Genomic DNA, 140,843 nt, shown 5'->3' with positions numbered 1-140,843 from the left:
TCAATAAATGTAACAAACCATCTTTTACCAGAAAGAGTACTGATTTTAAAAGGGCCCCAAACATCACTATGAATCAAATAAAAAGGTTTGGAAGCCTGGTAAGATTTTGGCAAATAAGTAGAGAGATGAAATTTTGCAAAAATGCAACTTTCACAATGAAAAGAAGAACAATCAATCCCTTTAAATAATTCTGGAAATAAATGTTTCAGATAAAGAAAACTAGGATGTCCTATCCTATAGTGCCATAGCATTATTTTTTCTCGAACAGAGATTGAACTAGTACTATTAAAGCTCTGAGCTTTTTTATTACTAACAGGTACTTCATCAAAGTAGTAAAGACCTTCAAGCATCCTAGCACGCCCAATCATCATCCCCGAGTTCTGGTCCTGAAATTCACAATGGGATTCAAAAAATGTAACACGACAATTAGAATCCTTAGATAGTTTACTGACAGACAAAAGGTTACAAGCTAAGTTGGGGACGTGAAGAACAGCATTGAGATTAATTTTCTCAGTTAGTTTAATAAATCCTTTTCCTGCAATAGGTGAAAAACTACCATCGACTATTCTGATTTTGTCATGACCAGAACAAGGGAAATAGGTACTAAATAAATGGGAAAAACTAGTCATGTGATCGGAGGCACCGGAATCTATGATCCACGGAGAGAAGTTTAGGCAAGAGAAGGCTTTAGGATTTCTACCTGTTTGTGCCAACAAAACACTAGGAGTACCGGATGAGGAGTTGGATTTTATCAGCTTTAAGAGTTGATCAATCTGCTCTTTGTTGAAGGGACCTGAATCGGCTTCATTAGCGGTAGGAAAGCCACGATTCTTCTCTCCTTGTTTGCTGCTTTTCCAGTTGACAGGTTTGCCATGGATCTTCCAACACGTTTCGCATGTATGGCGAGGCTTGTTGCAAAAATCACACCAGACCCGTGGCTTATCATCAAACCTGCGCTGGTAATTTGCAGCCTTGTTGGCCGCAGCATCGCTAATTAAAGCAGAAATTTCAATTGATTCACCAGTACCTTTTTTCTTAAGCATGACGCTCCTTCGGCTCTCTTCCCTTCTGACTTCGGCAAATACTTCGCCAATGGATGGGAGAGGAGGTCTGCCAATAATTCTTCCTCGCACTTCATCGAACTCAATGTTGAGGCCGGCAAGAAACTTGTAAATACGGCTGTCTTCCACAGTTTTCTTGTGGTGGTTGCAGTCGTCAACCGATTTCCATTCGTATGTGTTGAAGATGTCAAGATCCTGCCACAACCTTTTCAACGAATTGAAATATTTGGTGACAGAATCATCTCCTTGACGAATCTCTCCCAACTTCAAAGTTAATTCGAAAACTTGAGATTGATTTCCTAGGTCGGAATACATCTGACTAACATTATCCCACAACTCTTGTGCAGTAGTATAGCACATGTAATTAGAGCTTATATCCTCCTCCATGGAATTGACCAACCATGTCATAACCATGGAGTTTTCAGCGTCCCAACTGTCGAACAGCGGATCATTAACAGCAGGAGCCTTCTTGTCACCAGTGATGTAACCGATCTTTCCTTGCCCACGGATATACATCCGGACAGATTGTGACCAGCGGAGAAAATTATCACCATTTAGGCGGATGGTGGTGATTTGGACAGAGTGAGAGTTGGACGTTTTCACCGGAATGGCAGCGGCAAGGGTTGAAGTGGTTTCGGACGTGACTTCCGATATGGCTATGACGGTTTTAGGGCTGCTGTGTTTTTTGTTGCTTTGATACCAACTTAGAAAATATGAGGAAGAAGAACTCCGAAAATATGAGGAAGAATGAATATATTTCTGTTATATTCAAAACTTCTTATCTTACAAGACCAAATGACACTCCTTATATAGGAGATATTACAAACATCATTATAACCCATTATATGCCACTTACATATTATATATTACCACTATCTACCACTATCATATTATATACATGCCACTATCTGCCACCAACACCACTATCATATTCCATACATGCCACTATTTGCCATCAACACCACTATCATATTATATACATGTCACTATCTTATTATATACATTAACACAAATTTCCAGCACCATTCTTGTTACAGACTTTCTGGATCCAAAAAACTGCAGAACTGCTCGTGTATTTGGAGAAAAAAGGTTTATCACTGCGCTGACCCCAAACCTGTCGCAAAGCTTGTATGGCCCAAGAGACACCCCCCAAATCTATCTTCATAGTGTAACTCCTGAGTCGATTCCTCTCAATGATCACTGCTGAACCTCCTCTGGATTCAACATCCATCTGAATGGTAATAAGCTTATGTTCGATTCGTGGCTTAGAAGCTCCCCCGCCATATACTCTTAACCTCGCATTCTCACCCATTGCTCAGAAGTTAGAAACAAGTATCTTTTCATATTAGTGAGAGGTTGTTCAATTGAGAGAAATCTTTGTACATTTACTCCCAAAAACTAATATTTTGCATGAATTAAATTAAATTTTGGATAATTGTCACTTGTGACACAAGAGATGATTACGAGCATAGCAGATTTTCAATCTTGCAACTTGTGTAATATTGTCATTATTTAATTTAAATTTTTGCGGCAAAATTATATTGTGATATGCTAATCACATTAATCCCAATGCACATTTTTTCCCTCTAGTTGACTTAGCTTATGGAAGTTAATTTGGTTGACCTAGACTTAGTGGAGATGTTCAAATGTGAACAATCTAATCCTATTCTTTAGATGAGTAGAAATACATAAAGATTTTAGATTAGACCGTAATTGAGCCAAAGTAAAAAAACATGACTCAACATCGCTGTGGTTTTGTCGCCTTGTTTGGCACAATAAAAACTTATGTGTGCACTATGATTAGCGGCATGCTAAGTAGCTTTGATTGGCGAGTTTGGAGTTGTGAAATTAGTAAAGCCCTTAATAGATCTAGATATGATCCTGCCTATTGAGTTACGCGGATTGACTTTATAATTTGACTTGTAATAATGTTGCATCATTGGATGAAGCAACATCCAAGAGTCACATCATTCAAGAATTGTGAGTTTAAATGATTTAATTATTAAGTGCAAGACGAGTAGCTAGTATGGGTAATGTTTTTCTCTCTTCCCAACTAATGGAAGTAGATGGAGCAAAATTTCACGCACTATAATAGTGTGCGTTGAAGTATCATTTGAAATTAAAAGGTTAGCGCTTAGAAGCTGCAAAATCTATTAACACTAAGTGAAGCGTCTAGTGGCTACAAAATCTATTAGCACTGCCAACTTGTCTAAGTCTGGACACTTACTGTTTCCACACTTGAGTGTGAGACATGAAGAGGTGCTTTTTTGTATGATTCCTTAGCTAGGCTCATGCTTTTGAATGACGTTTACCACTAAGCGTACAAGTTGCAACATAATAATGAAAAGGTCAAGGCCGATAAGGTTGTTATGACTTTAAGAATTTGACGCATCGCTCGTGAGAGCATTGTGTTGAATTAGACTCCTTAGTCTAATTCGCGTTTAAGTTGCTTTAGGAGCTGTTATAGATTGGTAGCTTATTCTCTCCTTCTTGTGGATAGTAGAATTAATTGCAACTAACTATGAAGCGAGAAACAAAGATGACAAGAGGAGTATCGTTATGTTTCAACTAGATGCAATAAAGTGTATGTAGAATAAAATTGATTTAAAAGTGCAGGGGATTAGTACTTACTAGTTAAATTTGCGACTTAGGCACACTTGATATCTCCATGACATCCTTTTATGATCTAGTGAACATTAGTTAGTCCTAAGTCATTATCTAGTTGGGCCTAAACCTTTATACTTGTCTTCGAAAACTCACACATTAGGATGATTGAAATTAGTTTATGACATTGGTTATAAACTGGTGGCTTGTTGTACATTGGTCACATTAATGAGAAGATGACATGGATGGTTTAAGTAGGCCCTCTCGAGCCCACTCGCTTGTGCCATCTTGCTCTCATATGAATGTGTAACTTTGTTCGCAATGGTTGCGCACAAGTAAGTAGAAAAGTCGCAGAAGGGCATCTGTATTGGCCCATTTAGTCTACTATGATATTTGTGACTGGATATGTGTAAGGGTATGATAGCTAGCCCCAATCTAGACACATTTATAGATTACGATACGCATCTTAGTCAAGACTATTTGATCTCTCGTGAGTCAAAAGTTTTGAGATGATTTTTGACATTGCACATATGAGGTCGAGATCAATTAGACAAGAGTTTTCGTGATCAACTATTGAGTGAATCCTTAGATTGTCTCTGGGAGAAATAGATGACTTATATTCCTTGATCTTTTGTTGCGAGAGCCTGACGTACGCTATGTGGGCGTATTCAGCATGATGAGTGTTATCTTTTGTAAATAGTTAATTAAATAGTTTAGGCATTGACCTTGCTCATTAGACTATGGATAGGATGCTCTACTGGTAATGTATAAATTTGTCCCTTGTAAGATTCAATGCGCTTGTTGGGCGCATCTTGTATGAACGCAAATTGGTCACTAGAATGTCTTTAGAGAGGTAGTTGTGCAAGAGGAAGTGATCTTGAACCACTTTATGTAAGGCCCACATGGTAGATTCCATTATATATGTTTATCGCAAGTAGGGGTGTTCGCGGTTTAGTTATGGCCAAAGAACTTTCAATCTGCCATCCGTCCGCTGGATTGACGGATGTAGATTGAGCAAATTGGCGGATAGATACGGATCAGCTTGGCGGTTTAAACTTTTATAAATTTTGAACATAATACAACAACTTATCAAATTTTTTTTTGAATAACAATTCAACTCAACATAATCAAAAGATTATCAAGTAAATTATTAAATACCAATAATAAATACATATAAAAAAATAATGCATTATCAAAACTATTTCATTATTTTTTTTTTCAAAAACTATTTAATTTGATTATTTTAAAAAAATGACAAAATTAAGCCTTATATTTTCCACACAAAAATACCAAATATCAACACTTTCCATTTGATAAAAAAAATTCCAAATTGAAAATACAACAAAATATCTAAACTTTTTTCAATTGAAAATACAAAATCTTACAAATTATTAGGGGTGCTTGCAATTTGGCAGTTCGGTTGTAGCCAAAGGAACCTCAAATCCGCTATTTGTCTAAAATTAGGCGGATTGAAAAAAATTAATCTGTAACCGTCCGTTCGTCATCACGTATCCGTCCAAAATGCAGTGGATAAGTTCGGTTCGGTCAGTTTGGACAGATCGGAATATCCGTTGTTCATCCCTAATCACAAGAGATGCTGATAGGGCCTATGTTTGGAATCTTGAATTGCGTAAACTGTGGTTGTGTTTTTCAATCGATTGCTTGTTTTTGTGATGTTATGAAATATTGATGCTATTATGGTTTGTGCCATAATGATTAGTAGATGATGAACAAGCAAGATTAGCTCACTCACATGAACAAGCGCCCTTGGCACTTGGGAGTGAGCAACGATGAGACTAGTGGTTTATTTTATTTGAAGCCAAGAGAGGCTTAAAATTATCCACTATTTATGTCGCCTTGGTTGCAACCAAGATAAAGTCGTGTTAGAAACCAAACATGGATGTTAGTACTCACTTTCTATATTGTGCCTGTTATGATTAGCCGGATGCGAGATCTCATTTGGCGCTTAGAAAGCGAGCAAATAGAGAATTCGGGTTAGGCGCTAGAAAGCGACTTATGCACTTAAGACCGACTACACTAATATCCATACAGTGTATCAAGTATGACGTCCCTCTTTGGAAGAGTTACTCCGCCGTAGTATGTATTCATACTACATGTGCTTGGCGATAAAGTAGTGAGGTGTGAGAATGGATCCCGATTTCCTCACTATGTGAGTCTTACATGTCATCATTGATATGATTTTTACTTTTGTATCCTTTTGTGACCTTTGGCTATGTCATAAGGCGAGGGGTTGATGTTCTGCTACTTTGGTATATTATCTGCGGTCATGTATGATTCGATCTTGAGGGACATCCGTGGAAAAGCGGTCAAACTTAAAGTAAATGGCATGAGGACAAAGGAAAGACCATCTAGTATTACATCTCTATTGTATTTTCATTGTCGGAACTCACATCACTCTGTATGAGAGGCGGATTGAGTGTGAATATATTGTAATATTTGAGAGGGGCAAACATGCTCTTTTTGAGGGATTAGAGATGTTTTTAAACCGATGTAATTGGATGAGTCTGGGTATATAAGACACTTTTTATTTTCAGACTGATGTCTCTATGCTAGCTCTTTTGAGTTTCTAATATAGAACTCCCACATGCAAGTGTTCTCAGCGGTTGCACGGTCCATTGACAAGTATGATCATGTTTGATGGATAGATTGAGATAAAAGAAGCGTGGTGTCATGCCATTGTATGTTTGAGTGGGAGATGTTGGAAAGTGGGTCGGTTTTAGAATCCATACCAGATTGGGTTGCCCACGGTGGCATGACCCAAAACCCACAAGGAAACCAGTCAAAGTAAACTTGGATTAACTTACGTGGACTTGGATTACCTTATCTTGGGATAAGTGTAATTAATTCACCATCTCATCTCTCGAGAAAATAGAGTTGTGGGAGATTACAACTGTCTCATATAATATAATATACTAAGAATTTAACCGTATAACTTTCTCTTCCTCTCCTAGACTCTCTATTCTCTCTCTGTAGAAACAGAGAATAACCTTTGTACAGTGAGTATGCATAATTCTCTAGTAATTCTACTCCATTGATCCATGAATTCAGTTTGAGCGTAAAAAGTATACCCGAATCCCTTTATTTTCGCTGTGTAATATTTCTTATTTTTCCTACATGAATGTTAACTTAGCTTCTTTCAAAATCATAGACAATTATTACAAATACCTGTAGAAGAAACAGACCAAAGAGTCAACGGAGAGTAAAGGCCGATCATCATCACTACCATCGGCGATTCGAAGGATGTGATCGGCATAGTCATCATCGTAGCAAGATAGGGGTACGGATCGCCGGAAAGTAGCGGCGTCGACGGCGGCGGGCGTAGGATAGTGTCGGCGGAGATAACGTACGCCGGCGTTGCGTTCGAGAATGGCGCGGAGAGTATCGAGCTGGTGGCGCGGCGCGTCCTTGGTGGTTTCTTCAAGCTTCGTGATAAGCTCATCGTCTGTCATCATCTTGGCAAAGGTGAGATTGGGACCCAGACAGACAGAGCAGAACAGGACAGCGATGGAGTTGGGTGTGGCCGATGGGGCGGTGGGTTGCTCCGTCCGGACAAGAAAATTAATTAAATAAAAATGTAAACGTAAATGTAAAATATTAGTAGTCTTTCACTACACTTCCTTAAAAAGAAAAATTATTTAGCATAAATTATACTGATCTATCTTAAGATTTGAATAAACTATAATAATTATATTTAATTTTTTTAATTTCAATTTAGATAATATTTATTTTTATTTTTATCAATAATTTATTTATTATATAGGTATGAAAAAATAATATTGTCATATATTTTATATTGACATATATATATTTTTTTCTTATTTATTATTTTATCTTCACATTATTTGTATTAATTTTGATTAATGTAATTGCCATGATAATGCTAAAACTATAGGTTATTTGTATGTTTTTTTAAATTTTAAAAGAGGTCAAGATAATTTATCCAAATATTTATGATTTTACCTATAATTTTTTTGTAATATATTATATTATTTATTAATATTCTCATTTTTTAATATTTACAAAATTAATCCATCTTTCGCCCTGCTCCTTCCTATCCCGTATATGATATGGAGTGGAGCCAGGTTACTAGAAACTTGACCAGTAACCATCCCTATCCATAGATATGGGTCGGGTTAAGTCAATATGAGCCACATGTTATTTTTCATCATAAAAGTACAATGATCACTGAAATTTCAACAAAAGTAAAAAAAAATATGATAGTTCTAGGACTAAAATAGAAAATATTTTCTTTAAAGATCAAGATGTTAAAGAATTATATTTTAAAGAGCGAAAGTATAATTTTTACTATTTTTAATTACCAGTTCAATCTTAGACCCAAAAAAGTTTAAGCTTGGAGAAATTACTCATAAATCCCATATTGGAAAATATTACTCTATCTAGTCCTGAGTGTTTTTTTGTAAACCATTTAGTCCTTTTTATATTTGGTATGGTATCTTTTTATATTTTGGTATGGTATCTTTGTTAGTCTATAAGATGTAGTTGATGTTTGAGGTTGTTCACAATGTTTGGTGATATTGATGATGTATGATGATGTTTGACATGGTGGACGATTCGACTCGCAATAGAAAAATCAAGTAGTCAGTGGCATTGCGATGATTAGGGCAATGACACTGGTGGAAATTTTACTTTTAAGTTTTTTAGGGTGATAATGTATTAAAATGAAGGCCCAATTGCAGTATCTCAAAGTCGTGGACTAAGGTGAATGAATAAAGAAATATTGTTCAATACTGGGAACTATATGAAGTTCAAATATTGAAAATAAATAAATAATAATAAAAATGAAGTTCAGTACTGGACTCCCTCCTCCACCAACCTTTTACGTGCCGATGTTGATGATGTTTTATGATGTTGATGATGTTTGATGATGTAGTTAATGTTTGATGATGTAGTTGATGTTTGATGATGTTTTATGATGTTGATGATGTTTGTTGGTGTTGATGATGTTGCTGATGTTCGGAAATGAGAGAAATCTAGAAAAGGCCTATAGTGAATTTTTAACATTCAAATAAGACTTATTAGGTTACAAAATAAAAGGCAGGACCATGATGTTTTATGATGTTGATGATGTAGTTGATGTTGATGATGTTTGATGATGTTGTTGGTGTAGTTAATGTTGTTGATGTTCGGAAAGGAGACAAATCTAAAAAAGGCCTATAATGAGCTTTTAACATTCAAATATGACTTATTAGTCTACAAAATAAAAAGCAGGACCAAATGGTTTAACAAATTAAAATTTAGGATTTATTAGTGTTTTGCCCTTTAAGCTTCTCTCAAATTGATAATTCAATTGGTCATAAATTCATTTCAAAAATTAACAGCAATGACAAGATCAGGATTGCCTTAGAGGTGGGGCTTGGAAATAATGCATGCCATTGTTGAGCTCAAGAATAGCACAAATGGCATCGAGCTGGTGGCGTATCATGTCCTTGGTGGTTTCGTCAAGTTTCGTGATGGTCTAATTGTTTGTCAATTGGGACTAAAACCAACACGAAACAAAACAAAATAGAACAAAACAATGTTGGAGTTGAGTGCGGCGTGTAGCCAATCCAATAGTTGGTCGTTCCATGCAAGTGAAAAGTATTTCCCTCAACTAATTAAAGCAATTTCATTTGGATAGTGATGGTCAAAGTTGGATAGTGATAGTTAATACCCTCTATGTCATTTTGGAGGCAAGCATTAATAGCATAAATCAATTTAAAGAATAATAAAAAAAATCACATAATTCTTGTTACACCTGTAAAACAAAGTATAAACGCAGCAGATGAAAAATTGTGGTCATACATTTTTCTGCAGAGTCTGAATTGAAGGATCTCGTGGGTAATCACGTGCTTCCTGAATCTGATTAATCAACCTCGCAATGGAGTGATATTACAGAATGAATATCACCCACACAAGTCATAGTGCAAAGTGGCTCTTGATCGTTGTATTTTTGGGAGAGAGTCAGTATATGGGAAAAATATACGACATACGTTGTTTTTCTCTTAATCACCCATATCCCATATCATATCAGATATATAGGATAATATCTCATCTATCCATATCAGTTGATATGATAGATATTGATATCCTGAATGGTTATCCAAGTAAGTTTTGAATTCAAATTCAAACTTACATGGATAAGGTTCAAAAGGTTCAAAGGGTCATGCCACATGGGCGCCCAATTTCTAACATCTCCCACTCGGACATGAGTTGGCATGACACTGACACATCTCTATCTCAATCTTCCCAAAAAATGAACAATCTCATACTAACCACTGCACCGTGCGACTGTTGAGAACACGTGTATGTGGGAGCTCTATACTAGAAACTCAAAATGAACCAGCATAGAGACATCAACCCAAAAAAAATAGAAATAGTGTCTCATATACCCCAGACCCATCTAATTACACCGGCCCAAAAAACATCTCTAATCCTCAAAAAGAGTATGTTTGACCCTCTCAATTCTTGCAATATATTCACACTCAATCCGTATCTCATACAGAGCGATGTGAGTTGCCGGCAGTGAATATACAATAGTGGTGTAATACTATATGATCTTCCCTTTGCCCTCATGCCATTTAGTTTAGGATTGACCACTTTCCTAGTGATGTTCCTTAAGGCCGAATCATACGTGACCGCAGGCAATATACCAAAGTAGCAGAACATCAACCCCTTACCTTATGACATAGTCAAAAGTCACAAAAGGGTACAAAAATGAAAGTCATATCAATAATGACACGTAAGACTCACACGGTGAGGAAACAGGGATCCATTCTCTCACCTCATTACTCGGTCGCCAAGCACATATAGTATGAATACATGCTACGGTGGAGTAACTCTTCCAAAAGAGTGATGTCATACTCGATACACCGTACAGATATTAGTCTAGTCGCTTTCTAGCGCCTAACCCGAATTCTCTATTTGCTCGCCTTCTAGGCGCCAAATGAGATATCGCATTTGGCTAATCATAACAGGCACAACATGGAAAGTGGGTACTAACATCCATGTTTGGTCCTTAACACGACCTCATCTTGGTTGTAACCAAGGTGACTGTAGACATCCCCGAACGCCCCGGGAGGAACGAGCTCCCGTTCCGTTCATTTTGGGGTCACTACAGCTCAGGACTCTCAAATTTGTCACGGTTCTAAGTCTGAACCAAAGAGTCCAAATCCGGCAAATCGTTTTGAGAAAACAGATTTTGAAAGAAGTGCCAAACATGGACTGCTTTGCCAGATACAGAGTCGCCACCTAAATGTTTTTTAATAGGAAATTTAGGAAACCCTGACTCGGTGCCAAAGGCCACGTGTCCGTCATCACCAAAGTTGTCTCGGCTTGGGAACTTGGGTACGATTGGGGAAGGTCACTTCGTGAGCACCCCCGCTCGCCCGATCAAAGATCGGCCTCTACTAACCATGATATCTATTTTTGAAAACTTTGTGTGTCCTTATTCCGGTTATTAGCCTAGGTTACTATGTGATGCACACAGCATATAAGTATAGACTGGATCGCCTGAATTGGAGCAAAACATTTTATGCTTGTTTATTTGAAAGATGGTTTGCTACTCACAAGTAGGCTTAAAGTGCAGATTTTGCCACCCGCAGGTGGGCTTAGAAAAGATGGTTTTGCCACTATCTAGTGGGCTTAAAACAAACAGTTGATGATTTGTTCCAATCCAAGTAACCCAACCTTCACCCACAGGCATTCAGGCAGATATATCACATAAGCAAGTAGCCTCATGGTAAGCATGCTATTCATGGCAGTCACTCACACGCATGCAAGGATGCTAAAGCATAAAACTTACCGAGTACTCCAAGTCGAAATAGAAACTACATTAGAAATCATGTATGATCCTAAGTATACAAAAATGCCTAATGCAACACATGCAAAATGCAAATATAGCAGGCTCGGCTATTCTAAACATGGCATATGAAATGCTACAGGTAACATGTATTCAATTTGGAATTGAAAATACAATGCAGTTAGTATGATGCGCCGAGCCCGGTGCATGCAAAACAGATGAATGAATGCAAACATGCTATCATACTGTATGCTAATTGAAATATGCCCTAATCTAACCATCATAAGCTGGTAAATAAAAGGGAGAAAGACGTGGGATTGGAAGACATACAACACACACACGCACACTTATTACAGTTATGCCCTCGCTCGGAGGGTCCAAATAAATATACAGTCCCAAATAAAAGAATATTACAGTCCAAATAATATACAAATTCCTAATTAATTAATCAAATTAACTAAGAAAGCTATAAAACTGGCGTGCAAGCCAGGGACTGCCTTGCTTCTGATGAATGATGCGTGTCTGGGCTGCCTTGCGCGGAAATCCACTGGGATGCCCCGATTAGCCTCTGTTTAGCAGTTATTCTTAGAAAGCGTGCCAAGCTCCGAAAAGTTACTGATTCTTCATTTGCTGCAACAGAGAGCAGGAAAGGGGCATGGCAATGTATTTTCACAGATATATACATGCCTCGATCCTCGTGCCATCAATCACGCATATCGATGCATGATGGCAGAGGAGTCAAAATGTGCAACTTAATATAGAATGAATGCACGTATAAACACAACAAACCCTAACTCCATCATAGGTAATCCGTAGTGTCGGTGACTTGGAATTGAGACACGTTCCGTCACTCGGAGTACGAATCGCATCTCGTTTCCTGCGCCCGGGCTAACTCCTATCCCGAACACGATGCAATATGCATGGTGTGCATGAAATGCAACTAAGATACAGTCCTAACATACACAATGTTATGAAAACGAGATGCCTCGAAATGCGTGCACACGGGCATGCAAACTGAGAAAATACATGAATGCGATCTAAGATACAACCCAGTATGCACTATGCTGTAAAAATGAGATGCCTCGAAATGCGTGCACACGGGCACGCAAATCGAGAAAATGACATACGCAATGTAAATGACATGGAAATGTGATATGGACTTATACTAACATGAGAGAGCCTCAGCTACACTCACATAAGAGGCCGGTGGATGAAAAATGAAGTGCCTCGAAATGCGTGCACACGACACGCAAACCGAGGCAATGGCATATGCAATGCAATGGCATGGAAATGTGATATGGACTTATACTAACATGAGAGAGCCTTAACTACACTCACATAAGAGGCCGGTGGATGAAAAATGAAGTGCCACGAAATGCGTGCACACGGGCACGCAAACTGAGGCAATGGCATGGAAATGTGATATGGACTTATACTAACATGAGAGAGCCTCAGCTACACTCACATAAGAGGCCGGTGGATGAAAAATGAAGTGCCTCGAAATGCGTGCACACGGGCACGCAAATCGAGGCAATGGCATATGCAATGCAATGGCATGGAAATGATATGCAAACATGCCAATGGGATTTCAGAAGCAAAATGAGGGGGAAAACAGCCCCGAAATGAGGCGAAAACACACCCGATGCATGGAATCTCTCCCGAAATGCAAAATTAGGCACCCGAAATGGCCTATAGCTATACCAAACATGCATAATTGGTACATGGAATGAAAAGACAGAAGCAAGGCAGCCTCAAAATTAGTATTTTTCTAGTACAAACCATGGCCAAACAGCAAGCAAAGATAGGGAAACAATGGCATGCAAAAATGTCCCTAAACATGAGGTTATGAAGCAACTCGCAGCTGCTGACCCCAAACAGGTTAGGGGCCTTCAACAACATTGAAGAGGGGCCCAAAATATGCATATTTACAGAACTGTAAAAACCCTAAAAACAAACATAGATATGGCTAAGCTCTTATGCAAGAAAAAGGGCCAAAAGGTGGCCAAAGAGGCAAGTGGTATATGCACAGCCCAAACTGAAAAATTCCCTTCTACAACATTGAAGAGGGACCAAAAATAAGCATATTTTCAGAACTGTAAAAACGCCCAAAAATGGAAGCACACTAGGCTAATAAATCATGTAAGAAAATTGACATACAAGGGGATATTGAAGCAAGTGCAATATGGGGGCCTCAAACAGGGTTGAGCCCTTAATGAAACAAGAAAATGAGCTCAAAAAAATGACCTTTTCAGTTTTGGTCGGAGCTCAAATCAATAAGCATGTATGGCTAAGAAAAGATACCAAAACAAGCTCAAAAAAGGAAGAACACTACTTACCCTTGAAGGCTTGACTTTGGTTGCCTCTTGGCTTGAGTTTGTGGTTCCCTTAGGCCTTGGAGAATACCTCCTTGCTGCTGGAAATGGAGTGGTGGTGGTGGAGCTTGGTGTTGTAGAAGAAATGGTGGTGTAGGGCTTGGAGTTTCTTGCTTGAAAGAGAGGGATAGAGAGAGATTTTTGTATGCAAGTTTTAAGATGAAATTTTCCAACCCCTAAACTCAATGTTGCCTGCTAGTTATATGGACAAAAAAGAGGGAGCAAAGGGAGGCAAAAGGTCAAGGAAAAGTAGGCAAGTTTTCCCCCACAAAATATCCCCCGGATTGGGATATTTTCTGGGAGAAACAGCTATACAGCTGTAAAGTGCCTGGCACAAGGAAAATGGCCGGCTGGTTTTTGGGCTTAAATGTGGCTGGCCGGCCACCTCCCCTAGCCGGCCGGCCAGCCAAGGGTCAAAAAGGCCAAGTGGCTTTAGTGGCCGGCCACCACATATTGGTGGCCTCCCAGGTCTCCTCTTCACAACCCTGTGGTTCGAATTTGGAAACTCTAAAACAGGAGAGAGAACAAGCCATTTTTAGGAGGGGTTCAAAAGGGTCAAATGGAATTAGTGGCCGGCCATAAACTTTTAGGGTCCTCCCATGTGTGTACAACACAAATATGTGGTTCAAAGTTTAAGAAAAAGGGCCCAGGTTGTTCAACATTGGCTCGGAAGGAGGGGTTCAAAAGGGTCAAGCAACATTAGTGGCCGGTCATGAACTTTTAGGGTCCTCCCATGTGTGTACAACACAAATATGTGGTTTGGGGTTGAAGAAAGTGGCTCCAAGGTGTTCAACATTGGCTCGGAAGTGCGAAAAACGGGTGTCGGAGGGCGAAAATGGAATATAACTGGTTGCCAAGATAATTGCTGGCCTCCCACCCTCCAGTGACCTTCCCGGTGATGAAATAGAGGCACCTGCCAAGAATGAACAAAAACCGATGCAAAACGAACCCTCGGGGGCCAAAACACGCAGTTCAGGGTCCCGAAAATGAGCTGCTAAGCACCGAAAGTGGCGTTCGGCAACGAAGTGGGTTTCTCAGACCCCAGTGTCCCTCAAAAGGGAGCAAATAAGATGTATGCCAAAAATCAGAGCAAACGGAGATGGTTAAGCAGTCCCGAACCGAGGCACACGGCCAATAGTCCCGAAAAATCGGAAACCGGGCTCCGAAATGGGCAAAATGGCCTATGACCACAAAACGTAGCCTACGGCCACTGAGAGATGGTCTACAGGACCTCTCCCTCCCCTCAGGAAAAGAAACAGAGAAAATCGAGTCTGATTTGCAAACCGAGACAAGGCACAGGAGAAGGTTCGGAAGTCCGAAGGCAAGGCTCATGGCCGCGACTCTGAGACTTCTGAACGAGCGCGATATGCAACATCACCAAGCGCTCAACTGGTGACGTCTAAGTCTTAAGGTCGGTCAAAAATGGGGTGCCCACAGTGACATGCATAGTGGATTATTTAAGCCTCTCTTGGCTCCAAAAAATAAATCACTAGTCTCATCCTTGCTCGCTCCCAAGCGCCAAGGGCGATTGCTCGTGTGAGTGAGCCAATCTTGCCTGCTGACATCATCACCTGCTAATTATTATGACACAAACCATAATAGTATCAACATCCCATCATCTCAAAATAAGTGATCGATTTTAAAAAAAAATTGACCACAGCTTGCGCAATTCTAGATTATAAACATAAGCCTTATCAGCACCTCTTGCGATAAGTACATGCATCGAAATCCACCATGTGCGCCTCACATGAAGTGATTCAAGATCACTACCTCTTGCGCAATAACCTCTCTAAAGATATTTGGTGACTAATTTGCTTTCATTCTTAATGCGCCCAACTAGCTCAGATGCGCCCAACTAGCGCATTAAATCTTACAAGGAGCAAATTAATATACTACTAGTAAAGCATTTTATCCACAGTCTAATGAGCAAGGTCAATGTCTAAACAACTCAGTTGACCATTTACCAAAGATAACACTTATCATGCCGAATATGCCCACATAGCGCACTGTAGGCTCCCACAACAAAGAAAAGATCAAGGAATATAGGTCATCTGTTTCTCCCAAAGACAATCCGAGGATTCACTCAATAGCTAAGGCTCTGGCTTTTACCGATAGGTAAGTCAATGGGTTTGCAATTTTGTATCTAGAATCGTTCTAGGATATTCCTTATGTAAGTCATCGAAGACAAAACATGAATTCTCCCAAAACAATCCCTAAGGATCGTACATCCGAGCATATAAATTACATCACCCATGTCTATCTTATCTAAAACAGAGGACAGCCCACCCTAGGTGGCGACAACCTTATAAGTTCTTAGTTTATAATGACTAAGTAAGGAAAAACTTCTTTTGGACCATTGATCATGCCTCAGTGGTCTTCATCGATCATCGTTGGCCTATCATGGCTTGACGAAATCTAAGAACTACTATTTGGATAACTGTTTTAGGCTGTAAAAGATTTATTGGAACTAGCAACCTTTTTGCGCTCCTAACTTTTCACCATAAAAGCAGAAGGTAAATCCCTACGGATCTACTTATCCAATTCTCTAACAAGAAAGTTGGGTCACAATGTCCACAAATCAATGTTCCGAACTTATGTCAATCATAGCCTAAGTCAAAATAACCTCACTCCCAAGGAGGAAGTCTTCTCATGGTCTACACTTTCCTCAATGGTGCGACTTTTCGGTATCTAGCGAGCCTTATGCCTCAACAATGACTATCCAAATTATGCATAACTTTATAACAGTTTTGCGTCATAATGGAAAGTCAACCAAATTATAAAAATGGTTAATCCTCAAAGACTTTGTCTTAAGCTGCGCAACATTGATCCACTTTCTAAAAATAGGGGACTAGAGCCTTTGGCATTATCCTAGGCTCTTTATCATCTTGCGGAGCAATCATGAATGTTTCCTTCTCAATCACCTAGTGATGACGTGGAAAATTTTCATATTCGCTACCACGCAACTAAGAATGTAGAGTATTCTTCTCTAATGGAGTAATCCATTAGTAGGCATATTGCTCCCACTATCCCTAGGATATTGAAAATTTCTTTCCATTCTCAACTAGGCTACATAGAGCGCTACGCTTAGAATTCTCTATCTTATAGAGTTCCAAAACCTCTATTCACGTCACCTTTACTAAGAAAACTTTATGTGACTTAGTTACACTCCCACAAAGCTGCTTACCTATTTGCACATGACCCAGAGGGTTTTCATGACAGCATACAATAATGCGCCACGTGACCGTATGTGTTTACAAGACATCATACAATAATGCGCCATAGAACTCTAGGTCTTAACTTCGCAACCTTATGAGAAGTAAAATAAAGATAAGCTGCTTAACGGTTACAGATCGCCCATAGATGGCTCTCCGCTAACCTATTACTCAAATAGAGTGTAAAAACTGATATGAAGGGCATTTAGTTAGGGATATAGGCAACAAACTAAAGTGCAATTCCCAATTGGGAAACATTTTGCGCCATCATCCACCTAACATTAACAATACTTAATTCCTTATCTCTACTACACCATTGTGTCGTTGAGTATTAGGAATAATCAATTTTCTAAGCATCCATTTCTCTTCACAGAGTTTTCTAAAATAACTCAAATAGATACTCGCCACCTTGGTCAAAAATAAAAACATGAAAGCTATTATCTAATTGATCTCAACCTCATATGTGCAATGTCAAAAATCATCTCAAAACTTTTGACTTATGGGAGATCAAATAGTCTTGACTCAGATGCGTATCGTAATCTATAAATGTGTCGAGATTGAGGCTTAGCTATTATACCCTTACACATATCTAGTCACAAATATCATAGTGGACTAAATGCGCTAATACAAATGACCTTCTACGGCTTTCCTACTTACTTGTGCGCAACCATTGCGAACAAAGTTACACATTCATATGAGAGCAGGATGTCACAAGCGAGTGGGCCGACGAGGGCCTACTCCAAACATCCATACATCTTCTCATTAATGTGATTAAGTATAATAAGCCACCGGTTCATGACCAATGTCATAAACTAATTCCAATCATCCTAATGTGTGAGTTTTTGAAGACAAGTTTTAAAGGTTTAGGCCTAACTAGGTAATGACTCGCAACTAATTCATATTCACTAGATCATAAAAGGATGTCATGGAGATGTTAAGTGCGCCTAAGTCGCAAATTTAACTAGTAAGGGCTAATCCCCTGCACCTTCAAGTCAATTTTATTCTCCATACATTTTAATGCATCTAGTTAAAAGATGATGATACTCCTCCTGCCATATCTATTTCTCGCTTCATAGTTACTTGCAATTAATTCTACTATCCACAAGAAGGAGAGAATAAGCTATCAATTACGACAACTCCTAAAGTAACTTAAGTGCGAATTAGGCTAAAGAGTCTAATTCAACACAATACTCTTACAAGCGATGCGTCAAATTCTTAGAGTCATAATAACCTTGTCAGCCGTGACCTTTTCATTACTATGTTGCAACGTTTGCGCTTAGTGGTAAACGTTATTAAAAAAACGTTAGCCTAGCTAAGGAATCATATAAAGAAGCCCCTCCTCATGTCTCACACTCAAGTGTGGAAATAGTAAGTGTCCAGACTAAGACAAGTCAGCAATGCTAATAGATTTTGTAGCCACTAAGCGCTAATCTTTTAACTTCACGTGATATTTCAACGCACACTATTATAGTACATGAAATTTTGCTCCATCCACTTCCAATAATTGGGTAGAGAGCAAAACACTACTCATACTGGCTACTCGTCTTACACTTAATGACTAATTTATTTAAGCTCGTATTTCTTGGATGACGTGACTCTTGAATGTTACTTCATCCAATGATGTAACATTATTTACAAGTCAAATTACAAAGTCAATCCGCACAGCTCAATAGTCAAGATCATATACAGATCTATTGAGAGCTTACTAATTTCATAACTCCAAAACTCGCCAACCAAAACTACGGAGCATGCCGCTAACCATAGCGCACATATTAGTTTTTATTGTGTCAAACAAGGCAACAAAACCACGGCGACTTTGAGTCATGTTTCCTTACTTTGGCTCAATTACTGACCTAAAGTCTCCAAGGCTTTTGCTCATCTAAAGAATAGGATTACATTGTTCATATTTGAACATCTTTGCTAAGTCTAGGTCAACCAATTAACTTCCATAAGTTAAGTCAATTTAGAGAGAAATTCACATTGAGATTAATTTGATTAGCATAATATAATTTTGCCACAAAAATCTAAATTAAATAGTGACAATATTACACAAGTCACAAGATCGAAAATCCGCTATGCTCGTAATCATCTCTTGCGCCACAGGTGACAATTATCCAAAATTTAATTTAATTTATGCGCAAAATATTGATTTTCGGGAGTTAATCTACAAAGATTTCTTTCAACTGAATAACCTCCCATTGACTATGGCATATCTAAAAGCATGATAAAAAATTCTAATTCCATACAATAGCATCATAATGTAGATTCACAACCAACTCATGCTATGTCACAATTAATAATAGAATTTAAACAAATAACAATTACTCATGCTATTCTAATTACAACATATTAGAAACTCTAGGTAAAAAATAACAATATGTTGTATTTAATATTCAAATTATGCCATAACAGAAACTATATCACTTCTGGAATTTTCTGGAATTTTAAATAACTAATAAACACACATAAAATTAGAAATAAATATTTCAGAATCTGGTAAAATGGTATAACTATACCAGTAAATAGTAAACTACAACAGTAGTCTACAATAAAAAATTCAGCCCCAAAAACTTAATCATGCAACACCAGATGCATTTTAAAGCAGAAATAATGAATTATTATATCAGGAAAAATAATTTTTATTTTCATAAAATTTTGAAAAATTTCCAGAAGATAGAAAATTTAATTCTGAGTCTAACGGTACTAACCACGCTTAAAACAAAGCTATAACGAATTACTTATGACCATTTAACGTAATTCTAAATTTTAAAGAAAACAAACAGACCCTTAACCGCAGCCGTCAAACCAGCCAAGCCGACGCGGAAAACGGCGTGGCTCGGCTCGGAGAGCGGCTCAACGCGTGTCTCAGAGCCCGGCGCGCGCGTGGGCAGCACAGAAGGTACGCGCGTGAAAGCGCGGAATAGGGTGCGCGTGGCAGCGCGTGGAGGCACGTGACAGCCGCTGACGGCGTCATCTGGAGCGTGAGGCGCACCCGCCGCCTTCCGGGGTGTTTTCTGGTCCGATTTCGGTACTCCCGAACTCTATTTTTCACAACAAAAACATTTATGGCATCAAAAATCACATTTAATGTCACGACCCCAAACCGCCTCTAGTAGTTTGGTGCCGTGATGGCCAGTAATCCGAGATTACCGAAGGCCAACTTTCAAAATTCACACACAATCAGAGTATAAATGTATGGGGCTAATATGTGCGGAAACAATAATTTAAAATACAAGTGGTCCATAAGAGCAGTGCATAAGTCAAATGGAATGGCATATATCTTTACACAGCTTTACAACTTGAATACAATTAAAGTAAGGTCCAAAATACATATTACATTTTAACAAAGGGCTTCACAAGCCGACATAAGCAAAATGCACGAACTACAGGTCAAGGAACATAGTCTGCCAGATTGCCAACATCCTCGTTGCCGACATAACATACACACAAAACACACATCTTGATCAAAAGGCTTCTCAAGCCGACGTGTACAAAATACAAATATTACAAGTCGAGAAGCATGATTTTCAAGACTGCCGACATAATTACAAGTCAAGCCGGCATGACAAAAATCCAAAACAAGCTTGCGAATCACGTCTAGGCGTCACCGCCTTCTTGCTCATCACCTACATACATATAGAGAGGGTGAGCTTGGGTACTCAGTGAATGGTATAAATAATAAAGGGTTTGCATGAATAATAGCCGAAGTCCTTTCAAAACAATACAAGTCAAAACTTTATATAATAAGGGATGGACCTCATCCATCTAACAAATCTTCAAAGCTTCAAGGGATGCTTACTAGCATCAACATATTACAAAAATAACATTCCGGCAAACATATCCACGCGGTAAACCGTCAGTGGCAAAACAAGACAAAGCAAGGGAGATATCTCAAACAAGGGTGCTACAAAAGTTTAGAGTCCTCTAGCACAAGGGACCTATGTTACAAAGGCCCGTAGCCCTTTAACATGAGAGTACTGCGAAAGTTTAGAGTCCTCCAGCACAAGGGACTTTCAAAACAAGATGTACTGCAAAAGTTTAGAGTCCTCCAGCACAAGGGACTTTCAAAACAAGATGTGCAATTGCATTATAGTCCCCTGGCACTAAGGACTTTCCGAGAAGGTCATCAAAACAAGATAATACTTGATATACAAAATGGGGACAATTATTCATGCTTAACAAATACTTTCACAACAAAGCAAAGCAAAGTCTTTATCAAAACATATAACATAGCTTTATTAGAAATACCACTCACATAGTTCTTCAAACGTCGGGGTCAAGGCAAGTCCCAGTCCTACAAACACATGGCAAAGTCTATTGAATGCACTACTCAAAACAAGCCTAGCATGCATGCAAATGACCTCGGCATTCTTCAAAACTAAGTCAAATCAAATCGAAACACAGTTTCTTATCTTTGGAAAAACATGCTGGGCAACTACCAGGTCTAGGCCGAGGTCCCACACCTCCTTGCCGAGGTGTGGCCTCGATGGTCACATTTAAAAGCGAAGTCGGGAAAAATCCGAGTTTCCCTCTTGATAAACATGAAGAACATGAAGAACATGAGCATGAGGAAGATGAATGCAAAGATCAAAACTTGCTATTACAAAAGCTGAGATTTCATGCTATGAATTCAAAAACATGGACCTGGGTACCCACACTCAAGGATCTTATCAAAACAAACACAAAAACATGAGCCTTAATGCAAACTTTCTGATCAAATGAGGCTTTTCTTCAAAAACACATGAAAACCATTTTCTCTTTCTAAAACCAACTTTAAATCAATGTATGACGTGCAGAACAGGTTCGATCGTGCAATGCAGCTAGATGGTCAATAAGAACAACAAAAGTAGGTTAAGATTCTAACCTCAAAACTCGAATCTAACGGTTCAAGTTCTAACAATCAAGCTTGGAAGCTCATTCTCTTACTCAAACTTCTCCTCCTTCTTCCTAGAGTTTCTCTCTCTAAAAGCAAGATTTAATACAAAATGATATGTTTCTCTCGACAGTCACTGACTTAATCCCTCTGCTGGGACACGTGGCATCGGCTGATTGGCTCTACTCAAAAAGGTGACTGACTTGACAAGACAAGACCAAGACAAAGTGTATTCAACAAGCTAGATGGCAAGAACACACTGGCAAGTAGCGACATCGGCTAACAACAAGACTCTGGCAAGCAAGTGGCAAGGACATCGGCTTGGAAGGGCAACACTTGACTAAGCTGTGCCACACCTTGGCCTAGATGTGCCACACCTCTGTCTAGGTCACACCATTCCAGGAACAGAATCACCAATGCAAGGATCAAGGATCTAGAACGCCTAGATATTAACACCTCGGCCTAGATGATGTACATCTCGGCCTAGGCAACGCGCACCTCGGCCTAGATGGTGACATCTCGGCCAATATGCCAGGGTAAAGATGGAGGTCAACCGATGGGGTTCCAAGATAGTTCTGAGTGGAAAAGGTTTCGAAGGTGTCTAGGCTCAAGATAACCTCGGTAACACACCAGGCAAGAACAAAGCATGCAAGCAACATTCGAGCAAAACAAGACAAGATTTGCAAATGCACACAAACAAGATCATACATAAATGTATGCAAGTATGACTAAGTTGAAATGAGGGTTGTTACATTTAATGAATATAAAAATGAGTTGTACCACACTCTCAATCTAATGGGAGTTGAAATTTTCCTCCTTTATAGACATTCATGTATATAATGTGTACATATATATAAATATATTATACACATGATTAGAGAAAACACGAAAATACCTATTCATGCTCTGATACCAATGTAAAACAAAATATAAACGCAACGGATGAAAAATTGTGGTCATACCTTTTTCTGCAGAGTCGAATTGAAGGATCTCGTGGGTAAATCACGTGCTTCCTGAATCTGATCAATCAACCTAGCAAGTGAGTGATATTACAGAATGAATATCACCCACACAAGTCATAGTGCAAAATGGCTCTTGATCGTTGTATTTTTGGGAGAGAGTCAGTATATGGGAAAAACATACGACATACGTTGTTTTTCTCTTAATCACCCATATCTCATATCATATCAGATATATAGGATAATATCTCATCTATCCATGTCAGTTGATATGATAGATATGGATATCCTGAGTGGTTATCCAAGTAAGTTTTGAATTCAAACTCAAACTTACATGGATAAGGTTCAAAAGGTTTAAAGGATCATGCCACATGGGCGCCCAATTTCAATCTCATCTGTTTCTTTCATTTTCTTTCCAAAACCAGCTGGAATACAAAAGCGAGTGTGTATAAGATTTACAAAATGAAGCAAATTTAATCCTATGCCCTTTTCCTACATTAATGAGATCCATATATAAAATAATTATTCAACATTTTTTTTAATCTGCAAATGGATTATCTCTATCAACAGTATCGTTAGGTTAGTGATCCTATGAACATTTAGTAGGGGTGTTCGCAGTTCAGTTTTAGACGGTTTGCGAATTAGTTTGAACCCGTCCGTATGTATGTATTTTGGGAAAAATTCAACACGCAACCACCCACAGTGTGGGTTGCGGTTTGTGCGGATAAGGTTCACAAATGTGCGAACGGTTTACGAATTGAACTTTTTTCAATCTCCATATTCAATTTCAATTTCCAGATTTAATATAATATAAGATTCATTTCAATTTCAAAAGTAATTAACAGATTTAATTTCCCTACATAAAAAAGTAGATTCAATTTTCCACAATGTTCACAGAACAAACAAAAACAAAAACATTCAAAAACAATATTCTCAAACAATGTTCTCTACAACATTTCTTTTGGTATCATGAAATTAGGGTTTGGTGTATTGACCAAAAATATCTAGGATAGGATGAATGAAATCGATGGTCCAGGTTATTTTATTAGAAAAAAAATCTAAGTGCAGGTGGGTTAAGCCCGCAATCCGCAATTATGTCATATTCCAAACCGCATCCGCCTGCATTGTGTCTGTGAAACTGCCCATTTGTATGCGGATTGGTTTGGATTTGGCGGGTTGTGCGGTTTGGATAATTCTATACACAACCCTAACATTTAGGGACAAAAGATCATTGGCCATGCTATCAAGTGAAACTGAATAATTTTTATAGAGAGATAGAGAGATAAGGCCAATATCGCTAGTTGTAGGACAAAGGACATTGACATTTAGGAACAGAAGATCCTTAGTCGTGCACCAAACAACACTGAATAATTTTTAAAGAGATAGAAAAGAGACCGATCTATCTTTTTATCTACCTATCTCTCCATATGTTTTCCATATACCATTTGAAGAAAAGTTTGTTAGCTTTACAATTCTCTGTTTAGGCTGTCTTCTCTTCCTATTGCCATATTGTTGAGCATTACTCTCTCCTTTTGACCTGTCGACTTTCACTATATGATGATCTGAAGCCCTTTGGACGAAAACATAGAGTACGAGCCTGAAACAAACTTGTACGGTGAGTTTGATGATGCCAATATATAATTCACTCAAGTCCCATATTTGCAAGTCCCTTGTATACCTGTATTATAATGAAAAAAATTACTGAAAATTTTCAATACAATATAATTTGTGTCTACCCATCATTTGTTTTAGTTTCAATCGTTTTAACTTTACTAAAAAAAAATTATTGTAATTATACAAAATTTATGAAACTTAAAATGTAATTTTTAATATTTCAAGGGTAGTAAGTGTAATTCATCCCATTTTTTATTGAGTGGTGCTATTAGCACCCTATGAATTATTTTGGACCCCATATTTCTTTGGGTCCCAACTTATAAATTTTGAAACCCTCAAAATTTCTTTTTCCCTCCCAAATAATACCAAAATTATCCTTGTGAAAATATTTCACCCATTGAATGCATGCCCCCCTACACCCCCAAAAAACCCTAACAAAAACCACCAAGAAGAAGAAGAGCCAACGTGATTACTGTCTTTGCTATCTTATTTACCATTGTCACAGTTGGTATACTCTCTCTCTCTATATATATATACATATACATATACATAATTTCTTAGTTTTCTCGTAATAATTTATTCTCTTGCAAGAAAAAAATTATAATAATTGGTTTGGTTGATTTTGTTGGTAAATAATATAAAATTGTGGGTTCAGCAGAGAACTACATAGCAATATTATCAAAGCTACGCGATGAAGGAATAGCCTTTCAACGTGATAATGGATTCGGGCTACTTTTGATAACTTCTACAAGTGTTAAAATTTTTGATTATTCAATGTGTTAAGAAATTTTCATATTCCGACCTGTATTCCCAAACTTGAAAAAATGGAAACTTCTACAAGCGTTAACAATTTTGACTGTTTAATGTGTTGAGAAATTTTCATGTTTAGACCTACATTTCCGAACATTACTTATTTGTTCGGAAAACTCAAACAAATAAGTAATGTTCGGGCCTGTATTCCCAAACTTGAAAAAATGAAAACTTCTGCAAGCATTAACAATTTTGACAGTTCAATGTGTTAAGAAATTTCCATGTTTGGACTTGCATTCCCGAACATTACTTATTTGCTCGGGAATGCCTTCCTGAACAAATAAACAATGTTCGGGCTTGTGTTTCCGAATTTCAGTTATATGTTCGAGAGTTCAGTCCTGAAAAAATGACGAATATATTTTATTATTTTTGCCATTTTTTTCAAGAAACTTACTGTTACAAGGCCAATCTCCTTTGAGTTAAAAACAATATTAAAGCTATGAACCTCCTCTAAACTTTTATTGTTGTACTCCTCTCATCTTATAGAATTGTGGTTACTAAAAAAACTTCCACTCATTGTCATTGTCGGAGAAGTGTAGGTAGTCAAATGGTTGCCACTGTGACCGCCAGAATATTACCGCCAAAGGGTTTTCAAGGTTTTGAGGATATGTAGGTTTTGAATATGGGATTTGAGACAGATGGATGAGTGGTGATGGAGGTAGGTGCTTTCATAAACCCTAATTCATGATGTAGTGGATGTGTAAGTTTAATTATGAGATGGAGTGTCCCAAAATTAATGATGTCCTTTATAGTAATTTTATTTGAGGTTATTATTATAATAAAAAAAGTTAAAAATTGGAGGGTCCAAAATAATTTATGGAGTTCTAATAGTAACAATCTTTTTATTTTTATTTTTTTGTATATGTGAAGTCTTTGGTCTATGTCATTGTCCACATGCTTTTGATTCCTCGAGACATTCATAATTTATTAATAGGTGGATAGTTTGTTTATTATATAGTCTCAATGTAAGATCAAACAATTAATAAGAGAGTACAATAAAAATTGAATTTGTTCTCTGTCACTATCGTGTGTATTTGTAATGTATAATAATAGAGAAATGTGCATTATTTTCATGTGTATATATAATATATATTCACCACTGAGTCATTTATTCAATGGTAAGAATTTGAAATTCCTCACTTAATGTTTTGGTTCGAGTCTTTGATGGGGTTAAACCTATTTTTCAACGCACAAAGCACCTGATGGATTCTTAAATTCGGCCCTTATGTAGGTGCTACATACTCTTTGATGGATATATAGAGTAACCTATATGTATATCTATTTTCAAATTAATATATATATATATAAAAAATATTTATTTGTTATTGTGTTCATAGTGGTACCCTGATTTATCTTTGTAAAACTAGATACAACCTATTCTAAAAATGGTCGAGAGAAACATTCTTCCATCAAAAGTTGAAATTGTTCTCAACATCAAAGTCATCTTTAATCAACTCTTCCGCCATAATAGAGTTAAGAAAGAGAAATCTTTTTCTTTTTCTTTTTCTTTTTCTTTTTCTTTTTCTATTTCTATTTTTTCATTTAAAGTTTAAGTTTTTCTCAAGATCAAAGCCATCTTCAATCAACCCTTCAAATTCTACTATAATAGATTTGGGTATCCTAATTGTGTTTCTTTAATTTCCGCATACATGAAAACTATGATAATTCTAAATGTTCAATTAATTTACATATATGTATCGTGCTGCATTTGTATCTTGTATTCATATCTGATTTTCTTATAAATAGAAAAATAGATGGCTCCATTTTAAAAATAACTTTGGGCCCACATGCATTTCACATCTGCTTCATAGATATAACAAAGTTGTATTTGAAAATCTTTTGCAATCATTTTCTTCAATGAATTAAACAAAAGATTGGATGAACACTTTGAATTTTCCCATTTATGGCGTCTTCCAGCTAGGTATTGCACATAATCATGTGCATAATATAATATAACAATGATGTTTGTTAATAAGTTCTGGGTCTGATGGAGCAAATGAGTCACATAGACATTTGATTAGATATATACATACATATATATACATATATCTATACTACCAACTGTGCACATATGATGAGTAAAGTGACTGTCGTCATATTCGAACCCACCCGTTTAGGGCTAATAAAGAAGTCAAACAATTAACTGTTCAAGTTTGGTTTGAAACTTTTTATAAGTTTTAAAATTTGTTTAAGTTTGATTTGTTAAACTTTCAAGCCGCTCTCAAATGAGCTTTTGTCAAGCCGAGCTCGAGTAATTTGATATTTTTTTTAATATAGTTTTAGGTTTATCGAACTGTTTATGTTTGGTTTGAAAACTCTAACGACTTTCAAAATGTATTCAAGATTAGCTTATTCACTTAATAAACCGAGCTCAAACAAGCTTTTAATGAGTTAAACTCAAGCTGTTTGGTTTGTTTATCATTCCTATCCACAAGTTCAAGGTTGAGGAACCGAGTTTTAACCACTGACAGAGTAATTACAACTTTGCTAGGAATTTTGTTATCTAATTTTCTTTCTCATGAAAAAAAGTGATATATGTGTTTTGTTTTCTGTTTTGTGTTTTCATTTTGAAAAACACATAAAACTTATTGGATGAATTATTTCCAAAAACTGTTTGGTTGTGTTTTCAGTCTTGATCTTGAATTACATTCACCAAAATACTTCATCAGCTCAAACAAAAAAAAAAAAAAAAAAAAAAAAACAAACACATAGCAAAACAAGACAAAACAAGATGGTGTTATAATGCGTCATGTTAAGCATTCCACACCATGTGAACAACCATGAAAGTCAAGAATTGAGGCTAAAGGTTTACTGAAGTTTTTTTTTTTTTTTTTTCAAACCTAGGGTTTGGTAGTTGTTTGTTGGCAAGCAGAGGTTGGCAATGGTAGTTGGTTGTTAGCAAGCAGCTCTCCTGTTTGTGTATACATAGGGAGAGTTGTGAGCTGAGTTAATTATCAAGCATAGAGTGTAATATGTGAGTGAGAGAGTTCTATAGAGAGTTGTGAGGTGTGAGTTCTATAATCTCTCTCCGAGATAATTCTATAGTGAATATCTCTCCTCGTGGACATAGGCAATTGCCGAACTACGTAAATCTCTTGTGTCTCATTTTTCTTTGTGTGTGATTGATTTCTGAGTGTGTCTAATCCTAAGAAGTGATATCAGAGCCTTGTTGGTTGATTTTCGGAAAAACAGGATGTGTTTTTTAGAATTGCCTAGAAATCAAGTTGCTTGAAATTCGTTTTTTAGCAAATTGGAAGGAAGCTCTCGACGAGAGGAGTCCAGAATTGCAAAGTAGAGCTCCATAATAGGTCTGACGTGCTCACACGCCCCAAATAAAGAAGGCGCGTGAATCCCAGTCTTATTTACGCGCTCGCCGTAAACAGCACCGATGCGTCATACCAATCTCAAACACGCGCTTGATGGGCGATTGAAAGAAGAAGGCAAGTGCTCTGCACGTGATATTGACGTCATCATTACGTCAGCGCCACGTCATCACCAGGTCAGTGCTACGTCATCGCCACGTCAGCCCAAGTCAGTTTGCCACGTCATCACACCAGCTGATCAGTCAACCCGTCGGGTTGATCCAACCCGACCCAGAGACAAAGGGTTTATCTGGTGCTACGCAGCTACAATACATCCATAGATCTGAACCGTTAAAACATATTTGAACTAGATCTGAGCCATTTGAAGTCCGATTTTGGCGAGCCAATAGTGGTTTCCAACTATTTGGAGTATTTCGGAGAGATCCATACGGTCATATTTTTGAATCAGAGTTTCTGTAAAAAGTAAAAAGATAAGAGAGGAATCCATATCAACTTAGGATCGATGATAAAGTTAAATGCTTCCAATTATGGAATCTGAAAGCCGCAGATGGAAGATGTCCTATACTGTAAAGACCTGTTTGAACCTATTGCTCTAAAAGGGGTTAAACCAGAACCAGAGAAGGATGAAGACTGGATAAAGATGAATTGGAAGATTATCGGTCAAATCAGACAATGGATAGACCACAGTATGTTCCACCATATTGCCCAGGAGACAAATGCATATGTCCTCTGGATAATTTTAGAAGGAATGTACCAGTCAAAGATCGCCTGGAACAAAGCCTTGGTGATGAGAAGGCTTGTAAATCTGAAGTTGAAGAATAGTGTGTCTATCGCCGAGCACACCAGTGAAATCAAGAATCTGGTGAATTAACTTACAACCGTCAAGATGCCCTTGGACGATAAAATGCAAGCCGTACTACTGCTCAGTTCTTTACTGGACAGTTGGGAGACGTTGGTGGTTTCTCTCAGTAACTCTGCACCAGAGGGGAAGCTGACCATGAGCATAGTTGTAGCCATGCACAATGAAGAAATAAGGAGGAAAGACATGGGAGGTAATCAGTTCTATGCTCTTGTCACAGAAGATAGAGGCAGAGACAGGGGTAGAGAAAGAGACAGAAGAAGAAATAACAGTAAAGGAAGATGGAACAACATGAGTAAATCCAGAGACAGTAAAAGTCAAGGTAACTCTAGCTTCACTTGCTTTCATTGTGGCTAGGAGGGTCACATAAAGAGGAACTGCCTAAACCGGAAAGATAAAGGCCAAAACAGTAAGTCAAAGAGAGATGAGAACACGACAGCCATAACAACTGATAAAATACTTCTTACAGTTGGTGAAGAGGGGGATTGCCTTCACTTGGTTGACCACAGTTGTACAGAGTGGTTCATAGACACAGTTGCATCCTATCACGCCACATTTCGTAGAAAACTCTTTAGCTCGTACAACGCTAGAGATTTTGGCACTATTCGAATAGAGAAGATTGTGGGTATTGGAGACATTAGTATTCAGACTAATGTCGGACACAAGATAGTTCTCAAAGATGTGAGGCATGTTCCAGATTTGCGCCTTAATCTTATCTTCAGAAGTGCCTTGGACCGACAGGGCCATACAAGTACATTCGGAAATGACCGTTGGAAGTTGACAGGAGGAGCTTTGACAATCGCCACAGGAGAGATGTCTTCAACATTGTACAAGACTCAAACGAAGATTTGTTTGGAAAGTCTTAATGCAGCAGAAGACAAGGAGTCATCGAACTTATGGCACAGAAGATTGGCTCATATGAGTCAGAAGGGATTGCATCTGTTAGCAAAGCAATCCAGGATACGCTTATCCAAATGGAGTGCCTTGAAGCCGTGTGATCATTGCCTTTATGGCAAGCAACATCGAGTATCATTCAGTTTAACAAGCAAGAGGAAAACAGAAGTGCTCAGTATGGTATACTTGGATGTTTGTGGCCCAATCGAAGCGGAGTCACTTGGTGGCTGCAACTATTTTCTGACTTTCATTGATGATATATCAAGGAAGTTATGGGTGTATTTCCTGAAGACGAAGGATGAGGTATTCCAGCACTTTCAGGAGTTCCATGCAATGTTGGAAAGAGAGATCGGAAAAAAGTTGAAATGTCTTCGCACAGACAATGGTGGTGAGTACACTTCCAATGTTTTCGAAGCATATTGTGCTAGTAGAGGTATCCGGCACGAGACAATAGTTCTTGGTACCCCACAACACAATGGTATGGCAGAGAGACTAAACCGCACTATTGTTGAAAAAGTCAGATGCATGCTCAGAATGGCAAAGTTGCCAAAGTCATTCTGGGCTAAAGCCGCTTATATAGCATGTTATTTCATCAATAAATCGCCTTCAGTCCCGTTGAATTTTACAATACTTGAGGAAGTCTGGTCTAGAAGAAAGGTATCATATTCTTACTTGGGAGTTTTCAGGTGTAAGGCGTTCGCACACATCTTCAAGGAAAACAGACAGAAGCTTGATGACAAGTCCACTCCATGCATATTTGTGGGCTACTCAGATGTAACATTTGGATACAAGTTGTGGGACCTAGTGAACAGGAAGATGTTTAGGAGCAGAGATGTTGTGTTCGAGGAAAACCAGACGGTAGCAAATTTTGAGAAGTCTGCAAAGTCTAGAGATGTCATTACTCCAGACTTGTTACCATCTCCCAAGCCATCACAAAATGCTAGATTTGATGATGTGCAACAAGAAGTGCCAAAGTTGCAGGATTCTATGCTAGAAATTAAGGATCATGAGGAAAGAGATGAAGACCCGGATGACGAGGGTGTTGAGCAGGGGGAGTAACCTCCTCAACCAGAGGCAACTAGGCCTCAGTTGTGAAGATCAGGAAGATCTGTCATGCCATCAACCAAATATCCCGCTTCTTAATATGTTTAATTACTAATAAGGGGGAGCCCAAAAGTTTTTCGGAAGCAAAGAGTCATACAGAGAAAGACTATTGGATGCAAGCCATGAAGGAGGAGATGAGTTCTTTGTAGAAGAAACACACTTATGAGCTTGCTCCATTTCCAAGAGACAGGAGAGCCTTGAAGAATAAATGGGTGTATAAGTTGAAAAAAGATGGCAACGATAAACTATTGCAGCAAAAAGCTCACTTGATGGTCAAAGGTTTTGGGCAGAAGAAGGGAATTGACTTTGATGAGATCTTCTCCCTAGTTGTGAAGATGATGACTTCCATTCGAGTAGCTTTGGGATTAACAGCTCGCTTGAATCTAAAGATAGAACAGATGGATGTCAAGACTGCCTTTCTCCATGGTGATTTAGAAGAAGAGATCTATGTGGAGCAACCAAAAGGATTTGAAGTCAAAGGGAAACAGAATCTAGTCTGCAAACTGAAGAAGAGTCTCTACGGCCTGAAGCAGGCGTTGAGACAATGGTACAAGAATTTTGATTCATTCATGGTGGATCACGAGTACAAAAGAACAGTAGCAAACCAGTGTGTATACTTTTAAAGGTTTCCGGATGGAAACTTCATTATCCTACTGTTGTATGTCGATGATATGTTGATCATCAGACAAGATATTGCTATGATCAACAAGTTGAAAAAGGACTTGTCACAGTATTTTGACATGAAAAATTTAGGCCCAACACAACAGATTTTGGGCATGAAGATTGTTCGTGACGAAAAAGCCAAGAAGATATGGTTGTCACAGGAGAAATATGTTAAACGGGTGATTGAAATGTTCAACATGAAAGATGCCAAGCCAGTCAGCACACCACTGGCCAACCATTTCAAGGTGACAAAGCGTTCGTGTCCCACGACCAGCTCTGAAAGAAAAGAAATGGAGTCAATCCCCTATTCCTCTATAGTATGAAGTTTAATGTATGCAATGGTGTCCACCGAACCAGATATTGCTCATACTGTTGGAGTTGTAAGCAGATTTCTTTCCAATCCAGGGAAAGAGCATTGGAAAGCAGTCAAGTGGATTCTGAGGTACCTTAAGGGTACATCTAAAATGTGTTTGTGCTTTGGAGGAGCTAAACCAGTCTTGGAAGGCTATACTGATTCAGATATGGGAAGCGATCTTGATGGTAGGAAATCTACATCAGGATTTATGTTCACTTTTGCAGGGGAGCTGTATCTTGGCAGTCCAAGCTGCAGAAATGTGTTGCTTTATCCACAACCAAGGCAAAGTATATTGCCGCAGAGGAAGCTAGGAAAAAGATGTTGTGGTTGAAGAGGTTTCTCCAAGAACTGGGACTAGAGCAAGAAAAGTTCACAATACATTGTGATAGCCAGAGTGCCATAGACCTGAGCAAGAATTCCATGTACCATTCTCGCACAAAGCATATTGATGTTCGATATCATTAGATACGTGAAGTGATGGAGAAGCAATTATTGGAACTAGTCAAGATCCACATGGATAAGAATCCAACCGACATGCTTACAAAGGTGGTCTCGAAAGACAAACTCGAAGTATGCAGGGATATTGCTGGGATGGACTTCCAGTAAGGATCCTACTCCCTATAGGTGTGGAGGGAGAGAATTGTTGAGCATTCCACACCATGTGAACCACCATGAAAGTTAAGAATGGAGGCTACAGATTTGCTGAAGTTTTTTTTTTTTTCAAACCTAGGGTGGTTGTGTTATTAACTTTGGTAGTTATTTGTTGGCAAGTAGATGTTGGCAATGGAAGTTGGTTGTTGGCAAGCAGCTCTCCAGTTTGTGTATAAATAGGGAGAGCTGTGAGCTGAGTTAATCATTAAGCATAGAGTGTAATCTATGAGTGAGAGAGTTCTATAGAGAGTTGTGAAGTGTGAGTTCTGTAATCTCCATTCGAGATAATTCTATAGTGGATATCTCTCTCCGTGGACATAGGCAATTGCCAAACTACGTAAACCTCTTGTGTCACATTTTTCTATGTGTGATTGATTTTTGAGTGTGTCTAATCTTAACACGTCACTCAAGAATTATACATATTTATACATAAAAAACACATGGCAGCATAGAGTCCAGTCATAAGAGGTGTAACCACGAGTGGGACCCATATATAAATAACATATAGCCAATTTGGCCAACTTACTTGAATGAAGGCATTAAAAAACAGTACTTATTTTTATTTTTATTTTTGTGAACAAGTTTTAGCCCTTGTAGTCTTTCACATGAGTTTCCTGGATCTTCTTATCATAAGTAGAGTTTTCTTCTATAAGCACACACATATATCCAGCCACAGAAGAAATAAACATACCTGCAAATAGGAATGATGGTAACCAAAATGGACGAAGAACGAGGCCAGGGCAGCTTGCGGAAAGAGAATATATAGAGAGCCACTTCTACAAGACTACAAGATCAAGAGAAGACTTCAGCTGATAGAAAAGATGGGCATGAATGGATGGTTTACTTCAGCACCTTTTTTGCCTCATGTGGTCCTTAGTCACTTGGAACCTGTGTAAGAGCCAATCAAAACATTCAATTAAACTTCATTTCATGTAAGAAATAGTTAAAAGAATTCAATTATAAAAAACCAAAATAAAAAATAAAAATTTTTTGTTCATAAACACAACTCCAATTGAATTAAAGGCTTCTTTAGAATTCTGACGTGTCGTAATTTGTTGGTTTTCAGGTGGGCTATTCATCGCCTGTTCAATCTGCCATCACAGAAGATCTCAATCTATCGATAGCAGAGGTTCACTATAAGATGTATTTTCAAACTTGTGAATGAATCTATTTCTTTGCCTCTTTGCTAATATCTGCATTACCATAGAGAATGGCAGGATATATAAGATTATAATGAGCAGTGCATACAAAGTTTTGAATATTAGAAATCCTATATTCTTTTTACCAGAAAAATCCCAACTGAAAAAATATGCGCCTCACTTGATCATTAAGTCAACGAGGGACTAGAAATATGTATTCGCTTGACAGAGAGAATGAGCGCTCTTATGTGTTTTCTCACCCCTCTTGATAGTGCTTTTGTTTTGGGCACAAAATGTTGTGGGGACAAATCTTGTCATCCTTGCCTATTACTTCTTCTCCTTTGAGTAGTTAGGAGGGATCAATTGAGATGGATTAATTTTGGACGTCCACAATATTTCATTTTTATCCCAATTAGAAACTTTTATGGATGGGGTTCAAAGCCGGAGATATTAGGAGTATATATAGTGATTCATATACTACCGTAATTTAGAAAATTACAAAAAAAAAGTTTCTTTTTTGACATACTTCTTCAGTAATGTATATAAGAAGTTGATAAATGCTCTACTAGAAATACAATGAATCATAAATGCAGTTTGAAACACAGTTACAACTAAAAATCTGAAAAAGAATTTTGGGCATGGTACAAGGGAATTAACAAATTTGACTTTAACTGACATAATAAAAAACTGAGTTTGAAAAAAAATCAACATTGTTGCTGCTGTAGTATATAAAGACTGATTTAGTAATACTTCTGATATAGTCAAGAACTACCCACACAAAAAAAACGGGGATTCAAATTTGAGAAGTTCACATGTAGATTTCTCCGAATTCTTGAAAACTTTATTTTCTGGAGTTGCTAATGAGTTTGTTTGCAGTACTCATTGTTTGGTTCCATAATGACTTTCGGTGCGATGGCTGGTGCAATTACATGTGGGCCCATTGCTGATTTCATTGGTCGCAAAGGGGTAAGCCAGTTAGATCAACCACTAGATTGCCTAGGACAAGACCGGATCCTCCCTTGTCCCAAGACACCTTTACCGCTAGACAAGTCTCTCTGGCATGATCATGCAGTGGAGAGAGATCTTTGGACAGGTAAACAGTGAAGATCTGTACAGAGTATCATGTCGTCTAGCACTTTGGAAAAACCCAAAAGTAATGATCTGTCATATGTGAAATGCAAGCAGGCAATGAGAACGTCAAGTGCTTTCTGTGTTGCTGGCTGGCTAGCCATTTACCTTCCTAAGGTTTGTGTCATCTTACTCTTTTTTGAGTAATTTTCTTCCTAACCTCGTAAGTGTAAAATTTAATGTATAAAGAGAAATAGAGAGAGAATAAATTGTATGTATTATTAATTTTTGTTGATATTTATTACAATGATTCATGATTCCTATATATAGAAGAGGGTGAGTGTGTTGTAGGTAAGGAGTAGGTGAAGTGGAGGTGGTAGTGGTGTAGTGGGTTAGGTTTAGTGGAGTAGGTGAGGTGGTAGTGGTGTAGTGGGTTAGGTTTAGTGGAGTAGGTTTAAGTGGGTGAAGTAGGTGGAGAGTAGGTGGATTTTAACAGCCCCCCGCAAACTCAAGGGGATAGGAACTAGCCAACTTGAGTTTGGAGAGAGTAACAAAACAAGAAAATAGACGAATACATAAAAGAAAAGAGGATAGGAGACACTGTATGGTCGTGTCAGACCGATGGTGAAGACACTGTATGGTGGTGTCATAACGTTGTAGAGGACACTGGATGGTTGTGTCAGACCGATGTAGAAGACAGTTTATGGGGTCATGTCGGACCGTTGTAGCAGACAATGTTGTGATAGTTGTTGTGATAGTTTACGGAGTCTTGCTGGACCCTTGTAGAAACTAACCGAAATCAATGTCGGGACAGTTTACAGAGTCTTGTCGGACCCATGAAGGAGCTAACCGGAATCAATGTCGGGACAGTTTACAGAGTCTTGTCGGACCCATAAAAAGTCGCACCCTCAAAAGGTGTGCCCAATCTTTCAAAAAGGCGTGCCATCAAAAGGCGTGCCCAATCCATAAAAAGGCGTGCCATCAAAAGGCGAGCCCAAGTCATAAAAAGGTGTGCCGGACATGTTGGCGAGGCACGTGAGCGCCTTGGCTTGCGCGCCCGTGTTGTCGTCTGTCAGCAAGTGGCGCGCGATGCGTGGATCGGCCCTGGCTATTTAAACCAAGGGTGAGGCGGAGGCTGTGCATACCAGTCTGAAACCGCTGAAACCAACCCGTCTCTGAAAAACTCTGCCTCTTCGGAGAGAGAAACTTTGGAACACTTTGTAACCCAGAAAATGGCTTCGTCTTCCCGCGGTCTGCTCACCCTCTTTCCCGACCTCAACGAGTCAACAAGAGAGATAACTGGTGCGGTGGCACTGGAACCTCAACCAAGCGCCCCGGAGTTTGCTCCGTTGAACTTTCCGATGCGGTCGGTGGAGCAAAGAATGGCAGTGCAGTCGGATGTGGAAGCCAATCAGTATACATTGAAGTCATGTGTGGAAACCATGACTGCGGTTACAAACTTGTCGAACCGGCTGCAGAGTAGGGCAAATGAGGTGCAGCAGTTAAACTCCCAGCTGGCTCTGGTCCAACGCATGTATAAGGATGCGCGAGCAGAGATAAATGTGCTAAAGGCGGAAAATAAGGAGCTGAAGCGGAAGGCCACCGTGATGTTCCGTTTTGGAGGTCCGCCATATGCTGCAGTGGAGGAGCAGGGAGTAGTGATCATGCCCAGTGGAGTGGGAAATACGGAGGCAACACCGGCAAGGGCCGCCCAGGACGGAGGCAAGAAGAAAAGACCGGCGGCAGAGTAGAGAAGAAAAATCCCACTGTGGGTGGGTGTTTGTTTGTTTGTTTGTTTTGTTTTTTTTTTTTTTTTTGTTTTGTTTTGTTTTTTTTTTGTGTGTGTAAAATTGTGATCGGGGTTGATCCCTGAGATGAATAAAATATGGGTGTATTGTGCAAATCCGAATGGCTGGAAGCTACAAGACTCAGCAGAAAAAATGAGAGGGAATGAATATATATATATATATTTTTAAAAGAAAAGATAAAAAGTTGAGGTTCAAGGAAAAGTTGGGCAGTGGAAAGAAGAAAAAGAAATATATATATATATATATAAGAAAAAGAATCAATTTGTGTTTCGTTTTCTTTTCAAAAGATGGAGTAAAATAATAAAAAAAAAAGAAAAAGAAAAAGAAAGTTGAGTGGGGAACAGGAGTGTGTGGAAAGAAAAAAGAAAAAATATGGGTTGGAGAATCTGAGCATCGGAGAAGATGAGAGGAAAAGGAAGTGGAGTGGTATATGCCAAGTGGTACAGCAAAATCTACGTCCCAAACTTTGTTTCAGCAATGGAAAACATCAGTGTACAGATGAGAACATCTGGATTCGGAGTAGCTGTCACAGGAGAAACATAAGCCCTCTTCTTAACAAACCGAGCAAAACCAAACAATCCCAATAGGAGCGTCCAGAAGGACAGCTCGGAGATGAAGTCTCTCACGGCTGCAAAACCGATTAAGCCAGCTACTGTAAGAAGGTATGGTTGGCTGTCTACAAAGTCTGGAACAGAAGCTTCAGCAATGGCAATTACGGAAGACACCAGCACGATGATCAGAGTCAGCTCTGGAATAGGAGTATATGCTATCACTGCTGAGTAGAAAGCTCGAATGGTGTAAAGTGTAGTTTCTATTCCTCTGATCAGAGAAGTTACTGGATCACCAATGAAATGGAAAATAAGGGCCAGTGCAAGTTTTAAGAGGTATCCCACGAACTGGGTAATACTTGATAAAACCTTTTTCCAGTTGGACAACTCCCACAAGACTGTTCTCCAGGCATACAAAAGGAAAGCAAGAGCTATGAACCAAGGCCACCTAACAAGTGGGCTTGGGGCTTCCTTGGTCAAGGGCCTGAACTGGTCAGGCATGGTACTGTGCCCAGAGTGTACCCAGTAAAGGGTAGTAGAGAGGGATGATTGTGAAGAGGACGCTTTCGAAGTTGCCGTTGCCGACTTGGATGACGCCGATGAAGGTGGTGATGATATTATAGCGAAAGTGACTTTCGACATGAATGAAGTGCCTACAAGGGTTCCACCAGATAGCCCTTTGGCACCTCAATGGTATAGACTAGAGCATCGGAAAGGTGAGACCAAGGTGAAAGGAGAGGAGGTATGTGTTGAGGTCCGGCGGGCGGCCAAGGCGAGACTGCCGCCCGCCGGTGAAGCAGAATGACTAGGTTGTTAACCTTGCTCTGATACCATGTAAAATTTAATGTATAAAGAGAAATAGAGAGAGAATAAATTGTATGTATTATTGACTTTTGTTGATATTTATTACAATGATTCATGATTCCTATATATAGAAGAGGGTGAGTGTGTTGTAGGTAAGGAGTAGGTGAAGTGGAGGTGGTAGTGGTGTAGTGGGTTAGGTTTAGTGGAGTAGGTGAGGTGGTAGTGGTGTAGTGGGTTAGGTTTAGTGGAGTAGGTTTAAGTGGGTGAAGTAGGTGGAGAGTAGGTGGATTTTAACAGTGTGTGTTTTTACATAACACAGTGACTTAAAATCTGTGCTTTCATTATTACAAAAAAGGGGTTTTTGCTCTGGACATTGGAAGAGTAGTAACAGGATATGGAATGGGAGTCTTTTCCTATGCGATACTTCATCTTTCCTTCTTTTCCTTGTAAACTGTTTTGGAGAAAGCAAACTGTGTTGTGATCTTGTTAGTGTGTGTAACACTAGGAACAGAAACAAAACAGAAGCAGAATAATGAAACAGTACAGAAATGAAAACTGTATCCAAAAAAAAATGGAAAAGGCATGTGGGTCCGATCTTTATTTTGGCTCCAAGGTAGCCAAAACCCATGGTTACAAAACCATTTTCTAACAAGCTTGACACTAATGTAATGATCATTATGGGATAACAAGGTACCTGTATTTATAGCTGAAATAGCACGCAAGAATCTACGAGGAGTGTTGACTACCCTAAATCAGGTAAAATCACAAACAACCACATCAACAAATGCAAGAGAAAAAAAGAAGTGAAAAATCATATCTGATTTTTTCCTACTTTGCAGCTCATGATTGTATGCGGTGTCTCTGTTTCCTTCATAATTGGGACAATGCTGTCGTGGAGAGCTTTAGCATTAACAGGTGAAATTGTCAACACGTACCAAAACATGCATTCAGTTTCCATATAGAGATATATAAATTGAGAGAAAGAGAGAGAGAGAGAAGAAAATTAGAGTGAGTGTTAATACCAAGCCAAGGGGCTGACTTGTGAAGTGCTTGCAGGCCTAATTCCATGTGCCATTTTGATTTTTGGTCTCTTTTTCATCCCAGAGTCTCCAAGATGGTTGGTAAGAAATTAAGAGTAAATTCTTTTTTAAATTTATCAGGTATTATCAGGGTACCGTTTCAGAGAAAGGTGTTTATTGATAATGGTACTGCCATGAATGCAGGCAAAGCTGGGGCAACGAAAATAGTTTGAAGCTGCATTACAGAAACTGTAGGGCAAGGATGCTGATACATCTCAGGAGGCAGCTGAAATCGAAGTTCGTACTTTTAAATTCTAAGGCTGTGTTTGGATCATATATTTGGGTAGGAATTTAGAAAAAGAAAAGGTGAGGGAAATGCAGAAAAAAATTAGCTTATGTTTCATTCACATTTCTCTCACATTTTCTTTTTCCCTTTTCAAATCTTTACTCAAATCCATGATCTAAACATAACCTAACAACTCCGGTTTTCATTGATAATGTTTCGGAGAATTTGGAAAATGACAAGCAGGATTTTTTTATTGCTTGACAAGATTATATAGAAACTCTTCAACAGTTTCCGAAAGCCAAACTACTAGATTTGTTTCAAACAACATACTTGCGCTCAATCATTGTACTTTGTTTTTTCTTTTTGCTTCTCAAAACTATTATAAATTATCTTTCTTCACTGCCTAGCTCATCCCTTCAGAGGAATTTCCCTTCTGCAATTTTCCATCTCTAATTTTTTTATTATTGTTTTCTTTTGCTAGATTGCAGTTGGACTGATGGTCTGTCAACAATTGGGGGGAATCAATGGAGTCTGTTTTTATGTCACCAGTATTTTCGAGTCAGCAGGTAAACAACTTATTTTATGACTATTTTTTTCTTCAAATCGGTAAACAGGGGAAGGAGAAGCTGCATCGCAACGATGAGACTAGGGCTGTGCAAAAGACTTCACAACTTCACCAGGCCTAGGGCCATGCAAAACAACGCCTAACCCACTAATCCAACCTGCTTCAACCCGTACAAATACCTAACCAGACCTTTATTTTTCATCTATTAGAGGGAAAATTGAACTGCTCAACTTTGAAAATTAAATTTATGTTAATTTAACTTCACGGGCAATAATTTTGACAATTGCATATGTAATTTGCCAGGATTTCCTTCCAATGTTGGAACTATAATCTACGTGTGTCTTCAAGTTGTCGACTTTCACTCCCTCAGTTCTCTGGAGATCAAGATATTTCAATATACAATGAACGGGTTCAATGATATGACTATGAAAGAAGAAAGCAGTAATTGAAGAAAAAGAAGAGAGAAAATGGAAAACTAAATTTGGAGTCCATTCACCATTTTCTCATAAAACTTGATTATAGTCCCAAAAAGTCCCCCCCTTTTCCCCTCAACCGTGGCTATATACAGCTGGAATAACCCTATCCAATACTAACTAACTAACAAACCTCCTAACCAACTAACCCCCCAACAATCAAACAATCTCTCAAACTAATTCTCCCGCTCAAACTGAATTCCTGAATTTCAACTACCAACTGAGCTAACTGAATCCAAAACTTCCTAAATCATAACATTTCCCACCCCTTAAAAACAGCCTTGACCTCAAGGCTGGAAATGGGGATATTTGGTGATGTTGTCCTGGTAGTCCACCCAAGTAGCATCCTTTGGAAATGAGTGAGACCATTGAATGAGGAGTCGAGCCACCGCCTTGTTGTTCCTCTTAACCATACGTCTGTCCAGCACTGCCACAGGTTCCATTAGGAAAGTACCATCAGGTGCAACTGGTGGCAATGTAGGCTGTGCGACTATGTGCTAACCCAACTTTTTCTTTAACAAAGAAACATGAAACACGAGATGGATGTGGGCAGAAGCAGGTAGCTGGAGCTGATAAGCAACCTTTCCAATTCTTGCCACAACCTGAAATGGACCATAAAATCTAGGAGCAAGCTTCATATTCCTGTGTAACGCCAAGTAAACTGCCTATAAGGTTGCAGCCACAAGTAAACCCAGTTATGTGGTTCAAATTCACGATCGGATCTATGCGTATCAGCATGATGCTTCATCCTGTGTTGAGCTTGATGCAGATTGTCCTTTAACATTCTGAGAATTGAAGCTCTTTCTCGTATCCAATTATCCACCTTAGCCACAGCGAAGGGATTGGAAGCTGTTAGAATACTTATTTTGTTCTTTTGTTCTTTTGTTAATATTTACTTAAGTTGAAGGTACGATGGTCATATTGTTATGTTAGGGTTTGTATATATATTTGACTGACTGATGTAAAGTTGGGTCTCTAAGATTATTCAATAGATATAAAATTTCTCTCTTCTCTTTTTCTCTTCTTCTTCGTCTTCTTCCTAACCCTAAATTCCATCTTTTTACATTCTAACTTAGTATCAAAGCAATCTACTCTTCATTAGAAAGATTTCTACAAACTCTGGAGATTGATTGGAGGTGACCAAGACGTGCTGATGTCATCAACTGTACGATGACATCAGCATGACGTAAGCACTATACGAACGGGTCTTCTACCCCTAGGTTCGAAATTTAATCCTCAAATTTATGGTGATTTTTGTAGAATTTTTTGAACACCCCAGATGTGAGTTTTCTATTTTCAAATGTTTTTCGATTTTTTTGGTGTCAATCGACAAATCTGGATTTGGAATTGTTTTTTGTTGAATCTACTTGCTGGAATCCTCTCTCTAGGAGCCGAAACTCATCCCTTCAGTGTTATTTTCCATTATTTTGTTGATTTGCTACTGTTGGGTTGATGTTTGCTTCGATTTTGGCCTTATTCTGCTACTATACATAGTCGGCAGTGTTATTTTCCAGCTTTTACCCACTGAAACTTACTACATAGGGGCTGAAACTTATCTAGGAAAGTCTGGTTGATTTTACAGTGTTGATTTGTGTTGAATTCTTGTTGATTGAACTAGTTCCAGTGGCTATACTCTTGGTTGTACGTGCTGATTGGTGTGGACAATTCCTATTTGCAAAAATTTTGCTACCTTCATACTCTTGTGTTGAGTATTTTGTGTGACTGATTGTCATGGCTGAAATTGAGACCAAAGCAATGGTTGTGAGTAAAGATGATCACATGCCCAAATCTATTACTACCAAGAAGTTGAATGGTGCCAATTATTTGGCTTGAGCTCATGCTGTAGAAATTTTCTTACGTGGTAAGAAGAAATCCCGCTTCATTAGCGAACTCCCTCCTGCCACTGATGACAGAGCTTATGATGATTGGTGTAGTGAGGATTCCTGTGTTATGGGTTGGATCTAGCATAACTTGGAACCACAGGTTGCCACTACCGTGGAATTTTGTGATACCTCTAAAGAAATTTGGGACTCCCCTGCTGAATCCTTTTTAAATCAGAGTAATGTCTCTCGAGTCTATGAGCTATATGAGCAGATTTTTACTATGCGTCAGTCTGGCCGATCCCTTCCTAATTATTATAGTAGTCTCAAGACCTTGTGGGATCAGTTATTGCGGCATCATCCCTTCACTATTGATGTGAACAAACAGAAGTAACATTGGGAGAAGTTCATGATGGCTTCTTTACTCTTTGGCTTAGATCTTGAATTGCGGGGGTTCAAGGATCAGATTCTTGCCAGTGAGACCCTACCTTCTGTTGCTAATGCCTACTCTTGGCTGTTACGTTCTTCTTTGGGACAGCCACAATCCATCTCTGGGTCCTCTACCTTGTCATCTTCTGCATTAGTCTCAAGTAATGCTAATCGTGGGTCTACTCAAGGGGGTTTTCTTGGCACATCTAGTCAACGGGGCTCTTATTCTGGTTCACAGGGTTCTCATGGGGCTGGTTCCCGTGGTGGTGGCTCCCGTGGTGGTTTATGGGGTAGTAGTGGACCTAGTTCTCGTACACGTGGCGATCGCAAGTGTACTCATTGTAGTTCCCAAGGTCATACTGAACCTTGGTGTTGGCAGAAATATGGCAAACCTGATTATGTTTATCAGGTTATGGATGTTCCATCCTCATAGTCTTCCTTGTTGTCCACTAGCTCTGATGCTTCTCTGGTTAATTCTCATGAGACATTCACTATTCAGATTAGTGAGCTTACTGCTCTTGTCCAGTCTCTCCGGCTTAATCTACCTTCATCCTCTACTGCTACCATTACTAGTTCAGGTAATATTGCATGTGTAGCTAAGTCCCCTCAGGCTTGGCTCCTAGACTCTGGTGCTAGTTCCCATGTCTCTGGTAATTCCTCTCTTTTTGATACTCTTAGACCTGTTGATCATACCATTATACTTGCTGATGTATTTTCTCGACCTGTCTGTGGTCAAGGTCCACTCCATCCCTTTCCTTACCTTCTAGTCTTTATGTTCCTAAATTTTCATTTAATTTGCTTTCTGTTAGCCAATTGACTCAAGCTCTCCATTGTTCAATAACCTTTTCTCCTACTTCATGTGTTTTGCAAGACCTCCAAACCAAGAGGATGATTGGTTCGGGGCATCAGAAGGATGGCTTATACTTTTTGGACACCGAGACCTCTCCTCATCCTCCATCTGTTGTGTTGAGTGCTAGTGTATCTCCTCTTCAATGGCATTTTCGCTTAGGTCATCCCTCCTTGGTCAAGCTCAAGTTAGTTGTTCCGAACTTGAGTCATGTTTCTCAGATTGAGTGTGAAGCCTGTCAATTTGGGAAGCATCATCATAGTTCTTTTCCTCGTCGTAGTGTTAGTCGTTTGTCTAAGTCTTTTGCTCATGTCCATACAGATATTTGGGGTCCTTCAAGAACTCCTACTGTTAATGGGTTCTTTTATTTTGTTATTTTTGTGGATGATTACTCTCGAATGACTTGGTTGTTTTTAATGAAACAAAGATCTGATTTGCCTTTCATCATCTCTAAGTTTTATAACGAAATCTTTACTCAATTTGGCAAACATATTAAGATATTTCGGTCTGATAATGCCTTAGAATATGTGCAATTCATTGTAACTACCTTTTGTGATACTCATGGTATTATCCACTATAGAAATATAATGTAAAGAGAAATAGAGAATTGTATTATTGATATGTTACAATGATTCCTATATATATAGAAGAGTAGGTGGTAGTAGGTGGTAGGTGGAGTAGGTGAAGTGGAGGTGGTAGTGGTGTAGTGGGTTAGGTTTAGTGGAGTAGGTGAGGTGGTAGTGGTGTAGTGGGTTAGGTTTAGTGGAGTAGGTGAAGTGGAGGTGATAGTGGTGTAGTGGGTTAGGTTTAGTGGAGTAGGTGAGGTGGTAGTGGTGTAATGGGTGGATTTTAACAGCCCCCCGCAAACTCAAGGGGGATAGGAACTAACCAACTTGAATTTGGAGAGAGTAACAAAACAAGAAAATACATAAAAATAAAAGAGGATAGGAGACACTGTATGGTCGTGTCAGACCATTGGTGAAGACACTGGATGGTGGTGTCATAACGTTGTAGAGGACACTGTATGGGGGTGTCATAACGTTGTAGAGGACACTGTATGGTGGTGTCATAACGGTGTAGAGGACACTGGATGGCGGTGTCAGACCGATGTAGAAGACAGTTTATGGGGTCATGTCGGACCGTTGTAGCAGACAATGTTCTGACAGTTGTTGTGACAGTTTACAGAGTCTTGCTGGACCCTTGTAGAAACTAACCGGAATCAATGTCGGGACAGTTTACAGAGTCTTGTCGGACCCATAAAGGAGCTAACCGGAATCAATGTCGGGACAGTTTACAGAGTCTTGTCGGACCCATGAAGGAGCTAACCGGAATTAATGTCGGGACAGTTTACAGAGTCTTGTCGGACCCATAAAGGAGCTAACCGGAATCAATGTCGGGACAGTTTACAGAGTCTTGTCGGACCCCTAAAAAGTCGCACGCTCAAAAGGTGTGCCCAATCTATCAAAAGGCGTGCCATCAAAAGGCGTGCCCAATCCATAAAAAGGCGTGTCAGATATGATGGCGAGGCACGTGAGTGCCTTGGCTGGCGCGCCCGTTTGTCGTCTGGCGTCAAGTGGCGCGCGATACGCGTGGCTGCCTCGGCTATTTAACCAAGACGGAGGCTGAGGCTGAGGCAGAAGCTGAGACAGAAAAACTGAGAGAAACTTCTGAAAAATTCTTCGTTTTGCTGAGAAAGATACTCTGTAACACTCTGTTGCCCAGAAAAATGGCTTCGTCTTCCCGCGGTCTGCTCACTCTCTTTCCCGACCTTAACGAGTCAACAAGAGAGATAACTGGTGCGGTGGCACGTGAACCTCAACCAAACACCTCTGGCTTTGCTCCGTTGAACTTTCCGATGCGGTCGGTGGAGCAAAAAATGGCAGTGCAAACGGATATTGAGGCCAATCAGTATACATTGAAGTCATGTGTGGAAACCATGACTGCGGTCACAAACTTGTCGCACCGGCTTCAGAGTAGAACAAATGAGGTGCAACAGTTAAACGCCCAACTGGCTCTGCTCCAACGCATGTATAAGGATGCGCGAGCAGAGATAAGTGTGTTAAAGGCAGAAAATAAGGAGCTGAAGCAGAAGGCCACTGTAATGTTCCGATTTGGAGGTCCACCATATGCTGCAGTGGTGGAGCAGGGTGGAGTGAACGTGCTCGGCGGCGTGGGAAACACGGAGACAACACCGTCAAGGGCCGCCCAGGACGGAGGCAAGAAGAAGAGACCGGCGGCAGAGTAGAGAAGAAAAATCCCACTGTTCCGATTTGTGTTGGTTTGGTTTTTTTTTTTTTTTTTTTTTTTTTTGTGTGTGGTGTAAAATGGGGATCGGGGTGAGCCCCGATATGAATAAAATGAGTTTGGTGTGCAGTTCGTCTTCTTCCTCTTTTTTTTTTTTTTTTTTAATGAAAAAATAAATAAATAAATAAATAAAATAAAATAAAATAAAGAAAGTGGAGCAACGTGGGTGAGGTGCAAAAGGTGAAGATTGATTGTGCAAAAGTGGACATGGTGAGAGCTTGAGGTAATATATTATAATAAACATATATATATATTAAAAGAAAAGAAAGTTGAGTGGGATTGGTGTTGGTGAAAGCAAGATCAAGATCTGTGAGTGGGGTATTAAAAAAAGATTAAAGGTGAGTGTCCTGTAAAGTGATTAAAAACAATGTGTTTATCTGAGAAAGTTGTGTTTGGAACCTGCGAGGTCCACCGCCAACATCAGTACAACAGCTGCGAGCATCTTGAACACCTTTAAGCCATTGAACAATAAACAAATGCTATAAAGAAAATGACAGGTCCACCTCCCTTCAGAAAACGAGGAGGTGAGATAGGTGTGCACAAAGACAATTTGAAAGAGGAGCATGCTGCACTGCAAATTCACGAATATCCAAAAACACTGCACTACTTTCCCAAGGAGGAATGGTCTCAGAAACGCAAAGATTAATAGCCATCTGACTATCACTCTCAATCTTAACATATGAAAGACTGTAAGAGTGCCACAACACAAGCTATACGAACTGCCTGGGCTTCTGCTGATACTACCGAAGAAGCATCAATTGCCCTTGCTATTCCATCAACCAAGTGCCCAGGTGAGTCCCTCATAACTGCTGCTATGGAAGCAGAGGAGTGCTGGTTGCAAAAAGAGGCATCACAATTGAATTGATCTTGAGTTTTCCAAGAGGAGCTGGTCGCCAACCTGAGACTGTGTTCTGCTGCGACATTGTAGGGAGCTGACCAGGTCCATGATTACTACTCAAGAAATTGTTGTGCTTATTCCAGGAAAAGGAAAAAACGATGCAGAGTAGCTAATGGATCCACAGGTTGGATTGCTTTTGGAGGTTTTGCTTTGCAGGGTTGTTGTTGTTGTTGTTGTTGTTGTTGGAACTGATTTCGAACCACAGCTTTATGTGATGGAGAGAAAACTGCTGGAGGTGCAATCTGATCGGAAAATCGAGGAGATGAGACCTCTGTGGAAACTTTCTGAGATGTGTCGGCGAGAAGCACGACATGTCATTTTGGAGCTGCTGTTGCTGAACTTCAAAATCTAGCAGCATATTGAGCTCCTCGGTGGGAATGTCCCTGGCAATAAAAGATGATTTCAGACGACTTGGCTGGAGATTGCTTCCAGGAAGATGTAAAGTAGGGATGTTTGGCTGTGGCCAAGCAACAGACGGGTGCGAAATAGCATTTCCAGAAGGAGATATGGGTGCTGAGGGAGAACCAGGCAAAAAGGCTCAATGCCATAGCCATATCCATGACAGTAGCAGCAGAAGTGGACTAGGTTGAGGTCCGGCGGGCGGCTAAGGTGAGGTTGCCGCCCGCCGGGGAAGCGAAAATACTAGGTTCTAAACCTGCTCTGATACCATGTAGAAATATAATGTAAAGAGAAATAGAGAATTGTATTATTGATTGATTATATTGATATGTTACAATGATTCCTATATATATAGAAGAGTAGGTGGTAGTAGGTGGTAGGTGGAGTAGGTGAAGTGGAGGTGGTAGTGGTGTAGTGGGTTAGGTTTAGTGGAGTAGGTGAGGTGGTAGTGGTGTAGTGGGTTAGGTTTAGTGGAGTAGGTGAAGTGGAGGTGATAGTGGTGTAGTGGGTTAGGTTTAGTGGAGTAGGTGAGGTGGTAGTGGTGTAGTGGGTGGATTTTAACATCCACCAAACTAGTTGTTCTCATACATCCCCTCAAAATGGTGTTGCAGAGCGGAAACACTGCCATTTGTTAGATGTTGCTCGCACCCTAATGTTTAATATGCATGTCTCTAAACAGTTTTGGGGCGATGCAGTTCTCACCGCTTGTTTACTTATCAATCGCATGCCCTCTAGTATTGTACACACCTCCCTATTCTCTGTTATATCCCACAACATCTTCTTTTCCCTTGCCTCCTTACATTTTTGGTTGTGTGGCCTTCGTCCATGTTCTTGACCCTGGTTTGGATAAGTTATCTCCTCAAGCACGCAAGTGTGTGTTTTTAGGTTATTCTCGCACTCAGAAAGGGTATCGGTGCTATCATCTTGAGTCCCGTCGCTACTTCGTCAGTGCAAATGTTACCTTTTTTAGTCTACTTTTTTTTCTTCCTCTAGGCAACAGTTATCTCTTGATCTTCTCTCTTCTCGTGAGGGGGAGCCAGCCTCTCTCACTCCTACTCTTCCCTCTTATGCTCCTTCCACATCCCCTCCTATATCCTCTCCATCTCCCCTCGCTTCTATCCCTCCGTTGCAAGTTTATCAACGGTCTCAAGCTCATCATATTGTGTCTTATGGCCCGACCAGTTCATCTCCTTCGTCTAAGGCCCCTGTTCCACCTGCTGATCTGTCATCTGATGACCTTTCTATTGCACTCCACAAAGGTACACGAACTTGCACTCAACATCCTATTGCTCATTTCGTTTCTTATGATTGCCTCTCTCCTGGTCTTCACTCTTTTGCTTGTAGCTTGTCTAGTATTTTCATTCCCTGCACCTATTAGCAGGCTATGCCATCTCTGGTTGGAAGCATGCCATGGATGAGGAAATTCATGCTCTTCATCAGAATCACACGTGGGAACTTACCTTTCTACCGTCTGGCAAATCTATTGTGGGTTGTTGTTGGATTTATACTGTTAAGTATCTTCCTTATGGCACTGTTGAGCGGCTTAAGACTCACCTGATAGCTAAAGGCTACACACAAACTTATGGTGTTGATTACTTGGAGACCTCTCCTGTGGCTCGTCTTAATTCTGTTCGAATTTTTCTCTATGTTGCAATTAATCAGTCTTGGCCTTTCTATCAACTTGATATCAAGAATGCTTCTCCATGGTGATCTCCAAGAGGAGGTCTATATGGATCAGCCCCCTGGCTACATTGTTCCCAGCCAAGAGCATCTTGTTTATAGATTGCAAAAGGCCTTGTATGGTCTTAAGCAGTCCCCTCGTGCTTGGTTTGATCGCTTCAGTGCTGTTGTACTTGCCTATGGCTTTCACCGTTCCACCTTTGATCACTCTGTTTTTGTTCGCCACTCGTCTACTGGGAGTATTGTTCTTATTGTCTATGTGGATGACATCATCATTTCAGGGAGTGACTCCAATGGTATTGCTGATTTGAAGCAGTATTTGGGACAATAATTTCACACCAAAGACTTGGGCCATCTTCGGTATTTTCTTGGGATTGAAGTTGCCCGCTCTTCTTAGGGCTTGTTTCTTTTTCAACGGAAACATGTTCTTGATCTTCTTACTGAGACTGGCCTCTTAGGCACTTGACCCAGTGATACTCCCATGGATTCTAGTGTCAAGCTTGATGGTGACACTGGCGACTTATTTACCAATATTGGTCGTTATCGTCGGTTGGTTGGGAAGTTAATATATCTTACTTTCACTCGTCTCGATATTACCTATGCCGTGGGTGTGGTCAGTCAATTTATGCATGCTCCCCGTCAACCCCATTTTGTGGTTGTGTCGTATCTTGCAATACTTAAAGCGTGCTCTAGGTCGGGATTTGCTCTATCGCCCATCTCTGTTACTGGCTTCAGTGATGCTGATTGGGCTAGCAATAAGACTGATCGCCGTTCCACCTTGGGCTATTGTACTTTTGTTGGTGGTAATCTTGTTACTTGGCGTAGCAAGAAACAAACTATTGTTGTTCGTTCTAGTGCCGAGACTGAGTATCGTGCCATGGCTCATACTGCTTCTGAGATGCTTTGGGTTCAGTCTCTTCTCCAAGATTTTGGCTTTTCTGTTCCGACTCCTATGACCATGTCTTGCGACAATCAGGCTGCTATCTTCATTGCCAATAATCCTGTATTTCGTGAACGCACCAAACATATCGAAGTTGATTGTCATTTTATTTGTGATCTCTTACTCCGCAAACAACTTGTGACTCCTTATGTTCGTTCTGAGGATCAATTTGGTGATATTCTAACCAAGCCTTTGGCTCGGCCTTCGTTTCATCGTTTATCCGTCAAGCTAGGCATGTTCGATCTCTATGCTCCAGCTTAAGAGGGAGTGTAAGAATGCTTATTTTGTTATTTTGTTCTTTTGTTAATATTTATTTAAGTTGAGGGTACGATGGTCATATTGTTATGTTAGGGTTTGTATATATATTTGACTGACTGATGTAAAGTTGAGTCTCTAAGATTATTCAATAGATATAAAATTTCTTTCTTCTCTCTTTTCTCTTCTTCTTCTTCCTAAATCTCAACCCTTAATTCCATCTTTTTACATTCTAACTGAAGCAATGAAGGTGTGGTCTGGTGGGTAATATGGAGTGGTTTTGATGGCTAAATGGTAGGAAGTGTTATACCACCATTCAGCTAAAGAAAGCCACTTAGCCCAGTTCCTAGGACAGTCACCTGTCAAGGTTTTAAAAAGCGGCCACAACCATTACGTAACGCTGTTATGTAACGCTGTTATGTAACGCCGTTACGTAACGATTGTGGTGGTTACCGCCACCCGTTACAGCCGCTTTTACAGTGTAATTGAGATTCACAGGTGTGTCGGTCGTAGCGGCTGCCGTAGCGGCTGCCGTAGCGGTCGTAACGGTGTCATAACAGCCATAACAACCTGTTACGCACCGTTACGTAATGGTTCCGAACTACTTCTTTCAAAAAAACACACACAAAAAAAAAAAAAAAAAAAAAAAAATCTGAAAATAGGAGAAAAGGGATAGAGAGAAGAGGGAAGATAAAGAGAGAAGAAGGAAAAGCAAGAGATAGAGAGAGAGAGAAGAGGGAAGATGAAGAACACGTTATTGATTTGTTGAAGTTGTAAGACCTATACTATTCTATTCAGTTGCTATCACTCAATCATTTTGTTTGTGTTTGTCTACCTATATATTGTTTAATAATAATAATAAGTGTGGTCATTTTCTATTTGGCTTGGTTAAAATATGCATATATATATATATATATATATATATTTAGGCTCTTATTTATTCTCTTACTTTTTTTATTGTTTATCTTATATATAATAGTTAGTGATTGATTTTTTTGTATAATATAAAGTCATTAATTATTAAAATAAAATGTAAAAAAACTCAATTTATAGTGATTTAAAAATATGAAATATATTGGATCATACTTTAAAATTTACAAAACTTGATAAATATTTATTTTAAACCCAATAAATATGATCACGGAAAAAAAATATGCGTATCGGTAAATTTTTTTCAAATTGTGTGAAAAATAAAAAAAAAAATTCACGGTTCTGGTTACTGCAACCATTACACTACGACCTTTACACTCCGCAACCGCAACCGTAACCGCACCACCGCCACCGTTACGGTGACCGCAACCACTTTTCAAAACCTTGCCTGTCATGCATCGTAAACAGTTCTCCAAGCACTTGTTTAAGATCTCTGTCCGGCCATCAGTTTGTGGATAATAAGCGGAACTTAAACACAATTTACAACCTTGCAAAGTAAAAAGCTCATGCTAGAAATTGCTAGTGAAGACTGCATCTCTATTGGATACGATAGATGAGAGCAGTCCATGTAATTTGTAAACTTGATCCACGAATACTTGAGCAACATCTTTGGCTGTGTATGGATGTAAAAGTGCCATGAAATGGCCATACTTAGTTAACCTGTCGATGACCACAAATATAACAGATCCGCAGTGTGATTTGGGAAGGCCCTCAATAAAATCCATAGAGATATCAAACCAAACTCGATTGGAAATAGCAAGAGGCTGTAACAATCCAAGTGATTTCACATTTTCACTCTTAAACCTTTGACAAATGTCACATTCATAAACCAACTTCGAAACATCTTTCTTTAACCCTTTCCAATACAAAGTTCTCTGAATTCTCTTAGTGGTTTTATCAATCCCTGAATGCCCACTTACTGCAGAGTAATGAAATTCCTCCATAATCTGGATCTTGAGCTGAGGCATGTTTCCTACCACCAATTTGCCTTTATAGGTCAAAATCTCTTACTCCCAACGATAACCCATATGGGAAGTATGATCAAGAATCAAATCAGCAATGACCTGTTGCACCACTGGATCAAATATCCAACTTTGGCTAACCAACTAGTAGACACAAAAGTGATAGCATACAAAGTAGCAGGGTTATCTGTAGTATCCTCCCTCCTAGACAAAGCATCCGCTGCCCTATTCTCCTTTCCACATCTGTAAACGATCTCATAATCATAACCTAACGATTTAGTAATCCACTTCCGTTGGAATGGAGAGCCCACCCTTTGCTCCAATAGGTACTTTAAGCTTTGGTGATCTATTCTGATAAGGAATTTCCTACCCAAAAGGTAATGCCTCCATTTGAGTACAGCCAAGACCACTGTCATTAATTCCTTTTTAGGTTGATACAAGTTGATCCCGTGCAGACAAGCCTTTACTCCAAAAAGCTATCGGATGTCCCTCTTGCATTAGCACAACCCCTAAGCCTTTTCCCGATGCATCTGATTCCACCACAAACTCTTTAGTATAATTAGGCAAAGCCAAAACTGGTATTGTGGTCATTACTGCCTTAAGTTGTTCAAATGCCACTGCAGCTTCTGAGTTCCATTGAAAGGAATCCTTTTTGAGTAATTGATTGAGTGGAGAACAAATTTTTCCATAACCCTGAACAAACCGTCTGTAGTATCCTGTAAGGCCAAGAAATCCTCTTAGTTCCTTTAAAGTGGCAGGTGCAGGCCAACTAGTCATAGTTGTAATTTTGGTTGGTTCAACAGAAACCCCTTCCCCTGAAACCAAGTGCCCCAAGTATTCTACCTCCTCTTTACCAAACACACACTTAGACATTTTGGCAAACTGTTGGTGAACTCGCAACAACTGCAAAGTAGCTTGCAAATTATGCAAATGATTGGTCCATGTACTACTGTATACTAAAATGTCATCAAAAAATACTAAGATTAATTTCCTTAAGTGAGGCCTGAAAACTTCATTTATCAAGCTTTGAAAAGTAGATGGGGCATTTGTTAACTCAAATGGCATTACCATGAACTCATAATGTCCATCATGGGTTCTAAATGCAGTTTTGTAAATGTTTGCAAGAGTTACCCTTATCTGGTGATAACCAGATCTCAAATACAGCTTAGAGAAATACTTAGCACCGCACAATTCATCAAGGAGTTTATCTATAGCAGGAATAGGAAATTTATCCTTCACAGTGGCTTTATTTAGGGCTCGATAATCAATACACATTCTCCAACTCCCATCATTTTTCTTAACTAATAGTACAGGTGAAGAATAAGGACTAACACTAATTCTATTAATTCCTGAAATTAACATCTCGCTAACCTGTTTTTTAATCTCAGTCTTTTGAAAATAAGGATACCTGTAGGGCCTGATATTGGTAGGTTTTGTCCCTGGTTTCAATGGTATGCAATGGTCATGAGCTCTGGTTGGAGGAAGGGTCTTAGGTTCTTGGAAAATATCCTCATAACCAGCCAATAATGCTTCCAAGTCTGGTGGCAATGTATCTTATAGTTCATTACATTCAGCTTGAAGCGAGTACACCTAAGCTACAACTCCATGTGTTTGTTTCTGAATTATCTTTTTCATCTTATTAGCCCCAATGACTGTCAATTCTTCTTTCTTTCCTCCCCTTAGCACATGCCTTCTGTCATTCAACTGAAACTCCATGCTAAGATTCTTGAAATCACATTTCACTGGACCCAATGTTGCTAACCACTGAATCCCCAAAACCATGTCACAGCCCTTGAGTTGCAAAATCCTCATATCAGCTTGAAATTCGGTACCCTACATTTCCCACCAAAATCCTTTACATATTGTTGTGCTCATTAATTTGGTTCCATCAGCAACTGAAACTGGTAATGGATCTGTCTCTAAGGCCATTATCCCAACTCTCTTGATTACTTCTGGACTTAAGAAATTATAAGTACTTCCCGAGTCTATTAGGATCATGACTAGCCTTTTCTTGACATTGCCTTTTACCCTCATAGTTCTATAGGAAATAGAGCCAGACAGGGCATTAATAGAAATCTGTAATTCCTCTTGTGGAATCTGGTCTTCGTCCACATCTTCACCCTCGTCTTCCACCTGTTCCTGATCTTCTTGTTCAACCTCCAGGGCATATAATTGCTTCTTTTTATAGATAGGCCCCTTGTATACTTCTCATTGCATTTAAAACATAATCCTTTATCTTTTTTTTCTTCCAAGTCCTTTGGTAGTTCTTTCTTCACAGGACTCATAAATGGATTTTGTTTGGCCTGATGGGAAAAAGTAAATTCTCCCACTCTATTCCCTTTGTCTTGCTCTTCTTGTTATGGCTTCAATGCTATTCTCTTGCATTTTAGCCAATCCAATGGCCTGAACTATAGTAGTAGGCCTAAACATTAACACCCCTTCCTTAATGTCTTCTCTTAACCCACTGATGAAACAACTAATGAAAAAAGCTTCTGGTAAATCACTGGTTTTATTTGCTTGAATCTCAAATTGTTCCTGATATTCCTTCACAGTGGTTGTTTGCCTTAATTTGGTCAGCTCACCCATTGCATCTTCATAAGAATTGGGCCCAAATCTAGAAATAATTCCTTGTTTGAACAGATCCCTATTAATTTGGCGATGGCATTTCTCAAACCATTGGTACCATTGAAGGGCCTTATCCTCTAAATGCAAAGTGGCTAGTTTCCCCTTATTTTCACTTTCAACCAAGTTATAATCGAAGAATCTCTCACATTTATATAACCATCCAGTGGAATCTTCCCCAAAAAATCTTGGAAAATCAATTCTTGCATATCTGGTATTGAAGAAAGTAGATAATTGAGATGAATCCAAACGAACCTGAGAAGCTTCCATGGTTTCTGGATGATTTCCAAAACTCCATTTGCCATTCGATCATACTTGGCATTCATGGCAAAAATCAATTCATTGATTTCATTCACATCTTTCAATGAATTTCTCTCTAATATCATGTGCTTGCCTATCACTGTTGTCTTTAAGAGTTCGCATTGCTTCATCGATTTTTTTTTTATTCTTGTGCCCTAGTCCCATCTGCCATTTCTGTGGAATCTCTCTTGCAAGACAAGAATAGCCTTGCTCTGATACCAATTGATGACTATGAAAGAAGAAAGCAGTAATTGAAAAAAAAGAAGAGAGAAAATGGAAAACTAAATTTGGCGTCCATTCACCATTTTCTCATAAAACTTGATTACAATCCCAAAAAGTCCCCCCTTTTTTCCCCTCAACCATAGCTATATATAGCTAAAATAACCCTATCCAATACTAACTAACTAACAAACCTCCTAACCAACTAACTAACCCCCCAACAATCAAACAATCTCTCAAACTAATTCTCCCTCTCAAACTGAATTCCTGAATTTCAGCTGCCAACTGAGCTAACTGAATCCAAAACTTCCTAAATCATAACATTCAAGTGGATTTTTTTTTTTTTAATTTAAACTTTTTTATTTTTTTATTTTTGGCAGGTAGTTATTACTGCACTAGGTGCAACCTTAATAGACAAAGCTGGAAGAAAACTCCTGATACTGGTAAACCTAGTATAATGTACCCATTACCTTCAAATATGCTATTGCCATTCCTCCTTGAGTAAGATCAGATTGTTTTCATTCTAGGTTTCTGCATCAGGATTGGTCCTAGGTAGTGTACCTACGGCTATTGCATTCTATTTTTTATCCCTTTTTAAGATACCGGTCCGTTTTGCAAGGAAAATTGAGAAATTATTGAGAGATTTTCTTTGGGAGGGGTTTGATGAGGGTAAGAGGGATCATTTAGTCAGATAGGAGGTTGTCTCTCTTCCTTGCCATAAAGGGAGTCTTGCTATTGGGAACATTGTTGCTAGAAACATTGCCCTCTTGAGCAAATGGTTGTGGAGATTTCCTGAGGAAAGCGAGTCATTATGGTGTTCTATTATTAAAAGTAAGTATGGAATTCAGGCTAATTGTAGAGATTTTATTGTAGTTAGTAGAGGTAGCTGTCGCTCTCCTTGGAAGTCTATCTCTTATTTGTTTCCAATTGTGTCTCGATTTTTCTCTATGAAAGTGGGTGATGGGGCCAATATACGATTTTGGGAGGATGTTTGGGTGGGGAATACATCTTTTGACAAAGCTTTTCCACTTTTATATCGATTGGTTCATGCTCGAAATATTTCAATTGTGTCGGTGGCATGTTCTCATGTGGCACCAATATCTTGAAATTTCAATTTCCTCAGGAATCTAAGTGATAGGGAGTCTCTTGAGTTGACATCTTTGTTGACATTGATTGGTGGGGTTTCCTTAGTGCTATCTCCCGATAAAAGGGTGTGGAATATCAGCTCTTCAGGGGTCTTTTCTTGTAAATCCTTGTTCGACAATCTCATTGATAAGTCATCTGTTCCTTTGTTTCCTCTTCATATGAAAATTTGGAAAGCGGGTGTCCTTCATAACGTGAAGTTTTTCATGTGGTCCTTAACTCATAGAGGTGTCATGACCAATGACCTTTTCCAAAGGAGAAGGCCATATCACTATCTTTGCCCTCAATGGTGTGTGATGTGCAAGAGGAGTTCGGAATCAGCGGATCATCTCTTTCTTCATTGCTCGGGGGCTATTCAGTTATGGCAGCATCAACATCTATTTGGCTTGTGTGATGTTAAATGGGTTGCTCCACGGGATTGCACACATATGCTTCTTGTTAAGTTTGATAGGTTCGGCGGCTCTAAGAGAGCCAAGATATTGTGGTCTTGTATTGTTTGTGCTATTTTCTGGATTATATGGCTGGAGAGAAATTCACGGATCCTTGATGAAAAGGAGGCTGATGCAGATTCTTTGTGGGATAGGACTGGATTTTTGGCATCTTTTTGAGCTTTTGTGTCTCCTCCTTTTAAGGGAATTCCACACTTCTTGATTTCTAGGGATTGGGTTGTTGTTTGCAACCCCTAGTAATTGGGTTTGCTTGTTTTCTCTTATTTTTGTTCGCTGTTTTTTATTTTGATTAGGTTCCTTTTCAGTGTATGAGGACTTCTTGTCCTCCAAACTTTCTTTTTTAATAAATTTTGATGTTGATTTTCAAAAAATTGCATTCTATCTGAAGGTAATTGCCAAACAATTAATCACAAGAGGGTTCTTTTTTTATTTCTTTATTAATTTACAGTTTTGATCCGTAAAATTTATTTATGAACCAGACCTATGAAATAGCACTGGAGGCATCACCCATATTTGCTGTAACTGGCATACTGGTAATATTATTAACTCTGTGAATCCAAAATTTCAACTAATATCAATTTTTCTATACTAATGTTTCGACTATTTCACCCATAATCTCTAATAACTGTTTTTCTTGACTAGGTTTACATAGGATCATTTTCAATAGGAATGGGGGCCGTTCCTTGGGTTATAATGTCCGAGGTATGTAAATAAAACTAAAGAATTGTCATTTACAAAGAGCCATTCGATGATTTTACCATGAAGAAATTTGCCTTCTGTTGTAGATATTCCCTATAAATGTTAAAGGAATTGCTGGAAGCCTAGCAACACTGGTGAATTGGATCATGGCCTGGTTAGCATCCTACACTTTTTATCTCATGAGCTGGAGCTCTTACAGTAAGGAAACACAACAATCATTTACATTTTTTTTCCTCGGTAATTTGTGTATTAAAAAGCAGAACTAACTCAAAACCAAAGATAATTTGAATGTGAAAGTCTCGGTTTTCAAGCCAATTTGTACAACCTCATTTCATCCCATTTGAGGTTGATGGTTCTGTTTTAACTTCGGACCGTATGAGCCAATGTTAGGATTCATGAGACCTTTGATATATTAACTTGTTTATATACATATATATGTTTCACTGACTTCGGCAGAGCAGCAAACCTGCTTTCTCATTTCTGCTCTTATGGTGCGGTCAACGCAATAGCGATTGTGTTCGTGGTTAAGGTGGTTCCTGAAACGAAAGTGAGAACTTTGGAACAAATACAGGCTGCCATCAATGGTTGAGGAAAAAAGAGAAGGGTGAACAATTGTTTTCGGATTTGTTTTAATTTGAAGGTTTGACAACCCCATTCAATTTCTTAAGAGAAGAAAATTGTCCAAAGCCGCTATAAGTGTTGTATGATTATTCCAAAAGAAGTTGCTTCATGCTACAATTTATTTAATTATATACTTTTTTAAATTGATAGATGAATTATGAATATGAGTATTTGATATTGATTAACATGTTGACTGTGTATTTTCTTTCTTCAAAATTTAAGTTTAATAAATTTTAGAGGACTTCCAGCACTAACTTATCATAAGCACGTTGCATTTCCGTTCTTTTTTTTTCTTCCTCCTTCTGTTGTTACTTTCTGGAGAGAGGGTATTTAAGATATGCAATGACATCCAATTTACTATGTTTGCTATAGTTTGTCTTAGTTTATGAATATTGGCTTAACCATGTTGTAATATACACCTCTATTTTGCAAGGAACCAAAAAAAAAAAGCTTAACATTCACTGGCCCAAGTTTACAAAGACAACTTAAAGAACAAATCTGTCAAAGAAAGGAGCAAATTAAAGGCATAATGGTTCTAACAAATGTGTTTCAATTTCATTAGGTTCATGACTAGAACAGTTGAAATCTCATTGAAAATGTTTAAATTTCACACAATGGGAAGCATCTAATATTTATCTCCAATGACTAAAACTTCATTTAAGGTGCACAGAAGATTTACATAAAATCTGCCAGGATCCTTACGTCCAGTTGAGTCTCAGAAAATGTATTCTTTTATTACATGAACTCAACATTTTCACCCGAAGAAATCCAAACAGTGCAGGTTATTTGAGCCCTCAGATCTTAACCATCAAAAGAATCCAAGCATACAGTCACAACAGCACAATCTTCCATTAAATCAACGATTTTGTGGTTTCTTATAATTTTAGGTGGTTTATATTGACTTGCTGGTGCTCCGTTTTCAATAGCAACTTGCAAAATTTTATCAAAGCTTCCTGGTTTTACAATGTATAACAACATCGGACCAACTTCACCTCTTTGCCTCATAAGCTTATATATTGCTCCGAATCCATCCTCAAGATAGGAACAGCACCCTCTAAGAACTAGAACCGACTCATTTAATTTCTCCAGCTGCAAAAATATAGATCCCTCTGTCACTTCTACAAAAACTTTTAACTGCTTCGGGTTCAACTCCAAATCCAAGAAAACAGCAAACTCTGTCACCTCGGTCATCACTTCGTTTCTTAGCACTTGTTGGAAACTTTTCATTGCAGACATCAAGTCCCCTTCTGTCAAGATCTCACTGGGAGTTTTAGGAGCTCTCATCACAAACTCTACTTGTGGGGATGAATTATAGAAACCAACAACCTTCACAATATCACCCAAACGATATCGATACAATCCCCTATAAGTAGTCACAACCACCTCATACATCTTCCCCACCTCGACACCAGTAAGATCAACCGTTTCTTCATCACGAGCACTCGTCTTGTTCATGTCAAACGGAAGAAACTCAAAATAGGCTGCGGTTGGTAGCATAGTATATCGGGTTAGCTCAGGAGGTTGCGAAATATCCAAGTTAATACCCACACAACATTCTGAAGCAAAGTAGTCTCCACCTAACACTGGTAACTCTCCTCCATAGTACTTAATTTTTGAATAATATTGCTCCATACTTCCAGTGGTAACACACTTAATATAACGGGCATTTGGCCATAATTTACTTAAAATGCCTCCCCAATCCTCTTCTTCACAAATTGATCGATATCTCTTTGCCAGTTCTGGTTGAGGCTCAGAGAGAACCTCAATAACTGAATCTCTCATGGCAACATCAGAAATCCCTGAACTTGGATACCCATATTCAAGATCTTGACATAATTGTTCCCACTTAGATTCCAGCAGGCAAATTGCTCTGACTAAACCGGCAGCATAGGGTGCTCCAATCCCATCAACTAAATCAGAGTGCCTTAAACCACAAAGAAGGTGGCAATACATTTGTTGCTCAACGTCCGAACCTAAAATGACTTCTTTGGGACTGACCGACATGAAGAGAAACCGGGATGCGTTAGGATTATTGCTTTGGAAAGGGAATGCCGAGACTGCCATAGCCTTGTATCCACCTTTTGTGTTTTTTACGTCACCAGCATACATAAACCAGAGAATCTTATTGACAAAGGGTCTTGGAGGGAACAACCTAGGTAAAAAAATAGGAGATCCGAATTATACAAAAACTGATTCAAACATCAAATTCAACTTTAATGACTATAAATATGAAAGAATATAGAAGATAAAACAAGTTATAATTAGTTAGTTACCTTCGAAGAATAGCAGCACCGCCCTGGTAAGCCAAAAACGAGATGGCATTCGATGGCGCAGAATCAAAGTAAGGGATCAATTTTGGCTTCATGGAACTTGTCCCGGAACTGCCAAATAGCATAAAAGTCAGCATACGTGGTTTTTAAGTTACTAATTGTCCCAAAAGTTTAAGTCGTCACAAAATTAGCATCAAGCTAACACTACCTCCATGTGCAAGCCCGCCTCGCACATGAACAAACCGAAAAACGCACAAAGACAGACAGAACAAAGTAGACAACGATAGAGATAACAGGGTGATAAAACTTAAACCTAGGTAACCTGAAACCAAACCCTCATAGCATGTTAAGTCACCCAAAACAAAAAAATTTGCTTAAAACTGTTGAGAAAATGAGTTCAATAATGTATATCAAGCTACCACGGGTAAAGACTTAGACCTTCGAACAAGTGTTTCTAAACTCAAAATAGGTTTTCGGGTAAATTACACTTTTAATAACTCTCGAGTTTGACTCAAATTTTACTTCAAGTCTTTAATTTGAACAACATAGTCTCAATATTTTAAGTCCAATTTTGATTTTATCCTTCCATTAAAATTGGACAGTAAAAATTATTAATTTTTGTAACGAGTGTCGTTCTCAAATTGAAACAAATTGAAACTTTATTTGGCATGTGTTAAAATAACAAATTCTAATTTAACATATTATTTTATCTACGTCACAATCGTTTTATTTAAAATCTTATTTGAATCACATCACCTCTCTATTACATTACATTACTTTAACCCCAATCCATATTTCATATTTTTTTCATAAAAAAGTAAAAAAGTATACTAGCACTTTCCAAACATCCCCTAAACTTTTCTTTCACTTTTTTTTTTTTTTTTTTTTTTTTAAAGATAACCAAATTGAAGGCACTATTTGACAACTCTATATTAGCACAATTTTTTTTTATCTTTATTTTTTTTTCAAATCACATCACTTCTCTATGTTTTTTTTATATATTTTTTATAAAAATTCAAAAAATATACTTATTTAAATCATCCAAACACCCTCTAAACCAAATTATTTAAATTAAAATAATAGTGACCAAAATATAATTTGGGTCAAACTACTGGGTAATATAGGTTTTATTTTCCACTTCTTTCAATCTGTTTGGTTGCAGAGAAAATGTAAAATAACATACAAAATCAAAACCCCCACTCAAATACACCAACGTTAACAACTTTCTTTTCTTTTCCCAAGCTTTCTCGCCAACCAAAAAGGCAGAGTTTAACCAAAGAAAAGCTCAAGCAAGTGATTTCCCGAACTTGAATGTTAACCTAGCTTCTTTCAAAATCATAGACTATTATTACAATACCTGTAGAAGAAACAGACCAAAGAGTCAACGGAGAGTAAAGGCCGATCATCATCATCATCACCGTCGGCGATTCGAAGGATGTGATCGGCATAGTCATCGTCGTAGCAAGACAGGGGAACGGATCGCCGGAAAGTAGCGGCGTCGACGGCGGCTGGCGTAGGATAGCCTCGGCGGAGATAACGTACGGCGGCGTTGCGTTCGAGAATGGCGCGGAGAGTATCGAGCTGGTGGCGCGGCGCGTCCTTGGTGGTTTCTTCGAGCTTCGTGATGAGCTCATCGTCTGTCATCATCTTTGCAAAGGTGAGATTGGGACCAAGAGACAGACAGACAGACCAGAACAGGACAGCGATGGAGTCGGGTGCGGCCGATAGGGCAGTGGGTTGCTCCGTCCGGACAAGAAAAATAAATAAAATACAGTATATAAATGTAAAATATTACAACTGATAATAGACTTCACCTCGTAGAGCATCAACTGTATATCAATTTTTTGGTTAAATTTGAGTGAAAAATTCATTTGATATAAGTATTTCAACAAAATTTATTGAAATTTTATTAGAACACTGATCGATCGGAAGGATGTCCGATCGGTCGACCGGCCAATATAAATTTCTTATAATTTTTTGCTTTAAGGTGGTTATCTAAGGGTCGATCGGGCAGACAATCGAGAGGTCGACCAGTTAGTATAATTTTTTTATAAAATTTTATCTTGAGGTGGTCATCTTGAGGGACATCCGGTGGTAAAAATACTAAATTTATAAATAATAATTTGATGAAAGACACATTAGTCCTCAGTTTGATGGGAAAAAAAAAGAGAGAAGTAAAATCCTAATTTTGATACCGATTTGATGAAACTGTTAGAGCTGAAAAAATAATCATTTTTTTCATCAAATTCAAATTTGATGATAATTTTGTTATACCGTTGGAGAAAGTCATAGGCTGCTCTCTTTAATCAAATTTAAGTAAAAATTTGATTAAAAACTCTATTTGATATCAAGTACTCCAACCGAAGATTTTGAGTTTTCATCAAAACACTGATCAATCGGCTAGTGTATTTTTTTCACAAATTTTTGCCTAGATCTAGTGGTGAAAGTTCAACAATTATAAACAGTGATTTGATAAAAGCTCCCAGCATCCTTAATTTTATGAAAGATTTTTGATATTCTCGATTTTATACTTATTTGATGAAGTCATTCAAGTAGGAAAAGAAGTGTTTTTTCATCAAATATTAATTTGATGACGGAATTGATGAACCATTGAAGATGATTTTAGAGTTGAATTAAAATTTTTATTAAATTTGAGTAAAAATTTTAATTTGAAATTTTCATAAGAACATCTCCAATTGTTCGAAAGGACGTCTGGGCGGATATCTTGGAAGTTATCTGGACTTGAACAAAAAATTTGATCAATTTTGCTCTTTGGTAAACATTCAGGAGAATGTCCGACCCAACGATAACAATTTAAATTTGATAAAAGATGAAAAACTTCCTTCATTTGATGAAATTTTTTTTTTGCTTTCCTCTTATTTGATATGAGTTTGATGCCAACATTAGAGCAGATAAAAGTGAACCTCTTTCATCAAATTTAAATCTGATGAAAAGTCTAAGTAAGAATTAGAGACACTCTTTAAAAAAATATATATATTTAGGGTAAGTTACAATGATATATCCTAAGATTTGGATAAAATATAATAAGCTATACAAATTTTGCATAATTATACTAAAATTTTAATTCAAATAACACTTGTTTTTATTTTCATCAATAATTTATTAATTACATAGATATGAAAAAAACAATATTGTCATATATTTTACACAAAAAATATATATTTTTTCTTAATTATTTTTTATCTTCACACTATTTGTATTAATTTCAATTAATTTATGCTAAAGCTATAAGTTATTTGTATTTTTTTAAAAAAAAAACTTCAAAAGAGGTGAGTATAAATTTATCCAAATATATATGATTTTACCTATAATTTTACCTATAATTTTACCTATAATTTTTCATAATATATTGTATTACTATAATTTTTATTAATACTCTCATTCTTCAACCCCTGTATGATATGGAGTGAGGTCAAATTATTAGAAACTTGACTCATAATCATCCTTATCTATAGATATAGGTTGGGATTGGGTCAACACAAGCCATATGTTGTTTTTAATCATAAAAGTATAACGATCACTGAAATTTCAACAAAAGTGGAAAAATATAATAGTTTAAGGACTAAAATAGAAATTGTTTTCTTTAAAGATGAAGATGTTAAAGAATTATATTGTAAAGAGTGAAAGCGTAATTTATTATTTTTAATTACCGGGTCAATCTTAAACTCAAAAAGGTTTAAGCTTCTTTCAAATTGATAATTCCCTCAACTAATTAAAGCAGTTTCATTTGGATCACCAGCACCTCGCAAATAATCAAAGTTGGACAGTGATGGTCAATATAAATTCACCCTCTATCTCATTGTGAGGGCAGACACTCATAACATAAATCAATTTAAATAATAAAAAAAAAAATCACAAAATTCTTGTTACACCCAATCTCATCTATTTCTTTCATTTTCTTTCCAAAACCAGCCGGAATACAAAAGAGTGTGTGTACAAAATTTAATCCTATGCCCTTTTCCTACATTAATCAGATCCATATATAAAATAATTATTCAACATTTTTTCATCAGCAAATGGATTATCTATATCAACAGTGTCATTAGGTTAGTGATCCCATGAACATTTAGGAACAAAAGATCATTGGCCATGCTAATCAAACAAAACTGAATAATTTTTAAACAGAGAGAGAGAGAGAGAGACAGAGATGAGGCCAATATGGCTAGTTGTCCGACAAAGGACATTGACATTTAGGAACAAGAGATCCTTAGTCGTGCACCAAACAACACTGAATAATTTTTGAGGAGAGAGAAAAGAGACCGATCTATCTTTCTATCTATCTCTCCATATGTTTTCCATAAATCCTTTGAAGAAGAGTTTGTTATCTTTACAATTCTCTGTTTGGGTTGTCTACTCTTCCTACTGCCATATTGTTGAGCATTGCTCTCTCCTTTTAACATGTCAACTTTCACTATGTGATGATCTGAAGTCCCTTTGGATGAAAACACAGAGTACGCGCTTGGAACAAACTTGTCCAGTGAGTTTGATGATGCCAATATATAATCCATTCGAGTCCCATATTTGCAAGTCCCTTGTACACCTGTATTATAATGAAAAAAACTACTGGAAATTTTTTATACAATATAAATTGTGTCTACCCGTCATTTGTTTTAGTTTCAATCGTTTATAAAAAAGTTAGTGTAATTATACTAAATTTATGAAACTTAAACTGTAATTTTTAATATTTCAGGGGTAGTAAGTGTAATTTGTCCCATTTTTTATTTTTATTTTTTGTCTATATCATCGTGCTTTTGATTCCTCGAGACATACATGATTTATTAATAGGCGGATAATTCGTTTATTATATAGCCTTACTGTAAGATCAAACAAATAATAAGCGAGTACAATAAAAATTAAATTTGTTCTCTGTCACTATGGTGTGTATTTGTAATGTATAATAATAAAGAAATTTGCATTATTTTCATGTGTATATATAATATCTATTTACCACCGAGTAATTTATTCAATGGTAAGAATTTGAATTTCCTCACTCAATGTTTTGGTTCAAGTCTCCATAGCCGTTCAGTCCGGTTAAACCTGCTTTTCAACGCACAAAGCACCTGACGGATTCTTAAATTCTGCGCTTATGTAGGTGCCACATACTGTCTGCTGGATATGTAGAGTAACCTATCTGTATATCTATTTTCAAATTAATATATACATATATATATACTCCCTCCGTCCCAAAATATTAGTCCCTTATTCCATTTTTCATTGTCCCAAAATATTTGTCCCTCTTCAAAAATCAAGTACAAAAATGATATAAATTTCCTATTTTGCCCTTCTTTTAAATTAATAAACAATATAAAAAGTACAATTATGACATTGATATTCCCAAAAAATGTGCTATCAAAAGGATAATTTTGAAAAATCAACTTTTTTCAAATGCAATAATTGTACTATCAAAAAAAGTTAAATTCCCTAAAAGGGACCATTATTTTGGGACGGAAGGAATAATATTTATTTGTTATTGTGTTCCTACATAGTGGTACCTTGATTTATCTTTGTAAAACAACCTATTCTAAAAATGGTCGAGAGAAACACTCTTGCATCAAAAGTTGAAATTGTTCTTAACATCAAAGTCATCTTCAGTCAACTCTTCCGCAATAATAGAGTTAAGAAAGCGAATTCTTTTTCTTCTTCTTTTTCTTCTTCTTCTTCTTCTTCTTCTTCTTCTTCATTTAAGTTTAAGTTTTTCTCAAGATCAAAGCCATCTTCAATCAACCCTTCAAATTCTACTAAAATAGATCTGGGTATCCTAATTGTGTTTCTTTAATTTCTGCATACATGAAAACTATCATAATTCTAAATGTATCTTGTATTCGTATCCGATTTTCTAATGAATACACAAATAGATGGCTCCATTTTAAAAATAACTTTGGGCCCACATGCATTTCACATCTGCTTCATAGATACAACAAAACTGTATTTGAAAATCTTTTGCAATTATTTTCTTTAATGAATTAAACAAAAGATTGGATGAACACTTTGAATTTTCCAATTTATGGCATCTTCCAGCTAGGTATTGCACATAATCATGTGCATAATATAATATAACAACATGATGTTTGTCAATAAGTTGTGGATCTGATGGAGCAAATGACTCACATACACATATGATTGGATATATACATACACATATCTATACTAGCGATTGTGCACATACGATGCATGAAGTGACTGTCATCATATTCGAACCCACAAGTGTAAGGGTAATAAAGGAGCCGAACAATTAACTGTTCAAGTTTGGTTTGAAAATTTTAACAAGTTTCAAAATTTGTTTAAGCTTGATTTGTTAAACTTTCAAGCCGCTCTCAAATAAGTTTTTGTCAAGCCGAGCTCAAGTAATTTGGTATTTTTTTTTTTATAGTTTTAGGTTTATCGAACTGTTTATGTTTGGTTTGAAAACTTTAATGCCTTTCAAAATGTACTCAAGATTAGCTTATTTACTTAATGAACCGAGTTCAAACAAGATTTTAATGAGTCGAACTCGAACTGTTTGGTCTGTTTATCATTCCTATTCACAAGTTCAAGGTTGAGGAACCGAGTGTTAACCACTGACAGAGTAATTACAAGTTCACTACGAATTTTGTTATCTAATTTTCTTTCTCATGAAAAAAAGCGGTATATGTGTTTTGTTTTCTGTTTTGTGTTTTCATTTCAAAAAACACATAAAGATTATTGGATGAATTATTTTCAAAAACTGTTTGGTTGTGTTTTCACTCTTGTTCTTGAATTACATTCACCAAAATACTTCATCAGCTCAAAAAAAAAATTTAAAATTTAAAATTTAAAAAAAAAAATTAAAAAAACATAGCATAACAAGACAAAACAAGAAGGTGTTATAATGCGTCACTCAAGATTTATACATATTTATACATAAAAAACACATGGCAGCATAGAGTCTAGTTGTAAGAGGTGTAACCCCGAGTGGGACCCATATATAAAAACATATAGCCAATTTGGCCAACTTGCTTGAATGAAGCCATTTTAAAAACAGTACTTATTTTTATTTTTATTTTTATTTTTGTGAACAAGTTTTAGCCCTCGCAGTCTTTCACATGAATTTTCTTGGTCTTCTTATCATATATTATAAGCAGAGTTTTCTTCTATAAGCACACACATATATCCAGCCACAGAAGAGATAAACATACCTGCAAATAGGAAAGATGGTAACCAAAAAGGATGAAGAGCGAAGCCAGGGCAGCTTGCAAGAAGAGAATAGAGAGCCACTTCTACAAGATCAAGAGAAGACTTCAGCTGTTAGAAAAGATAGGCATGAATGGATGGTTTACTTCAGCACCTTCGTTGCCTCATGTGGTTCTTATTCACTTGGAACATGTGTAAGAGCCAATCAAAACATTCAATTAAACTTCATTTCATGTAAGAAATAGTTAAAAGAATTCAATTATAAACAACCAAAAAAAAAAAAATTGTTCATAAACACAACTCCACTTGAATTAAATGCTTCTTTAGAATTTTGATGTGTCGTAATTTGTTGGTTTTCAGGTGGGCTATTCATCGCCTGTTCAATCTGCCATCACAGAAGATCTCAATCTATCGATAGCAGAGGTTCACTATAAGATGTATCTTCAAGCTTGTGAATGAATCTATTTCTTTGCCTCTTTGCTAATAAATCTGAATTACCATAGAGAATGGCAGGATATATAAGATAATAATGACCAGTGCATAACCAGTGCATACAAAGTTCTGAATATTAGAAATCCTATATTCTTTTTACCAGAAAAATCCTAACTGGAAAAATATGTGCATCACTGGATCATTAAGTCAATGAGGGATTAGAAATATATGTTTGCTTCCCTTATGTGCTTTCACGCCCCTTGCGTTTGTTTTGGGTGCAAAATATCGCGGGGTCAAATCTTGTCATCCTTGCCTATCACTTCTCCTTTGAGTAGTTAGGAAGGATCAACTGAGATGGATTAATTTTGAACATCCATAATATTTCATTTTTGTCCCAATTAGAAACTTTTATGGATGGGATTCCGAGCAGGAGATATCAGGAATATAAATATATTAGTGATTCATATATACAGTAATTCAGAAAATTACAAAAAAGTTTGTTTTTTCACGTACTTCTTCAGTGATGTATATAGTAAGTTCATCAATGCTCTATAAGAAATACCATGAATCATAAATGCAGTTCGAAACACAGTAACAACTAAAAATCTGAAAAAGAATTCCGGGCATGGTACAAGGGAATTAACAAATTTGACTTTAATTAACATAATAAAAAACCCAGTTCGAAAAAAAAAATCAATATTGTTGCTGCTGTAGTGTATAAAGACTGATTCACTAATACTTCAGATATAGTCAAGAACTACCCATACAATATAAGCAGTGTCCAAAATAATTCATGTGATTCACAATAGATAAAATATTGAACAAACCGGGGATTCAAATTTGAAAAGTTCACATTTAGATTTCTCCAAAATCTTGATAACTTTATTTTTTGGAGTTTGCTGATGAGTCTGTTTGCAGTACTCATTGTTTGGCTCCATACTGACTTTCGGAGCGATGGCTGGTGCAATTACAAGTGGGCCCATTGCTGATTTCATTGGTCGCAAAGGGGTAAGCCAGTGAGATCAACCACTAGATTGACTAGGACAAGACCGGATCCTCTGTCCGGATCCTCCCCTGTCCCAAGACACCTTTACTATAAGACAGGTCTCTCTGACATGATAATGCAGTGGATAGAGATCTTTGGACAGGGAAACAGTGAAGATCCAGACAGAGTATCATGTCGGTCCTGTTTGGTGTAGCTGTTAAAATAGATTATAAATTATAACTTAACAGATTATAGATTATGACTTTAATCAGAAGCTGTTAATCTGTTTGGTATAACTGTTGGATTATAGATTTAAGTTGCTGAGTAGTGTTTGTTAAACAAGCTGTGAAGTAGCTTTTTTAATTAACTTTTATTTTTTTATTATTCACTATTTGTATACATTTCTCATAAAAAATAATAATAATATTTTATAGTCCATTTGGGTCTTTTTTTATTTAAAAAAAAAATAAAAAAATTTAAGAGTATAACCACCGTGAATTAACATGTCCACAGCAGAAGCTGATAATCAGAAGCAAGGGGTGAGCAGCTTCTCAGAATTAGCTTTTTTGACTTAAAATAAGTTGTTAGAATCAGAAGCCGTTTGAAATAAGTTTAACCAAACAGTCTAAAATAACTTTTTAAAAGCCAGAAGCCATAAGTTGGCTCAAAAAAGCTCCACCAAACACCCCCATCATCTAGGACTTCGTGCTTCTTTGGAAACACCCAAAAGTAATGATTTGTCATATGTGAAATGCAAGCAGGCAATGAGAACGTCAAGCGCTTTCTGTGTTGCTGGCTGGCTAGCCATTTACTTTGCTAAGGTTTGTGTCATCTTACTCTTTTTTGAGTAATTTTCTTCCTAACCTCCTAAGTGTGTGTGTTTTACATAACACAGTGACCTAATGTCTGTGCTTTCATTATTACAAAAAAGGGGTCTTTAGCTCTGGACATTGGAAGAGTAGCAACAGGATATGGAATGGGAGTCTTTTCCTATGTGGTACTTTCTCTTTCCTTTCTTTCCTTGTAAACTGTTTTGGAAAAAGCAGACAGTGTTGTGATCTTGTTAGTGTGTGTAACACTTGGAACAGAAACAAAACAGAAACACAATAATGAAACAGTACAGAAATGAAAACTGTATCCAAAAAAAATAAAATGGAAAAGGCATGTGGGTCCGATCTTTATTTTGGCTCCAACGTAGCCAAAACCCAAGGTTACAAAACCATTTTCTAACAAGCTTGACACTAATGTTATGATCATTATGGGATAACAAGGTACCTGTATTTATAGCTGAAATAGCACCCAAGAATCTGCGAGGAGCATTGACTACCCTAAATCAGGTAAAATCACAAGCAACCACATCAATAAATGCAAGAAAAAAAAGTGAAAAATCAAATCTGATTTTTTCCTACTTACTCTGCAGCTCATGATTGTATGTGGTGTCTCTGTTTCCTTCATTATTGGGACAGTGCTGTCGTGGAGAGCTTTAGCATTAACAGGTGAAATTGTCAACACGTACCAAAACATGCATTCAGTTTCCATATATATATAAATTAAGAGAGAGAGAGAGAAAGTGAGAGAAGAAAATTAGAGTGAGTGTTAATAAGCCAAGGGACTCACTCGTGAAGTGCTTGCAGGACTAATTCCATGTGCCATTCTGATTTTTGGTCTCTTTTTCATCCCAGAGTCTCCGAGATGGTTGGTAAGAACTTAAGAGTAAATTCTTCTTTAAATTTATCAGGTATTATCATGGTACCGTTTCAGAGAAAGGTGTTTATTGATAATGCAGGCAAAGGTGGGGCAACGAAAAGAGTTTGAAGCTGCATTACAGAAACTGCGGGGCAAGGATGCTGATACATCTCAGGAGGCAGCTGAAATCCAAGTTCGTATTTTTAAATTCTAAGGCTGTGTTTGGATCATATATTTGGATAGGAATTTGGAAAAGGAAAGCAAAGGAAAGGAAAATGCAAGGGAAATGAAGAAAAAAAATTAGCTTATGTTCCATTCACATTTCTCTTACCTTTTTTTTTTTTTCCCCCTTTCCAAATCCCTACCCAAATCCATGATCTAAACACAACCTAACAACTCCGGTTTTCATTGATAATGTTTCAGAGAATTTGGAAAATGACAAGCAGGATTTTGTTATTGCTTGACAGGATTATATAGAAACTCTTCAACAGTTTCCAAAAGCCAAACTACTGGATTTGTTTCAAACAAGATACTTGTGCTCAGTCATTGTAATTTGTTTTTTCTTTTTGTTTCTCAAAACTTTATAAATTATCTTTCCTCACTGCCTAGCTCATCCCTTCAGAGGAACTTCCATTCTGCAATTTTCCATTTCTAATTTTTTTAATTACTGTTTTCTTTTGCCAGATTGCAGTTGGACTGATGGTCTGTCAACAATTAGGGGGAATCAATGGAGTCTGTTTTTATAACACCAGTATTTTCGAGTCAGCAGGTAAACAGACTTATTTTATGACTATTTTTTTTTTCAAATCGGTAGGAGGGCGATAGGGGAAGGAGAAGCAGCATCGCACCGATAAGACTAGGGTTGTGCAAAAGACTACACAACTTCACCAGGCCTAGGGCTGTAAAAAAACTGCCCAACCCACCAATCCAACCTGCCTCAACCCGTACATATCCCTAACCAGACCTTTTTTTTTCATCTATTAGAGGGCAAATTGAACTGCTCAACTCTGAAAATTAAATTTATGTTGATTTAACTTCATAGGCAATAATTTTAACAATTGCATATGTAATTTCCCAGGATTTCCTTCCAATGTTGGAACTATAATCTACGCGTGCCTTCAGGTTATCAACTTTTACTCCCTCGGTTCCCTGGAGATCAAGATATTTCAATATACAATGAATGGGTTCAAGTGGATTTTTTTTTTTTTTTTAATTTTAAATTTTTTCATTCTTTCTTTTTTTTGGCAGGTAGTTATTACTGCACTAGGTGCAATCTTAATAGACAAAGCTGGAAGAAAACCCCTGATACTGGTAAACCTAGTATAATGTACCCATTACCTTCAAATATGCTACTGCCATTCCTCCTTGAGTAAGATCAGATTGTTTTCATTCTAGGTTTCTGCATCGGGATTGGTCCTAGGTAGTGTACTTACGGCTATTGCATTCTATCTAAAGGTGATTGCCAAACAATTAACCACAAGAGGGTTCTTTTTTTATTTCTTTATTTATTTATAGTTTTGATCTGTAAAATTCATTTATGAACCAGACCTATGAAATAGCACCGGAGGCATCACCCATATTTGCTGTAACTGGCATACTGGTAATACTATTAACTCTGCGAAGCCAAAATTTCAACTAACATTAATTTTTCTACACTAATGTTTCGACTATTTCGCCTATAACATCTAATGACTGTTTTTCTTGACTAGGTATACATAGGATCATTTTCAATAGGAATGGGGGCCGTTCCTTGGATTATAATGTCTGAGGTATGTAAATAAAACTAAAGAATCGTCATTTACAAAGAGCTATTCGATGATTTCACCTTGAAGAAATTTGCCTTCTGTTGTAAATACCAAACCAAACTATGCCTTAAGTCCCATCAAATGGAGTAGGCTGCATGAATCCTTCTTCTCCACTCGATTCTATTCAAGACTATTTCGTTGGTCAAACTAAGAAGATTCACATCTTTATTTACTACACTAATCCACGTCAATCTAAGTTTACTCCTTCCCCTGACACTATCATCTGTCGTCACTTTATCGCATCTCTTCACTACTGCCTTTGTTGGTCTCCGTTGTATATGACCAAATCATCTCAATCTATTCTCTCTCAACTTATCTTCTATCAGTACTACTCCTACCCATTCTCAAATATATTCATTCCTAACTCTATCTTTTCTAGTCTTGCCACATATCCACCTTAGCATCCTCATCTCAGCAACACTCATCTTATCTACATGTTGTTTCTTAGTTGCCCAATACTCCATCCCATACAATACAACATCACTGGTCTAATAACCGTTCTATAGAACTTCCGTTTTAGTTTAATGGGTACTCTTTTATCGTGCAATACTCCAGACGCACTCCTCCACTTAAACCACCCCGCCTTAATTCTATAGACCACATCCGCTCCAATCTCCCAATCGTTGTGATAATCGATCCTAAATAACGAAAATGTTCACTCTTAGGTAGTTCTTGGTTCTCAATCTTCACTTATCCTCTGCTTCCATTGTGATTGTTACTAAAACTACACTCCATATACTCTGCCTTAGTTCTACTTATCCTAAATCTTTTAAATTCAAGTGTTTTTCTCCAAATCTCTAACTTAGTATGAACTCCTTCTCTAGTCTCGTCCACCAACACGATATTATTTGAAAAAGCATACACCATGGCACATCATCTTGAATATTGCGCGTCAACTCATCCATAACTAAAGAGAAAGGATAAGTATTTAAGGTTAATCCTTGGTGTAACTCTACAATAACTGAAAATTCACTCATCTCTCCAACAGGCGATCTAATAGCGGTCACCGTACCTTCATAAATATTCCTAATCAAATCAATGTAACCTTTTGTCACCTCTTTCTTCTCTAACACCCACCAGATGATATCCCAAGGCACTCTATCATATACTTTCTCAAGATCGATAAAAACCATATGAATGTCTCTTTTCTTTTCTCTATACTTTCTATTACTCTCCTCAAAAGATAGATCGCTTCTATTATTGACCTACTAGGCATAAACCCAAATTGATTCTCTAACACCTCTGTTATATCTCACAATCAATGTTCCATCACTCTCTCCCACACCTTCATTGTGTAACACATTAACTTGATTCCTCTATAGTAGTTGCGATTCTGGATATCTCCTTTCTTATTATATGTTGGCACTAAAATACTCTTCCTTCACTCCTCTGACATTTTCCTAGTCCACAAAATCTTACTAAATAACCTAGTCAACCAAACAACCCCCTTCTTATCCAAACATTTTCACGTTTCAAAAGATCATCGGATCCTAAAACCTAACTCAATTTCATTTGCCTTCTGTTGTAGATATTCCCTATAAATGTTAAAGGAATTGCTGGAAGCCTAACAACATTGGTGACTTGGATCATGGCATGGTTAGCATCCTACACTTTCAATTATCTCATGAGCTGGAGCTCTTACGGTAAGGAAACACAACAATCATTTACATTTTTTTTTCCTTGGTAATTTGTGTATTAATGCTCTACAAAAGCAAAACTAACTCAAAACAAAAGATAATTTGAATGTGAAAGTCTCAGTTGGGTCATTTTAAACGAAATGGGCATGAAAATGTGTTTTCAAGCCAATTTGTACAACCTCATTTCATCCCATTCGAGCTTGATGGTTCTGTTTTAACTTCAGATCGTATGAGCCAATGTTAGGATTTATGAGACTTTTGATATATTAATTTGTATATATACATACATATGTTTGACTGACATCGGCAGAGCAGCTAACCGTCTTTCTGCTCTATAAGAATCATTCCAACACAAGTTTAAGGTTATTTTGACGAATCATGAGAGCATTGGGTTTACATTTGATTATGTGGTTATCAGGTACTTTCATTCTTTATGGTGCGGTCAACGCAATAGCAATTGTGTTCGTGGTTAAGGTGGTTCCTGAAACAAAAGGGAGAACTTTGGAACAAATACAGGCTGCCATCAATGGTTGAGGAAAAAAGAGAAGGGTGAACAATTGTTTTCGGATTTGTTTTAACTTGAAAGTTTGACAACCCCATTCAAATTCTTAAGAGAAGAAAATTGTTCGAAGCCACTAAAGTGTTGTATGATTATTCCAAAAGAAGTTGCTTCATGGCACAATTTATTTAATTTTTTTTTTTTTAAAAAAAAATTGATAGATGAATTATGAATATAAGTATTTGATATTGATTAACATGTAGACTGTGTACCCTTTTTTATTCAAAATTTAAGTTTGATAAATTTTAGAGAATTTCCAGCACTAACATTATCATAAACACGTTGCATTTCCGTTCTTTTTTTTCTTTCTTTTCTTTACTTCTGTTGTTTCTTTCTGGAGAGAGGGGATTTAAGATATGCAATGACATCCAATTTACTATGTTTGCTATAGTTTTTGTCTTAGTTTATGTTTTATTGGCTTAACCATGCTGTAATATACACCTCTATTTTTGCATGGAACCAACAAGAAAAAATGCTTAACATTCACTGGCCCAAGTAAGTTTACAAAGACAACTTAAAGAACAAATCTGTCAAAGAAAGGAGCAAATTAAAGGCATAATAGTTCTAACAAATGTGTTTCAATTTCATTAAGTTCATGACTGGAACAGCTGAAATCTCATTGAAAATGTTTGAATTTCACACAATGGGAAGCATCGAATATTTATCTGCAATGACTAAAACTTCATTTAAGGTGCACAGAAGATTTACATAAAATTATGCCAGTATAGAACAAAAGATCCTTACCACCAGTTGAGTCTCAGAAAATGTCTCCTTTTATTACATGAACACGACATTTTCACACGAAGAAATCCAAACAGTGCTTGTTATTTGAGCCCTCAGATCTTAACCATCAAAAGAATCCAAGCATACAGTCACAACAGCACAATCTTCCATTAAATCAACGATTTTGTGGTTTCTTATAATTTTAGGTGGTTTATATTGACTTGCCGGTGCTCCGTTTTCAATAGCAACTTGCAAAATTTTATCAAAGCTACCTGGTTTTACAATGTATAACAACACGGGACCAACGTCACCTCTTTCCCTCATTAGCTTATATATTGCTCCGAATCCATCCTCAAGATAGGAACAACACCTTCTAAGAACTAGAACCGACTCATTTAATTTCTCCAGCTGCAAAAATATAGATTCCTTTGTCACTTCTACAAAAACCTTTAACTGCTTCGGGTTCAACTCCAAATCCAAGAAACCAGCAAACTCTGTCACCTCTGTCATCGCTTCGTTTCTTAGCACTTGTTGGAAACTTTTCATTGCAGACATCAAGTCCCCTTCTGTCAAGATCTCACTGGGAGTTTTAGGAGCTCTCATCACAAACTCAACTTGTGGGGATGAATTATAGAAACCGACAACCTTCACAATATCACCCAAACGATATCGATACAATCCTCTATAAGTAGTCACAACCACCTCATACATCTTCCCCATCTCAACACCAGTAAGATCAACTGTTTCTTCCTCACGAGCACTCATCTTGTTAATGTCGAACGGAAGAAACTCAAAATACGCTGCGGTTGGTAGCATAGTAAATCGGGTTAGCTCTGGAGGTTGTGAAATATCCAAGTTAATACCCACACAACATTCTGAAGCAAAGTAGTCTCCACCTAACACTGGTAACTCTCCTCCATAGTACTTAATTTTTGAATAATATTGCTCCATACTTCCAGTGGTAACACACTTAATATAACGCGCATTTGGCCATAATTTACTTAAAATGCCTCCCCAATCCTCTTCTTCACAAATTAATCGATATCTCTTCGCCAGTTCTGGTTGAGGCTCAGAGAGAACCTCAATAACTGAATCTCTTGTGGCAACATCAAAAATTCCCGAACTTGGATACCCATATTCAAGATCTTGACATAATTGTTCCCACTTAGATTCCAGAAGGCAAATTGCTCTAACTAAACCGGCAGCATAGGGTGCTCGAATCCCATCAACTAAATCAGAGTGCCTTAAACCACAAAGAAGGTGGCAATACATTTGTTGCTCAACATCCGAACCTAAAATGACTTCTTTTGGACTGACCGACATGGAGAGAAACCGGGATGCGTTAGGATTATTGCTTTGGAAAGGGAATGCCGAGGCTGCCATAGCCTTGTATCCCCCTTTTGTGTTTTTTACATCACCAGCATACATAAACCAGAGAATCTTATTGACAAAGGGTCTTGGAGGGAACAACCTAGGTAAAAATATAGGCGATCCAAATTACACAAAAACTTATTCAAACATCAAATTCAACTTTAATGACTATAAATATGAAAGAATATAGAAGATAAAAATGAGTTATAATTAGTTGTTACCTTCGAAGAATAGCAGCACTGCCCTGGTGAGCCAAAAATGAGATGGCTTTCGATGGCGCAGAATCAAAGTAAGGGATCAATTTTGGCTTCATGGAACTTGTCCCAGAACTGCCAAAAAGCATAAAAGTCAGCATACATGGTTTTTAAGTTACTAATTGTCCCAAAAAGTCGTTACAAAATTAGCATCAAACTAACACTACCTCCATGTGCAAGCCTGCCTCGCACATGAACAACCGAAAAATGCACAAAGACAGACAGAACAAAGTAGACAATGATAGAGATAACAGGTTGATAAAACTTAAACCTAGGTAACCTGAAACCAAACCCTCAAAGCATGTCAAGTCACCCAAAACAAAAACAAAAAATTGCTTAAAACTGCTGAAAAAATGAGTTCAATAATGTATATCAAGCTAACACGGGTAAAGATTTAGACCTTCGAACAAGTGTTTCTAAACTCAAAATAGGTTTTCGGGTAAATCACACTTTTAATAACTCTCGAATTTGACTCAAATTTTACTTCAAGTCTTTAATTTGAACAATATAGTCTCAACATTTTAAGTCTAATTTTGATTTTATCCTTTCCATTAAAATTGGACAGTTAAAATTATTAATTTTTGTAACGAGTGTCGTTCTCAAATTGAAACAAATTGAAAGTTTATTTGGCATGTGCTAAAACAACATATGCTAATTTAACACATTATTTTATTTGAGTCACAATCATCTTATTTAACATCTTATTTCGGTCACATCACTCTCCTACCACACTACATCACTTTAACCCCAGCCACATTTCACATTTTTTTATGGTAAAAAGTCAAAAACTTAATACTAATCTAACAATTCTCAAACAACCCCTAAACTTTTCTTTTCTTTTCTTTTTTTAAGATAACCAAATGCACTATTTGACATCTCTATATTAGCACATATTTTTTATCTTTTTATCTTTTTTTAAATCACATCAACTCTCTATTTTTTTATGCATTTCTTTTTTGTAAAAAATCAAAAAAATATACTTATGTAAATCATCCAAACAACCTCTAAACTTAAATCGGCCAAATTATTCAAATTAAAATAATAGTGACCAAAATATAATTTGAGTCAAACTACTGGGTAATAATAGGTTTTATTTTCCACTTCTTCTTTCAATCTGTTTGGTTGCTGAGAAAATGTAAAATAACATACAAAATCAAAACCCCCACTCAAAGTCTCAATCATATATAACACCAACGTTAATAACTTTCTTTTCTTTTTCCAAGCTTTCTCGCCAACCAAAAAGGCAGAGTTTAACCAAAGAAAAGCTCAAGCAAGTGATTTCTCGAACTTGAATGTTAACCTAGCTTCTTTCAAAATCATAGGCTATTATTACAAATACCTGTAGAAGAAACAGACCAAAGAGTCAACGGAGAGTAAAGGCCGATCATCATCATCATCACCGTCGGCTATTCGAAGGATGTGATCGGCATAGTCATCGTCGTAGCAAGACAGGGGAACGGATCGCCGGAAAGTAGCCGCGTCGACGGCAGAGGGCGTAGGATAGCCTCGGTGGAGATAACGTACGGCGGCGTTGCGTTCGAGAATGGCGCGGAGAGTATCGAGCTGGTGGCGCGGCGCGTCCTTGGTGGTTTCTTCGAGCTTCGTGATGAGCTCATCGTCTGTCATCATCTTTGCAAAGGTGAGATCGCGACCCAGACAGACAGACCAGAACAGGACAGCGATGGAGTTGGGTGCGGCCGATAGGGCAGTGGGCTGCTCCGTCCGGACAAGAAAAATAAATAAAATACCAAATGTAAATGTAAATGTAAATGTAAATGTAAAACATTACTACCAATTGACTTCACTTGTTAGAGCATCTCCAGCAACGCTAGTTAAAATAGCTATTCAAAATTTCACTTTACTATTTTAGCTAATCATTTTTTTAATATACACTCCAACAAGGCTATCTACTTTAGCTATCTTCTATTAAAATATTCTTATACTTTAACTACCTTCTTTCCAATCTAAAAAAAAAAAAAACTAACTTCTTTCAAATTATTATTTTTTTCGTTCTTCTAAATATAATTATATTTTTGTGAAAGTTACATTTTTCTACTACCGTATTTTTCAAATGGTAATATTTTTTCAACGGTCATATTTTTGTAACGGTCATATTTTTACAACGGTCATATTTTTCCAACGGTCATATTTTTTCAAATTTTTACAACGGTCATATTTTTTCAAATTTTTACAACGGTCATTTTTGCAACGGTCATATTTTTATACTTTTCCATTATAAATAAGACATTCCCTATCATTTGATCTTACCCTCAACTCAATTTTCTACTTCATCCAAACTTCCATATCTCTCTCTATGGCTTCCAATTCTCTTTATGATATGCTTGTAAATGACTCTGACTTCTCTGAATCTGATGATGATTTAGAGATGCTCAAAGCTGTTACTATGGATGAAGAACTAGTAGATAGTGAGATAGGATCAAGCTCACGTCGTGGTTCTGTTCGAGGTCGTAAAGTCATTCATCGTGATCATATTCAAGGTCATGAAAGGCTTTTTCTCGACTATTTTGCTGAATCGCCTGTATATCCTCCTGAGCTATTTCGAAGGAGGTTTCGGATGAAGCGTTCACTTTTTCTTCGAATTCAAGCTGCAGTAGAAGCGCACGATCCATACTTTCTCCAAAAAAGAAATTGTGCTGGAAAGCTTGGTTTGTCTTCTCTTCAGAAGATAACTGTTGCACTTAGGATGCTTGCTTATGGAGTAGCCGCTGATTTTATGGATGAATATGTGAGAATTGGAGAAAGCACTGCAATAGAAAGCTTAAAATATTTTGTTAAAGCAGTTGTTGATATTTTTTCTAATGAGTATTTGAGGTCACCAAACAGCAATGACATCGCTAAACTACTAGCGGTTGGTGAAAGTCGTGGATTTCCTGGAATGCTGGGGAGCATTGATTGTATGCATTGGAAATGGAAAAATTGTCCGACTGCGTTGAAAGGTATGTATACTGGTCACATTCATGAACCAACAATTATTTTGGAAGCTGTTGCATCATATGATCTTTGGATTTGGCATGCATTTTTTGGATTACCTGGGTCTCATAATGATATCAACGTGCTAGAAAGGTCTTTTGTATTTACCGAACTTGCTCAAGGGCGTGCTCCTGCAGTCAATTACACCATCAATGGTAATGAATATACAATGGGATACTATCTCGCCGATGGTATATATCCACAATGGTCAACATTTGTGAAAACAATTCCTTCTCCTCAAGGAAATAAGAAAAAACTTTTTGCTGCAGCTCAAGAGGCAACAAGAAAAGATGTAGAACGTGCATTTGGAGTGCTTCAAGCACGATTTGCAATTGTGCGTCGACCGGCACGTTTTTGGAATACTAAAATGCTTAAATATATTATGAAGGCGTGCATAATTCTACATAATATGATCATTGAGGATGAGCAGGATGACAATGGAGTAAAAGACTTCAATTATGATCAAATCAATGACAGTCCCCATGCAACAGTGTCACAGGAGAGAACTACTGAACTTATGGAATTCATTCAATGTCATCATAACATTAGAGACAGGCAAATACATTCTCATCTCCAATCGGACCTTGTCGAACACTTGTGGCAATTACATAGCGAGTTGTAAAAGTTTTGAATTTGAAGTTTCATTTTATGTAGTATGCTATTAGTTTTGAATGTAATCAGTATATGCTTTTAATTTATGTGTAATTTTGTAATTCTATATGTCTTTTAATTATATGGTTTTATAATTCACTTTAATTATATTGTGTCTGGAATTTTTCATGTCCAACAATGATCAATTACCTCATTTGGCCTATTGCTGGACTTCCTTAATTGACAACCAATAAGACAACAACAAACCAAAATATATATATATAAAGGAGGCATTTAAGAGATATGCAATTTAACCATGTCCTAGTGCCCTTGAGCAAGAGAATTAGATGAATACAACACTCAACACATCCCCACACCCAATAACCATATCCGAATTCATGTAACAGTGATTGAATCCCTACCTATTCCTCTCCTTGGCAATTACAAATGTAGCATATGGCTAATCTGAGGTTTCTGGGCACTTATTTTTAAAACAATCTTTCCATGTAAATGTTTCACATGCTTTAAAAAGCCTCACTGCAGTTAACATATTAATCAATGCAGGAATCAAATGATTCCAACACTCATTAAGTAAACTAAAAATTATTTATCAATAACCCATTGAATCCTCCAAAATACACCAAACACTAGATATCAGGACAAAACTAAAGACTTAAACATGCAGACAACCTCCAAGTGATACAAAATATTCTATCAAGGAACAACAATAAATAATTATATTAACATCAAATTTTCCACTGTGTTCCGTTTCTCATTGAGCTCCTGCTGTTTCTGGACATTATCTTCAGTAAATTTCATCAAACGATCCATGCCTACCCATTCATCCCAACTGTTCAAGAAAATTTCTACAAAGTTAAACTTCACCAAGTTGGCCAATATAGCATGCTAAAATTGAGAAATACCCCTTCTTCTCCGTTGAAACTCCAAAAGCAAACCTCCCACCCTCCCTCTTCTAATAGAACTGTATACGTATTCAAATATAGAAACATTCAGAAGTTCAAGAAAAAATAAAACCAGAGTTCCAATTAACAAAAACAACATATGCATAAGTACAACTACTGAAAATTACTATGAAATTAGGTACTATAATGTAGAGGATGTACTCACTTTTTGTTTACAGAATGCCTACAAGATAATGAACGAAGTATCTCCATTCCTTCATTCGAAATTCAACTTTTTGCACCTTGCAAATAAAAAACCACACATGATATATAACTTAGGCCTTAAGCTCAGAGAGCATTTAATCTAAAAAATAACAGAATATGTTAGTCTAGCAGAAACAAGTGTGTGAAGAGCATCTCTCTCACCAGCAACCAAAAAAAAAAAAATTAATGCAGTCTGGCATTGATATTTGAGAATGATGCAGTAACAAGAAAATCTTCCAGAGGAGTCTCTATCATGAAAAGGTAAAATTTGCAGTAATGGATGGTGTTTTTTTTTTTTTTTTTGTAAAAAAAAAAGGCTTCCTCATAGCCATTATTCCATTATAAAATGTTCCATTGAAAACCAAATAAGCAATGCAATACACCTGTGACAATAGAAGTAAACAGAGAGCAGAAAATATGAGGAAGCCTATCTTCTTATACTTTAACTACCTTCTTTCCAATCTGAAAAAAAAAAAAAAAAAAAAAAACTAACTTCTTTCATAATTCATAATTCAAACACAACCTCCTCTATCCCCTTCTACAGCCATTAGGATGAAACTAAAGTTGAAATTTAGTAGAAGATAGAAGCTACAAATTTGTGGTAAAGCTTGCTCTGTGACAATTACTAGGCACATACATAAGCATACAAATTCAAGTTTTTAAACTCCCAAATTTTCCAAATTATCAACACTTAATCCTGAATTTTCCAGTTCTTTCATCACAACTCTCTCACATATCAAACGGGAATTAAGGGTTCACTGGAATAGACTTATTAACAAGAAGAAAGAACTAACCCAACTTAGTTTTGTAGATAAAAGCTTCTCTCTGCTTCTGACCCACCATCAGATCCCACTTCGCTGCCTCAAAATTACATTTCATCTCTTCGCCTGTAAAATCCCTATTCATTAAGGGTTCACTGGAATAGACTTATTAACAAGAAGAAAGAACTAACCCAACTTAGTTTTGTAGATAAAAGCTTCTCTCTGCTTCTGACCCACCATCAGATCCCACTTCGCTGCCTCAAAATTACATTTCATCTCTTCGCCTGTAAAATCCCTATTCATCTTTATAAAAAGAAATAAAAAATTAAAACTAAATCAAAAATCAAAGAAACCCTAAAATAACAAAAACCCAACATTAAAAATTCGAAGATATTGAGGGGTTACCAGAGAGATTTGGTCTTGCAATTGATTGACATCAAAGACCCACCGACCGTACTGCAATTTAATTTGATCTTCGAGAAATTGTCTCTCTTTTGCGAGAGACTCAATCTGTATTTGTTGTCTTCGTAACAAGTGTGTGAGAGCGTTGAAAACTTTCTGCCGTTGTCAACGATCGGAAGAGACATTGGAGCGCCAAAAAATTTTACCACCAAAAACCGAATTCAGGAGGCAAAAATAAATAAAAAAATGAAAGGCTCATAAACAGTACCTCGCTTGTCCTGGCGAGGTACTGTAGCTCACCACCATTGTAGCGATCCTTGAGCGAGTCTGCTGGAGCAATGTTTTACCTTTCCAAGCTCGCTTCTATGGCTAAAAGGAAAGAGTAGCCACGCTGCTGGAGATGCTCTTAGGGTGCTTATTCTTTTTTTTTATTATTATTTTTTATTATTAAATTTACCTAAAAATTTGAGTAATGGAGAATTTTGAGTTTTTATTAAAATATTGGTTGATTGACTAATGTATTTTTTTCACAAATTTTTACCTAAAGATGGTCATCCAAAGATATCCGGTGATGAAAATTCAATGGTTATAAACAATGATTTGATAAAAGCTACTAACGTCCTTAATTTTGTGAGATTTTTTTTGATATCCTCTGTGGAGAAGTGGTTTTGGAAATACTCTTCAGATCCTAGGAGACGCTAGTGATCCTCAGCTAGTCACCTGAAAAGACACAAACACTCCGGTCGGGGGTGCCAGAATTAGCACTCTGACGGACAAATCAGTTCTTGTACTCAAAATAGCTTGTCTTCTAAGTTAAGCAAAAAGTGATTATTACATACCTTTCTAAACCTATGGTTCTTGTATTTATACTTGTTTTTTGGGCCTCGGAGCCTGAGCCTACTTTTATCCCATTCTCCTTTTATTTATTCGGAGCTATTGGTCTTCGGCTATTCAGCCTTCCTAACGTATTCGGCATCCTAGTCACGCAATATGGAGCCGAATAATATCTGATTTCTGGGGTACGCACCTTCCGACTCTTCTATTTATTCGGCTCCCACAATTGCCCCCCAAACACTTTACCAACAACAGTTTGGCTGGAGTGCTTGGTTCCAAATTTCGAAAAGTCAGAGCCAAAATTCGGCGGTTAGCCTAATCCTCATGCGGATATCTTAGCGCACCCCTTTCGGTTGTCGTGTCGACTTCCCACCTTCTCGTACGTGTCTATTTATTGCGATTTAAAATTTTGACGTCCTTTCGAGTATGTATTTTACGACGCTCGTCGCTGGATTGCCTTTTGAATCGTCCCTGCAACTCTTTTCTCCGATATCCTCTTTGTTCTTTGTAAGTTCTCTCATTCCTTACTCCGAAGACTCTTTCTGGTTTATTCCTTCCATGGCATATTCTTATAAACTGTTGGGTATGGCGAAACATTTAAAAGACCTTCTCTCGTCAGATCGAACTGCTGGCTTTAAACGCCATTTCTCAATTCCTGATGATGCCCGACTATTGTTTGTGGCAGACTGCACTCTTAATATGGAGAGGGAAGACAAAACCACGATTGTCTTTCCTCTTTTGTCAATCGCAGAGAGTGGAGTCCGTTTTCCCCTTCACCCGTTTCTTAGGGTTGTGCTTCACCATTGGGGTTTAATCCCTTCCCAATTCAATGTGAATTTCTTTAGAATTATAATGGGGGTTATAACGCTCAACCGTCGCCTTAGAATTAACCTTGGCATTCCAACCATCCGGTATTGCTATGCCTTGGCTAAGTCTTCTGGTCGGCACAGGCGTTTCTTCCTTAGGGCCAAGGATATCGACCATCAGCTAATTACTATGCTTTCCAGTTCTGGGAAACGAGTTGATGATGTTATGGTCGTTGTCCAGGGTAACTGGGAATTTGGCGAAGGGGAGGATCACATCAACTCTATTTATAGACAGAGGGGCGAGCCAGGTGGTCGATTGCCTTTTCGCTTTTATTATTTATTCATTTTTGTTGTAAAGCCTCTTCTTTGAAATGTTATGGCTTGGCTTGTGTAGGGAACGATTTGAAGAAAATCCTGTCTTCGACTGACGACGCCGTTCTTTTGGATATCAAAGTCGCGCTCAAGTATTTCGGTCGTCGAAGTATTCAGAAACAATGGAGGACGGCCAATGTTTTGCTTCGTTACGAGCCGACATATACGACCTTCTTGACGGCGGAAAATATCCCGGTTCCAGAAGGTGAAGATTCTCTTATCACTCTTATTTTGTCCGACTTCAAAAACTTGAGGCAGGTTGGTTTTGAAGGGTCTGATTCGGAGCGGGATATAGCTAATGTTACCGAATCAGATCAGTACGAAACCGAGTCTAACGAGGTATTGAATTCGGCCGATCCTCCATCCACTTCGGACCAAGGGGATCTTTCACTTGACGGCATTTTTCACGGCTTAGAGGATCTTCCCGCCGCAGGCCTCGAAGACATGGCCGGGTTAAGCCTGACAAAACTTGCCAAGAAGACGAATGTGGAAATGTTGGCCGCGCGGCGAAGAGCGGAGGCCCTTCCGTCTGAAGTACCACCCGCCACCAAATCTCAACTGTAATACCCCTGTTCCGTAATATGTTAATTGGTCCTTAAGATGATGTGATTATGTATTTTGATATGATTTTGTGTTCCATTATGTGAAAATATGTGGTTTTGAAATTCTATCTGTTCACCGTAGGAATATCTGTAGAATAATCTGCCTTGGGAATTAAATTGAGGGCCCTATCGGCCACAGAACCCAAAATTGACTACGCCTTTTTGATTAGCGTAATTTTTAGAGCCTGTGGTGAAATTTAATTAGAAATTGATTCTGGTCAGATTAAATTGATTTATTTAATGGCATTGTGCTCAAATTGTTTAATATTCTTAAATTGGGACTTAGTGGGATTTGTTAGATAGGAGCATTACACCCTAATTCCCTCATTTCTTGTATTTTGACTGACCTTGGACTCAAAACCAGAGGAAGGGCCGGTTATAAAGAGAGAAAGAGAGAGACTTGTGTAATTTGGGCTCAAGACTTGGGAATTTGAAGATTAAGCTCAAGATTTGGCTAGAACTTGGGTGTTTAAGGCTCCTAGGTGAGTAATTATCCCTTGAATCATGGATTCTTGTTTGCCATTTGTAAATTCAGAGTTGAACAAGGAGAAAGAGCATGAGTTGGGTTAATTTTGTTGAATTGAAGCTTAATATGTGCATGCATGTAAGAAATTACCTTGAAATTGCATGTTTGAGCACAAATATGTATAATCCATGTGAAATGTTAAAGGAAACTTATGTTTTGACCACCTCTTCATCAAATGAGTTGAGAATGGTGAGCATCTCCCACATGTATGTACAAATTATGGGAGAGTAAGTCTTGAATGTTTGAATTTGAGCATGTTGGTGATGAGTTGGACATATTTTGGGGCATACATGTGAATTATTTGTGAATTGAGCTTCATTGGGTTGTGATTTAAGGTTTACATCATGTTAGTATAATTATATTTGAGATTTGAGCCATAACATGCATGTTTTGTTGGTTAAAAATCGAATTGGAGCTCAAGAACACAACCTGGAATTTCCAGAATTTTGACGTCCGCTCGAGCGGGGGAAATGTCGCTCGAGCGGAGAATTCGAGCTCCCAGCATTTTTGACAGACATGGTGCCCGCTCAAGCGGGGAAGTTTACGCTCGAGCGGGAAGCTATGTAGACAGGCAGTCCGCTCGAGCGGGAATTTGAGGTAACCAACACTTTTGTAGGCTTAAGGGTTCGCTCGAACGGGGAAGTCCATGCTCAAGCGGGGACCCTGTTTTCTGAAACTCTGAAAATGCATTCTATGTTATATTTTTCCGTTCTCTTTCACTTGTAAGCACTCTTAGGCATGCATTGAGCATTGTAAATGAGTTAACGAGATAAGAATAAAGCCTAAAGAGGAATATGTGAATTAAAGAACGGATTGAACTGTTAGTGACCCTTTTTGTGTTCATGAAATGTGTAGGGTCAAGCTCCAGGGCAAATCCACAAGCCGATCACTGTGAGTAATATCGATATTTGAAAGCTTAGCAATGTCCAACTGTTTATTCCCTTATAAGCTTTATGAGTTGCTAATTGGGATTGTGGACAAAAGTCTGACATGAACGAATGAATGGACCAGAGGTCGTTTTGATAGAAATAAATGGACCTAAGGTCGTTTTGACATAAATGAGTGGGCCGAAGGCTGTTTTGACGTAAATGAATGGACCGGAGGTCGTTTTGATAGAAATAAATGGACCTAAGGTCATTTTGACATAAATGAGTGGGCCGAAGGCCGTTTTAACGTAAACGAATGGACCGAAGGTCGTTTTGATAGAAATGAATGGACCGAAGGTTGTTTTGATAGAAATGAGTGGACTGAAGGTCGTTTGGACATGTAAGAATGGACCTAAGGTCGTTTTGACATGAATAAGTGGGCCGAAGGCCGTTTTGACACGAATGTATGGGCCGAAGGCCGTTTTGACTTAAACGAATGGGCCGAAGACCATTTTGACAAAAATGAATGGGCCGAAGGCCGTTTTGACATAAATGAATGGGCCGAAGGCCGTTTTGACATGAATGGAAGTCTAAATGGGCCAAAGGCCAGAATGTTTGGAACTACAGTCACTTGATTTGAATTTCGTATAGTTATATATATCTGTTAAATAGAAATATGAATTGGGCCCAAGGCCGTTTGGAACATGTTGTTCTACATTGTTATGTAACTTCTGTATTTGATTTGATATTATTCACTGGGCTTTCACTCACGCTCATTCATGTGTTTGTAGGTGAGCCAAGAGAAGTCCAGACCTAGCCTCAATGAAGTCTGTATGGAACAACTAAGGTTTTGAGAGAGTCAGCCCCTTGTGTCTCACGCACGAGACCCGTCTTCGCCCTTTTGTTATGTATTTAAATTTTGTCAGGTTGGCGAAGTTTTGAATACGTCTGTATGTAGTTTTGCTTGGCTGACTTAGATTTGAATGATCCTGTCTGTACAGTACTTATGTTACTACACTTTCTGTTGTGAGTTATTAACATATGTATGTCTGGAATGTTATGATGTGCATATAAGCACGGCTCTATGGACAAAGTTTTAAAATTGCTTCCGTTTGGTCCCTTTTACTCTGATGAGTTTTGTTTTATTTAGTTTGAGGCCGTAGGTAATCTCATGATTACTGGCCGGTTATGGCCTTAACCCAAAGGGGCGGGTTCGGGTCGTGACATCAACTCTCCCTGCTTGTTAGCGAATCAGAGTCCTTATGCGTTATTGAGGTGGAGACGACAAAAAATCGGAATGCTGAATCTACTTTGATCGGGTAGGGCGGCTAAGAAGTTGAGGAAGAGGCAGAGAAACGCCCTGTCGAGTTTGAGGCCGGCTCAGAAGAACAAGGCGGCAAACGTCCTCGATTAGGGAGATCGAATGTGATCGTTCTTTTTGTCATTCAGCCGATGATAAAAAATATGTCGGTTTCTTCTAATGCTTCGGTGCTTAAAGATCCAGAAGTCGCATTCAGCTTGGCTACGTCCATGTCGTTGCCGTCTGACAGGGAGGCTTTCCGGGTGGAACCAGATCTGAATGCGACAGCACTAGCCGCCCAATCGACACTTTTGGTACATATTCGGACTTTGCTTCACTTAATCCAAATACTGTTGAAGTTATGGTTTTAAATTCTTGTTTTGCAGACCGTCGGAAGGATAGCCGATATGGGCCGTCGACATCGCGACGCCGTAAAACAGATTGGTCGTTTACGAAAGAAAGTTGAGGGCTAGAGGAGAAGGGCCGAGGTCGAAGCTTTGAGGGCAAACAAGGAAGCCTCAAGGGGTGAGGCCGAGGTGGAGAGGGCTCGTAGCGCGGATCAATTGAGATCGGATGCCGAGAAGAAGGCGGAGGCGAGCGAAAATGTGCTCAAATTGGCCCCGAAGGCGGTCTCCAAACTGGAGGCTGAGTTGGCTGAAATGAAGGCGGTGAAGGAAACAGCCGACTCGGAGGCTTCCAAAGTATTCGAGGCCGGGAAAAATGCTGGACTCGCCGAGTATTTGGACCAAGTCCCCAAGTTTGAAAATTGGGGATTCAAACATGGCTGGCACAAAGCCCTTGCTGCTGCTAAAGTTTCATTGATTATGCCAATACCGTATGAGCAAGTGGATGTTGAGCCATTGGAGTCTGATTCCGATGACTGATCTGGGCGACTGACATAGTTTTTAGGATGTCGAATGTATTTTTACAGTTTTTAATTTGGTATTTTTCATGTGTTGCTACAATCATAGTTGTTTGCTAGGCATTTTCATACGGGCTTGTAGCTTTTTGTTTAGTAGTTTACGCATATAAAATTTCATGAGTTGTGCTCAACTTGCTAAGGAAAATGTTGTTGATGAATGATATTGCTTTCAGTTATAATTAGATCGGCTGCTTAGCTTAGGTATTTGGCCGACCAGATTAGTAAATCTGCCCTTGCCTTAGTCAGGGTGCGAGCTTGCGAAGCCGAATAGGCCTAACTCGTGGGCTGGCTGAAGCACAGATTGATCAGCGCTTGCGATTGAAAACATGGCCGACCAGATTAGTAAATCTGCCATTGCCTTAGCCAGGGCGCGAGCTTGGGAAGCCGAATGGGCCTAACTCGTGGGCTGGCTGAGGCACAGATTGATTGGCGCTTGCGCTTGAAAACATAGCCGACTAGATTAGTAAATCTGCCCTTACCTTAGCCAGGGCGCGAGCTTGCAAAGCCGAATAGGCCTAACTTGTGGGCTGGCTGAGGCACAGATTGATCGGCGCTTGCGCTTGAAAACATGGCCGACCAAATTAGTAAATCTGCCATTGCCTTAGCCAGGGCGCGAGCTTGCGAAGTCGAATGGGCCTAACTCGTGGGCTGGCTGAGGCACAGATTGATCGGCGCTTGCCTTTGAAAACGTGGTCGACCAGATTAGTAAATCTGCCATTGCCTTAGCCAGGGTGCGAGCTTGGGAAGCCGAATGGGCCTAACTCGTGGGCTGGTTGAGGCACAGATTGATCAGCACTTGCGATTGAAAACATGGCCGACCAGATTAGTAAATCTGCCCTTGTCTTAGCCAGAACGCGAGCTTGCGAAGCTGAATGGGCCTAACTCGTGGGCTGGCTGAGGAACAGATTGATCGGCGCTTGCGATTGAAAACATGGCCGACTAGATTAGTAAATCTGCCCTTGCCTTAGCCAGGGCGCGAACTTGGGAAGCCGAATGGGCCTAACTCGTGGGCTGGCTGAGGCACAGATTGATCGACGCTTGCATTTGAAAACATGGCCGATCAGATTAGTAAATCTGCCCTTGCCTTAGCCAGGGCGCGAGCTTGGGAAGCCGAATGGGCCTAACTCGTAGGCTGGCTGAGGCACAGATTGATCGGCGCTTGCGCTTGAAAACATGGCCGACCAAATTAGTAAATCTGCCCATTGCCTTAACTAGGGCGCGAGCTTGTGAAGCCGAATGGGCCTCACTCTTGGGCTGGCTGAGGCACAGATTGATCGGCGTTTGCGCTTGAAAACGTAGCCGACCAGATTAGTAAATCTGCCCTTGTCTTAGCCAGGGCACGAGCTTGGGAAACCGAATGGGCCTAACTCGTGGGCTGGCTGAAGCACAGATTGATCGGCACTTGCGCTTGAAAACATGGCCGACCAGATTAGTAAATCTACCCTGGTCTTAGCCAGGGACAATTGTCATCCGTCTTTTGACGTTTGGGATTACTGACGTTGCCTCCGGAGAGCTGCATACATTGAAGGATAACTGGGGCAGGGCACGCCAGAGGCCCTACTTATTTCCATTCAAGCAACTTGGGAGGGACGAAGGTTGGCTGAATTAGACGCCGCAATGAGTCGTAGTAGTGAGCCTATGCGTACGGGAAGAAGAACATCCAAGGATCAGGAAACACAGCAGCCTCTTAGTCGTCGAAGCAGATCGCCCCGAAAGGACAGGCAACAACGGGGAAATTCTCCGTGCCCGCAACTGAGAATCGAGCCCGATGCGACGCCACGACTGTTGAGTTTTGCAATTTTTGTGAAGAATAGAGCAATGACGGAGGCAGATTCTATCATTAAAGACCCAGGTGTGGCAGTCGAGTTCGCTCGACAGATCTTCCCGCCGGAAGTCCAACAATCGATGGTCGGACGCCAAGATTTCGAAGTATTTCGAGACGGCATACATGGGCTGTGAAAGGACTATATACTGTTTACAAAGTCGGCATGCATCTGCGGGAAGCGCGACGTGAGGGGGAGAAAAATGACGAAAGGAATCGCAATCTGGAGATTCGCGCGGAAAAGACTGAGCGTGAGCTTCGGGAGCTGAAGAATGTTCTAACGAGCCCGTCGGTGGCGGCCGGTCAATCTAAATTGGTCGTTGAGGAGAGAGTGACCCAACGGACCTCGTGTTATGAAAAGGGGTTTCAGAACGGCCTGAAGGTCGAGATAGAGAAGACCAAACGAGACCTTGCCAAAGAGGTCTGCCGATGTGAAAATCGTAGATTCAAGCACGGCTGGATCAAGGCCCTTCAAACCGAGAAAGCTCTCGAAGCCGTGGGCATTGATTCGGCTTCGCCCCTGTATCATCGTCACTACTTACGCTATTCCGATTTCGAAATTGAGAAGAGCGACGATGAGGGTGCCGAATAAATAGACTTTGGAACGCGAGAACAGACTTCGCACCGAACAAATAGAATTTCTTTTATTTTCAACGTTCATATTTGGTCTTGAAATGTTATGTGCTTAATTAAACGTATTATTTTAACTTATTGGCAAGTTTTGTGTTGCGCGGTGCAAATGTTTAAACATGCATTGACCGGCTCAAATTAAGAACAATTTGCAGGGAATATTTATTCGGCCAGTGAAGTGGTCCGAATGCATCTCTCATAAAGGCTTCGAATCCGGAGACTATTTTGGCCAATCGTGATATCCGCGAAGGGCGCTCCGAATTCGGAGTCTTAATCGGCCTTAAGAGGCTTAATCGGCCCTAAAATGTTATGCGCCAAAAGGGGCTCCGAATCCGGAGACTTTAATTTGGCCAATCGTGATATCCACGAAGGGCGCTCCGAATCTGGAGTCTTAATCGGCCCTAAGGTGTCATGCACCAAAAGGGGGCTCCGAATCCGGAGACTTTAATTTGGCCAATCGTGATATCCATGAAGGGCGCTCCGAATCTGGAGTCTTAATCGACCCTAAGGTGTCATGCACCAAAAGGGGCTCCGAATCCGGAGACTTTATTTTGGTCAATCGTGATATCCACGAAGGGCGCTCCGAATTTGGAGTCTTAATCGGCCTAAGGTGTCATGCACCAAAAGGGGGCTCCGAATTTGGAGACTTTAATTTGGCCAATCGTGATATCCACGAAGGGCACTCCGAATCCGGAGTCTTAATCGGCCTTAAGGTGTCATGCATCAAAAGGGACTCCGAATCCGGAGACTTTAATTTGGCCAATCGTGATATCCACGAAGGGCGCTCCGAATCCGGAGTCTTAATCGACCCTAAGGTGTCATGCACCAAAAGGGGGCTCCAAATTCGGAGACTTTATTTTGGCCTTAGAAGGCTTAATCGGCCCTTAAAGGCTTGGGAGCGAGCTTGAGAAAACGAGAAGCTTTGTATTGCAACGGTGGAATATGTACAAGTATCAAGCCCACAAGTCGGGTCAATGATAGAATTTACGTAAATGTGTTGAATTCCAAGGCCGTGGCAGGCTTCTTCCTGACATGTCTAAGAGCCGGTATGCCCCTATTCCTGCGATGGATTCTATCTGATAGGGGTCGTCCCAGTTTGGACCCAATTTTCCATCGGCCGATCTCCGGTCGGCTGGAAGTACCTTCTTTAGGACCAACTCTCCTGGCGTGTATCGGCGCAACTGAACTCGCTGGTTTTACGACTTGGCAAGCTGCTACTGATACTGTGCCATGAATGCCAGGGCGTAGTCTCTTCGTTCTTCGATTACAATCAGATCCAGGGCAAGCATCATGTCGTTTCGGCTTGTATAAAAAACTTACGATTTCAGAGTTGGGAGGCCGATTTCCAGGGGTAAGATTGCCTGGGTTCCAAAGCATAGAGCAAACGGCGTTTCTCTAGTGGATCTCCTCGGCGTAGTACGATGAGCCCATAATATACTCGGCAATTCTTCGACCCATTTGCCTTTAGCTTTTTCCAGCCTCTTTTTGATGCCGTCCAAGATGGATTTGTTAGAGGCTTCGACTTGACCATTTCTTTGGGGGTAGGCCAGTGTAGAGAAATAAAGCCGAATGCCATACTTGCTGTATAACTCTCGATATACGCCATAATCGAACTGGGTGCCATTGTCTGAGATGAGAGCTGTCGGAATGCCGAATCGTGTTAAGATGTTTCTCCATATAAAGCGTTTAATGTCGGCATCTCGTATATGTGTTAAAGCCTCCGCTTCGACCCATTTTGTGAAGTAATCTGTCGCGACGATTAAGAATCGCTTGTTCCCTGGGCCCTCGGCAATGGTCCTACGATATCAAGTCCCCATTAAGCAAACGGCCAGGGGCTGGTGATAGAGTTCAATCCTTCGGCAGGCAGATGGGTTAATGGGGAGAACTTTTGGCACTGGTCGTATTTTTTTACATAACTCTCCGCATCAGCTCTCATTGTCGGCCAATAATACCCCTGTGTTATAGCTCGATGGGCCAGGGAGCGTCCGCCAGAATGGGCACCACAATTGCCCTCATGTATCTCTGTTAGAAGCTCATCTACTTTGTCGGGGTGCACGCATTCCAAATATGGACCATAGAGGGACTTTTTATAAAGCCCTCCTTACGGATCCAAATAGTATCGCAGGGCTTTATTTCGCAGCTTGTGTGCTTCTTTTTTGTTCTCTAGGAGTTGTTCAGAAGAGAGGAATGCAGTAATGGGGTCCATCCAGCTTGGTGCGGATTCTATAACATTGACATGGATTTTTTCCGAAAGGCCAATACTCGGCTCCAGGATGAAACATACTTCGATGGTCCGTTTGATCTCAGAATTGATGGCGGAGGCTAGGCACGCCAAGGCATCCGCGTGTGTGTTCTGGTCGCGTGTTATTTGGTTCAGTTCGTGATGGTCAAATTTTGCCAGCAAGGAATTGGCTGTTTTCATGTAGGCCGCCATACGGTCGTTTAATGCCGCGTACTCCCCCTTCAGCTGACTGATTACCAATTTTGAATCACAAAACACAAGCAGACGCCGAGCACCGAGAAGGTGCGCATTCCGCAGACCGGCTAGAAGGGCTTCGAATTCAGCTTCGTTATTTGATGCTTCGAAGCCAAGCTTAACGGCCTGCTCAATTACTGCGCTATCTGGAGACATGATTACATCTCTGGCGCCGCTGCCCTTTTGGTTACACAATCCATCACAGTATAATTGCCAAATATCCCCGACATAAATTCTCCAATTCGACTTTGGTCGAACTTCAGCCTTTGGTCGAACTTCGTCAGGTTTGAGGTTGGCAAGCTCGCCGGTGAATTTGGCAACAAAGTCGCCCAACACCTGCCCCTTGATTGCGGTTTTAGGTAAAAACTGAATGTCGTATTGGCCGAGTTCAAGAGCCTATTTTGAAACACGTCCTGATGCTTCTGCACTCTGTAGTACTGATCGGAGGGGATAATCTGTTAGCACCCCAATGCTATGTCCCTGGAAGTAATGCATCAGTTTTCTTGCCGCCATGACTAGGGCTAAGATAAGTTTTTCCAGCGGAAGGTAGCATGTTTCGGCGTCAACCATTGCCTTGCTCACATAATACACAGGTCGTTGCTCCCCCTCCTTCTCTTTTAGCAGTACGGCGTTGACGGCCCTATTGAAAACTGCCAGATATAGAATGAACGAGTCACCAGCGGCAGGTGTTGTAAAGAGAGGTACTGAGCGGAGGTAGGTCTTGATTCCGTTGAAAGCTGTTTCGCATTCGGCCGACAATTCAAAAGCCTTACCCTGCCGTAGTGTCTGAAAGAATTGTCGGCAGCGATCTATAGACCGGTTGATGAACCTGTTGAGTGCAGCGGCCATCCCCATCAACTTTTGGACTTCTTTTACTGAACGGGGGGAGCCGAGTTCCAAGATTGCTGTGACTTGCCTCGGGTTGGCTTCGATTCCTCGGTGATTGACGATGTAACCCAGGAATTTGCCGAAGCCGATTCTGAACGCACACTTGGAAGTGTTCAGTTTCATTCTGTATTTGCGTAAGATACTGAATGTCTTTTCTAGATCAGCTATATGATTCTGTTCTTCTTTGGACTTGACCACCATATCGTCGATATATACTTCCATAGTGTGGCCGAGTTGCTCTTTGAACATGGCGGTGACCAGTCTTTGGTAGGTTGCCCCTGCATTCTTCAGCCCAAAAGGCATAACTTTGTAGCAGTAGGTTCCTCTTGGGGTGAGGAATGCGATTTTGTCCTGGTCATCTGGATGCATGGCGATTTGATGGTAGCCTCTATAAGCATCGAGGAAGCTCATGCGTTGATGACGTGCCGTCGCATCGACAGGCTGGTCGATTCTGGGTAAAGGAAAACAGTCTTTGGGGCAAGCTTTGTTCAGATCCGTGAAATTGACGCACACTCACCAAGTCCCATTTTTCTTCTTCACCACCACTGTATTGGAGAGCCACGTAGGGTAAGTGACTTCTCTAATTGCCCCGGTGTCAAGCAGTCTGTCTACCTCCTCAACAACGGCGGTAACGTGCTCCGCGGCTGACCGCCGGCCTTTCTAAATGATCGGCTTACATTTGGGATCGACATTCAGATGGTGCTGTGAAACTGACGGGTCTATTCCCGGCATTTTGCACGGAGTCCACGCAAAGACGTCGAGGTTGTTGAGCAAGAAAGAGATCAGCTGCTGCCTGTCGACCTGATTCAGAGAAGCGCCGACCATGAAGAACTTTTCTGGGCTTCCATCGATGTCAACTCGGTCTAAACCTTCCGTGGCCTTCTGATTTGGATGTCGCCCAACGTCATCAAGGATCTCCCGATTCGGCACTTCAATGGAGTTTACTTGCAGTTCCTTTGGCGTTTTGGTGGCAAGGAGATAACATGTTTGTGTCGATTTCTGGGAGCCGCGAATTTGCTTAATGTCGTGTTCTGTTGGGAAACGTAGCAGTTGATGATAGGTGCTTGGGACCGCCTGCAAGGTATGCAACCACGATCGCCCCATGATGAGATTGTACGGCGATGGCAGCCTGATGACCAAGAATTCCACATCCACCGTTCTGGAACCTGCTCGAACGGGTAAGCTGATCTTTTCCAATGCGTACTCTGGATTGGCATTGAAGCCGAATAGTGGATAAGGAGCCGGAGTCAGGTCTGACTCGTTGAATTTGAGTTTGATGGAGGTTTTATAATACATAACCTCCGAAGTACTGCCCTGGTCGATAAGAACGCGTTTGACGGTGAACCGGTTTACGTGTAGCTCAACAACCAATGGATCGATGTGAGGGAGTGTTAAGTCGATCAAATCAGAGTCGTCAAAGGTGATACTTGGTGTTTCTCGGAGCTGCTTTGCTGGCATGAGTTGCTGTTGGGGGCTTGGATGTGATTGGATCGCATACACGGCCGGGGCTGCTGGCAGGCTATATATCATGTGGACGGTGTCAAGCAGAAATGCATCATTCGGAAGGGCAGGTGTTTTGGTTGCACTCCTCCGGACGCATTGTTGGAGATGTTCGTCCTTTGCCAATTCCTCAAGATGATCTGTTGAGGCATAGCGACAGTCAGTTTGTTGCTGTCGGGCTCGAGATCGTCGATCATCTGCCCTCGGGGGTCGCTCAGAAGCGTAGCGCACTGTTTGTTTGGATTTTACTATTTCCGAGGCCAGATCGCGACGAAGGCGTTCGTTCTCAGCGATGATGTTGTCCAACCTCTATTTGGTTTGCCTAGCTTGTGCCATGGTCGCTTGTATTGTCTTTTGCGTTGGGTTTGAAGATGAGGAGAGGTCCAAGGCAAGTCTTGTTGCGATGGCTTTTGGTCCAAGCGAGTTTGCTGGAGTGAGGTCATCTCTCTGTGTGGTCTCGTCAGTGGCTATCGGAGGATCTTCAGTCACGCCTGCCATGGATGTATTTGAGTATTCCCACAGACGGCGCCAATTGTGGACAAGTGGTTTTGGAAATACTCTTCAGATCTTGGGAGACGCTAGTGATCCTCAGCTAGTCACCTGAAAAGACACAAACACTCTGGTCGAGGGTGCCGGAATTAGCACTACGACGGATAAGTCAGTTCTTGTACTCAAAATAGCTTGCCTTCTAAGTTAAGCAAAAAGTGATTATTGCATACCTTTCTAAACCTGTGGTTCTTGTATTTATATTTGCTTTTTGGGCCTCGGGCCTGAGCCTACTTTTATCCCATTCCTCTTTTATTTATTCGGAGCTACTGATCTCCGGCTATTCGGCCTTCCTAACGTATTCGGCATCCTAGTCACGCAATATGGAGCCGAATAATATCTGATTTTGGGGGTACGCACCTTCCGACTCTTCTATTTATTTGGCTCCCACATCCTCGATTTGATAATTATTTGATGAAACCATTCGAGCAGGAAAAGAGATGTTTTTTTATCAAATTTAAATTTGATGATAGAATTGATAAACCATTGGAGATGGTCTTAAATTGAATTAAAAATTTTATTAAATTTGAGTAAAAATTTAATTTGAAATTTTCATAAGATTTTTTCATGTCTGCGAGTGATCGGAAGGACATTTGGGCGGATATCCTGGAAGTCATCCGGACAAGAACAAAAAATTTGATCAAATTTGCTATTGGGTGAACATCCGAAAGGATGTCCAGCCCAACGATAACAATTTAAATTTGATAAAAAAAATGAATGACTTCCTTCATTTGATGAAATTTTTGATTTTTCTCTCATTTGATATGGGTTTGATGCCAACATTAAAGCAGAAAAAAGTGAGCCTTTTTATCAAATTTAAATTTGATGAAAAAGTCTAACTAAGAATTGGAGACGCTCTTAAAAAGAAAAATTATTTAGGGTAAGTTACAATGATATATCCTAAGATTTGGATAAAATATAATAAATTATACAAATTTTGCATAATTATATTAAAAAAATTTAAATTATAATTCAAATAACACTTATTTTTATTTTCAGCAATAATTTATTAATTATATAGATATGAAAAAATGACATTGTCATATATTTTACATTAAAATATATATATATTTTCTTATTTATTCTTTTGTCTTCACATTGTATTAATTTCAATTAATTTATGCTAAAGCTATAAGTTATTTGTATATTATTTTAAATTTCAAATGAGGTGAGTATAAGTTGCCCAAATATTTATGATTTTACCTATAATTTTTTGTAATATATTGTATTATTATAATTTTTATTAATATTCTCATTCTTTTTGTCATGACCCAACCCCAAGGGCTTAGAGTTGGAACCGCAATTGACTAATTAATTCTAATATTAATAAATTAAGTGACACAGGCAGAGGCAAAATGAAAGTAAGAAAAAAATTAAACGCAAAAATTAATTCCATTCTATTATTTTGATAAAAGAAAATATATTTATAGGGTTTTTATTTATTTATTTATTATTATGTAGTGACTGGCCCTCAGTAAAAAAAAAAAAAAAGAAATAAAAGGAAGAAAAGGAAAAATAAAATAAAATAATGGATCACCATCAATTCTTGTTCAGGTTCCATTACATGAGGTTACGGGTCTTCTTTACATCTCGTCACCTGAAAGGATAATAGCTATAAGCACATAGTAGAGTGATAAATATTACGCTGAGAGTATAGGGAACACAAAATAATCATGGATAGTTACTTAGACCAAAATATTTACATAACTCAATTTGAATAAACAAATTATTCAAAGTGACAGAAACTGGAATACTGAAATTATGTAAATAAATAACCATAACTACAATACATAATAGAACAAAACAGAGGTCACAGAAGTGACAGTCAAAATAGAGGTCAATGGATCCATGACAAACAGAAGACCATAGAGTGGCCAAACAGAGGCTAATGGTTATTTAAGTCCCCCAAGACGTGGGACTCCCGTAGTAGTACTTACAAAATATAATTGTTTATAAGGTCATAGTCAAATACTTTCTAAAATTTAAACAAACATATCCATGGTTTCATTTTAAACAAATAGAGTTCAGAAATTAATCCATGTAATTGAAATATTAATATAATTTTATAAAACATAACTTGTATAAAATAAATTATGATGAGTCAAAACATACGTAAAATATATTATGATGACTTAAAGTATAATATAACCCACCTTAATATTGAGTCTTACTATTTCTCTCTTATTTTTGCTGTATTCTCTTGCTTCTATCTCTCTCTTCTTCTTTTTTTCTTTTTTTCTTTTTTTTTTTTCGTTCGATCCCTTACTATTTCACAGCCCCCTCCCTTATTTATATATACGTTCCTTAGTGTTGACTCATCCCATCATGATGACCCCATGGTTGATGACTCACCTCCCCTATTTGCTTAGATGGCACAAATAGCTCAATTCTATCTCTCTAGGATAATTGCCAAATCTTCTCTCATTAATGGTTGATTTACTTAATCCCCAGGGAAATCTCCTACATCATATATTTGATAAAGGCAAATTAATTTAAGTATAGCCTTTTTTTATTTTATTTTGCCTTAACTTTACATTGACTCTAATTAATAAAATAAATTATACTTTATAGCATACCATCATAATATTAATTATTTTGTTTTACTATTACATATTATTATTATTCTTATTCCATATATTTATTTTATTATTATTGTTGTTGTTATTTATTTTTAAATAATATATTATCACATACAACCATAATTATACATAATTATAAATATTTATGTGGTATTTAATTAAACATTCATGGTGTCACATTTCTGCCCTCTTAAATAGAAGTTTGTCCCCAAACTTGATGTACCTTAATTTTTGAAGACGTATGGGTATTTGGCTCGCATTTGACTTTTCGTTTTCCATATAGCATCTTTGATACGATGGTTTCGCCATAAGACTTTTACCAACGGTATGGTCTTGTTTCGAAGAACTTGATCACGACGATCAAGAATCTGCATTGGTTGCTCTTCATAAGAGAGGTCCTCTTGGACTCCCAAGTTCTCATAGTCGACGACATGTTCTGGATCTCGGAGGTACCGTCGGAGCATCGAAACTTGAAACACGTTGTGAACGTTGGACAGTTCAGGTGATAGTGCAAGGTGATATGCTACAGGACCAATCCTTTCTAGTATCTCAAATAGCCTGATGTAATGTGTGTTTAACTTTCCTCGCTTTCCAAATCAGATAAATCCTTTTGTTAGTGAGATATTAAGGAACACATGATCTCTTATTTGAAATTCCAAGTCCCGTCTTCATGTATCTACATAGCTTTTCTGGCAGCTTTAAGCAGTACGAATTCACTGTTGGATGAGTTGGATTTTCTCACTTGTGACTTGCACGATCTCGAGGCCTAACAGTTTTTTGTCCCCGACCTCCATCCAACACAAACGTGATCAATATGTCCTTCCATACAAAGCTTCGTATGGTGCCATTCTAATGCTTACTTGGTAGCTATTGTTATAGGCAAATTCCACTGAAGGTAGGTACTCATCCTAGTTACTTTTGAGGTCCAACACGCATATACGTAACATATCTTCCAAAGTCTGGATTGTTTTTTCAGATTGCCCATTAGTTTGCAGGTGATAAGCAGTACTAAACTTCAGTGGAGTCCCCAAAGCCTCCTGCAATTTGTTCCAGAAGTGAGACATGAAGCGGGTCTCAGTCAGGCATGATTGAAACTGGGGTACCATGCAAACGAATAATTTCCTTGATGTATAAAGTAACTATCACGACCCGAACCCGCCCCCGTGGGTTAAGGACATAACCGACCCGTAATTATGAGATTACCTACGGCCTCAAACCAAACCAAACGTATTTTAACAGAGTTAACGGGGGCCAAACGGAAGGAATTTAAAACTTTGTCCATAGAGCTGTGCTTACATGGCACATCATAACAAACCATACATATGTACATTAATAACTCACAACAGAAGTACAGTACCATAAAGTTCTGTACAGACAGGATCATCCAAAACTAAGTCAACCCATGAAAACTATATACAGACATGTTCAAAGGCTTCGCTAACATGACAATATAAAACAAAATGGCAAAAAGGCGAAGACGAGTCTCGTGCGTGAGACACAAGGGCTGACTCTTCAAAACCTTTGTTGTTCCACACATACTTCACTGGGGTTGGGTTTGGACTTCTCTTGGCTCACCTACAAACACATGAATGAGCGTGAGCGATAGCCCAGTGAATAATATCAAATAAAGGAGTTATACAAACGGTACATAGAACAACATGCTTCAAACGACCTTAGGCCCAATTCATATTTCTATTTAACATACATATATACACAATTTAAGTCAAGTGACTGTGGTTCCAAACATACTGGCCTTTGGCCTATTTGTCTTCCATTTGTCAAACTAGCCTTTGGCCCATTCAGATTTTCATGCCAAATTGGCCTTTGGCCCATTCAACTTTCATTCATGTCAAACTGGCCTCTGGCCCATTTATTCATGTCAAACTGGCCTCTGGCCTATTCATTCATGTCAAACTGGCCTCTGGCCTATTCATTCATGTCAAACTGGCCTCTGGCCCATTCGTACTTTCATGTCGAAACGGCCTTTGGCCCATTCATTCATGTCAATCGGCCTTTGGCCCAATCATTTATGTCAATCGGCCTTCGGCCCAATCATTTATGTCAATCGGCCTTTGGCCCAATCATTCATGTCAATCTGCCTTTGGCCCGATCATTCATGTCAATCGGCCTTTGGCCCAATCATTCATGTCAATCGGCCTTCGGCCCAATCATTCATGTCAATTGTTGTCCACCATTCAAATTAATGAACTTACAAAACTTACATACAAGTAAACAATTGGACAACAACATATTTCAAATATCTTGTTAAGATATTACTCACAGTGATCGGCTTGTGGATTTGCCCTGGAGCTTGACCCTACACATCATATAGCACATATGGGTCACAAACGATTCAATCCATTCTTTAATTCACATATTCCTCTTTAGGCTTCATTCTTATCTCTTTAACTCAATCACAATGCTTAATGCATGCCTAAGAGTGCTTGCAAGTGAAAGAGAACGAAAAATGAAACACAGAATACACTTTCAAAATTTCAAAAAACAGGGTCCCCGCTCGAGCGTGGGATTACCCGCTCGAGCGGACCCATTAGGTCTGCAAAAGTGCTGGTTGTATCATTTTTACGCTCAAGCGTGAACTCGGACGCTCGAGCGGAAGTTCATCCTACATAGCTCCCCGCTCGAGCGTGAACTTCCCCGCTCAAATGAACACCATGTCTGCAAAAAGTTTTGGAAGCACGTATTTCCCGTTCGAGCAGCGGTTCTCCCGCTCGAGTGGACATCAAAATTTCTGGATTTTCCAGAATGTGTTCTTGAGCTCAAATTGACATTCAAAGGCTCCAAAGCTTGAATTAAGGTACCAAAATGGGGAAATATAACATATAGCATGAGTACGCAAACAACATGGAGCCAATCTTCAAAATTAATTAACGTTCCTTTTGTATAATTCAAACTCATGTCTTCAAACCTCATACAAGCTCCATATCTTTAATTATTCAAACATGCATGTTAATCTTGACTTCATTTCTATTCCAAATAATGCAAATGGTGTTCATTCTCATGGAACACAACAAAAACATGCTTGTATGTATGATTCAACACTCATATTTCCATATTCAACTTAATACATGCTTGATTATGCAAAAATCATGGTGATCCTATACATGCATGTGCACATTAACTTCAAATTCATCAATTATAGTACAACTCTTGTTCTTGATCACCAATCAATCTTTAATTCACAAAATCACCAGTTCAAACTCATGAATTTACTCACCTAGGAGCTTTATCTTCCAAGCTCATGCTTAATTCTTGAGCGTAGCTTCAAGATTTCTAAGTTTCTTGACCAAACCTTCAATCTCCTACACTCTCTCTCTCTCTCTAACTAGCCCTCTCTTCTCTTCTTAGAGTAATTTTCGGCTCAAATGAACAAAGAGAGGAATTGAGTGTGTAGTGTCCCTCCTTATAAGTCCCATTAGTCACAATTAAATAAGATTAACCAATTGAGCACTATAACACCAATTTAATCTATTTAATTCGCTCCGAAACAGTTTTCAATTAAATTTCACCGTATGCTCTAAAAATTACGCCAATCACAATGGCGCAGTCAATTTCGGGTTCTGTGGCCGATAAGACCTTCAATTTAATTTCCAAAACAGATAATCAAACAGATATTCCTACGTTGAACAGATAGAAATTCAAAACCACATATTTTTACATAATGGCATATAAAATCATATCAAACACATAATCATATTCATGTTAAGGACCAATTAGCATACTACAGAACAGGGTTATCACAGTCTTCTCTTTTTTAGGAAGTTTGGTCCTCCAAACTTATTTTACCTTTAGTCGAACACAATTCGGAGCACTTTTCATTCAACGGTTCCAATCCTTTTTGATAGTCGTTTACTTAGTTTCAAAATCAAGCAACATTTTGTTCTTACTCAATCAGAGGCTTACCTTTTCCGCCATACAAGGTTTTGCACGGTGCCACACCGATACCAGAGTGCAAGTTGTTGTTGTAAGCAGAGTCTGCCAACAACGAATAGACTTTCCAAATTCCCTGAAAGATCTACTAAATATATTTGGAGCATTTCTCCCAAAAGTTCTTTCTAATTATACATTGATTTTCGGATGGCAAGCAGCGTCGAATCACAATTCAGTCCCCATTACCTCTTGAAGGCTTATCAGAATTCGGGCACATTTTAGGATTCCTGTCTAAAACAATAGATACTGGGACTCCATGCAAACAAGTAATTTTATCGATGTAACTAGTGGCTAGTCTATAAGCATCATGCGAAGATTTTACAGGGAGGATATGAGCAAACTTAGTAATTCTACATATAGTAACCCAAACGGGACTTATACCTTGGGTGCTCAAGGTAGCCCCACAATGAAATTCGTAGCCACACATTCTTATTTCCATTCCAAAATAGAGAAAGGTTGAAGTAGTTCTGCCACTGTCTGATATTTGACTTCGGCCTGTTGGCACCGAAAAATATTTAGACACAAATTCAACAATTTCTTTTTTCACAATAGGTCACCACATACTTATTTCAGATATCAGCTAACTTTGCCATAGAAGTTCAGTTTATCCCTTGTCACAAAAGTTCAATTCATTCTTCAATAACTCCGCAATTCACAATCCGATTCAGTATTTAGTTCAGTGACTCATCACAGTTATCCAAGGTCAATCAAAAGTCTACAGGAATTTAAAGTGGATCCAGACATTGATTCCTGAGTCAACAAAGATAACAACGAAGCAATCAACCACACGACATACGTAACTCGTATATCCCCATAGTACCAATTGTAAAGTACAATAACATCGAGGCAGTCGACTTCTAACAGAATACACGTGTCCTCAATCCATTCAACAGTTTACAGTTTACAATTCGGTTCGACATTCAATTCCCTGCTCCTTCGAGTCTTTCCACACTATCTCATAGTCGCAAAAAGTAGAAGGCAATTCATATATTAATCCCCATGATGTCAAAGATGATATTAAAACAGTCAATCACATGTTAAACACAATTTACACATTCTCAGAGCCCCAATTGCAAAATATAATGGCACTGAGTAGTTATTTACACTAAGCGTATTGCATTCACATACTTTCAGTCAATCAGGGTTTTTAAAAGCTCCTTGGACGTTAATAACATCTACATAATACCAAAGGATGGCATTCTGAACAAAACAAATGAATAATCGTCTCGGAATCAAAGCACACCCGTTCACGACCGTCGGTGGTCGACCCGAGATCGATTAGACAAACCCACCCGTACAAAACCGTTGGTGGCAAAAGAGATATCTCAACAAAGGTGCTACATAGGCTTAGCGTCTCCTAGCATGAAAGGACGTTTCAAGAATGTCATCAAAACAAACACAATACCACTCACATAACCTGATTTCCCAAAATCCGATAACACGGAAGTAGACATATGAAACATATTCTGATTAGTCGAGGATAAATATTCGGTACTGTTTACAATCAAATCAATCTGTTGTCATCGGCTTCCATAACTTCAAATAAGCAAGAATACGACAATACACGAGCATTGTTCCTTAAGACACCCACTCACTGGATTTACACAATTCAGTTCATTTTTAACACATATGCCCTCGGTAGTTGGAGGTTGGTTCTCAATGGTGTTCATGGTTAGATCAATATGTTGATAGCTCACAAAAGGTCTTTCAAATAAGTCAGGTACTCCCAACGGATTCAAGTTTTGGGTCTATCGGTTTTCCCGCCAAGAATAATCTGGTTATTTATTCACGAACAATTCGTAATCTCCTTTTTACAAAATCAAATTAGATAGAGGGTGTTATCGATCAATCCAATCAAAGGTCTTGTCAGATTACATCAAACAAAGGTCTCATCGAATTATGTCCAATGAGGATTCTATCAGGCTAAATCAGACAAGGTTCTATCAGATTAAATCAGATAAAAGTTTTCTCAATGGGGTATTTTTGGTTCTGTAAGGCACACTTCGTTGCTCAGGTATATAGTTGATAGTTTCACAACTGTTCTAAGTTTATCAGTTCCCAAAGTCATATCGGAGTCATTTATCACAACTGTTCATGTCAAAGTATTTCAAATCATGTACAATATGGCATTGTCCACATAAGTTCAGGTATAGTTGCATATGCATGCAGTTATTCAGATCAGGAGGTATGTACCATAATCAATCCAGTAGTTCCCAAACAAGTCTTATATGTAAATATATGGTGCACAATAACACATTAAACAAAGTTCCTTGGTTGCACATAGTATAGGATTTGTTACGCAAGAGTTCCAAATTAGTCACGAATCATAGGTTTACGAGTTAAGCCCAATATAGTCACATAGTTCGGTCAATTTTCTACCAATCCAAGTACATGATCTCGCAATTTATAGAGTTCGTTATTTGGGGTGCTCAACCCAGTCACACAATCACAGAGTTATAATTCTAGTGGTTTAGTCATTGAAGATAGTAGTACAACAATTCACCTTGAGCATAGGTTTAGATGCACATGTGCATGTGCAGAGTTAATCGATATCCCAATACATATTTCACAAATTTCCCAAATGGAGCATATACATTCAATGAATACGGTCTCGACCTTGTGGGTCTAACCAGTCTGGATACACATGCAGTAAATATGAAAGAAGATGCTGATCCAAATCAAATAATATCCAAAGCGAAGATATACACATGTACTAATTCAGAATCAATCAATACATAAGCATTCGTTCATAAATAGTATAGATACCTGGGATAACGTTCGTAGTATTCTGAGCGCTTTCTAGGATGAGTGTGATTACTCTATCCTGATTAGCAATTCCTACCATTGGTACGGATCTAGCTGAGGCAGAAGATTTATTCACGTTCCGTCCAGTTCGGGGACAGTTCCTTACCATATGGTCCATTTTACCACACCTATAACAAGCCCCAGAAATTCGATAGCAAACTCCTCGGTGTTTCTTACACTGGTGGTGGCAAAGGTTCCTGCCGTAGTGGCAACTGACATTGTTGTCTTAAAATCTCTGTCATTTCTTGTACTATTCTTTGCAGTCTATCAAGTCGGGCTGTGGAAGAGTCTGCCAACTCGTATGCCCTTACTTTATCCATGTTTTACACAAATTCTTATTAAGCCTTGCCAAATACCGGGATGCCCAATACAAAAATAAACACAGATACACATGCGTACATTCGCACATAGGCACATTGTTATATTCCCATTTTATGTATCGTCAAGGCACAATTAATCACATACGTAACAGATGATTGCATACTTATCAGATATCACATGCTGAACATTTACTAAGTAGTTATATACTCAAATCATGTTCATATTTCACATAGACACCCATTTGCAGAATCGAATGCACATAAGCAACTTTTCATGACTCAAATGTTCATGTATGCGCATTATAACAAAACAAACTTGTTGTACACATTAGTGTAACAATTCATATCTCATATAATCACATGTTCTCACCATCTGATTAAACTTGCATTATACTTTATACAAAAGATTCACAGGCATGCATATACTAAAGAGTATACGTATTCAAATGTTTTGCAATGCAAGCGAATCACAAACTTATAATACAAAATCGTTCATATCGAACATTTAAGCGTATTCTTGATGCTTTTAAATTCATACTTGTCACATGAATGCATCCTAGATCTTATCTAGACGCTTATTGCTCTTTTGGACAAGTGTGTGAGTTATTAACTCGTGCTCTGATACCACTCTGTCACGATCTGAACCCGCCCCCGTAGGTTAAAAATATAACCGGCCAGTAATCATGAGATTACCTACGGTCTCAAACCAAACCAAACGTATTTTAACAGAGTTAACGGGGGCCAAATAGAAGGAATTTAAAACTTTGTCCATAAAGCTGTGTTTACATGGCACATCATAACAAACCATACATATGTACATTAATAACTCACAACAGAAGTACAGTACCATAAAGTTCTGTACAGACAGAATCATCTAAAACTAAGTCAACCTATGAAAACTATATACAGACATGTTCAAAGGCTTCCCCAACATGACAACATAAAACAAAATGGCAAAAAGGCGAAGACGAGTCTCGTGCGTGAGATGTAAGGGCTGACTCTTCAAAACCTTTATTGTTCCACACATACTTCACTGGGGTTAGGTTTGGACTTCTTTTGGCTCACTTACAAATACATGAATGAGCGTGAGCGATAGCCCAGTGAATAATATCAAATAAAGGAGTTATACAAACGGTACGTAGAACAACATGCTTCAAACGGCCTTGGGCCCAATTCATATTTCTATTTAACAAATATATATACACAATTTAAGTCAAGTGACTGTGGTTCCAAACATACTGGCCTTTGGCCCATTTATCTTCCATTTGTCAAACTGGCCTTTGGCCCATTCAACTTTCATTCATGCCAAACTGGCCTCTAGCCCATTCATTTATGTTAAACTGGCCTCTGCCCCATTTATTCATGTCAACTGGCCTCTGACCCATTTATTCATGTCAAACTGGCCTCTGGCCCATTCATTCATGTCAAACTGGCCTCTGGCCCATTCGTACTTTCATGTCGAAACGGCCTTTGGCCCAATCATTCATGTCAATCGGCCTTTGGCCCAATCATTTATGTCAATCGGCGTTTGGCCCAATCATTTATGTCAATCGGCCTTTGGCCCAATCATTCATGTCAATCGGCCTTTGGCCCAATCATTCATGTCAATCGACTTTCGGCCCAATCATTTATGTCAATCGGCCTTCGACCCAATCATTCACGTCAATCGTTGTCCACCATTCAAATTAATGAACTTACAAAACTTACATACAAGTAAACAATTGGACAACAACATATTTCAAATATCTTGTTAAGATATTACTCACAGTGATCGGCTTGTGGATTTGCCCTGAAGCTTGACCCTACACATTATATAGCACATATGGGTCACAAATGATTCAATCCATTCTTTAATTCACATATTCTTCTTTAGGCTTCATTCTTATCTCTTTAACTTAATCACAATGCTTAATGCATGCCTAAGAGTGCTTGCAAGTGAAAGAGAACGGAAAACGAAACACAGAATACACTTTCAAAATTTCAGAAAATAGGGTCCCCGCTCAAACGTAGGATTACCTGCTTGAGCGGACCCATTAGGTTTGCAAAAGTGCTGGTTGTATCATTTTTACGCTCGAGCGTGAACTCGGACGCTCGAGTGGAAGTTCATCCTACATAGCTCCCTGCTTGAGCGTGAACTTCCCCGCTCGAGTGAACACCATGTCTGCAAAAAGTTTTGGAAGCACGTATTTCCCACTCGAGCGGCAGTTCTCCCGCTCGAGCGAAAATGGAGAAATACAACATATAGCATGAGTACACAAACAACATGGAGCCAATCTTGAAAATTAATTAACGTTCCTTTTGTATAATTCAAACTCATGTCTTCAAACCTCATACAAGCTCCATATCTTTAATTATTCAAACATGCATGCTAATCTTGACTTCATTTCTATTCTAAATAATGCAAATGGTGTTCATTCTCATGGAACACAACAAAAACATGCTTGCATGTATGATTCAATACTCATATTTCCATATTCAACTTAATACATGCTTGATTATGCAAAAATCATGGTGATCCTATACATGCATGTGCACATTAACTTCAAATTCATCAATTATAGCACAACTCTTGTTCTTGATCACCAATTAATCTTTAATTCACAAAATCACTAGTTCAAACTCATGAATTTACTCACCTAGGAACTTTATCTTCCAAGCTTATGCTTAATTCTTGAGTGTAGCTTCAAGATTCCCAAGTTTCTTGACCAAACCTTCAATTTCCTACACTCTCTCTCTCTAACCGACCCTCTCTTCTCTTCTTAGAGTAATTATCGGCTTAAATGAACAAAGAGAGGAATTGAGTGTATAGTGTCCCTCTTTATAAGTCCCATTAGTCACAATTAAATAAGATTAAACAATTGAGCACTACAACACCAATTTAATCTATTTAATTCGTTCCGAAACAGTTTTCAATTAAATTTCACCGTAGGCTCTAAAAATTATGCCAATCACAATGGCGCAGTCAATTTCGGGTTCTGTGACTGATAAGGCCTTCAATTTAATTTCCAAAGCAGATAATCAAACAGATGTTCCTACGGTGAATAGATAGAAATTCAAAACCACACATTTTCACATAATGACACACAAAATCATGTCAAACACATAATCATATTCATGTTAAGGACCAATTAGCATACTACAGAACAGGGTTATCACAGTAGCAAACTTATTAAGAGAGTACATGATTTTGATTGGCAGAAAATGCGCTGACTTCGTCAATCGGTCTACTATAACCCATACTGCATCATTATTTGAAAATGACTGTGGTAGCCTAACCACGAAGTCCATAATAATGTGCTCTCATTTCCATTCAGGAATATGGAGTGGTTGCAACAGTCCTGCAAGTCTCTGATGTTCTGCTTTAACACGCTGACAATACAGACATTTGGAGACATGGCTTACCATGTCTCTTTTCATTCCTATCCACCAGTAATGTTCCATCAAATCCTAGTACATCTTTGTGTTGCCAGGGTGGACTGCAAATCTCGAGCTATGAGCTTCCACCAATATCTTCGTTTTGAGTTCCGAAATGTCGAGTACGTAAATTCGATTTCAAAATTTTAGTATCTTATCGCTTATAGTGAAATCAAGATTAGGCGTACTCCTTTGCTCCTCATACTTTTTTCTTCAAAAGTTTATCTTCACATTGGCGTGCTCTAATTTCTTCAATCAAGGTAGGTTCCACGGTTATGTTGGTGTGACAACCCTCACCTCTGATTAGCATTAATTTGTGTTTAAGCATGATAAGTAATTGATTAAGAGGGAATTCTAATTTGATTTCATGAGTGTATTGTTTTAATTACATTTCTATCTGTTCTGAATGATCTGTTCATGTTTTAATTTTTGAATTGCGAATTGAAAGCCTTATCGGTGACCAATTCAGAAATTGATTAATGTTATATGCTAATTAGGATTTATAGAATTTTACGGTAGGTTTAATTAAAATTTGATTTGGAATGATTAAATTAGAATTATTAATGTTAAATTAATTGAGCCTAGTTATTTACAAGTGTGCCATTGAGTGGATTTATACAATTGTTGGCACACCATTCTTCTTTATTTCATCTTCTTGATAAAACGTGTGAGAGAGAGGGAATTGAAGAGAAATTGAATTCATCTATAGATTGGCTTGACAATTTAGAGGAATCGAAGGAGAATTGCATGTTTAAGCTACCACACTTGGAATTCAAGACTTAAGGTAAGAAATTCATTGTCTTAATTGTGAATTTAAGTTGTTACGTGCATGGTTCATGGAAAAATTGGTGATTAAAGTCAAGAAATAGTCTAAAGAGTTGAATTGAGAAACAATGTTTGCATGCATGTCCATATAATTGAATCTTGAGATCATTTTCATGTGAATTTCCACATGCATGTCCATATTATGGTTATACTCTAGAAATTCACCATGTTTTTGAGTTCAATCTTGCATTTGATCATGCTTTGGAGCATTAGAGTTTTTAAGAACTCATGCATGTTATGTTCTTGCATTGTTCTTCATGTTTACATTTAAATTTGTGTTCAATTGTCACACCTTTGGGCATGATTTTATGAAATGATCTTTAAAACATGTTGTATTATGAGTTTCTAAGTGTTTTCCAGAAAATTAGCCCAGAAAAATCGAGTTTGGAGCTTTAAAGGTTGAGTTTTGTGTTTGAGAATCAATTTGGAAATTCCAGATTTTTGATCCACGCTCGAGCGGAGGACTTCACACTCGAACGTACACTCTGAGTACATGCATTCCGCTCGAGCTTCGAAATTCACGCTCGAGCGTGAAATGCATATGCCCAGAAGTTCATGTGTTTTGCAGTCTGCTCGAACGGGGTTATCCGCGCTGGAGCGAGGGTTTGAGTCTCACGCTCGAGCATGGGTCGAGCGTCCATCGAGCGTGAAAAACGTGCAACCAGTGCTTTTCAAGAGTTTGCAGTCCGTTCGAGCGAGGAAAGTCACGCTCGAGCAGAGCTTCATTGTCTGCATGTCTGCTTGAGCGAGAAAAGCCACGCTCGAACGGGACCCCTGTTTTCAGCAAGTTTTGAAAAATGTTGTTAAGTACATTTTTGCATCATCATTCCATCCTAGGCATCCTAGGCCATGTTTAAGGCATCTTAATGAGGATAATGTTATAGAATCACACCAAGTCAAGATAGGGGCTAAGTTATTAATCCCGAATGTGTAATTTAGTGTGTGTTCGTTCTGCAACTGTGTAGGGTTGGCACCCGAGGACGCTGATTAGCCTGCCTATAGCCCAGTAATCTATGAGTAACAATGTTGTAAAGATATGTTCAATTATAATTATTTTCTGAACGATCGACTGTACTGTTTTCTGAAGTGACATTGTTTACTGAATGAATGTTTGTCCTATTTTATGAACTGTACTCGTGGCATCCATAGCAACTTACTGTTACTGTTACTGCTACTGTACTGTTACTAATACTGCTGTTGTTACAGAGATCTTTATTAGTTCCAATGTTGGAACCAATACTGTTTACTGTTTCGATGGCCATTAATTGACTGTTCGGTCTATTAAGGCATACTATACTGTTCTGCTATTAGATGTACCACGTATGATCGCTATGATTTCTGAATGACTGATATGGCATGAAATATGAGCCACTGATTGAATAACTGATCTACTGATGTAAATGACTATTTGAATTATTGAAAGGACATTCATTCTTGACCCCTTTACCCATTTGTTATTCACTGGACTTTAGCTCACTGTTTATATATGTATGTAGGTGGCCAGGCACCGGACCAAAGCTAGGAGCGTCGAGTTAAGCTCATGCTTTGTCCATCCAACCGTTGTGCCTCACTTCGAGGTTCCAAGTCTGCTCAAGCCAAGGCTGTTTTTGGGGTGTTTCAGATTCACCCTTTTGTCTCTGTTTTGTATCGACTGTTTTAGACTTAACTGTACAGTTATGGTGAGGGGATTAGGTCCCTAACCTGGATGTTATGTATATATGTTTATGGTTATGAATGTGGTTTTGTCCATAAAAGTCTTTTTCATTTCAGGTTTCTACAACTCATTGGACATCTTTTATTTACTGTTTGGCTTCCGCCAGCCCCTTACTCTGTATTACTGTCTTTACTGTTAAGTACGCCTTTGGTAATCACGGATTACAGGCCGGTTACGATACTAAACCCATAGGGGCGGGTTTGGGTCGTGACAGTTAGCGAGCAGTCCATTGATCTTGCAGGAAACGAGAGTACATGCCAAACCTTTGGTTGTCTTTCGGCTTAGTGCGTCTGCCACCACGTTAGCTTTGCTTGGATGGTGATGGATCTCTACATCATAGTCCTTCATAAATTCTAGCTACCATCGTTGCCTCATATTCAGTTCCTTCTGTATGAACAGATATTTAAGACTCTTGTGATCAGTGTAAATTTCACAAGTTACACCGTAGAGATAATGACGCCAGATCTTGAGGGCAAAGATCACCGCAGCCAATTCCAGATCATGAGTTAGGTAGTTCTTCTCGTGAGTCTTTAGTTGTCGCGAGGCATAAGCAATGACTTTTCCGTTTTGCATAAGAACGCAACTCAACCCATTATATGAGGCATCGCTATAAATTACGAACCCATCTGCTCCTGTAGGGAGTGCTAGTATAGGAGCTGACACAAGTCGACTTTTTTATTCTTGAAAGCAACACTCATGTTTGTCAGTCCATTCAAAAGGTGTGTTTTTCTGAGTTAGCTGGGTCAAGGGTGATGCTATCTTTGAGAAATCTTGCACGAAACGTCGATAATAGCCAGCTAGACCCAAGAAACTTCGAATTTGTGACACATTAGTAGGTTGTGGCCAATCTACGATTCCTGCAACTTTTTGGGGGTCAATCGAGATGCTATCCTTGTTAATGACGTAGCCGAGAAAGTGTACACTAGTGATCCAAAATTCGCATTTTTTCAATTTGGCATAAAGTTTGTGATTATGTAGTATTTGTAGAACCGTTCACAAGTGCTGCTCATGGTTTTCCGGTGACTTGGAGTATATGAGAATATCGTCAATGAAGACGATGACGAGCTCATCAAGATAGGGTTTGAACACTCGATTCATGAGGTCCATGACGGCTGCTGGGGCATTTGTGACGCCAAATGGCATGACGAGAAACTCATAGTGCCCGTAACGGTCCTGAAGGCAGTCTTTTCGATGCTTTCTGTTTTGAATTTTAGTTGATAGTAGCCAGAACGCAAGTCGATTTTCGAGAATACTTAGGCGTCTTGAAGTTGATCAAACAAGTCATTGATTCGCGGCAGAGGGTACCGATTTTTAATGGTGACCTTGTTCAACTCTCGGTAATCGATGCATAACCTCATCGTGCCATCCTTTTTCTTTACGAATAGTACTGGGGCTCCCTTGTCCAGGAGTTCCTGAAATTGAGTCTTCAATTCTTTCAATTCCGTCATTGACATTCGGTAAGGGGCTTTTGATACTGGTTGGGTACCAGGTTGTGTTTCAATGGTGAATTCGATTTCCGGATCGACCGGGATACTAAGTAGATCTTCAAGAAAGACATCCGGGAATTCTCGAACCACAGGTATTACGTCAACGGTGGGGGTCTCTTTTTTTGTATCGATCACATAACAGATATAACTACAATAACCCTTTCTTAGAAGTCGTTGGGCTATCATGGAGGATATAATACATGGAGGGTTGGAAACTCCAGCCCTATTAAAGACAAGCTCGGGTTGGTTTGGTAACTTGAGGGAGACCTTTTTGGTTTTATAATCAATAAAGGCGTGGTTGGCAACCAGCCAATCCATCCCTAAGGTTACATCAAACTTCCCAATGCGGAGGGGAATCAAGTCTACGTATAAGGTTTTGCATTTTAAGGATATAGTACATGATCTGTACACCTAAGTACTATAAGCAGAATTACCAGAAGGAAAAAACACAAACAATATATATCCTAAGGGTTAGGGTGTTAATACCAACTTAGCAGCAAAATATGGTGCAACAAAAGAATGAGTTGACCCAGAGTCAATGAGGACATGAGCTAAATGACCATAGACAGAAAGTATACCTGACACAACGTTTTCGGTAACTTTTGGTTTTTTAGGTACTAAGGCAAAAACCATTCCATGGCGTTTTTGGCCCTTCCTCTCTCCTCCAGGTCCTGCTGGTTTTCTGACTAGGCCAGAGGGGTTGGCTATAGGATTGGTCAGCTTTGGACAATCCCTCAGCAAATAGCTAACTTAACCGCATTTAAAGCATGCTTCCGTGTCTCGATGACATTGTCCCCAATGAGCCCTTCCACAAGTAGGGCAAGTTGGAATGGTGCTACCTTTGGGATTAGTAAAACCTTGATTACCTAAGTTGGTTGTGCCCGTATTCACTCTTTTGGGAGGCGCAACACCGGATTTTCTGTTGTTTCTTTCCTAGAATCACTTCTTTTGGCTTGGTTCTCCAAAACGCGAGGCTTTAATCCAATTTTTCTGCAATGTACGCTTGGTCTACCCTTTCCGCATAGGTTGGCAGTTCAAAACCTCAAGCCTATCTTTGATTTCAGTGTTCAATCCTGCTTCGAATTTTCTTACTTTTCGAGCTTCGGTGGGGATGACATATGTCGCGAACTGAGCGAGTTGTGTAAACTTGCTCTCGTATTCGGCCACCGTCATGGTTCCTTGCTTTAAATGTATGAATTTCGATGCCTTTTGTTCCCGCAGTGAATCTGGGAAATCTTGCCCAAGTCGCAATTTCTTCTTTCTCCAGAGTGAGAAGCCACCATTCATGTGCATTATCTTTGAAAATAAAAGTGGAGAAAATTACCTTATGTCTTTCGGTGCAGGGTAAAGTGCAAAATTTTTTTTCCATGCCTGTAACCCAAGTGTCCGCTACCATTGGGTCTGGACCGCAGATAAATGTGGTGGGTTTTAGATCCTGGAGTTGTTTTATAGTAACTGGCTCTTCTCGCCGTTCTGGCATTCCATTGTAGATGTTAGCCTACAAGGCTTGCAAAAAGTTAGTAACTGCTCTTTTTATGATTCTTTCCATCGATTCAGTGCCACTGACTGATGACTCGCTTCCGTTACCATTATTGGTCATTCTACAAAGTAATACATGAGGCATTACATCCACAACGCAGCATATATAGCGCAATATATATATATATACATATATAATACTAACTTTACTATTTTTTTTTACAATTAATATTACATCCTTGTTCAAAAGTCAAAATATATTAGTGTCTCATCCCTATGGTACAAGAAAACAAAAGAACAAAAAAAAAAGGGGGATTAGAACATATCATGGTTAGCGAGCAAAAAAGGTTTTCTTCTACCAAATCTAAAGTGGTGGGTCAAACGGGTCAAACAATCACAGGAAGTAGTGTTGCATAAGAAGCTCAAATTCTCATCATAACTGGACCACACCAAAACACATCCACCCTGCCTGGACTGTGAAAATGGGGACGGATTGTATGTATCTCAAAAACGTTGTATCAACAATCTAGCCGAGTGTCTCGATATACGACAAGTCATTACTAAAGTCAACATTTTGAATATTAATAATCTCCAGCGGGTTAGGGACACTAGTGAAGATATAGTCATCGAGGTACACATTTCCCTTTCTTACCACAAAATCTGGGAGCAAAGGGCCAACGATGCAGTGCGGGCGGCCATAACCTGGAACAAGGCCGAGGACACGTGTGGGTCTAAGAAATCGTCCGCGCGTATAAGCACAGCTCTACCTCTATAGTAAGTATGGTACATCAATAGGATCAGTCTGTATATAGATTGACCGGCCCATCAATTGGGTAAGGTCGGGGTGTAGTCTCCTAACTATATCCTTTGAGTTTCCCCATCCTTCCGGTGAGGCGGAGGCAGGGTGTTCTGCCAAAATATCCTCCAAATGAACGGCCCCAAGTTCTTCCCAAAATGCCTCATCAAGGTTAATCTCGGACATTCCTACATCACCAGAATAAACGTGAGATTTTACAGAAAAAAGACTAATGTCACACGTAAATATTTATTTATCTTTTTAAAACCACTGCTCTGATACCACCTTTGTTACGACCCAACCCCAAGGGCTTAGGGCTGGAATCACAACTTACTAATTAATTCTAATATTAATAAATTAAGTAGTGCAGGCGGAGGCAAAATGGAAGTAAGAAAAAAATTAAACGCAAAAGTTAATTCCATTCTACTATTTTGATAAAAGAAAATACATCTATAGGGTTTTTATTTTATTTTTTTTATTATGCAGTGATCGGTCCTCAGTTAAAAAAAAATAAAAGAAAGAAAAGAAAAAAAAAAAATGAATCAGCATCAATTCTTGTTTAGGTTCCACTACATGAGGTTACAAGTCTTCTTTACATCTCGTCACCTGAAAGGGTAACAGCTATAAGCACACAGCAGAGTAAGAAATATTATACTGAGAGTGTAGGGAATACAAAATAACCATGAATAGTTAGTTAGACTAAAATATTTACATAACTCAATTTGAATAAACAAATTATTCAAAGTGGTAGAAACTAAAATACTGAAATTATGCAAATAAATAACCATAACCACGGTACATAACATAACAGGAGTGACAGTCAGAATAGAGGTCAATAGATCCAGGACAAACAGAAGACCACAGAGTGGCCAAACAGAGGCCAATGATTATTTAAGTCCGCTAATACGTGAGACTCCCGTGGTGGTACTTACAAAAGATAATTGTTTATAAGGTCATAGTCAAATACTTTCTAAAATTTAAACAAACATATCCATGGTTTCATTTTAAACAAATAAAGTTCAGAAATTAATCCACGTAATTGAAATATTAATATAATTTTATAAAACATAACTTGTATAAAGTAAATTATGGTAAGCCAAAACATACGTAAAATATATTATGATGACTTAAAATATAATATAACTCATCTTAATATTGAGTCTTACTATTTCTCTCATATTTTTGTTGTATTCTCTCGTTTTCTTTTCTTTTCTTTTTTTTTTTTTTTTTTTTTTTCATTCGATCCCTTACTATTTCACAGCCCCCTCTCTCCCTTATATACATGTTCCTTAGTGTTGACTCTTTCCGTCATGATGACCCCATGGTTGATGACTCACTTCCCCCGGCTCAATTCTATCTCTCTAGGACAATTGCAAATCTTCTCTCATTAATGGTTGATTTACTTAATCCCTAGGGAAATCTCATACATCATATATTTGATAAAGGCAAATTAATTTATGTATAGCCTTTTTTTATTTTATTTTGCCTTAACTTTACATTGACTCTAATTAATAAAATAAATTATACTTTATAGCATACTATCATAATATTAATTATTTTGTTTTACTATTACATATTATTCTTATTCTTATTCCAGATATTTATTTTATTATTATTGTTATTATTATTTATTTTTAAATAATATATTATCACATATAATTATAATTATATATAACTATAAATATTTATGTGGTATTTAATTAAACATTCAGGATGTCACACTTTTATACTTACAAAATTAAACCACTCCTACCCCTATATGATATGGAGTGGGGGCAGATTACTAGAAACCTAACTCATAACCATCGCTACCCATAGATATAATATAGGTTGGGGTTGGGTCAACATGAGCCATATGTTTTTCATCATAAAAGTATAATGATCATTGAAATTTCGACAAAAGTGGAAAAAATATAATAGCTTAAGGTCTAAAATAGAAATTTTTTTCTTTAAGGATCAAGATGTTAAAGAATTATATTGTAAAGAGTGAAAGCGTAAGTTATTATTTTTAGTTGCCAGGTCAATCTTAAACTCAAAAAGGTTTAAGCTTCTTTCAAATTGATAATTTAATTGGTCTTGAATTCATTCTGGAAATTAGCAGCATTGACAAGCTCAAGATTGCCTCAGAGGTGGGGCTTGGAAATAACGCACGCCGTTGTTGAGTTCAAGAATAGCACAAAGGATATCGATGGTGTATCATGTGTTTCGTCGAGTTTCGTCACAATCTAGTTGTTTGTAAATATTGTTTGTAAGATTGGGACCGAGACCAACACGAAACAAAACAAAATAGAACGGAACAACGTTGGGGTTGGGTGCGACGTGTAGCCGATACAGTAGTTGATTGTTCATTCCACACAAGTAAAAACTAATTTAGGATCACCAGCACCTTGCTGGATAGTGATGGTCAATATAAATTCACCCTCTATCTGATTTTGGGGGCAAACACTCTTAACATAAATCAATTTAAATAATAATAAAAAAATCACATAATTCTTGTTACACCCAATCTCATCTATTTCTTTCATTTTCTTTCCAAAACCAGCCAGAATACAAAAGAGTGTGCGTACAAGACTTACCAAATGAAGCAAATTTAATCCTATGCCCTTTTCCCTACATTAATGAGATTCATATATAAAATAATTATTCAATATTTTTTTTATATTTTTATTATCAGCAAATGGATTATCTATATCAACAATAGTCCCGTTTGGTAGAGCTGTAGTAAAGTGATTATAAATTATAGCTTAACAGATTATAACTTACAGCTGTAAGTATAAACTGGTAACCTGTTTGGTGTAGCTGTGAGATTATAGATTTAAGTTGCAGAATAGTATTTGGTAAATAAGCTGTAAAATAGCTTTTTCTGTATAATTGACTTTTTTGCCCTTATATGATATAAAAATGATAATTTTGTCATTTTTTTTTCAATTTTAATTTTAAAAATTATTTCATTAATAAAAGTTAATATAATTAGTATTAATTAATATCAACTAATATAAAAAAATTGATACACTTGATAAAAATGTAACGGTAGTAATATTGTAATAATTTTTTTCCATTATAAATTAATTAGTACCAATTAATTGCTTAATCAGTATCAATTAATACTAAAATTATTAATTAGTATCAATTAATATTAATAATTAATTTTTATTAGTATCAAATAATATTAATAATCAACAATTGTTATTAATTAGTATCAATTAATAATTAATTCATTACAAAAATATACAATATTAAATCTTTTTGACACTTGATTATGTTTTTATTAAATTTTTTTATTACAATTAATAATATAACAATTGTTATTTATCATCAATTTATCAATTTATATTAATGTATCAATTTTGTCCAATTTATTATTATTATTATTATTATTATTATTATTATTATTATTATTATTATTATTATTATTATTCATTTTAATTATTTTTAGTAATATCTCATTTTTTCTTTATAGTAATGTATCATTATTAATGTATCATTATCAATTTTTCCATTAATTAATATTATCAATTAATATAAATTACATATATTCATCAATATTAATTTTTTTCATCAATTATTACATAAATTACATATATTAATATTATCAATTATTATTAATTTTTCCATCAATTACATATATTCATCAATATTCTTATTAATAGTATCAATTAATATAATTTTTTTTCATTTTTTCATTTTAAATTAATTAGTCTCAATTAATTAGCATCAATTATTTATTTTTATTCATTAATTATTTTGTTTTTTTTTTATTAAAAAAACACTGAAAAACCTAAAAAAAAAATAAAAATAAAGAAAACCCTAGCTCCGGCGGGATGAACCGACTATAGGGTTTCATTCAGATCGCGATGGCAGATGGTGCAGATCAACTGGCGCTAGGGCAGATGGTACAGATCAACCGGCGCAGATGGCAGATCGCGAAAAGGGAGACGGGTTCGCGAATGGGGAGAGACGGTGCAGATCAACCGGCGCTAAGGCAGATGGTGCAGATCAACCGACGCAGATGGCAGATCGCGATGGTGCAGATCGCGATCGTAAAGAGGGAGACGGGTTCGCGAAGGGGAAGAGAGAGAGAGGGGGGAGAGAGAGAGAGAGAGAGAGAGAGAGAGGGAGCTCGGTCGCCGGAAATACATGCTCGCCGGAAATCGCCTAGCTCGCCTGAAATCGCCTCTCTCGTTTGTGTGAGAGAAGAAGAATGAGTGAGAAATGGTTTATATAGTGGCATTTTCGTTATTACTTAAGTTTTGGAGGGGCATTTAAGTCATTTTGTCCCTTCCCAAACAGCTGCGCACATAAGTCGTTTTTTTAAGCACCTCGCGAGCAACTTTAACTTTTAAGCCGAATTTGGCTTAAATTAAGCCATAATCTATGTCCATAAGTTGTACCAAACACACCATAACAGCTTAATTTAAGCCAAAAGTTGATTTAAGTTGAAATTAAGTTCTGCCAAACACCCACAATGTCATTAGGTTAGTGATCCTATGAACATTTAAGGACAAAAGATCATTGACCATGTTATCGAGCAAAATAATTTTTACACAGCGAGAGAAAGAGAGACATGAGAAAGGATATTGACATTTAGGAACAAAAGATCCTTAGTCGTGCACCAAACAACACTGAATAGTTTTTAAAGAGAGAAGAAAGAGACCGATCTATCTTTCTATCTATCTCTCTCCATATGTTTTCCATATACCCTTTGAAGAAGAGTTGGTTATCTTTACAATTCTCTGTTTAGGTTGTCTTCTCTTCCTATTGCCATGTTGTTGAGCATTGCTCTCTCCTTTTAACACGTCAACTTTCACTATGTGATGATCTGAAGTCCCCTTGGATGAAAACACAGAGTATGAGCCTGGAACAAACTTGTACGATGAGTTTGATGATGCCAATATATAATCCACTCGAGTCCCATATTTGCAAGTCCCTTGTACACCTATATTATAATGAAAAAAATATTTGAAATTTTCGATACAATATGATTTGGATACAAAATTAGTGGATTAGAACTAACTACTCCTCAACATGAATTCAAAAGTGACAAGTCATGATAATATGGAAAATAAATAGATCGAGTTAATGTCATATTGGCATAATAAAAAATTGACACGTATAACTTATTATGAAAAAGTGGCTAAGTGTTTTATGAATTAAAATTTTAAGAGAACCTAATATGATTATGCTTAAATTGTTGAGTTTAGTATATATTTTTTAAATCTCTGGAGATGTAACTAATAAATAAATAAATAATAGGGTTTGGTTTTTTGAAATTAAAAATTAGAATTGTGTTGAAATTAAACATTTTAGAGCATAATTTCATAAAGTATAAATCAATTTCATAAAAATTTAAATTGTGGGGCAAAAAAAAATAATGCCTCTAATATTTTTACAAAAAAAAAAATTAAATAAATAGAGTTAGTGATAAAAAAAATCTGACACAAACTTGAGATGAAACATCGACAATGCTACGTAGCTCAAATTTTGTGGCTCAAAAGTGGCGAAAATGGCCAAAACGACGTCGTTTTGAGTACAGAACAACATAAAAATGGCCAAAATGACGTCGTTTTGACCATTTGAGCCACAAAATTTGAGTTACGAAACATTTTTCATAAAACATTACCTAAATGATCAACATGATTCTCACCTTTAAAATCAAGACATGTTCAAGAAAAGATACTTTGATTCATTATGCAAAATATTAGTTGGGAGAAATGGTTTCATACTTTGGCCTTTGGCAATCATGACAACTGGTTCGCATTCCCCAGCAAAGTCCTTAGCATCTGTATACTGTTTACTCTTCAAAAATCTCATCACCTCAACTTTTGGTGTTGGCTTTCCCATTTCTTCATAATACTGTAACATATTTGTCATTTTCCAAAGTAAGTTAATTATCAACTAAGTTCTATTATGTGAAATATTGAAAATGTATAATTCAACAACCTTTACAATGTCTGTCCATCTTTCTGGTGAGTAATCTGTTTCATCAAGAGAATTGAGTCCTCCGGCTAAAATATTTGGCCCGTCATGAGATTGGATTATTGCATTTATCTGCTTCATTCGCCAGTTTTCGTCTAGATGGTCAAGGTAGGTACAGTGAAAGTTCACTTCACCTGCCCAGGGAACATCTACCGTCACCTTCAAAACATTCCTGTATCCAATATTGAAGCAGTAATAAGTACATGATACAAACACACTGACACAATAATTTTTGAAAAGTACTGGACAGATATGTAGTGCTATATGTAAATTATATTATTCATTTATTATATGAATATATTATTTAAATATAATATAAACAATACTAATTCTTAAAGTTTAAAAGATGATGCATTTCTTTTTGATCTGCGAAAGTTAGTTGTTAGATTAACACCTATAAAAAATGCCTTTCCACCCTTTGCAAAGCACTAAGTGCTTGCCCTTTTAATTTAACTCTATTAATAAGGAGAGTTGAGCACATAACTCTCCTTAGAGACTAAGCCTTTAAAAACCAATTAGATTAGCCTAGTTGGTTTTAAAAGATGTTGCATTAATAGTATAAATTTCTATTTTTTTTATTGAATATAAAGAATAAAATCAAATGAGAAGAAAAAGAAAAAGAAAAAGGAAAAAAAAAATCTCAAATCGTATCGTTTTCCAATCACTATAAAAGAAAAAGCCACAACTTCTTTCTAGTCTAATTTGGATTGGAGGGGGTACTGTTGGGTCTCTGTGGGTCCACCATAGAGCCCACTTCGGTAATCTGAATCATTTAATGTGTAGGGTCCATCAAGTATTTCATCACTGTAAAAAATTATGTTGATCGGATATCGATAATCACTTAATTAGATCACATTTATATTAACAGTAAGTATGATTTTAAAATAAATTGTTTATACAAATGTGACATGATCAAGTGACTATTGATATTTGATTAACGTGATTTTTTTTAATGATAAAATACTCAATAAATTGTACACATAAAATGGTTCAAATTATCGATGTGGACTCACTGCTGGGCACATTGAGGTCCAAGATCACCTCCCAGTTGGGATAAACAATTAGAGAGAAGCCTCTCTCAAAAGGGCAAAAAACAAAGAAAAAAAAGATGAATCTCCCTAAAAGGAGTAGAAGCCAACATTTGAAAAGATGACAGAAAACAAATTCTTTTTCATAAATAATTAATAACATAGAGTTATCCACATTCTACTATCTTTACAAAAGTTATTAAATTACTCATCAGTACAGAAAGTGCAGATATAATTGTCTAAAGAATGGTGGAACTTGAATTCTCCATCTTGGCATACAGCTGTTTATTAGAAAGTAGTTCACAACCCCACATCTACACTTTGGTATGAGGAAGTATCAGAGCTTTTTTTTGGCACGAAAGCACAGCCAGGCTGTAGAAGTCAACCCTGACATTTGGATTGTAAAAGATATATATTTGGGTGGGAATAATTCCAGTGCTCGACAAGGACATGTGGGTGTTTCTATTCCCACACTAATGCGGCTGTGGATGTAACGGGTTCTCTTTGTTTGAGAAAGCGAGATCCATCCAAACATGTTTTCCTCTATCGCCTCATTTTATTCCGTCTCTGTTCTGATTATATTTACAACAATAATTGATGACTCAAAAACATCATAGTTGGAATGGCTCGAAATACTTAAAACGATTATAAAATAATGTCGTTTTGACACATTCGAATCATTTAAACTACAAAAATTCAGACCACCAAATATTTTCCTTATATTTATATATATAGTATGTAATTTAATTTATTTTTAAATATAATTAGATAAATATTACAATAATACACTTAGTATTTATTTTCACTCTTCATTTTCCATTTATATTCATTCTCTCACGATTTATAAATCATAATCTATAATATAACATATCATCTCTTAATTTTCTTAAAAACGGCTTTCTAAGAAATGAAATTGAACAATTCCTCAATTTGAATAATTGGTAATTTCCTAAAACTTCACACTTACAACCACATGATATGTTAAAAATATTAAAATATTAAAATATCAAAATTATCGTACATAGAGTTTCCTAAACACAAAAAGTGATGGGCTTTTGTAATTTATTTCTTATTTTAATTTAATTTTTATATCTCTAATTGCATTAATTTTATTAGTACAATTTGATTAGAAAAAAAATCGAGAGCAAAATAGTCAATTGAAACGGGAAATGGACTCTTTCAAATTAAATGTCAATCACTTTGAGATTGAAAAGAGCGAGAGAAATTATATTATTCCTTACATTTCAGTCTAATTTCTAAAAAACATGTTATTAATTGGACTTAATTAACAAATTATGAAAAATTCTAAGGATAAAATTCATGGAATTAAAACTACAAATACCAATTTGGCACAAGAAATAAATAGACTAGGAGTGTAATTTGTATTTCACAAAGAGATGAAATGAACAGAGTATTAAATTTTTATGAATTTTCCCAGGAAAATAATCAGAACAAGTGAGAAAAACAGGGGATTGAGGAAGATGGCAAGAACCAGAGCAAGAACCTGAAATCAGAGTCATCGAAAATCTTCTGAACATTCCATCGCTTAATCGGCCATTTCGACAACACGGCGTTGCCATACTCTGGAGCCCAACTCTCAGCAAACACATAATTCATCCCCAAAGCCTCAGCCAAATCAGCCAAAGGCTTCATACCTTTCTCTTCCTCCGCTTTCACATCTTGCAATCCCAATATATCAGCATCAACTTCTCTCAACACTTCAACAATCGTTTTATTACTCGAATACCTCTGTGATCTCACACTACTTTTCCCCTTCATATTTATATTTGTGTTTTTGCTCGAAGAAGCTTCGTTTTCTTCATTTCCAAAGCTTAATTGCGCGCTTCGCATCAATGATATTTCGTTATCAGGTAAATTGATCGAAACCCGTAACTTTGATTTTGCAAATTTTTGTTGCTTAGAGAGATTTTCAGAATCATTCATGGAATTGGGAAACAGGGGAGCTTGCTTCAGTATGCTCTTTAGCCGATCATTCGTTGATTTTATTCTGGAATTGTAATCGATTGATTGGTTGGAATTGGGTTGATCTTCATTTGAGCTCTCAGTCTTTGGAATTGCAGGTGCCATGCAAAACAGGGCAGCATTGAATGTGGCTATGCGAATCGGCTTTTCTTGGGGTTTTTCGGTGTTTGATTGAGTGTTTGGATGAACAGTTGCTGACCCATTTGGGATGGTGTCTTGGTTTGAATTGGGATGAGATTTGGAGTTTGATTTTCCCAACTTTTGGATGATGATTTTGGGTTTTTGACGGGGGTGAATCGGCCACCGGAGTTTAGAACAGAGTCGCTTGAGGTTTCTGTTGAGGATTTTGAGCATTGCAGAGAAATGGGTGTTTGTTAATTCTGTCAATTGCGTGAGAAGATGTGTGAAGAAGAATTGGGTTTGCTGTTGGCAACACTTTCTCTCTGCCTCTGGGCTTGGCTTGGTAGGAAAACATAAAAAAAGCATTTCGAGGGTAAAACTGGCATTTTAGTTATTTTTATTTTTATTTTTATTTTTAATTGTGATATGAAATGGGAAGAAATCTTCTCGCAAATGGGTTGGTGACACTTGGTAGGCAATTAGGGGATGAATGTGGTTGTGGCAAAAAGGTCTCACTCACTTCTTTATGAAAAATGTTTGGGGGCCCTAATTCTGTGGCTCAAATGTGGCTCAAATGGCCAAAACGACGTCGTTTTGGCCATTTTGATGTTGTTTTGTACTCAAAACGACGTCGTTTTAGCCATTTGAGCCACATTTGAGCCACAGAATTTGGGCCCTCTACCATTGCTCCTTATTTATTTATGGAAAATGATTGGTGGCTACAATACTCGCGGCTCAAATGATTCAAATTGATCAAAATGACGTTGTTTTGTGTTGTTTTGTGTCCAAAACGACGTCGTTTTGGTCAATTCGAGCCATTCGAGCCAGAGAAATTCGGGCCCTCTATCATTGCTGTTTATTTATTTATTTTTTCCTTTTATTTAAATAATAGGATATAAGTAAATTAATAAATTAAATTACAATAAAAATATTACAATTTTTTATTAATTTGAATCTTAAATATTCGATATTCTTACTGTTTTAAGAGACAGTTATATAAATCATTAGACTAACTGTCCAAATAATGAAGGCTCACATTATTAAAAATAAATAAATAATAATTTCACAAAATTAAAATATAAAAAATATATTAAAAACTGTCAATTCATCTTGAGTATTATATAGACATGCATAAAATAAATTAAAACTACAAAATATAATTTTTATGTTTTTACATGCAGGACGGTTGTATCCAAAAAAAATAGAATGAATTGATATATTGTAAATTTTATATATAAAATAAATTTGAATCATAAATTAAATTTTTAGATAAAATTATGAATAGAAAATTTACTGTTTTAAAATTTTTAAAAAATACAATTTTAAAGATGAGAGAGGAACCCACAAGAATAATGGTGGGGACGGGTGTTTTATTGGACAGTAGATTGTTTTAGAAAAATAATTAAAAGTGATTTTTTTAAAAAAATATATAAAAAATGTGAAAGATAATATGATTTAAAATTAAAAAATGACTTTTAACTAGCTTTTCAAAATATTTCAAAATATCTTTTAAAAAAATCCTCACAAAATGCCCAACAACCCCTCCATGAATATGCAACTATTATCCTTAGGGATAGCAATTTGAAACCGACCCGACGGGGATAATCAATCCCGACCCCGATTTGGGCTGTTTTTCCTCGAAAAATACTCCCGACGGGGAGAAGACGCTATCTGAAAATTAATCCCCGATCTGTTTCGGGCCGGGGACGGTGATCAGTGTTTAAGCCCCGGCCCGGCCCGATCCCCAGCCCTGGCCCCTTCCTCGAATTTTCCCTAAGTAAAATTACTTTTATACCCCTTATATATATATATAAAAAATAAACCAAACCGTATATTATATTTATAATAAACCAATTCTGAGTCATGTGTTGCTCTCACACTCACTCTCTAACTCTGATCTGATACATCTCTTTCTCTCTCACTCTCACTCTCACTCTCACTCTCCTCTCAACTCTCTCTCATTCTCTCGTTCTTCTCTCTGGCCCCGACCCCCCCTCTCTCTCACCGACAGCGACATCACCACCACCGCTGGCCCCGATCTCTCCCCCCCTCTCTCACCGACGGCGACATCACCACCATCGCCGCACAAGGTCTGTCTCCACCATCGAACGTACCGCTACAGTCAGCCACTCTCGATCTCGCGCCACCACTACCGAACCTACTGCCACAGCCAGCCACTATTAGATCTGTGTGTGTGTGTATGTGTGTGTGTGTGTGTGTGTGTGTGTGTGTGATCTAATGATCTGTGTGTGTGCATGAATCACAGATCTGATCTAATCTGATCTGTGTGTGCCACCACCACCGAACCTACGTAGCGTGATCTGATCTGATCTGTGATTATTATTATTATTATTTTAAATTTAAATATGTAAATTTAGATCTGTAAAAAAAAATTTAAAATTTAAATCTGCAAATTTAAATTTAGATCTGATTTGTTGTTTTTGTGTTGAAGCTCGGGGAGTTTTCGGGATCGAGGAAACCCGATCCCCGTTAGGGGACAGGGACGGGGGGTGATGGGTTCCCCCGCCGAGGATCGGGGGCAGGGACGGGGATTTTTCAGCCTTTGGGGATCGGGGACGGGGAGTGTAGTCCCCGGCCCTGCCCCGCCCCGTTGCCATTCCTAATTATCCTTGCTCGGAACGCCACGTCACCAAAACCTGGCGTACAAAACTCCAATGCGAGGTTGAAGGCTCAAATAATTTGCAAGTTTTGTTTTGTTTTTTTTTGTTTTTTTTTTGGATGAATTACACTTACGCCCTTGAAATTTTGATTTAATACATGTCACTCCTGACGTTTGAGAAATTACATTAACCCCCTATCATTATAATTATTTAAACGGAATGAAAATATCGAACTCATACTCTCTCTTTTCTTACTTTGCTTTACTTTCTTTGGTTTTTTTTTTTTTCCTTTGTTTTACACATTTTTTTAAATGTAATTTTTTCTATTTTTCTACTAAGAGTTATTGTCTTTTATATAAGCAGGAGATTTGTGAAATAAAGCTATTAACCACAGTGGGGGGAATGTAATTTTTAGAACGTCAAGGGATATGATGTAATTGGATCAAATCTTAGAAGGTGTCAGTATAATTTACTTTTTTTAAAATTAAGGTAAAAAATATATTTTGAAATAAATAAAAAGTTAAATTTTTTTTTGAAAATAGTTCAATATAGTTTAAAATTGATAAAAAAAAAAAAGACAAGTCCACTGAACTGATCTTCCAATACTCCTAAGCATGAATATGAACATCTCTGCAGGCTACATCCCATGTCTTGTCTCACATGAGTTTTTTTTTCCGCCTCAATAAAAAAATGGAAAAATTAGTTTAAGGTCCCTCTCCCACTTTTAATAATGGAAGAGATCTACAATATTATTTTATGATATCTAAAGTCCTTCAACCCCAACTCATATATCACAGAGAAATTTAAGAAAAAACGAAAGGCTTCAAAAACTGAGTTTGGTCTCTCTCTGCTCTCTCTCCTACATCAACCCCAAAAGAAATTATTGTGCATTGAATTGTGCCTTTCCTCTTCTTACTCTTCACCCCCGAAAGATCTAGACCGAGATCATTTGCTGTAAACAGATGGACCAAAGACGAACAGAGACTCTTCAGAGTCAACTCTACGTTCGCCAATGGAGCAGCAAATCTAGCGCCATAGCCGCCTCCTCCTCTCCGGCAATGTCGCTGTAGCATCACTACCACTCTCGCTCTTCTTCTACCATCGACATTTCCACTTTTAAGCGCAATCAAACCTTCGCCGCCAAAGCCGTTCGACGACGTCGGCAGCAGCGACGGTGGTGGAGAAGGAATGGGCTTGTCTCTTTAAGTGCATAGTCAACTGGTTGTGCCGATGAAGCAGAGTACATGCGGATGAGCTTTGGAGGCTCGGTTTCAGCTTTCATCTCATCAACCCTCACATGGTGTGGTACTGTAACATCAACAGAAGAATTCTGTTGTTGCTGTTGGGTATGATTTGTGTTCGGAAGATGATGAAATGTACGTCTTTTCTCGGTTTTGACATTAGAAAATATGTTTGGTGCAGCATTTGGAACTGAATAGGCATGTGCTCGGGTATCTTCAACTGTGGGAAGTGGGTTAGAGGACTTTATGGATGGATCATCAGTAATATAAACTTTAAGGCCAAGCTCTCCCTCTAACACGTGAAAAGGTTCCATGCTTTTCCAATGGGTAGTGTAAGATAACAGCATTTGAATAGGGAACAAACGATGTCCCGTTGAGGGAAACTTTCGCGAGGAAGGACCTAGTGTGGCCGGCATTGATATTGTTGTAGATATAAGCATCGAGAGTAAGATTGTGGAGGTTAGAAGGGTCTGATATGTTGAAGTAGAAGCTCTTATTCCACTGGGGTGGAGAGGGAATTTCTCTAGTTTTGAAGAATTTCTCTGGATTGAAATGTCTAGAGAAATTTCAAAGACCAAAAACAAAATTAAAAAGGAACTTGATAAATATGCAGAGAGTTGGTTAATTGTAGATTTGATTGAGTTGCGTTTTTGGGATTGATGGATGATGCAGAGAGTTGCAAAGATATTCAATAATTCAAGCCATTGTTTTAGGTTGTTGTTGTTGGTTTTTTTTTTTTTTTTTTATTTATTTATGGGTGATGCAGAAAATTTCTCTGGTTTTAAAGAATTTCTCTGGATTGAATCCAGAGAAAATCTCATCAAATTCTCTGGTGATGAGATTTTCTCTGTGAATATGTATCCAAGTCACTGAAGCCATCAAACTGCAGATAACAAAAATGAAGTAAACTCTTGTGTAGAATTTGAAATAAATTCAGGAAGTTACAAAGGCTGAAATATGGACTTGAAGCTCAAATGGTTAAATGGCTTGCTATGTTTTCAGGTATATTTTCATTGTTTCAAAGGGTTTACAAGTGAATTTCTCTGGTTTGAGGGGATTTTCTCTGGGGTTTAAATGTCTCTTTGATAGAAATAGAAACTTAATGTTTAGCTTTGTACTTTTGAAGGCATTTCAACAAAATCAAAATTTCTCTGTGTTGAAGAGAATTTCTTTGGACAGAATTTCTCTAGATCAAATTGAGGGACTTTAAGCCCCATTTGTTTGGGGTTATAAGGAGGGAATTGAGATTACTAATCCCTTGGTATTACTAATGGGGTGTTTATTTTGAGAGATGAGGATGAGACTATTAGTCCCTTGGTATTAGTAGTCCCCTTAAAAGGGGGATTAGTAAGGATGAGTTAGAGATGGTATTAGAAAAATAGTAAGGGAATTAGAATTTATTTTATATTTTTTATATATTAGGAATTTTTTTTAAATATAATGTTTAATTTTTTATATTTTTTTATTTATTTTATTATTTTATATAAAAATAATTTAACAATTCCTCACTATTAATCCCTTCACTATGAATCCCCTCACTATGAATCCCCTCTATTCTATCTCTGAAAACAAACAGGGCCTTAGATATTATGAAAATATTAGATGTCTTTTATACTATAAAATCTTAATACCAGAGACCCTAAAAAAAATCTTAAAAAAATAGAGTAAAGACGAATTTTCATTTTTCCATCATAATTCATTTATTAAATATATATATATATATATATATATAAAATAAAACTAAAATCTTACCCTTCTTCGTTTCTCAACTTACATGTTTCAAGTCTCATCACTTATAAATTATTATTATTATAAATCATCTCTCATTTTTATTAACACTATCATTCCTAAGATAATACGATTAATCCATTCTCGCCTTCGCCACCTTGACCCTTATGAAATTTAGGATAAGAATGGAATACTACAAACTTGTCTGGTCTCTTCCCACTGTATCTAGTTGCCATCTTTTATGTAAAACAATAAGTTAACCGAACATTAATAATTATATGATTGGATTACATCGTTTATTTATTTTTTTATATAGATAAATGTGATCTAATTATATAATTCTTGATGTTCAATCTTACGGGTTATTTGGCATAATGAATAAAAGTATATTTATTTAAATAAATGTACTTATTTGAGTCGTATTACTTTTTTATTTTTTTATATATCCTTTTGTAAAAAATAAAAAAAATATATACTTATTTAAATTATTTCAAATAATCACTTAATGTTTCACATAAATAACATACTTTACGGATATTAAAAAATAAAGAGCTTGTTTGATTTGTTTTTCAGAAAAATTTTTGAGAAAAATTATCTACAAACAAATTTTCAAGAGTAATCAAACCAAACAAATTTTTTTTAAAAAAATCTCAAAATTTTGTTTAGTTACCTACTTTTCAAAATCACACACTCTCTCTCTCATACACATCAAATCAATCACTTTTTTTAAAACTCTCTCTCCCAAAATAATTTTCTAAAATTATTTTTTAAAAAAAACAAACCAAATAAATTTTCGTACTTTTTATTTTAAAAACTACTCTATAAATCAACTTAATGGAGCTAGGCTGAGCTCACAACCCCTTCAAGTAGACCGTCCAATCCAATTAAAGCAAAGATGCCTCTTCCACAAAAATTGTCCCAACGTTTTTGTTTTGTTTTGTTTTGTTTTGTTTTTTTTTTTTTTTTTTTTTTTTTTTTTTTTGGAGGGAATTACAATTAAGTGTAAAGTTAGAAAAAAAATTCACATAAATGGTAAATTTCATAAATATTAATGACTAAAATTATAAATTTTTTCATGTCTTGGTAAATATTTTTTTTTCCTAAAAACCACTTAATTGTAATTACATTTTTTTTTTATTGTTTGTTTGTTTTTTTATTTGTTTGTTTGTTTGTTTGTTTTTTTTTTTTTTGTGGGGGAGATAATAAAGGGAATAAAAATAGGGTCATTTTCTTTATCATTTGCATTGGAGTTGGTTTTACGGACCCGTCACGATCCGTATTAGATATATATTAATAAATTTTGATGGGTTTGGATTCAAGATATAATAGAGATTGATTGTAATTTGTATTTTACAATGAATGGTTTCAAATAAAACATACTTTCGTACTATTAAGGAAAATAAATAAATAAACAAAGGCATTGAATGATGTAACCTTTACATTAATGTTTAGTTTCAATTTAATATATGTATTAATTTTTAATTTTTTTTATTGAATGCAAATCCTATTCTCTTTAATATGAACACAATTGCACAAAAATAAAAAAAAAAAACAGCCGGCCAAGCCGGGTAGAAGGAATCAAGATCTGTTCATTCATTTCTCTCCTTAACTCCTTACTTGTTGGATTATAAAGCCCACTTATAGATCCAATTTCGATAATTCGAACCGTTCATATTTTAAGATTTGTTGAGTATATAATACCTATAAAAAATTAAGTTGAGTGGATATCAAAAACTATGTGTTCGGATCATCGAACTACAAACCATTTTTTTTTTAAAATTTAATAAACAGTTTTTCGAACATATACTTTCTGATATCCGATCAACTTGATTTTTTATAGGTATGATACACTCAACAAATCTTAAAATATGAATGGTTTGAATCATCAAAATTAGGCCTAAAAATGGGTCCAATGGCCCAGCAAGAGGATCCTAATTCGAGCAAGAAGAGGGTTGATATGTGGTGTCAATTTTAGAGGGGGCATTTATGTAAAATCAAATTAGGAGTTTCTATTTTCACTCCTGATTTCCGGGAGCTTCTATTTACACACACATAACTCTCTCTATGCACATCATTCTCAGTACACACACATAAAAAAATAAAACTTAATTTGTTTTACTCACTGCACACACCTATTTTCCAAATATATCCTCAAAGCCAAATTGTGCACACACACACACACACATTGTGCACACACACATAGACATTGCAGCGGCTCCCCATTCCGTCTCTCTCACACACACCCATCTCTCACTCTCACAGTGTGTACCGTCCGTCCCCCACCTCCATTGAAGACCTCCTCATTGAAGAAGTGCCATTGAAGAGCAGTGAAGAAAACTCTCTGTCCATTACTGTCCCTCACATTTGGAGATTTAGGTTAGTTTATTGATCTTAAAATCCTCATTTGTATGTCATTTGTACTTTGGGGTTTGTTTGAACCATTTTCCGATCGAAGAAATAGCCCACTGTCATGGATGATTTTGTGCTTCATTCGGAACTGGTTTTCCGAAATGTATTGTTTTTGCTGGAAATCAAGCTTCGAAATATGCCTAATAAATCGACAGTAAACTGCCGAAATTTTGAAGTTCATTCGGCATACAACTTCCGAACAGTTAACTGCCGAAATTTTGAAGTTCATTCGGCATACAACTTCCGAAATATGTTAACTAGTTCGACCCTGGTTTTCCGAACAACGCTGGGAAAAAAAATGGAGCAAAACTCACCTTTCCTTGGTTACCTTTCTCATAAGCAGTTAGCTGCTTCTCAAAATCTGAATTTTCAGAAGGTAAATCTTCCATAACAATGAGTGAGGATGAGATTTAGTGTGTAAACTAATGAAAAATGGAATGAAGAATGAAGAAGGAAGAATGAGGAAGACAGCTTGTGGAAGGAGTGTGAAGCTTGTGCAAGGAGTGTACACTAATGAAGAATGGAGTAACTTTGGAGCTCTGGTATGGAGTAACGTGTGTGTGTGTGGATCATTTAGCAAAATGAGGAAGCAGAGGCATTGCAACGTGTGTGTGTATTGAGAGGATGTGTGTTTATTTGAATTGTGTGAGATGTCTATAATGGTAATTTTATTTAGGGATAAAATTGTAATAAAAATAAAATTCATTAAGTGTGTGCAAAGAGTGGAATTGGTGTGTGCAAATAGAGGCTCCCCTGATTTCCTCTCAGGCCACATATCTGTTTTTTTGTTTTTGTTTTTGTTTTATTTAAAAATCAACTTCAAAATAAAATTATTTGATTCATAAATGAACTTTTGAATATAATTATTTAGTTCTATTGTATTTTTTATTCCGAAGTTAATTTTTGATAAAACTTATTAATTGGATGTTGATTTCGAATTTTCTGAACAAATTGATTTATGAATCAAATAATTTTATTCAAAAATCAACTTCCAAAACAAAACTCATTATCCACATAATAAAAATTTTGTTTTTATGAATTGGAACTATGAGATAGCTAGACAGGTGGGTACGGTTTGTTTATGGGTATTTAATTTGGTAGGTCCTTCTGTTTTTTTTGTTTTGGTTTTATGTTTCTATTTTTCATGCTTTTTGAAACCATAACAAAATCGAAATACTTAGAACTTTTTGATAATGTTTATTTTTTGAATTGTTTTTGTGTATATTTCAAAAAAATAAAAAATAAAATAATAAATAAAAACTTATTTGGTGTCTATTTTTATTTTTAAAATACTATAAATAATTTACAAAATTTATTAAATTCTTATAATCACAAAAAAAAAAAAAGTTTCATTTCTCACTCCTCTCATGCCCTCCAATCACCGCATCCGACCGCACCCACCTCCAGTCACCATCGCCAGAGACCTCCTTTGGCAAACACCTTCACAAGGTCAACAACTACCTTTCCAGACACCACCTTTTCTTGGATTGAGCTATTGGGTTTGGTGGGCCAATCTTGGAATCTAACGTGATGATCCATCTATTTTTTTTAAAGATAAATATGACGTGATTATGTGACTATGGTCATTCGATCATTTTTATTTCTTGTTTTATTTTTTATATGAATGATTTGGCTGAAAAGTTCTATAAACAATTTGAATTGTCAAAAGTTTGACCTTCATCAAAACTCAACAGTATAATCTAATTAGAAAATTCTTTCCTCAATATGAAGCATCTTGTTTTTATGAAAAATTTTCAAAAAGTGTTCACCCAACAAATTTTTGTTTTGTTAGTGTTAACAAGGTTGAGAAGCAGTATGGAGGCAAACCTGTTGGCTATATATTTTGTACAAGTCAATTACAATTCGACGCGTGGCGAAATAAGGGTAATATAGGAAGACTATTCAGGTCCTCGATCCTGATCGTACACGTGGCAGTTAGTATTGGTTATTAAGAGATCTGAGTAGCAGCGGATCAACAAAGAGATACAAAGTGACGTGGATTCAACGGTTATTCGCATTTCAGATTCAAATTTAGAAGGGAAGCTTAACTGCAAGTAATGGCGTAATGGAGCTAATATTGGGGCAAAATGATTGATGATCATGGAGGAGTAGTTCAATGGTTAGAAATGCAATTCGATGGTCAACCTGGAGCAATATAAATAGTAGAGAAGGCCCAGAAAAAGCTCCCGGACTCAGATCCAAAAAACCAGTCCTTTATACTTATTTTCCTTTCCAGCTTTACATTTACAGTTTTTACATTTACAAGTTCTTTACATTACTGTACTTTAAAATTCTTGTACTGCACTTCGTTTCATAGGAGTAGTTCCAAGTAGAGTTGCTGTAAACCTCTACGAGGCTGAGTTTGGATCATTGTAAGTCTTTTCATCTTAATGAAATACTTTGACTGTTCTTCAATTCATTGTTATCTGTTTAATTCTCCAAAGTCAAGCCACCAGAAAAAGTCCTCTTCATTGAGGCTGAAAGAACTAAAACACAATCGTCTGATAATTGGTTGGCAATTAATTTTCTGTAAGGACTAATTGATCCTTGCTGGCACGCTCGCAATTACAACAATAACCTTCGAAAGCCAAAAAGCCAACATATATTTTTGGCACGCCCGGTGGGACAACATTTAAAATGGCTAGACATAGGAGACAAGGAGAAAATGAACGCTTGGAAGAAGGTGTGGAATGAGAGGTAGAGATACCTAATCCAGAGGATAATGTGATAACACATCCTGTGGAAACTCCCATTTTATCAGAACCTATGGTCGAATAAACCAGTACTTCAGAACAAATACCACATGTTCGTAATATTGGACGAGACCAAGGAATTGGACCATCCACTGTCCCATCTACTCAGCCAATGAATCCATGGGGAGGCTTAATAGATGTAATGGACGTGGAATGAACACAATGGAAAGATGGGAAACATCCTTTTTGGATCGAATGAATAACCCACCAACTAACAAACGTAAGACACATGGAGGAAATTTCGAATGTCCCTCAACAAAGATTGGCTAGAGATAAACAGCCTATGCAAGTTAATGGACATTCTAATGGTCAAACTGGTAATCAGAACCATGAAAGACCATCACCTCAGTCTTGGTACGAACCTGTTCCAAGGCCTGTAGTAGGTCAAAATGTCTCAGTACTTAACAGTGAAGCCATGCAATTTGGTGGAACTGGTCCAGTACAAGAAAATGGCATAAGAATAGTTCCAAATCCCATGTTCGAAGCCATACCTGGCACAAGGGGGTTCACTAATCCCTTATTCGAATTTATATCCAGGGGGTTGAAAGGTTTTCCTACAAATGGAAGAGACACAACACCAGTTCCAACACTTTTTGCAGGTCCTTTCGTAGGACAAATTCAAAGGGGTTACCCACACCCCCAACAGCAAACTGCACCACAGGGACAACCAGTCCTAAACATGCCACCTTATGGACCAAGAGGACCACAAGCACAAGTTTGTCCACCAAATCCTGTGTTTGTTCCTCCAGCAGTGGTTCAGCAGGCACAAAATATGGTCCCTAGGGACCAAATTGCTGACATCGTTAGGGAGATGTGTGGACCAATGGCTCAGGGGATCCAGACTCTTGTATACAAAAAAACCATACCCAGAATGGGTAGATAGGGTACATGAATACCCAAGAGGTTTCAGGATACTAGATTTCGCCTTTTTTTATGGGAATGGAAACCAGTCAACAGTAGAGCACATCGCTAGGTTCGCTGCTCAATGCGGTGAATTCACTAATAATGATTATATGAAGCTAAGACTGTTCCCAAACTCTCTAACTGGGGAAGCATTTGTATGGTACATTAGCCTTACACCTGGCTCAATCCAAACTTGGCAACAAATAGAAGAGGCATTTCATGCCCAATTCTTCCAATCGGAGCTAGAGGTTTCCATGGCAGACTTGGCAAGGTTGAGTCAAAGGCCTGAAGAGAAGGCCACTCAGTTTATTGCCAGATTTAAAAGGGCTCGAATTAAATGTAGAGTCATTTTGCCAAAGCCAGAATTCGTAAGATTGGCTCAAAATGGTTTAGAGTTTAGGCTTCGAAAGAAGTTTGACTCAACAGAGTTCAGGGACTTAATGGAACTGACTTACAAAGTATCTAGATATGAAGCATTACTAGAAGAGGAGCAAGATCGAAATAATGCATCATACAAGACATACTACAAAGATCCTAACTATGAGATTGATGCAGCGGAGATTGTGGGGAAAGAACCTGTGATCTGTGAAGTGTTGATTCATAAAGATACAACAATTGACCAGCAGTTTAACAAGAAAGACCTTCACAGGAAATACTCTTTCAATTTAACTAAGGCAGATGACATCTTTGATCATTTGCTTGCGGCCAATTTCTTTAAGTTACCAAAAGGGGTTAAAATTCCATCTCTTGATGAACTTAAAGGGAAAGTATATTGTAAATGGCATAATTCTTGGTCTCACTCGACTAAAAACTGTGTTGTTTTTCGAGACAAGATCCAAGAACAAATTCGGAAAAGGAGTTTGAAATTCCCAGCCAAAGCTGAAAAGGCCATGGGGATCGACAGTAATTCATTTTCAGAAATTAGAGAGGTGGCAGCCAATGTCATTATGCCAGATTTTCAGAACCTGTCTTTGAAAGAATTGGAAGAAGTCAATGTGCAGATGCATGTGGCCAACCAGACAGCAATCAAGAAAGACATTAGAAATTTACTAGCTATTGGACAAGGTTTCTCACACCAAAAGAAAGACTCTGAGGAAAAAGCACTGGATGACGATTCCTTAGAAGCAGCTGTAATGCAGAGGATGTGTCCTAGGTGCAGACTAAGCTACAAATGGTTGAAAGAACTCCTGATTGATGGGGAACAATACTACAAGGATGTGCAGAGACGTCCTAGACCAACCAATGCTTACAATAAAAGACCATATCCATCTGGTGTCAAGCAGCAGACATTGAGGGTTGAACCATCAGTTGATAGGATGCTTTCCAAAGGCAAGAGGCCTTTACACGAATCCAGGCCAGCTAATTATTATAGAATGGAGAGCGGTCATTCTGAGAGGAGATTGGAGAGAAGGTCAGTTTATGGGATCAAAGCCAGAGATTGGTCCCCTAACCCAGCCTCACGCAAGACAGAAAAAGGACATCTTCATTGAAGGCTGGAGTTAGGCCCAAAGCATGAGGTCAGGACCAAGCAGGGGCCTTCGTAGCTAGCTTCGAGGAAGGCTTCGAAGGAAGAAGGAAGTAGTTCCACGGCAGGTTCAGTAGGTTCGTGGGTACCTGGGGTCCTAGACTAGTTTGTAATGCAGAACAAACCTAGGGAGGTGTCTACTGAGAGAAAGGTTGCTGAAAACCAAGGTAGGATGGTCAAGCCTCATTTGGTGGCTCCGAACAATTGAGTCTTGCTTAAGCACCCAAAAACAAAGGAAACAGATATGGTCCCCGTGATTTCTAGATCACAAAGGAGAAAAATTCAGCGTAGGTACACTCAGTACCAACGAGACCTGAAAAAGAATGGAAAGAATTCTTCATTGGTGCAGACAGAAGGAAAGAAGAATCCAAAGTCAGACCATACTCCAAAACCAACTCCACAAGGCAAAATGGGTTGCAACAGAGAACAGTTGGCCAAAATTCATTCTGAACTTAAAGCCAGAGAGAAGTCTAGTTTAGCAGGATTAGAGAAGGCATTGATGGAAAGTGACAGCGAGGCAGAGACGGAAGTTGGCTTAGGCCAAAAGAAAGAAATGGCTGAGGAAGAAATGTTTGAAGCCTTCATGGTTGAACAAACATTTCTAGTTGAAAAACCAGTCGTGACAAACCATTCAAACGATGAAGCACCAGAAAGCAGCATGGAGGATGCTTCTGGAGTGACTGAACAAGGTGGCCAAAGGGAGGAGCAGACACAGCCAGCCATCCAATTTGGCTCAGTATCAGTGAACATGGTACACATACTACCGCATGAGTTCCAAGCTGGAGATGAGAATCAAGAGAGGCAAGAAATTGACCCAATTCTAATCTCTAGTGAAGACTTACAAGTGAGTATGGTACAAGATAATTCTAGAATGGTTACCCCAATGGAAACTGAATATGAGAGTGAAGAAGTGGTAAGTATTAACCTCTCGTATCCTTTTGAATATCCCTCGAATTCTATGACACAGCATGTTAAGCCTTTGTATATTAAGGCCTCCTTCGATGGGATACAATTGAACCGAGTCTTAGTGGATAATAGGGCAGCGGTGAACTTACTACCAAAATCTTCCTTGAAGAAATTAGGGAAAAGGAATCCCAGGTTAATCCCAACCAGTACAACCATTGCTGGTTTTGCTAGGGACAAATAGATGGCCCAGGGAATTCTACCCATCAACCTGAGTGTGGGAATCAGGGACTGCATGACGGCATTCTTCGTCATCGACAGTAATGCTAAGTACAATGCTTTACTTGGTAGAGATTGGATCCACACTAACAAATGTGTGTCTTCCTCTTTACATCAGAAATTAATGATGGCTCTAGGTAATGAGGAGACAGAGGAAATTGATGCAAATCCTCAACCTTTCATAGCCTGCGCAAACTTTGCTGAAGTCAAGTTGTATATTGAGGGAGTAACACCACTCAATATACTGATGAAATCTGATGGCTCAGCCGAAGTAACGGCTGATGAGGAAGTGACACACCTGAAGCACTTAGTCCAGGAGAGTGCTAATGAAGAGGTGGTCGTTAAATATGACAATGATGCCTAGTTGTAGGCAGCAAGACGAAGCACCAGAAGCCAAGTCTTTGGCTTTAATTAAGTTTTCAATATTGGATGTAAAGTCAATAGTCTAGAAAGTGCAGGAGCAAGAGAAAGAAGCCATGATAATTGGCTACAAGTAGGAGCAGTAACAAGCCAGAGTTTTGGCCCTTGATAAATACTGTGTATTGGACATAGAAACAAAAGTCCAAGAAATACAGGAAGAAGAAGCCTTGTGGACAGACTTCGTCTATGAGGAGGAGGGTAAAGAGGTTGAATCAAAGAACCTGGGAACAGAATGCGGCAAGGAGATTGCTTCGAAGCCAGAAGGAATCAAAGAAGGAGCTCCAGTAAGTGCTC

At 37.9% G+C, this 140,843-nt stretch overlaps 6 protein-coding genes and 4 long non-coding RNA genes across 24 annotated transcripts in view; 3 read left to right on the top strand and 7 right to left on the bottom strand.

The window, feature by feature from the left end:
* Positions 1–7,494, bottom strand: part of LOC114290733 (putative indole-3-acetic acid-amido synthetase GH3.6) — a 32,570-nt gene extending 25,076 nt beyond the window's left edge. Inside the window, exon 1 of the mRNA XM_082899601.1 lies at positions 6,852–7,494. Coding sequence (XP_082755727.1) covers positions 6,852–7,138 — 287 coding nt within the window. The 5' untranslated portion in view covers positions 7,139–7,494. The remainder of the gene's footprint in view (positions 1–6,851) is intronic.
* A 16,644-nt stretch (positions 7,495–24,138) lies between these two features.
* LOC114290704 (putative indole-3-acetic acid-amido synthetase GH3.6) lies at positions 24,139–62,548 on the bottom strand. Of its 2 annotated transcripts, XR_003639102.2 has the most exons (5): positions 62,028–62,520; positions 60,674–60,781; positions 59,103–60,552; positions 33,865–34,061; positions 24,139–24,578 (listed from the first exon to the last, which is right to left on the bottom strand). XR_003639102.2 is itself a non-coding variant. In XM_028234654.2 (3 exons), exons 1-3 carry the CDS (start codon positions 62,315–62,317, stop codon positions 59,202–59,204), a joined length of 1,749 nt encoding a protein of 582 aa, XP_028090455.2. In that variant the 5' UTR covers positions 62,318–62,548; the 3' UTR covers positions 58,934–59,201. The 2 variants fall into 2 exon arrangements, 1 of the variants encoding a protein (XP_028090455.2); XM_028234654.2 differs by lacking the exons at positions 24,139–24,578; positions 33,865–34,061 and having other exon boundaries at positions 58,934–60,552; positions 62,028–62,548.
* On the bottom strand, positions 37,641–38,378 carry LOC145803814 (uncharacterized). The gene has a single exon (XM_082897175.1). The coding sequence runs from the start codon at positions 38,376–38,378 to the stop codon at positions 37,641–37,643; it is 738 nt and encodes a 245-aa protein (XP_082753301.1).
* On the top strand, positions 40,302–41,891 carry LOC145788937 (uncharacterized). The gene is made up of 2 exons (XR_014347042.1): positions 40,302–40,411; positions 40,714–41,891. It is a non-coding gene; the product is annotated as an uncharacterized LOC145788937 (long non-coding RNA).
* On the top strand, positions 55,853–58,597 carry LOC114290732 (uncharacterized). The gene is made up of 3 exons (XR_014347041.1): positions 55,853–57,613; positions 57,723–57,782; positions 57,866–58,597. It is a non-coding gene; the product is annotated as an uncharacterized LOC114290732 (long non-coding RNA).
* A 2,009-nt stretch (positions 62,549–64,557) lies between the features above and the next one.
* LOC114290706 (putative indole-3-acetic acid-amido synthetase GH3.6) lies at positions 64,558–79,098 on the bottom strand. Of its 13 annotated transcripts, none has more exons than XR_003639109.2 (7): positions 78,632–79,098; positions 77,260–77,367; positions 75,689–77,138; positions 70,671–70,738; positions 70,533–70,585; positions 67,846–68,329; positions 64,558–65,251 (listed from the first exon to the last, which is right to left on the bottom strand). XR_003639109.2 is itself a non-coding variant. In XM_028234659.2 (3 exons), the coding sequence occupies exons 1-3, from the start codon at positions 78,919–78,921 to the stop codon at positions 75,788–75,790; spliced, it is 1,749 nt and encodes a 582-aa protein (XP_028090460.2). In that variant the 5' UTR covers positions 78,922–79,098; the 3' UTR covers positions 75,507–75,787. The 13 variants fall into 13 exon arrangements, 1 of the variants encoding a protein (XP_028090460.2); XR_003639103.2 differs by having other exon boundaries at positions 64,558–65,231; XR_003639104.2 differs by having other exon boundaries at positions 64,558–65,231; positions 67,846–68,022.
* Positions 67,755–75,197, top strand: LOC114290705 (sugar transporter ERD6-like 7). 2 transcript variants are annotated; one of them, XM_028234655.2, is made up of 18 exons: positions 67,755–68,034; positions 68,201–68,263; positions 69,191–69,280; positions 70,019–70,078; positions 70,189–70,254; positions 70,529–70,594; positions 70,678–70,753; positions 70,892–70,956; positions 71,044–71,136; positions 71,411–71,491; positions 71,628–71,712; positions 72,022–72,065; positions 72,192–72,254; positions 72,339–72,398; positions 72,490–72,543; positions 72,653–72,712; positions 74,277–74,391; positions 74,804–75,197. In XM_028234655.2, exons 1-18 carry the CDS (start codon positions 67,861–67,863, stop codon positions 74,917–74,919), a joined length of 1,431 nt encoding a protein of 476 aa, XP_028090456.2. In that variant the 5' UTR covers positions 67,755–67,860; the 3' UTR covers positions 74,920–75,197. The 2 variants fall into 2 exon arrangements, with proteins under 2 accessions (XP_028090456.2, XP_082755726.1); XM_082899600.1 differs by having other exon boundaries at positions 67,765–68,034; positions 72,022–72,254.
* A 2,368-nt stretch (positions 79,099–81,466) lies between the features above and the next one.
* Positions 81,467–82,944, bottom strand: LOC145804716 (uncharacterized). The gene is made up of 3 exons (XR_014347037.1): positions 82,835–82,944; positions 82,003–82,078; positions 81,467–81,856 (listed from the first exon to the last, which is right to left on the bottom strand). It is a non-coding gene; the product is annotated as an uncharacterized LOC145804716 (long non-coding RNA).
* A 29-nt stretch (positions 82,945–82,973) lies between these two features.
* Positions 82,974–83,608, bottom strand: LOC145804717 (uncharacterized). The gene is made up of 3 exons (XR_014347038.1): positions 83,472–83,608; positions 83,207–83,359; positions 82,974–83,104 (listed from the first exon to the last, which is right to left on the bottom strand). It is a non-coding gene; the product is annotated as an uncharacterized LOC145804717 (long non-coding RNA).
* Positions 83,609–121,154: 37,546 nt separating this feature from the next.
* LOC114290726 (uncharacterized) lies at positions 121,155–126,092 on the bottom strand. The gene is made up of 4 exons (XM_028234691.2): positions 125,169–126,092; positions 122,601–122,808; positions 122,384–122,513; positions 121,155–121,596 (listed from the first exon to the last, which is right to left on the bottom strand). Exons 1-4 carry the CDS (start codon positions 125,999–126,001, stop codon positions 121,331–121,333), a joined length of 1,437 nt encoding a protein of 478 aa, XP_028090492.2. The 5' UTR covers positions 126,002–126,092; the 3' UTR covers positions 121,155–121,330.
* Positions 126,093–140,843: the final 14,751 nt, after the last annotated feature.

Source organism: Camellia sinensis, chromosome 12 (genome assembly GCF_055761805.1).
Source record: "Camellia sinensis isolate YWXY chromosome 12, ASM5576180v1, whole genome shotgun sequence".
NCBI lineage: Eukaryota > Viridiplantae > Streptophyta > Magnoliopsida > Ericales > Theaceae > Camellia > Camellia sinensis.
The sequence above is the reverse complement of the archived record's forward strand: the minus strand, read 5'-3'. Positions and strand labels throughout refer to the sequence as shown.

Bases quoted from the DNA above. Each gene is read 5' to 3' on its own strand.
- LOC145803814 (XM_082897175.1), bottom strand. From the start codon at position 38,378: ATGTCGAAAGTCACTTTCGCTATAATATCATCACCACCTTCATCGGCG.
- LOC114290704 (XM_028234654.2), bottom strand. From the start codon at position 62,317: ATGATGACAGACGATGAGCTCATCACGAAGCTCGAAGAAACCACCAAG. The intron at 60,782-62,027 runs GTATTGTAATAA...GCTATTTGGCAG, and splicing joins TTGGTCTGTTTCTTCTACAG to TTCCGGGACAAGTTCCATGA. The intron at 60,553-60,673 runs GTAACTAACTAA...TTTTTTACCTAG, and splicing joins GGTGCTGCTATTCTTCGAAG to GTTGTTCCCTCCAAGACCCT.
- LOC114290705 (XM_082899600.1), top strand. From the start codon at position 67,861: ATGGTAACCAAAAAGGATGAAGAGCGAAGCCAGGGCAGCTTGCAAGAA. The intron at 70,957-71,043 runs GTAAGAACTTAA...TTGATAATGCAG, and splicing joins CAGAGTCTCCGAGATGGTTG to GCAAAGGTGGGGCAACGAAA. The intron at 72,544-72,652 runs GTAATACTATTA...TTTCTTGACTAG, and splicing joins TTGCTGTAACTGGCATACTG to GTATACATAGGATCATTTTC.
- LOC114290706 (XM_028234659.2), bottom strand. From the start codon at position 78,921: ATGATGACAGACGATGAGCTCATCACGAAGCTCGAAGAAACCACCAAG. The intron at 77,368-78,631 runs GTATTTGTAATA...GCTTTTTGGCAG, and splicing joins TTGGTCTGTTTCTTCTACAG to TTCTGGGACAAGTTCCATGA. The intron at 77,139-77,259 runs GTAACAACTAAT...ATTTTTACCTAG, and splicing joins AGTGCTGCTATTCTTCGAAG to GTTGTTCCCTCCAAGACCCT.
- LOC114290726 (XM_028234691.2), bottom strand. From the start codon at position 126,001: ATGCTCAAAATCCTCAACAGAAACCTCAAGCGACTCTGTTCTAAACTC. The intron at 122,514-122,600 runs GTTGTTGAATTA...AATATGTTACAG, and splicing joins GATGGACAGACATTGTAAAG to TATTATGAAGAAATGGGAAA. The intron at 121,597-122,383 runs GTATGAAACCAT...ATTATAATATAG, and splicing joins CATGATTGCCAAAGGCCAAA to GTGTACAAGGGACTTGCAAA.